The 144,179-nt window shown below is 40.0% G+C and overlaps 2 protein-coding genes across 5 annotated transcripts; one reads left to right on the forward strand and one right to left on the reverse strand.

Annotated features, from left to right (window-relative positions):
* Positions 1–13,811: 13,811 nt before the first annotated feature.
* On the reverse strand, positions 13,812–42,226 carry NMRK1 (nicotinamide riboside kinase 1). 3 transcript variants are annotated; one of them, XM_055578324.1, is made up of 9 exons: positions 41,907–42,226; positions 37,548–37,601; positions 27,412–27,502; positions 27,076–27,124; positions 21,147–21,294; positions 20,995–21,066; positions 20,270–20,376; positions 18,066–18,149; positions 13,812–14,420 (listed from the first exon to the last, which is right to left on the reverse strand). In XM_055578324.1, the coding sequence occupies exons 2-9, from the start codon at positions 37,574–37,576 to the stop codon at positions 14,401–14,403; spliced, it is 600 nt and encodes a 199-aa protein (XP_055434299.1). In that variant the 5' UTR covers positions 37,577–37,601; positions 41,907–42,226; the 3' UTR covers positions 13,812–14,400. The 3 variants fall into 3 exon arrangements, with proteins under 3 accessions (XP_055434299.1, XP_055434300.1, XP_055434301.1); XM_055578325.1 differs by lacking the exon at positions 41,907–42,226 and adding an exon at positions 37,738–37,824; XM_055578326.1 differs by lacking the exon at positions 18,066–18,149.
* A 179-nt stretch (positions 42,227–42,405) lies between these two features.
* OSTF1 (osteoclast stimulating factor 1) lies at positions 42,406–102,911 on the forward strand. Of its 2 annotated transcripts, XM_055578322.1 has the most exons (11): positions 42,406–42,670; positions 73,051–73,097; positions 79,576–79,626; positions 82,508–82,571; positions 84,396–84,449; positions 86,187–86,294; positions 87,193–87,242; positions 90,880–90,958; positions 94,025–94,123; positions 101,912–101,942; positions 102,324–102,911. In XM_055578322.1, exons 1-11 carry the CDS (start codon positions 42,637–42,639, stop codon positions 102,361–102,363), a joined length of 657 nt encoding a protein of 218 aa, XP_055434297.1. In that variant the 5' UTR covers positions 42,406–42,636; the 3' UTR covers positions 102,364–102,911. The 2 variants fall into 2 exon arrangements, with proteins under 2 accessions (XP_055434297.1, XP_055434298.1); XM_055578323.1 differs by lacking the exon at positions 101,912–101,942.
* Positions 102,912–144,179: the final 41,268 nt, after the last annotated feature.

A 144,179-nucleotide genomic window follows, 5' to 3' on the forward strand; every position in this document is an offset into this window, starting at 1 on the left:
GCTTCAGCCTGAAAACCAGGATTTTTATTTCTAAAGGAGGGGCAGATGGAAATTGGGAGAGTCTCTGCACATTCACGGAGAAGGCAATGGCACCCCACTCCAGTACTCTTGCCTGGAAAATCCCATGGACAGAGGAGCCTGGCAGGCTATAGGGGTCGCTAAGAATTGGACACGACTGAGCAACTTCACTTTCACTTTCACTTTTCACTTTCATGCATTGGAGAAGGAAATGGCAACCCACTGCAGTGTTCTTGCCTGGAGAATCCCATGAATAGGGGAGCCTGGTGGGCTGCCATCTATGGGGTCGCACAGAGTTGGACACGACTGAAGTGACTTAGCAGCTGCACATTCAAGACCACAGTCAGTTTTTCCTCTACTGTTGAAACAGATCACTGTTTCTTCAGCTGAGGACTAGATGAAGCAACTGGCTTGCATCTAGGGGCTGTATTTTCTAGAGTGAGCCACATCCAGCACTGTGGGGTGTTCATACTCTATGTGTACATGAGGAACCAGTAGGAGATCTTACAAACTCACATCTCATCCCAGGCACCTGCCTGCCAAACACACATTCATTTTCTGTGTCTCTTTCTTTTTCCCTTTCTTCTTTCCATCTATCCCTCTCACCTTCTCTAGTAAGCTTATATCAGATCAGATCAGTCGCTCAGTCATGTCCTACTCTTTGCGACCCCATGAATCGCAGCACGCCAGGCCTCCCTGTCCATCACCAACTCCCAGAGTTCATTCAGACTCACGTCCATCGAGTCAGTGATGCCATCCAGCCATCTCATCCTCTGTCATCCCCTTCTCCTCCTGTCCCCAATCCCTCCCAGCATCAGAGTCTTTTCCAATGACTCAACTCTTCGCATGAGGTGGCCAAAGTACTGGAGTTTCAGCTTTAGCATCATTCCTTCCAAAGAAATATAGTGGACTGGAATTTGTTGTAATAGTATATAATTTTTCTTTCTGGTCTCTTTTCCATCTACTTTCTGAAATAAGTTTTTACTTTGTAAAAGTTACTGGAGTGGTACAGAGAGTTATCATATTCCCTCTATCCAACTTCCTCTCATGTGAACATCTTGCGTAAGCATTCTACAGTGATCAAAACTAAGAAATTGGTACAGTACCATTAACTACAGAATTTAGATGCATATCACCAGTTTTTTCACTAGTGTCCTTCCACTGGTCCGGAATTCAACCCAGGATGTGGCATTATGTTTACTCATCATGTCACCCTTGTCTTCTCCAGTCTGTCACAGCTCCTCAATCTTTCTTTTCTTCTCATGATCTTGACACTTTGGAAAAGTATTGACCGTTTGTTTTATGAAATGACCCTCAACTGGGCTTAACCCATGTTTAGATTGAGGCTTTGCCTTTTTGGCAGGAATACCACAGAAGTGACGAGCCCTCCCCAGTGCAGCATATAGGGGAGTACATGAGGTCAATGGCATGTTTTTAATCAAGGGAATGGCATGATACAATCTACAGTTTTGAAAGATAACTCTGGCAGTGAGGTGCAGAATAAATAAAAGAGAAGGAAGGTTGTTGTCAGATCCCCCTTAAAGGGCTGTTGTAATAGCCTAGGCAGGCTATGAAGGTTGTTTGAACAAAGGCTGTGACTGTCAGGATAGGGGTGAAGGTCTGAATATGAGATTTCCAAAATAAAATGAATAGGAGCTGGGGGGTTGTTTCCATGAGTGAAGCGAGGTGAGAGAGGAAGTGAGGGTAATTACTAGGATATTAGGATATCAGGTAGATGGGTGACTCCATTATCAATTGGGCCAAGATCTTTGTAATCCAGATTCCCTAATGAGATTTTCTTTTTTAAGTAATTTGCTGGTGTGTATGGCTGCTATAAGAGGTTGTTTGCATGTTCGTGATACAAAGATACGGAGACGGGGAGAAAGAGATCTCCAACTACTTATTTACTCCTGTTTTTAAGTTTCAGGTTTGGAAATGCAGCATCTTTGGTCTGCATCTATGAGTGAGAGAGAAGTCAACATCTCATCACAGCCCTCATGTTCTTTGGTTTAAAAGGAATTTTCATACATCCTTGACAAATATTTATGAAATATTGCAGGAAAGAGTTAATATGTTTGAGTCAGGGGCAAAGGTGACCCCAAGTTGTGATGGAAGCCACCGTCCCATGGCCAGGAGGAATATTTCAAAGAAGCTGCCTCTGGTCTTAGCCTGGAATGGTGAAGCCAAAATGGAAATTCAAGCAGAAAGCAGTGAAGGTGAATCTTTTCTGCTCATTTCTACATTAGTTTAGAGGGAAAAAACCCTCAGATTTTCCTAATGTTGGAGAAATCTACCTGAGCTTCCATTGATCTAAAAACTGGTCCTAACCCTCAAAATGCATCATGGAGGGAAGAAAGGAGTTTAGGTCATTTGAATCCAGTGTGGTATGATTACATGTTAAATATGTCTACTTCCCAATCAAACAGACATTTTTAACTGGACTGCACATAAGGTTATCCATAGAGGTTTAAAAAGCTATAGATGTTCGTGACCTGTCCCAAGTGATTCTGGTACAGAAGGTGTTTTACACAAAGTTTATTTGATCAGAAGCAGCAGAAATGTAACTCAATCAGTCTCAGCCAACAGCTGGAGTGAGTTGTGAATTATTATCTAATGCTGCACATCAAATTAACCAATTCAGATCTTAGCAGTTTAAAACACACTTACCTTGTACAGTTTCCTGTGGATCAGGATTTGATGGAGGTGGCCTAACTGGTGGTTCTGCCTCAGCATCTCTCATGAAATTGAAATCAAGGTGTCAGCTGGCTTTCAGTCATCTAGAGGCTTGACTGGGGTTGGAGGACCCACTTCCAAGGTGGCTCAGTTACATGGCTGCCAATCTGTCTCTGGCTACTTGTACGTAGGTGGTCCTCGTTTTGCCACGCAGGTTTTTTGCACAGGACTGCTTGAGTCTTCTCACAATTTGTTTGCTGGTTTTCCCCAGATCAAGCAATCCAAGAGAACAAGGCTGACGTGGTATTATACAATTTTACAGCTGGGATGAAGCTGTCTTTGAGTGGGAGGAGGGGGACCATTATAGGTGGGATATCTATTGTTCCAAAGGCTGAGGACCATCCTTACACAGTGCTTTAGGTCCTAGAGCAAATATACCATATGTTCCAACATACCTGTTCATTTTGTATAGGGTAAAAATGATTAAAATTGGAAGGCTTGAAGGTGAAAAATAAGAATTTTAAAAACCTCAAGGGGTATATGTGACTCACCTCTAACTGTGATGATAGACTTAGATCTGTCTTACTAAGTCTTTAATATCTTTGACATTTGCAGATTCCTTTAGAGTTTCTTGGATGATTTCATAACATTTTATTTGATCTTAAGAATAACCTTAGGTTTGTAGGATGGAATCTGAAAGATAGAGCTAATAATAGTGAACACCCACCAAGTGCCAGGCATTTGACTAAGCATTTTATATTCATAACCTTTTTAACCAAATGCCATGAGGTCAATATTAGTCATTTCAGTTTTGAGGGAGGTTTAGCTTCCTTGGGCTCAGAGATGTTAAATGATGTGCCCACAGCCAAGCATTAGAGCCAGAAGGAGAAGCCAGGTTTTCCTCCACCAGTCCTATGTGCTTTCCACTTGGCTGCTTCCTTTTCCAGTCTCACCAACCACTGATGCTACTTTCTCCACAGGCTATGCCCTTGACTTAACCTTCATCTTATGGTAGATTGGGACTCCCAAAATACAGAGGACCCAATAATTGCAGACCCAGACTTACAGTGCCCTAAGTACTGTTTTTTTGTTTTCTTCTTTTTGGCAACCACTTTATTACAAGCCTATTGGAAAGAAAAAAAGAAAGGCAAAGGAAAATATATTGAAGTAAAAAAGATAACTAATTCACAGTTTGTACTGAAATAAATTCCATTTTCTAGGAAGGTGTACCTTTGTTTTATTTCTATTAAAAATCTGTCTCCAAACTAGACAACTTGAGTGGCCACAAATAGCATCTTGGCATCTCATTTTCCTTTGTTGTCTAGTTGGGTAATATTTCTTAAGTTTGGCCTAACTTTCACGGGTGTGGAAGGATAGGTGGCATGAAAGATAAAATGTACTTTGTGCGCCTACATGTGTTTGAGTTAAATAATTTTCAAGAGGTAAACATCATCTCTATTACTAATGACCTCAAACCTCTAACTCCTCTTATACCATACAAGTATGCAATTACATTTCCATATTGTTTATGGCTTATTAAAAGCAATACATAATAAAAATACCTGAGATTATCAAAAATAGATATCAAGTCTCTCATCAAATAAATCTGTTATTTTTAGCATCTGTATAGCTAAGCAAAATGTCCTCCATTCAGTATTGTCAAGGTGATCATAGCTCCTTTTCTAAGCTCTGTACAGCCTTTGCTTCAGTAAGGACCACATCAAAATAGAAATCTGGAGGTTCTCTCCTCTTACATACCCTACATATCCTGGCTTACAGGACACTCAGCCAGTCGTTGTTGTTGTTCAGTCAGTCATGTCTGACTCTTTGTGACCCCATGGACTGCAACACACCAGGCTCCTCTGTCCTTCACTATCTTCTGGAATTTGGTTGAATTCATGTCCATTGAGTTGGTGATACCATCTAACCATCTCATTCTCTTTCATCCCCTTCTCCTCCTGCCTTCAATCTTTCCTAGCAACATGGTCTTTTCAAATGAGTCAGTTCTTCGCATCAGGTGGCCAAAGTACTGGAGCTTCAGCATCAGACCCTCCAATGAATATTCAGGATTGATTTCCTTTAGGGTTGACTGGTTTGATCTTGCAGTTCAAGGGACTCTCAAGAGTCTTCTCCAGGACCACAATTTGAAAGCATCAATTCGTAGGTGCTCAGCCTTCTTTGGAGAAGGCGATGGCAACCCACTCCAGTACTCTCGCCTGGAAAAATCTCATGCACGGAGGAGCCTGGTAGGCTGCAGTCCATGGGGTTGCTAAGAGTCAGACATGACTGAGCGACTTCACTTTCACTTTTCCTTTCATGCATTGGAGAAGGAAATGGCAACCTACTCCAGTGTTCTTCCCTGGAGAATCCCAGAGATGGGGGAGCCTGGTGGGCTGCCGTCTATGGGGTCGCAAAGAGTCGGACACGACTGAAGCGACTTAGCAGCAGCAGCAGCAGCCTTCTTTATGGTCTAATTCACGTCCACACATGACTACTAGAAAAAACCATAGTTTTGATTATATGGACCTTCGTCAGCAAAGTGATGTCTCTGCTTTTTTATAGACTGTCTAAAGGTATAGACATATACCTCTATAGCTCTCCTAGGTTTGTCATAGCTCTCCTTCCAAGGAACAAGCATCTTTTAATTTCATGGTTGCAGTCACTATCTGCAGTGATTTTGGAGCCCAAGAAAATAAAATCTGTAACTGTTTCTACTTTTCCCCCTTCTATTTGCCATGAAGTGATGGGACAACATGCCATGATCTTAGTTTTCTGCTTGTTGAGTTTTAAGCCAGCTTTTTCACTCTCCTCTCTCACCTTCGTCAAGAGGCTCTTTAGTTTCTCTTCACTCTCTGCCATTACAGTGATATTTTCAGTGAAGTCTTATTCTTTAACCCCCTTATTCCAGTCCCACCAATTGCGTAGTCAAGCATTCCTGTTATTATGGTAGAGTGTAGTGGTTAAGAGCATGAAATTGCAAAGCAAATTTGGATTTAGCTCTGCCACAACTTGTATGGCCTTCAGCAAGTTATTTTACCTCCTTGTGCTGCAGTTTCTTCATCTGGAAAACAACAGACTCTTCCACTGGGTTTAAATGAGATAATATATGCAGGAAGTTTAGAATGATGCCTGGCACATGGTAAGCACTCCACAAGTGATGGCTACTATTATCACATGTGTTTTTCATACATGGTTACTGTCTGTCATCATATGGAGCCCTTTCATAGTGTATAGATTAGGTGGCCAAGAGCTGTGGAGGTCTAGCTGCAAGCTAAGTGCAGCAACAATAGCAAGCTTGGTCACAGAGTTTCAGGACTAGCCTTGTAATACACAGCAGCACAGTGGTTCACCATTTAAGGTCATGAAGTCTTGGGCTCCAAATCTGGTTCCAAAAAATGTTAACACGGTGACTGGGTAGTTATGCTATCTTTCAAAGCCTCAGATTTACATAGTTGCTGTGAAGATTAAATAAAGTAATATATGTAAGGTAAACTGTCAAGATATACTTTCCAAAAGTTAAAAATGTGACTCTCATACAAATATAAAGTGAGCATGTGTAGAAGATTCACTTCACATATGACTGAGAGAGAACAGACAAAATGGTTTAAAGAACATGGGAGAGAGCAAAGTATTTATAGTGGCTAAAAGAAAAAGGTTGAATAAGATGGCTAATTTAGATACAAAACTGGTTAATGTACACAGCAATAAAACTATAACATGTGGGGTTGTCTTCTTTATCAGAAAAATAACTCGCATCACTAGTAAACACATTTAATTTTCTTCACAATCAGCAGTTGTTTTCAATTAGGGGTAATTTCTCATTCTAGGGGATGTTTGGCAACGTCTGAAAGAAGCCTAGTGGGCTATATAGTCCATGGGGTCACAAAAAGTTGGACACGACCAAGCAAGCACGCATGCAAAGACATTTTTGGTTGTTATAGCTGGGTGTGTGTGTGTGTGTGTGTGTGTGTGTGTGTGTGTGTGTGTGTGTGTATGCATCCAGTGGGGAGCGAGCAGGGATGGTCTTAAACATCCTTCAATGCACAGGACAGTCCCCAACAAAAAAGAAATATCCGGCCCCCAGTGCCAAAGGTGCTGAGGTTGAGAAATACTGTCTATCAATTTCTACAAGTTAACATCTACTCTTCTGAAATTTATCAATAAAATGTCCTAATCAAGAGAAAATAGCAAGTCAAACAAAGATACACACTCCTGGAAACTAGCTAACCCTTGGTGGCTGGGTGGGTTGGCTAGAAAAATGCTGAGATAACTCTGAAAGGATATGCAGGAGCCCTTTGGCCTATTTCTTAGTTTTGGAAAATTTTATTGACAATAATTGACATCATACCTAAAACATGGTAGGTACTAAGTGAATGTTAGTTATTTCTATAAATTTATAGGCCACTAGATAGAAGTCCGAACACCCATTCAGTAAAATAAATGCCATACTTTTACATAAGCATTGTCACTGTTAAATATTTTTTTCCTGTTTAGATTGTTTCATCATGGTCACTTTGAAGTTTTAAGAAAGTCCTCCAATGCAACCTTTGGACTTACGATGATAGATCTATTAAAAAAGACAAGTTATATTTAAAAAATTTTTCTGAAAGCCTGATTCAAAAAACTGAGCCTCTCCTCCTGCATGAAAAACTTTACTGTCACATTGAGAATATCCAAGATATCCTTAGGGAATCCATTTAAAGTCTGTTACAGAAAGGATGGTAAGGTACAGATCATAAGATTGCAGGCTGTGGCCCTTTTTACTGGTCAAAGTGTGGGGGGTTTTGACATTTACAAATTGAAGTATAACTGACATACAATACTGTATTAGATTTAGGTGTATGACACAGTGATTCAATATTTATATACATTGCAAAAATGATAACCATAATAAACCTAGTTACTGTCACCATACGAATTTATTATAATATTACTGACTATATTCCCTACGCTTTACATTACAAAGGCAAAAAAAGGAAAAAAAGCAGCCCCACAGTTGCCCAAATTCATCTTGTATAAGTCAGTTGAATAGTATTAATATATCCACTGGTTGTATCTATCCACTGGGTCCAATAAGGAAAGAAAAACCAGACTAATATGAACAAGAAAAGTTTGATATAAAGAATTTTATAAATTCTTTACATAAAAATCAATATAATTAATTTAAAAATAATTATATTTATAGAAATTTAATAAAGAATAAATAGAAAATGTACCAAAATGGCTGTAAATAAGTATATAACATGTATTTAAATATATATTTATATAAAGCATATATTTAAAAGTATGTAAAATAAAAATGTGTAAGATAAATATATAATACATATAAACAAATAATAATTAAACAATTAATGATAATATTTTATAAATAAAACACCAGCAAGAGATAACATTTTATAAATAAAACACAAGGAAGGCTGCTAAGGAGTAAACAGAACTTTGAAGAAGATAGAGGTAAGGAACACCTACAACCACTAGGGCTGAGAAGGAACACCAAAGGAAGAGACTTTACCATATGCACTCCCACCCCCCCACAGCACCCCCCCCCCGCCCCCTCCCGCCCCCCATCCATCTCCATTACTAATGAGAGCCAGACCTCGCTGGAGAAGGTATTACCAAGGCTCAGAGTGTCAGGGAAGTAGCTGTGGTGCAATGTTGGCTAAATTTGCTGGCAATCCATTCAAAGGAATTTGGGGTAAATCCGCCTCTAGGATGCCATGGAAAAACTGTTCCTCAGATGTCTCAGCAGAGGCACTCATTGACGGAGGAGCCTGGTAGGCTGTAGTCCATGGCATCGCTAGGAGTTGGACACGACTGAGCGACTTCCCTTCCACTTTCCTGCATTGGAGAAGGAAATGGCAACCCACTCCAGTGTTCTTGCCTGGAGAATCCCAGAGACGGGGGAGCCTGGTGGGCTGTCGTCTACGGGGTCGCACAGAGTCGGACACGACTGACGTAACTTAGCAGTAGCAGTCACTGCTTAGAGGCTCAGTCGTGTCCGACTCTTTGCGCCCCCATGGGCTGTAGCCCACCAGGCTCCTCTGTCCATGGGGATTCACAGGCAAGAATACTGGAATGGGTTGCCATGCCCGCCTGCAGGGGATATTCCCAACCCAGGGATCGAACTAACATCGCCCGCGTTGCGGGCGGATTCTTAACCGTCTAAGCCACCAGGGAAGCCTAATTCAGCGGAAGCTAAAAGCAAAATCTTTCTCCTGCAACGGCTCTCCAGCGCCCCCTATTGACAAAGCTTAACATTGTTCCACTTGACAAGAGAAAATTATTTAGAGCGCCCAGATTCATTTTCACAGAAGCAGCAAAAAAGAGATAATTTGGAGCTAAGAGTGAGTAAAATCAGTAACTCACACAAGAGTTATTCTGTAATACTTTTAAGGGCTGACAGTAGTGATAATTTCAGGTTGATGGTGTCTAAATAACAGCCAGTGTGGGTCCTCCTGGGCCTGCCTGCTGCTATTTGTCAGCTATAGAGCAGTAACTCCACATGATCCCTGGGTCAGCAATATCAACATCATGTGGGAACTTGTTAGAAATGCAGATTCTAGTACACTACCCCTAACCAATGGAACCAGAAACTCTGGGGTTGGGGACCAGCAATCTGGGCTTTTCATAAGCCCTCCAAAGAATTCTGGTACACACTAAGGTTTAAGAACCATTGTTACAACAGTAAGTTCTACAAACTTGCTGTTCAGGCATGAAGAAGAGTCAATAAGGATTTATTTGTATGAGTTTAAATGTCAATCTTTATTTACTTATCTGGCTGTACTGCCCCTCATGTGAGGTCTTAGTTCCCCGATCAGGGATCAAACTCAGCACCCCTTGCAGTAGAAGCATGCAGTCTTAATCAATGGACCACCAAGGAAGCCCTAGTCTCATTTTTTAATTTTGAAGAAGACAATCTAACTTCTCTAGGATCTGGAAGCTACCAGGGAGCATGTGATTTTAACCTCTGCTTTCACATTGATGATGTGTTTCTGGACATGTGGGCATGAATGCATCAACTATGCTCACTTTGGTAAGAAATTCTGTTTTTGATGTGCTCTTATGTACAGGTCATGCTACTTTGATGAGGGCCCCAAAGTTGCTATTGCAATTTTCATCTGCTTCTATGGGTGCACAGATGTGGAGTGTAACACCTATTCTGCCTTTCCCATATCTGTGCTTTATCCTAGGTTTCCACCATGGCTTCAGTTGTTGAAGGAACAGCTGGAGCCACAAACCTAAGGTCAGCAACAGCAGACAGCACCATGGAGCTCACATAAGCTCTCCACTGCACCTTGCCCCTCAGATAACCTCATGAGTTGGCTTGCCTCCTTGACAAGGCTCCAACTGTCCATAACAGAAAGTTTCCCTTTCCCCTAACACAGCCTTTGCCTTTCCAAGCTCCTTAATTTGCACCTTTCAAAGGAAAGATGGAGAGATGATATACTCTAGCAAGAGATTTTTCTGCCATTTTTTGCTTTAAAATGGAAAATGTGTGTGTGTGTGTGTGTGCATGTTTGTATACTGTAGGAATTATGGCCTGGCCCTGGTCCTGCTAGTAACTAGCTGCATAGGGTTGGGCAGGTCACCAGCTCTGGTTCTAATTTCTACACTCAAATACAGAGCATCAGACCAGCTGAGACTACTCCAACATCTTAAGATTCTATGTACTACACAAGTGTATCCTTTTTTTTTTTTTAATTTTTTTTTTTTTAAATTTTATTTTTAAACTTTACATAACTGTATTAGATTTGCCAAATATCAAAATGAATCCGCCACAGGTTTACATGTGTTCCCCATCCTGAACCCTCCTCCCTCCTCCCTCCCCATTCCATCCCTCTGGGTCATCCCAGTGCACCAGCCCCAAGCATCCAGTATCGTGCATCGAACCTGGACTGGCAACTCATTTCATACATGATATTTTACATGTTTCAATGCCATTCTCCCAAATCTTCCCACCCTCTCCCTCTCCCACAGAGTCCATAAGACTGTTCTATACATCAGTGTCTCTTTTGCTGTCTCGTACACAGGGTTATTGTTACCATCTTTCTAAATTCCATATATATGCGTTCGTATACTGTATTGGTGTTTTTCTTTCTGGCTTACTTCACTCTGTATAATAGGCTCCAGTTTCATCCACCTCATTAGAACTGATTCAAATGTATTCTTTTTAATGGCTGAATAATACTCCATTGTGTATATGTACCACAGCTTTCTTATCCATTCATCTGCTGATGGACACAAGTGTATCCTTAAAAGATAACTTGTTGGGCTTCAATATCACCCTATGGTATAACAGTCTATGCACAAGGCCTTCTTCTAAACTCCTTCCTCTGGGCTTAACATTTAGCACAACAAAACCTTCCTACAGCAAATTCAACCTAAAAGGATTGAGGTTATTTATGCACAGAAAAGTGAAGTCTTCAGCAGATTTGCTCCTTTTAGCCTTTCTAAACAAATATAGGCTTGGCCAAAAAGTTTGTTCAGATTTTTTTCCATAAGATCTGATGGAAAAACCTGGGGGAGCTTTTTGGCCAATCCAATCCAATCCCTCATTAACTGCTTTGATGAGTAACTAAATGTGAAAGCACATAGTGGAAATGAAATACTAGTATTCTTCATTTCAAATTCCCAATTTGTTTCTCATTGAGAGAAGTAAACAAATACATTTCCTTCTTCCCAAAATGATTTGAATGTTTCCATTTTTAATGTCTGTTACTGTTGCACTGCCCACCCACCCCCCACCTCCCCCCCCCCACTCCCCACCTCCCCCCCCACCTCCCCCCCCCCACTCCCCACCTCCCCCCCCACCTCCCCCCCCCACTCCCCACCTCCCCCCCCACCTCCCCCCCCACCCCCCACCTCCCCCCCCCACCCCCCACCTCCCCCCCCACCCCCGGCACACACACCAAGATGAACAGTCTCTCTCTGATCTATTTTCACATGCTGAAATGGGGAAAGTCAAGTGTGATGCTTCTCAATCAACAGTGACAATATTCTCTGTGGGGAAGAGTATTTCAGAAATTTGAGGAAATAAAGTTTGAAAAGTCATATCTAGATTTTGATACTAAAAAAAAGAAAAATCTTGGGACTTCCCTGGTGGCCCAGTGGCTAAGACTCTGCACTCATAATATAGGGGGCCCAGGTTTTGAGCCCTGGTCTGGGAACTAGATCCCACATGTAACAACTAAAGACCCTGTGTGCTGCAATGACAATTTAAGATCCCACATGCTGGAACTAAGACCTGGCACAGTCAAATAAATAAATATTAAAAAAATTTTTTTAACTGTTTGGATAAAACAAATTACATTCATCTAAGCTCAAGAAAATTATAGTCAGAGAAGCAGAAAAAAAAATGTGGTAATACTTGCAAAATACTTGCAGTTGCTTATCTGTTTCCTCCTCCTTCTTTAGTAAAAGTGTTCCGCACCCCCTACCTTTCCTCAACTTGGCAACATCCCCGGGCAGTGATTCGTAACTGGTTAGAATCTGTCCTAACAACTTCTTCCCAGCTTCTTTTGCAGTGAGAGTGGCCATGGGAGCCATGGCTGCTGGGGTCACTGTTGGGTAATTTGGGGAGCCCTATGGCTGTCTGCCTCCTGTACCCAGTTCCTTCCTTGATAGTTGACACTGTGCTGGGAGCTTCTGTGGGGCCTTCCTGTGACCTCCTGGTGATAGCTCCACAGGCCAAGGATCAAAGACTGTGGCTTTTCTATGACACTTTCGAGTTGTTGAATTTCCGAAGAACAAGTCTTAAATATGTAATAGTTAGGACTTGAAAGTTGTTTAGAGTTTATCTGAAATTCAAATTTAACCGTGTGCCCTCTAATTTTGTTTTTTTTCCCCCCCTTAAATCTGTCAACTCTATGTAAAAACCCTAGACTACACGTCTTAAACTTTTGTTATATAAAAAGGATTACCTCCGTAAGTTACTATTAGTCAAGTTAACATACTGCTTGCATGTGAACTCATTCCTGATATAGTAGTAATTTATAAAGAGTACCCAGCATTTATTATGTTCACTATGTGCTAGACACTGTGCTAGTTAACAGGGAGTATTTGTAATTGAGCCTCAGAGGTAGGTCCTGCCTTCAGGGAGCTTGCAGTTTAGCTGGAGAGACAGCCACTGAAAGATGATTCTGTAAGTCGCAGAGTAATTACAACTGTGACCAGCGCTTTGAAGGAAAAGTAGAGGAACCTTGAGAGCACCTATGAGGGCGGGGTAAGGAGAAGGGAAATCCTTGAGAAGTGGCATCACAAGAGTGAACTGAAGGCGGAGTAGGAGTTAGTGGGCTAGTTGGAGGGAGGGTTGCAGAAGTTTGCTCTAAGCCTCAGGAGCAGCACGTGAGGCTGCTGTGACATGGGAAGAGTCCTGGTGAGTTTGAGGAGTGGAGGTTCCAGTGGCTGAGCAGCGGAGAGTTGAGTGATGGGAAATGCAGGCAGAGAGGCACTTAGAAGGTGGATCATGGATGCCTTGGGGGCCATGTTAAGGATTTCAAAACTTACCTTACTCTCCACTATACCCACAGTAAGTACTGTTGGTATCCTCACCTTACAAAGAGAAACAAAGACTTTAAAGGGTTTGATCAAAAACATAAAAAGTTATTAAGTGAATGAACTATAATTTTAGCCCAGATTTTTTTTTTTATAGTGTATGTGAGCAAAAAACCCCTAATCATTACTGAGTGCAAGCTAGTTACAAACTTCTAAGTAATGAGAGCTGATTAGATGAGTTTGTAGAGATTATTTAACGTTAATTTAAGAATATATTTTATATTTATGTAAAAACTGTGAATGTGAGAAATCTATTATTAATAAATAAGAAGTTGATCAGTAATTTAAATTCCAGTATTGAATGGGGCATCAAGAAATTATACAATTATACAGATTACCTGTTTGTGCTTTCCAATGAAAGGTCCCCTGTACTGCATACCACTTAAGTCACTGTGGCTTACTTATGCAATTTTAGACCATCGGTTTGACAAAAACAAAATAAAACATGCACACAAAAATCCTTATGTGTAATAAAATCTCAATATCAGTGACACAAATGATTCAGCAGTTTTAGATACATATGAGAAACAATTACAGCAGTAACAAGGACAAAACATACAAAAATATACCATTGCAAATTGTTGATTTATTCAATATGATTGCTACTCCTGGTAATCCCATTATTTGCAGGAGGTGGGCATCGGTATGGGATGGTAACAAATATTTTTAAAAAATTAAAAATAGAAAAATATAAAGAGTAAACTGTATGTGAGGTAAATGTTATATGATAATTGATATGATGCATGCAACAAATACAGACACATATGCATACATATATAGACTCATCCACACACACACACACACATCATTAGATTACATATATACTGGATTGTGATCTACATCTTCTTTTTTCCTTTGGGTCCCATTCATAGAAGTTTGAAAATCATTAGTGTAGTGAAATGACTCAGTCTTCGGCGCTATGCTGTATCTGTGCACTTCTTGGTGTGAGAACAGCATTAGGGTAAATTTCTGTCCATTATCATGGATAGCCACTTACTGTTCCATGTGTTAAAGAAATCATGTGTGACAGAACAAACAAACAAAACAACAGACTGTCATTGTACCAAAGTGCAAAATGTATCTTGGTTATGGTACTTGAATAGATTCCTTTGAATTTTCCAGTTCACTCCAGGAAGGTTTCAGTCCATTCCAACTTTATACTGTCACTTGCACACCTTGGAAATAATTACAAAAAGAAAAGAAATTAATGAAGAATTCCAATTGTCATTTTATTAAATCTTCACACTAACATTAAGGTGTGTTAAGATTACACAGATTCTGGGACCAGAAATGCTGGTTTTCTGTAAAGAACTAAATTGAGTCCAAATCTCATTCTTTTAATCCTTGTGCTAAATTTAAGCCTATTTTCAGATATCCAGTATTATTTGCAATTGGTATAACGATCCTTGACTTCAAGTAATAATTTGAGAACTAGAAGAATATCACAAAAGGTGGCTGATACAGTAATATTCTTGTTTTAGAATGATATCCTTGGTTTGAGGAAAGAAGTATTCTTACCTTTTTTAAAAGTAAGGACGTCGAGCTGAATATTTAGTGACCTTGGCTTAGAAAGTCAATGATCAGCCTGCCGCATTCTTATCACACATCTCATACTAGAAAAGCATACATTTTTTTGTAATCTTTGAAGCATGCAAAATATAAAAATGATTATACTCTTTGACTCAGCAAGTGCTACTTCTGAAAATTTTAAATATCATTCAAGAAGAAGAAAACCAGCAACACACACAGATATTTTACAGTACATTATTTGCCAATGTAAAAATCTTTTTAACAATACTTAATATCTAACAGTAGGAAATGGTTCAATAATTTTATGGCAATTATAGTGTTACTTTATAATTGGAAATTATATTTTAAATTCAACATAGAAAAATATCCCCCCAAATTCATTTTATTAAATTTTTATTTTGCAATTTTTATCCCTCTGATTTGACATTTTTCTTCTGCAGGAAGATGTCAATGTCAGGTCTTATAATTTACTTTTAATGAGCAAAACAGAACTCAACCTTGAATCCTTTAACTGGAAGAGCTATTTAGTTTTATTGTTTCATTATATAATGGACTCTACAAAGCTTATTCAACATTAAATATTAATTTAAAAATAAAAGTAAACATGGCAATTAACCATGTAAGCCATGTAAGAGAGATTTAAATTCAATCTTTGCTTCTGTTTCATTATTATTGCTGTATCACAATTATGATTCTATATGTTTAGAATAGAAAATTAGTTTCTGAGATACTATAAGAAGCCTGAGGTATATTCAACTGAAACATTTGAAGGCGCCCAGAATAGCCTGGTTTAACCTCACTGAGGGTTAAACCAGGCTATGCTAAGGATCCCTCCAGGCTAGCTTTGCCAGGGCACTGTGATTGGAAGAACTGGAAAAGGTGATGGGTTACTATAAATAATGCAGTAACTTATTTATACAACAGAAAAAAAAAAGAAAAAAAGAAAAAACGAACATAAATCTTGGAGGTAGGAAGAGCTGATATTCCTTGGATTTTATGTCTCTTATAACATTTCTATTATTTTTTTTTCTTTTAAGCTTTATCCAATATCTCAAACGCAGGCAAGATAGTCTTACGAAGGAATACTTCCTTACAAAGCTCTAGGATGTAGGTAAGGAAAGAGGAGGGTGTTATAGACATGGAAATGTACTTTCCTGTGGGTTTTCAGCCCCCATCAAAACATGCCAGCTTTTCTTGGGTCTTGGACCAGATGGCAAAAGCTGGCATTCTGTATGCAATCTGCCTGAGCTACATGATCAAGGCTTGTTCATTTTTATCAGCAGATACAGCGTAAGGCCAAACGTCAGCATGTGACTTGGTCATTAAAGGAAAACTGGACCCAAGCCTAACCATTATTGAGAGAATGGAAAGGTATAGGTGTTCAACCACTGTAAGTATCAACACCCTGTAAGTACCCTATCAAGGTCAGCAAGGGAGCGAACAGCTCTCAGAGAAGTGGCTCTGGCTCAGGTGCTATCATTTACAAAGGCTGAGCCCCTCCCTTCACTCTACATTCTCTGTATCCACTGATGCTCGGCCTGAGCTTCGTGATGAGGGGCATGCCTTTCATCAGAGTAACAGATGGCAGGGGTGAGCAGGCAAAACTGGCAAGGATTTTAAGTTCCACTTACAGGAAGAAATTTTAGTATGGTCCTGACATTTCTTTAAATAGGTTCATGCCTACATGAAGGGCTGATTCTGAAACTAGGAGTGTGTTAGGATCAATGAGCTGCCTGGCTGGGCACAAACTTCTAGTCAGTTAGGAATTTACTGAGGACACAGGAAATCTAATTCTTTCTGAGAGATGACGACATTTGCACCAGAGGAGTTGCTTCTCACCAAAAGAGCATGTAATATTCTTCACTGCCAAAGTGACTCATACTGTCTTCTCCTGAGCCAGCTGATGACTGCATTTTGTATGTTAGCCATGAAAAGTGTTAGCTCAAACAGTGCCAGTGAAAGATCTACATCTATAGTTTTGTTTTCCCAGCACACTTTGTCATCCTTCTTCTGGTTTCTACCTCCTACTCTGCCTTCCCTTTGGGGGATTTCTCCCCTTAAATCAGGAGCCTTTCCTAAGGTACTCAATTACAAGATGAGTACCTGATCCACTTCTAGCCAACCAAAGTAAGCCATCTCCCAGGCACAGTGATTGGTTTAGCAAAAGTCATGTGACCCAAATAGGACCAATCAAAATGTTTCCTAGGACTTTTCAGCTGGGATAATATGGAAAATTGATTTAAAAATGTTTAAAATAAAGAATTTTAAATATATGCAAAACTAGTGAGAATAACATATAGACCCTTCTGTATCCAATATTCAGCTTTATCAACTCATAGACAATATTGAAAAAGGATAAAACTGTCTTTTTACTGGGGCTATTGGATTTAGGAGGATAGTGTTGCCAAAATACTTCATGTCTGTTAGTGGAGAGAGACTGACCTCAAAATACACCCAAACAGAAAATGAGAAATTGAGGCAGAACCATGAGGACCCCATCGGCGCTCTTTAACTCAGTTGAGCCTGAAGCCACTGCCACTCCTGTATTTTTTTTTCTGCTTAAGCCAGATTTAGGAGGATTTCTGTCACTTGTAAAATGTATTGTCTGATATGAAAACCTTAAAGAAATACTCAATAAGTTATTTTTAAAATCTTGTGTTTATTTTGGGAAATAAGTATTTATGAAAAATCTTAGAGGAATAAAGGAGAAAGAGAACTCTATACCTATTAAAACAAGATTATCAGCATTTAATTTCACTCAATTATAAGAATAATTTCAGTCCTATTGAAATAACAGCCATCTATTAAAAAATTTGAACTAAATAACAGAAATATCATTAAGAGAGATAACAAAGGGTGAATATTTTCACCCTCAAAAGAACTCAGAAAAGTAATCAAGTCCCTAGACCCATTAAGAGTCTCTGATTCTGAACTGTCTTCAAAGCAATGAGTGAATGGATACGATCACTCTTACATTAGCATGCTGGTATACCATTCTTGGGGCTTCCCTGGTGGCTCAGTGGTGAAGAACCCGCCTGCCCATGCAGGAGACCTAGGTTCAATCCCTGGGTCAGGAAGATCCCCAGGAGATGGAAATGGCAACCCACTCCAATATTCTTGCTTGGGAAATCCCATGGACAGAGGAGTCTGGTGGGCTGCAGTCCATGGGGTCACAAAAGAGTCAGACATGATTTGGTGACTAAAATAACAACAACAACATTCATGGGTATGTAATGAAATCTTTTTCCTGGTTGGTCCTTCACAATCCACTTTGATTGGACAATACTAACCCTTTTGTTTTGCTAGTTCTTGTATTAGATCTTCATATACTTGTGAAAAGAGGTCTTCCTCAGATTTTGTTCCATCTAGATAAACTGAGAAGGGGAAAAAAGAGTAGTTCAAATGCTAACAGGCTTATTAATATGGGATGCTTACTCTGGCATTTGGCATCTCTTGAGGACACCATAAGTTTAAAGAACCCAGGAACTTAATTTTAAAAGAAATTAATAGCCATTAAAAAGAAAAATATAAAGCCGGGTACAATAGGTAAGAGATTTGGGTTATTACAGAGAAATTCAAACTAGCTGATGTGAAAATGATAAAAACAAAAAAGACACAGAGTTAAGTGGCATTGTGCATACATCACTTTAGGAGCACCAAATAGGTGCTTTCTCAAAATCAATCATTTAAGGGAATAGTTCTCAAACTTCTTTATCAGGATAACCTGTGAAGCTTCTTAAACCATGCTGTGTGTGTGTGTGTGTGTGTGTGTGTGTGTGATTTCTGTCACGTATGTGCTGAACCTGCATTCTCCAGGCCATGAGATTTAAATTGCCATAGCCAGTTTGGTATAAGAAGTAGGTTATAAGAAAATTCTGTAGGTTAAAGGAAGGAAAGAGCCTTCTAGTCACAATACTGCAGAGGTAGGGGAGGTAGGAGAGAACTGTGCCTATTAAGAAAAAGATGCTCAGTTTGGAAAGGCTAGAAGGTGGGGAGGCACGAACAGTATAGAAATAGATTTAAGAGGAAGGCTCTGCCTTAGCCTTTGGAGACCTTGAGAGCTTTCCTGGATGTTTAGATTTTATCCCAAAGGGCTGGAGACTCTTTGGAACCATTTAAGCAAGGTAGGAGCATGAGATGGCAGAGGTGGGGGGATAGGCAGTAGTAAGAAGAAGACATCCCTGCAACCAATGGTCTAGGTTGGAAATAATGTGACCAAAAATGTCATGAGAGGCCCTGGGGATGTGGAAGAGGGGGTTTGACTGGACTGAAGAAGGGATCATAAGAGCCTCCAGACCACGGGGAGATCCCATGTGCTTTCCGTATTTACCAAACAGGCCATGAAGTCTCTCACAGTAGGGACAACTCCCTTTATTCTGAAAAGATGTGCCCGCTCTGGTTGCTCTGCCTCATCCAAAAGCCTTCTGTCTCCAGCCTCCTGCATCTTCTCCATGTTGTACTCTGTATCCCAAGGATCTGTTCTCAGTCCAGCCCCATAGATCCAGGTATTTATATCTAAATCACTGCTTTAAGTCCCTCAGGCATCTCAACTTCATTACTGGCATGCAAAGCAGACTTGCATTCCTCCTTGCAAATCTGTGAGTCCTTCACTTTTTTCTGTTCTCTGAAATAACACCTGACAATTCCTGAGCTGTTGTCCTTGACACCTCAACTACCTGCACCCTCCATATCTATTCTATCATTCAGTTCCTCTGAATACATATGTCCCATTTCGCACCCTACACATCTACCCTTCACAAAGCCACATGGATCTGACTGAAACAAAAACTTTCTATCTCCCATATCCTTGTAATAAACCTCTCTGTAGAGGCCTTCCCGCTTTCCTTAGGACAATGACCTTTGGCCTTTTAAGGTCTGTACCCTTCCTGTACCACCACCATCACCCGTTGCTTTGTCTTTCTCTACCACAACCTTCTTGCCAGTGCCCGCTGGCCTTTCCATGCACCATACCCACTGTCTGGGGTGACCTTCTATCCCACCCCCACCTTTGTCCAGTTAAATCTATCATAAAGTGGTCTGAATGTGGCTTCCTCAAGGAAGCCTTCCCCGGTTGCTGAGACCGGGACAGTCCCCCTGAAGCTCAGTGTCACAGTACTCAGCACAGTTAGAAAGGACAACTTGTGCAGCAAGTGTGTTTAACATCTGTTTCCCTGATAGAATGTTGGTTCATAAGACTGGAGACCAAATCTGTCTTACTTCCCTTGATAACACCAGGGCAGTGCCTTGTTCAGGGAATGCATTCAATCAGTATTTGTTGAATGAATGACCATTTAGAAGTTGCTACACTTTGACAAGAGTCATAGAGAGAGAAACAGAAGCCAGGAGAGCCAATGTGGAAAAGGAGGGTTCTGGCTTAAAATGTCCTTTTACAATCTAATACATGAGAAATATGCTTTCTAAAATCTTGTGTACTCTTGTGTACTTTGAGGCAATGACAGTGAAAAGTCTTCCTTGAAGGGAAAAAGACACTCACCAATTTCCCATGAGACATTCTCCATTTCTTTTTTGTGCTTTAGGTACATGGGCCACACGTGGCCATCAAAGTACCCTGGGGCGTCTGGAGGCTTGTAGACCCTTGTACTGTCAAAATATGTAGGAAACTTCATGTTGACAGAAACACAAAACTGATAAAGTAAAATAATGGTCAGGACAATGGGGAAATTACTCAGAAATTGAGAAGGAATAAGACCATGCTTTTTAGACTCAATGCCAGTTACAAAGACAGCACACGATAGACTTAGTGCTCTGATCTAAAAATGAACTTTGTAACTCGCTGACTACCATTCCTAATTATCTTTCCCCCCTCAAGTGATTTATAAAAGAATTAACAATATTAATAATGATAGCAATACTGTTATGTTGTAGTAAGCTTTAAACTAACCAGTGTCCTCAATGGCTATAGCAGAATAAAGGCCAATTAATTTAAAATCATAATCAAAATGAAATTGCTCCATATGAAGATTTAGGAAGGATAAGCCAAACAGCTTGTATTAATACAAGAGCCTTTTCTTAGAAAAGTAATTTGCATTACTCCATGTGGGTGGCCACTTATGGAAAAAGGTCTTGTTCTTTGTGAAGAGTTGAGGCTTCCCTTGCTTGAAAAATAACATACACACATTGTTCAATAATGCTGTTTCTTTGCTTTTCTGAAAGTTTGTCTTTTGGGTTACAATCCACACAGGCATTTTCAAAACTTACCTCCTCCTCCGTTTACATTCTTCATACGGAATTGTCAGAAAATAGCGTCTATTCCATATAGTGTCAAGGGGCCTAAAAGAACAGCATATTTAGTGCATATTTAGTTTTTTCCCCATTCATTCAGAGTCATTAATAGAGTGAGGAATGCTTACTTATAATGGAAGAGAAGGAAACCTTCAATAATTAAGATGGGAATTTCCTTAATGTTTTCCTCATGTGTTGATGCCAGAGACTGTGTTGGGTTTTCCATCCAGCAGGAGATGGCGGACATCATTTCCTCCATGTTAAGCGCTTCGAGCACTTCAAACAAACAGACACAAATATGAAATAAATACAACAAAAGTTTTACGCTGTGGCTTTTTATGATGAGGATATCCAGTGACCTATAAACATATGAAATAACACTATTCTATTTTTCCTTCAAAACACCTAATTAACAAACATTTTAGATAAAAAATATAAACTCTGACATTGATAAGGTGGTATGCTTGATATATTTTCATTTTGGAAAAATTTAAACACATACAAAAGTAGAGCGTAGAGTACAATGAACTCCCATGTCCCCCACTTACCAACTTAGACAATTATGAACTCATTGCTTTATTTATAACTTCTATTTCCCCTTGACTATATAAATGTGTAACATTTTTGGATGACAAAATATTTATAAAATAGTTAGAAAGACAGTGACACGCTGGGGAAATTACTTGCAATATACTTGGCAAAGAATGGGTATCCTTAATATATAAAGAGCTCTTACAGATAAATAAAAGGAGGTAAATCATTAACATAATTTACAAAGGACACAAATATATAATACTCAAAACTTAAAAATGTGCATACTTTCAGAGCTTACAGTTGTTAATTCTAGAAAAGTATCCTATAACAGAGATTCTCAAAGTGTGGTACTTCCAGCAGCAGCAGCAGCTGAGAACTTATCAGAAATGCAAATTCTCACTCCTACTTCAGAACAACTGAATTGAGCCATCTGTGTGTAGAGATATTTTAGTGGAAGGTTTTAAAATTATGAATTAATCCCTTTAATTGATATAGAGATACTAAGTTTTTCTCTTTGTTTTGGTATTTGTTTTGATTAAGTTGCATTTGGTAAGATGGTTAATTTCATTTAAGTTTTCAATTTGCATAAAATTGTTCATAATATCATCTTTTTGATATTTGTGGAATTTGTAATGATATTGACTTTGTTTTTCTCTATTTTTTTCTTGATTAGTTTTGATTTAACTTTGAGGGTCACTCAGATTCATCAATCTGTAGGTTTACATCTTAGGCCAAATTTGAGATGTCTTAGACCATTACTAATTTGAATACTTTTCAGCACCACACTGTTTCTCCTCTCCTTCTGAGGCTCTGATGATATAAATGTTAGATCTTTTGTTATTGTCCCATGTTTCTGTTCATTTCTTTTCAGTCTATTTTCTCTCTGCTGTTCAGATTGAATATTAATAATTTCTATTGTCTTCAAGTTCATTGATTCTTTCCTCTGTCATATTTATACTCCTATTATGCCCATGCAGTGAGTTCTAAAATTTTAGTTATTATATCAGTTTTCAGTTCTAAGATTTCTATTTGGTACTTTTTCTCATGTCCTCTTTCTTTATTGAAGCTTTCTAATTTTTCACTTGATTCAAGAATGGTTACAGTTGTTCACTGAAGCCTTTTTATGGATGTTATTTAAAATCCTTGTCAGAATTCCAGCATCTGTGTCATCGTGATATTGGTATCTGTCTTTTCTCATTCAAATTGAAAGTTGCCTGGTTTTTAGCATGACAAGTGATTTTCAGTCTCATCCTGGAAATTCTGGGTATTATGTTATAAGGCTCTGGAGCCTATTTAATCTTGTTTTTTTCAGGCAGTTACTCTGTTCAGGGGTAGTGTGCAGGTCCAGGTTGGGTGGATATTCAGCTGTCTGCTGAGCATCACCATACTGAGGTGTGGGGATGGCTGTGGAAGGAGAAAGAGGCAAGCAGTAGCATCCAGGTATTGCTTCATTACAGTTCAGTGAGGACAGAAGTTCAGCTCTCCAGTGCGTCCTGCACACAGCAGTTGACACAAGTTGGTTAGGAAAAGTGGAGTGCCAACTCATACCACCTCACACTGCCTTATTCTTTTTTTTTTTTTTTTGCTGCCAGTTAGGTGTAGAAGTTCCGGAGAAGGCAATGGCACCCCACTCCAGTACTTTGCCTAGAAAATCCCATGGATGGAGGAGCCTGGTAGGCTGCAGTCCATGGGGTCGCTAAGAGTCGGACAAGACTGAGCGACTTCCCTTTCACTTTTCACTTTCATGCATTGGAGAAGGAAATGGCAACCCATTCCAGTGTTCTTGCCTGGAGAATCCCAGGGACGGAGGAGCCTGGTGGCTGCCGTCTGTGGGATCACACAGAGTCGGACACGACTGAAGTGACTTAGCAGCAGCAGCAGCAGCAGCAGGTGTAGAAGTTCAGCTTTCTTTTTGGAATTACTGATATGATTCCTATGCTAACATGGAAAGCCAATGGACCCTGCTGTGCTGGTGCTGCTGGTCCAAAAGTCTAGAAATGCACTGCGCCCTGTTAACACCATGAGGGGAAGTTGTTTTTCCTTTTGTTTGGCTACAGTAAAGTGGATATTACCAAAATAATTTTCTCTTCTGTTACGGCACTGTTTTTCTATTCTTTTGACTAAAGGGAACAGTTTTTTTGGGCTCCAAAATCACTGCAGATGGTGACTGCAGCCATGAAATTAAAAGATGCTTGCTCCTTGGAAGAAAAGTTATGACCAACCTAGACAGCATAAAAAGCAGAGACATTACTTTGCCAACAAAGGTCTGTCTAGTCAAAGTGATGTTTTTTCCAGTGGTCATGTATGGATGTGAGAGTTGGAGTATAAAGAAAGCTGAGTACTGAAGAAGTGATGCTTTTGAACTGTGGTGTTGGAGAAGACTCTTGAGAGTCCCTTGGACTGCAAGGAGATCCAACCAGTCCATCCTAAAGGAAATCAGTCCTGAATATTCATTGGAAGGACTGATACTGAAGCTGAAACTCCAATACTTTGGCCACCTGATGCAAAGAACTGACTCACTGGAAAAGACCCTGATGCTGAGAAAGATTTAAGGTGGGAGGAGAAGGGGATGACAGAGGATGACATGGTTGGATGGCATCACTAACTCAATGGACATGAGTCTGAGTAAGCTTTGGGAGTTGGTGATGGACAGGAAAGTCTGGTGTGCTGCAGCCCATGGGGTCGCAAAGAGTCAGACATGACTGAGCGACCGAACCGAACTGAACTGAAAGGGAACAGAGTTCTTGGGGGGTTTTAGTTATAGCTATTGATGGTTCCATGTAGCACACTTCTCTACCATCTTTTTCCAGATATATATGACAGGCAAAAAAAAAAAAAAAAAGTGTCCAGGGAACTCACAGCAATGTCATTCCTCAAGATTCAAAGTCCCTAGTCAATATGCTCTCTTCGTCTTTCAGAGTCTTTGCTTGTTGTATTCTATTCAGGGTTTTTAGTTATAAGAGGGAGGAAATAGCAAGTAATGGGGCCAAGCCATCTTGGGTAGAACAAGAAGTACCATTAGTTTTAATATATTTTCTTTACATTCAGTTAAAATATTTTCTAATTTTCATTGTGATTTGTTCTTTGACCCAAGGGATATAATGAGGCGTCTTGCTTCAGATAAAATATGATGATGTCTGGGATCTGCTTCAAAATAATACAGAAGGAGAAAGTGGGTGAGGGTACAGATGAAATATAATTGGCCAAGAGTTCATCATTTTAAAAGCAGAATGGTGAATTCATGAGAGTTCATTATACTTTTTTTGCCTCCTTTTGTATCTGCTTAAAATTTTCCATAACAAAAAGTTTTTAAAAATCAGAAAAAAACCACTGATTAATTTTCAAACACTTTGGAATTTTCTACTTACTCTTTTGCTATTGATTTCTAATTCAGTTCTCTGTAATTAGAATATATCTCTATATTACTTCAATACATTGAAATGTATTAAGACTTAAAAAAACCCAAAGTCTGACAACCTGTTAACATGTTTAGTTGATTTAACTTAATATAGCTGACATATTTGATTTAAAGCTATCATTTTACACCATCTTCTATTTTTCCACCATCTTTTGATATTTTAGTTCTCTATTTTTTACTTCTTTTATATTTATCAGCTATATTATAATGATTCCATCTATTTATAAATGTGATAGCTATATACTTTAAAACTATTCTTTTGGTAGTTATAAAGATCAACATTACCTTGACTTACCTTAAACTTGTACATTTACCTAAAGAGCTCAGAATTCTGCTTAAGATAGATTCCTGGAGGTGGGACACTTGAACACATGGCATGAATATTTTAAGGTCTTTGGGACATATGCTCAACCTCCTTTTCAAAAAAGATTGTACCAATTAATATCCACCTATAAGTTATTTTGGAGAAGGCAATAGCAACCCACTCCAGTACTCTTGTCTGGAAAATCCCATGGACAGAGGAGCCTGGTAGGCTGCAGTCCACGGGGTCGCTAAGAGTCGGACACGACTGAGTGACTTCACTTTCACTTTTCACTTTCATGCATTGGAGAAGGAAATGGGAACCCACTCCAGTGTTCTTGCCTGGAGAATGCCAGGGATGGGGGAGTCTGGTGGGCTGACGTCTATGGGGTCACACAGAGTCAGACACAACTGAAGAGATTTAGCAGCAGCAGCATAAGTTATTTTAATGGGCCCACGCCATTATTAATTATTAGTGCTTTAAAAATGTATTCATGAGGTAAGTGGGAAAAAATAAGCTTAATTCTTTAACTACTTTTGAGGTTGACTTTTTATTGTACATTCATTAATCAAGTAACCTTATGCTTCTGTGAATAACTTATTCACATTATTGGATAATTTTCATTTGAGATATTAGTGTTTTTCTTGTTAGTTTGTAAGAACTCATTTAAATTAGGAATAAATCTTTGTCAATTATTGAAAATATTTCTTCCTTGCTTGACTCTTACTTTGTAATAATCTTTCTCACTAACCAATAGAAAAGGGGAAGAGAAGAAAAAAATATACTGGCTCAAGACACAAGAGCAGATAGCCAGTCAAGGATTTTGCCTCTCTTAAAGCTATCATGTTTCTGTAAGAATTGACTACGTAACACTTTCCCTTCCAGGTTATCAAAGTTAAAAATAAGGAACATATCTCATGGCTCTTTAAGAGCGCTAGGAGAAGGCAATGGCACCCCACTCCAGTACTCTTGCCTGGAAAATCCCATGGATGGAGGAGCCTGGTAGGCTGCAGTCCCTGGGGTCGCTAAGAGTCGGACATGATTGAGCAACTTCACTTTCACTTTTCACTTTCATGCATTGGAGAAGGAAATGGCAACCCATTCCAGTGTTCTTGCCTGGAGAATCCCAGGGATGGCGGAGCCTGGTGGGCTGCCGTCTATGGGGTCGCACAGAGTCAGACACGACTGAAGTGACTTAGCAGCAGCAGCAGCAGCAGTTTGCATAAGTACTCAATTATCTTATTAAAAGTTGATAAGACTATTAAATATGGTTTCCTAGCATGATATTCCTTTACAGGTATAAGTAGATGCTTTTCTGATGGACTTTACCCTATTGGCTTCAAAGCAGCATTAGAGTGGGCAAGGGGGTGAAGTGAATCCATCTAAAAAATATTTACTAATCTTTTTTGAGCAGTGACAAGACCCAGTACTTAGGTCACTGGGAAAGTAAGGTCAGGAGACACATAGTCTTAGCGTTTGACCGAGGCAAGATGAGACACAGATGATTGTCTAGGTAGCTGTGTGTGCCCTATGGAGGGATCAGAACAACAGAGACCTATCTTGCCCCACCTTCAAAAGAAAAACCTATTGTTCCAATGTTTTCAGTTTTAACCATAAAACAGGGGAAAGGGTTTCATTTATTTAAACAGCTGAACATGTATCAGAAACCCTTACAAAAGCATGCTTAAAGTACAGCAACATATTTAAACTTATTCTGAGACTCTCTTCAGAGAGAGCAAAGTTATTTGGGTTTGAAAAAGGAATGAACATTAGCACATGATGTTCTGTAAGCTCATCTACTTACCATCATACTGCAGAAATCCATTTTCATCTGTCTCTATCTCAGACTCTGGCTGGAAAAACAATAAAGTACCCAAAAGAACTTCAGTGCAGAAATAAAACAGTCATAGAAGGAAGAGGTGACCAACCTTTAACAAATGCTTTGGTGATGAGGATAAATAAAATCAAAGATTAGCTCCCATAAGTGTGCCATCTGGTGGATAAGTAACACTATTGCATTGAGCCTGTCTTCACTACAAAAGCTCAATCACTTAGCAAAGGCTTTTGGATGTAATTCAAGTAACATTGCTATTATAACTGTTTCTATTTAAATAAATTATTTGAGAAGTTTCATAGATACCTTAAAAAAATCATCCTGAGATAGGACACTGCAGTTTGGAAGGTGTTTCTGCAAATTCTTAGCCAGTGTTGTCTTCCCACCATTTGTCACACTGAACCAAAAAAAAAAAAAAAAAGAGAATACTGAGAAGGAAGATGCATTAAAAGAACATAAAACATTTTAAATTGACTTTTTACAAAAAGTATATTTCACACAATATGTAATAACCAAGAAGAATTATTTCCTTTATAGATAATACTTCTTTGTTTGGCAAAACTATAAGCCTAAATAGGTCTTATGAAACAGACAGGATGGAGCAGAAAGGTAACTAACTGCTGGGTAAGTGAACTGGGTAATATTAAATACTAAGACTTAAATTACAGCTATTGTATTGGAAGTAAAACAATTTTTTGTCTATGCTGAAACATTACAGGGTTCACATGGCACTCAGAGAAGGTGAGAAGCACATCTTAGTGCAAGTATATGAAACTGTACATGCTCACTATGATTCCGTCTCAATGTACAGTGAAGAAAAGTGGAGGAGTGGCTTATTACAAGCCCACCTATCAAGACTTTTCATCTCCTGTGGGGTGCCTCCCTTCCTTCTAATCTCTCTCCACTGGTTGGGCTGGTTGGGAGGTCCATTGTAGCTTATTGCATCCAGTCTGGACTGTGACATCAAGGAGAATGGGGACCCTGACCACCTCCTCTGCGTATGTATCTAGTTTTCTGGTACTCAAAAACGTGCATAGTGGGTGGAGAGCACTTCTCCACTCAGTAACTCAAACAGATTATTTTTAACCTGGGGCTGATGTAACTCTAAAGAGTCTATGGACAGATTCAAGGTCTTTATGAACTTGAAAGAAATTTACATCTTTATTTTCACTAAATTCTAACAGATTTTTGGCATTTCCTTTCATTATAAATATAAATCAGAAACAACACTATTGTTAATTGTACCTGTGACTTTTTCACCAATAGAAATCACAAATAGATAGTTTCATAACATGTTGCACTTGGGGCAGACATCTTGTATTAATACCATTGATACTCATTATTACTTCAAATTTACTGTAGTTTTTAGACTTACCATTGGACAGTGCTATTTAGTGAGTTAACAAAGAAGCACGTATATCACAATGCTACCAATTTGCTTTTAAAAATATTTTTATAACTGTATTATTATCACAGTTGGTTTCCTTTGCATTCCTCTTTTATTTTGTGCACTTAAAAGCACTACTGTAAGAAATCAAGACTTCACCATACCATCAAATGTCTATAGTACAAAAAAACTCCTGACTGCACATGTATTTGTAAGGACCCAGTAAAATGAACTGTAATATGTTTATAATCTAGAAAGGGGAAAAGGATCTAATATTTTTTCATCAAAATTGTTTACTAGATATAATTCAGTTATTACCCAAATACCTTATACCTACAAAGTAAAAGGAACTTGATTCACAATTTTCTTGTTGTTGTTGTTTAATCTCAGTTCAGTTCAGTTCAGTCGCTCAGTCATGTCCGATTATTTGCGACCCCATGAATCACAGCACGCCAGGCCTCCCTGTCCATCACCAACTCAGATTCATGTCCATCGAGTCAGTGATGCCATCCAGCCATCTCATCCTCTGTCGTCCCCTTCTCCTCCTGCCCCCAATCCCTCCCAGCATCAGAGTCTTTTCCAATGAGTCAACTCTTCGCATGAGGTGGCCCAAGTACTGGAGTTTCAGCTTTAGCATCATTCCTTCCAAAGAACACCCAGGGCTGATCTCCTTCAGAATGGACTGGTTGGATCTCCTTGCAGTCCAAGGGACTCTCAAGAGTCTTCTCCAACACCACAGTTCAAAAGCAACAATTCTTCAGCGCTCAGCTTTCTTCACAGTCCAACTCTCACATCCATACATGACCACTGGAAAAACCATAGCCTTGAGGCTAGACAGACCTTTGTGGGCAAAGTAATGTCTCTACTTTTCAATATGCTGTCTAGGTTGGTCATAACTTTCCTTCCAAGGAGTAAGCGTCTTTTAATTTCATGGTTGCAGTCACCATCTGCAGTGATTTTGGAGCCCAGAAAAATAAAGTCTGACACTGTTTCCACTGTTTCTCCATCTATTTCCCATGAAGTGATGGGACTGGATGCCATGATCTTCGTTTTCTGAATGTTGAGCTTTAAGCCAACTTTTTCACTCTCCTCTTTCACTTTCATCAAGAGGCGTTTTAGTTCCTCTTCACTTTGTGCCATAGGGTGGTGTCATCTGCATATCTGAGGTTATTGATATTTCTCCTGGCAATCTTGATTCCAGCTTGTGTTTCTTCCAGTCCAGCGTTTCTCATGATGTACTCTGCATAGAAGTTAAATAAGCAGGGTGACAACATACAGCCTTGACGTACTCCTTTTCCTATTTGGAACCAGTCTGTTGTTCCATGTCCAGTCCTAACTGTTGCTTCCTGACCTGCATACAGATTTCTCAAGAGGCAGGTCAGGTGGTCTGGTATTCCCATCTCTTTCAGAATTTTCCACAGTTGATTGTGATCTATGCAGTCAAAGGCTTTGGCATAGTCAATAAAGCAGAAATAGATGTTTTTCTGGAACTCTCTTGCTTTTTCCATGATCCAGTGTATGTTGGCAATTTGATCTCTGGTTCCTCTGCCTTTCTTCACTGACTTAGCTGGAGCCAGTGAAAAATAAGCACCCCATTTTTTTTAGACTCAGAGGAGATGGACCAGCTAGAAGGTAGTCCAGGTCAGAGAGATTTCCAGGCAGGGGGCGGGGAGGGGGGTAGAATTTAACGCATCTGAGCCTAGAACCTATTAGTCTGCAACCATCCTGGTGAGCTGACACCTTAAGACTCAACTCTTCTCCTTCAGCATGCTCATAACCACCACGCACCAGGAGGCCCACAGCCTCTTGTATGTGCTCTCCAACCCCAGGGCCAGACTGTCCAGATGGAGCAGATTCCATCCTGGCATATAGGGAAGGAAATGGGTGTACTTTTGTTCACAAAACCCAAATAAATGCACAACTTCTAGTCCATTTTTCCAGTGTGACAAAAATTTCTAGTCTGTTTTTCATGTGACAGGTAACAAGAGAGGTCACTGTATTTGGAACATGGTATCTGGCTAGGGAAATGGCAACCCTTTCTAGTATTCTTGCCTCGAAAATCCCATGGACAGAGGAGCCTGGTGGGTTACAGTCACTGGGGTTTCAAGAGTTGGAAATGACTAGTGACCACCACGACCACCATCTGGCTAGGGAGGAGTTAAAAAAAGCTGTCTATAATTACTCCAACAAGTGGAGAATCCTTCCTGCAAGAGATAGATATTAAAATTCTCATTGTCGAACTGAAGTAGCAATGGACGCGCTGGAGTCGTTGTTGGACGAGGTGGCCCTGGAGGGGCTTGATGGCCTGTGCCTTCCCGTACTTTGGAGCCGTCTGGAGACGCGAGTGCCGCCCTTCCCGCTTCCTTTGGAGCCCTACACGCAGGAGTTTCTGTGGCGGGCCCTTGCCACGAACCCGGGCATCAGCTTCTACGAGGAGCCTCGGGAACAACCAGACCTCCAGCTCCAAGATCGGTATGAAGAAATTGATTTGGAAACGGGCATTGTGGAGTCCAGGAGGGACCCGGTCCCTCTGGAGGATGTCTACCCCATTCACATGATCTTGGAGAATAAAGATGGCATCCAGGGCTCATGCCGGTACTTCAAGGAGAGGAAGAACATTACCAACGACATCAGAACCAAGATGTTACAGCCCTGCTGCACGATGGTGGAAACCTTTGGCAGGTGGGGGAAGAAACTGATCATTGTTGCCTCCCAGGACATGCGGTACCGGGCCTTGATCGGCTTTGAGGGTGACCCCGACTTGAAGCTCCTGGGCTTCTCCTACTGCATCTTGGAGCGGTTAGGCTGGTCCCAGTGGCAGGGGGAGCTCCAGCAAGACCTCCACAAAACTGCTTTCAAGGTTGATGCTGGGAAGCTTCACTATCACAGGAAAATTTTGAACAAAAACGGGCTGATTACGATGCAGTCCCATGTGATCCGATTGCCCACCGGGGCCCAGCAGCACTCAATCCTCCTCCTCCTGGACCGGTTTCACATGGACAGGAGGAGCAAATACGACATCCTCATGGAGAAGCTTTCAACTCTGCTGAGCGCACGGAATAACCAGACTGAAGGAACAAGACAAGGGTGCCCACTTTCACCATTACTATTCAACATAGTTTTGGAAGTTTTGGCCACAGCAATCAGAACAGAAAAAGAAATAAAAGGAATCCAAATTGGAAAAGAAGAAGTAAAGCTCTCACTGTTTGCAGATGACATGATCCTCTACATAGAAAACCCTAAAGACTCCACCAGAAAATTACTAGAACTAATCAATGACTATAGTAAAGTTGCAGGATATAAAATCAACACACAGAAATCACTTGCATTCCTATACACTAATAATGAGAAAACAGAAAGAGAAATTAAGGAAACAATTCCATTCACCATTGCAACGGAAAGAATAAAATACTTAGGAATATATCTACCTAAAGAAACTAAAGAGCTATATATAGAAAACTATAAAACACTGGTGAAAGAAATCAAAGAGGACACTAAGAGATGGAGAAATATACCATGTTCCTGGATTGGAAGAATCAATATAGTGAAAATGAGTATACTACCCAAAGCAATCTATAGATTCAATGCAATCCCTATCAAGCTACCAACAGCATTCTTCACAGAGCTAGAACAAATAATTTCACAATTTGTATGGAAATACAAAAAACCTCGAATAGCCAAAGCGATCTTGAGAAAGAAGAATGGAACTGGAGGAATCAACCTACCTGACTTCAGGCTCTACTACAAAGCCACAGTTATCAAGACAGTATGGTACTGGCACAAAGACAGAAATATAGATCAATGGAACAAAATAGAAAGCCCAGAGATAAATCCACGCACATATGGACACCTTATCTTTGACAAAGGAGGCAAGAATATACAATGGATTAAAGACAATCTCTTTAACAAGTGGTGCTGGGAAATCTGGTCAATCACTTGTAAAAGAATGAAACTACAACACTCTAACACCATACACAAAAATAAACTCAAAATGGATTAAAGATCTAAAAGTAAGACCAGAAATTATAAAACTCCTAGAGGAGAACATAGGCAAAACACTCTCTGACATACATCACAGCAGGATCCTCTATGACCCACCTCCCAGAATATTGGAAATAAAAGCAAAAATAAACAAATGGGACCTAATTAACCTTAAAAGCTTCTGCACATCAAAGGAAACTATTAGCAAGGTGAAAAGACAGCCTTCAGAATGGGAGAAGATAATAGCAAATGAAGCAACTGACAAACAACTAATCTCGAGAATATACAAGCAACTCCTACAGCTCAACTCCAGAAAAATAAATGACCCAATCAAAAAATGGACCAAAGAACTAAATAGACATTTCTCCAAAGAAGACATACAGATGGCTAACAAACACATGAAAAGATGCTCAACATCACTCATTATCAGAGAAATGCAAATCAAAACCACTATGAGGTACCATTTCACACCAGTCAGAATGGCTTTGATCCAAAAGTCTACAAGTAATAAATGCTGGAGAGGGTGTGGAGAAAAGGGAACCCTCTTACACTGTTGGTGGGAATGCAAACTAGTACAGCCACTATGGAGAACAGTGTGGAGATTCCTTAAAAAACTGGAAATAGACCTGCCTTATGATCCAGCAATCCCACTGCTGGGCATACACACTGAAGAAACCAGAAGGGAAAGAGACACGTGTACCCCAATGTTCATCGCAGCACTGTTTATAATAGCCAGGACATGGAAGCAACCTAGATGTCCATCAGCAGATGAATGGATAAGAAAGCTATGGTACATATACACAATGGAGTATTACTCAGCCATTAAAAAGAATACATTTGAATCAGTTCTAATGAGGTGGATGAAACTGGAGCCTATTATACAGAGTGAAGTAAGCCAGAAAGAAAAACACCAATACAGTATACTAACGCATATATATGGAATTTAGAAAGATGGTAACAATAACCCTGTGTACGAGACAGCAAAAGAGACACTGATGTATAGAACAGTCTTATGGACTCTGTGGGAGAGGGAGAGGATGGGAAGATTTGGGAGAATGGCATTGAAACATGTAAAATATCATGTATGAAACGAGTTGCCAGTCCAGGTTCGATGCACGATACTGGATGCTTGGGGCTGGTGCACTGGGACGACCCAGAGGGATGGAATGGGGAGGGAGGAGGGAGGAGGGTTCAGGATGGGGAACACATGTATACCTGTGGCGGATTCATTTTGATATTTAGCAAAACTAATACAATTATGTAAAGTTTAAAAATAAAATAAAATATAAAAAAAAAAAAAAAGGATGTAAGAAAAAAAAAATAAAAAAAATTCTCATTGTCCAGTTGAGGAACTAAGGGTTGAAAAGTTGTATGTTCATAAAAACTTGCCTAAGGTAACGACTGGAGATGAACCAGTACAGCGTTTCTCATGATGTACTCTGCATAGAAGTTAAATAAGCAGGGTGACAATATACAGCCTTGATGTATTCCTTTTCCTATTTGGAACCAGTCTGTTGTTCCATGTCCAGTTCTAACTGTTGCTTCCTGACCTGCATACAGGTTTTTCATGAGGCAGGTCAGGTGGTCTGGTAATTAGTTCACAGGGCAGCAAATTTTAAGTACAAGAATGGGAAAGACTAGAGATCTCTTCAAGAAAATTAGAGATTCCAAGGGGACATTTCATGCAAAGATGGGCTCAATAAAGGACAGAAATGGTATGGAACTAACAGAAGCAGAAGATATTAAGAAGAGGTGGCAAGAATACAGAGAAGAACTGTACAAAAATGAGCTTCATGACCCAGATAATCATGATGGATCACTGACCTAGAAACAGACATCCTGGAATGTGAAGTCAAGTGGGCCTTAGAAAGCATCACTATGAACAAAGCTAGTGGAGGTGATGGAATTCCAGTTGAGCTATTTCAAATCCTGAAAGATGACACTGTGAAAGTGCCGCACTCAATATGCCAGCAAATTTGGAAAACTCAGCAGTGGCCACAGGACTGGAAAAGATCAGTTTCCATTCCAATCCCAAAGAAAGGTAATGCCAAAGAATGCTCAAACTACCGCACAATTGTACTCATCTCACATGCTAGTAAAGTAATGCTCAAAATTCTGCAAGCCAGGCTTCAGCAATACGTGAACCGTGAGCTCCAGATGTTCAAGCTGGTTTTAGAAAAGGCAGAGGAACCAGAGATCAAATTGCCAACATCTGATGGATCATGGAAAAAGCAAGAGAGTTCCAGAAAAACATCTATTTCTGCTTTATTGACTATGCCAAAGCCTTTGACTGCGTGGGTCACAATCAACTGTGGAAAATTCTGAAAGAGATGGGAATACCAGACCACCTGACCTGCCTCTTGAGAAATCTGTATGCAGGTCAGGAAGCAACAGTTAGGACTGGACATGGAACAACAGACTGGTTCCAAATAGGAAAAGGAGTACGTCAAGGCTGTATGTTGTCACCCTGCTTATTTAACTTCTATGCAGAGTACATCATGAGAAACGCTGGACTGGAAGAAACACAAGCTGGAATCAAGATTGCCAGGAGAAATATCAATAACCTCAGATATGCAGATGACACCACCCTATGGCACAAAGTGAAGAGGAACTAAAACGCCTCTTGATGAAAGTGAAAAAGGAGAGTGAAAAAGTTGGTTTAAAGCTCAACATTCAGAAAACGAAGATCATGGCATCTGGTCCCATCACTTCATGGGAAATAGATGGAGAAACAGTGGAAACAGTGTCAGACTTTATTTTTCTGGGCTCCAAAATCACTGCAGATGGTGATTTCAGCCATGAAATTAAAAGACGCTTACTCCTTGGAAGAAAAGTTATGACTAACCTAGACAGCATATTGAAAAGCAGACATATTACTTTGCCAACAAAGGTCCGTCTAGTCAAGGATATCATTTTTCCAGTGGTCATGTATGGATGGGAGAGTTGAACTGTGAAGAAGGCTGAGAACCGAAGAATTGTTGCTTTTGAACTGTGGTGTTGGAGAAGACTCTTGAGAGTCCCTTGGACTGCAAGGAGATCCAACTAGTCCATTCTGAAGGAGATCAGCCCTGGGATTTCTTTGGAAGGAATGATGCTAAAGCTGAAACTCCAGTACTTTGGTCGCCTCATGCAAAGAGTTGACTCATTGGAAAAGACTCTGATGCTGGGAGGGATTGGGGGCAAGAGGAGAAGGGGACGACAGAGGATGAGATGGCTGGATGGCATCACTGACTCGATGGACGTGAATCTGAGTGAACTCCGGGAGTTGGTGATGGACAGGGATGCCTGGCGTGCTGGGATTCATGGGGTCGCGAAGGGTCGGACACGACTGAGCGACTGACCTGAAGTGAACTGAACTGAGATGCAGCACAGTGCATTTGGAGGAAGGCAGGCAGGAACTGCAGCTGAGTCTGGCAAGGGCTTTGCAGACGCAGCAACAAAATCCTGGCCCATGCTGAGGAAGAGACAGTGAAGAGAGGCTTTCTTAGGGAGTAATGCACATGACAAGAAAGCATGACCCAGATTTCCACATGTAGCGCTGGAATACTGAGATGAGGGGCGTTTACTCGAATGTATGCGGAATGAAGGTTGGACTGGATCCTGTAGTGGATCTGGCAGTGGCCTCTCCGGGCTCCCCCTCCTGCCACCCTGTTCCCAAGGTCTGGTTTGGAGTGACCCGCTCTCAATTTCAGAGACGGGCCCCACTGGCCTAAACCAATCAAGGTAGTCTCCTTGCTTTTGCCTTTGACTGTGACTGTGGGTATGTGACACAGCTGGTCAAGTCTAAGAGACCCTTGACCTAGGGGAAGCAAAGTCCCTGCCCTAGTGCTAGGCTCAGAAGCAGCACGAGGTCCCAGGAACTGCTGGTGGTCTCCTGTGACCAAATAATGCAACCAACTTTAGATGAATTCAAAAGGAGGAAGACACAGAGAGAAATGGAGTCTTTGGTGACACCCCTAAGCTCCTACATAAAATTTTTCCTGTACCCTGCCTGCCCCTGACGCTTATATATTTTTTATTTTGGATGGTCCTCATATATCCAGAAATTCAGACTGCATTTTAAATAATTGGGAACCACTGGATATCGTTCATCAGGTGAGAAAATAATCTAAAAATTTTGTATAAAGATTAAACTGGTAGAGGTATGTAGGAAAGATTAAAAGGAGGAGACTGGAATCAGGGAATAAAAGGGCTTTAATTAGGATGGTGGCAATGAGCATGGAAAGCAAGGGATGGACAAGAGAAGCCAAGGCAGAGAAAAACTGAACTTTGTTCTAATTAGACGGGAGCAAGTCAGGGCAAAGTTCTGGCATTTAATTCACTCAATTTTACTTCTAACTGATGACTCACTATAGTAATGTAATACAATAATACAACGATCTTGCCCAAATCACAAACTTTTAATTTCAATAGTCTTAACTATTTTATTAACTAGACTACACATAATGTGAAAGTACTCAGAAGAAAGATGAATATAATGCACTAGCAAAAAAACAATGTCCTCTTGAGTTGCTGTAGTCTTATTTGAATGCCCACTTCTGGTTACATGGGTAGGGTGACCATATAATTTAGGATAATTTAGGACACTTCTAAGAGTGAGAGGGGTAAATGATTAATAATCATGCCACGGCAATAAGGACTACTTCAAGATAAAAAAGTATGGGGAAAAAGGAGTAGCGGTGAGGTGTTTCCTCATTCCACATGTCCAAACTGAGCATAACTGGAAAGAAACCGTAGATTTTCTAAGTCACAGTGGAGGAGCAGCCATGTGGAGAATGATATATCACCCCAAACCAAAGTAGCATCTGATGAGGCCTTGCCACTGGTGTCAGCTTCAGAAAATAAAGTCAAGCAGGTAGACTTTGTGTACTGACTCTCCTGTTTCTGTTTACAGGAAATTCTCCCATTTCTCGGCATCTACATAGCCAATGCTTAATTCTTTTAAATTCAGTAGTGGCTTGCTCTCTTTTCTCTTTCCTTCTCACTGCTTCTCCTTCTCCCACCACATCCACATGGCAACACCCTTTGGACATCCTGAGTATCTTGACCAGCTATTGGTAGCAAAATTACTTACCCACTGATTCCAATGACAAATGTTTTCATAATTAGCTTTGAAAATCACGTCTTCCTAAAATTAAAAAAAAAAAAAATCGAAGGCATATCACTTAGGTGTCCAAAGAGATAAAAGAGAGTCCTAACTTAGGAGGGCCAGCTGAAGGAGAAGATGCTACTGAACTCTGGGTTACCCCCCTTGGATTACCCACATTCCATGGGAGAGCTTCAAACAGTACCAGCTTCTCTCTGCCATACTCTCGTGCTAAGCGCCAACGGCGGGTAGTACTCAGGGCCCAAGAGCCAAGTCAAGGGAACTAAAAGGGTCCCTATGGCCAAGCACACATCCCTGAGGGTTTGTTTTCAAGGGCAGGGAAGAGCTGCAGAGCCCTGGGGCATATTACAGAGTTTCACGCTCCCCTCAGGCAGATGACTTGTCACCTACATGACTCAATCACCCAAGAATGACCCATTAACCCCAAGGCAAGGAGTTGGCTGAGATGGCCTCTTTCTCCTTCTGAAATGGGGAGAAAGTCACTGCTGGCCAGAGCCTGGAGGGTGCTCCAGGGACTTAAAGGGTGCTCCCTTTAAGGGTGCTATTTCCTCACTCTAGGGCCAGGGTAGAAAAATTTTCAGTAATGGGCCAGGGAGTAAATATTTGAGGCTTTGTGGGCCAGGAGGCAAAGTCAGGGTTATTATTTAAGAACTTACAAGAGAGAAACCATTTGCACAAACTTTTTGACAGAAGCCAAAACATAATAATAATTGAGTACTTTTTTTTTTTTTGTAATGCATGTCTACAAATGAGAAGAATGGGATTCCTTTTCTATTGGGATAACATTTCCCTTACTGGATTTCAGAATGAGTGTTTCCTATTACAAAATGTTACAAGTGTTCAGGCAAAGGGCTGGGTTTTAGCTGCAGGCCACTGCTGGCTGACCCCTGGTCTGGGGAGTGGAGAGCATTTTAATGCATGGCCCCCTAAGATTTACCAAAGTACTCTTGTGGATATTCCAAGGACCACTGTCATCTCTTTAAGTGAGAAGATGAAGCCCAGCAGCAGGGAACCTTAGCACAATGGTTCTAGAAGGTTGTCTCTGACTGATGCTGCTCTTTATTCCTGACTGTTCTAGCGGAATGATTAGGAATCTAAGCTGTGCCACCCCGGGTACATGGTGGCTAGTCTTGGCTGCCCTCCCAGTTCCTACCCGGACCTGTGTCCAGACTCCCTCTGTGGGGATAGTAGGGAGAAAAATCTGGTAGAGAGAGGGATGGTGTTCCTTGGCTTTTCTTCAGCTTTTCCAGAACACAGTTGGCCCTTGGTGTCTGAGGGCTCCACATATGCAGATTCAACCAACACTGGTTTGAAAGTATTTGGGGGAAAAAAAATTTAGGAAGTTCCAAAGAGCAAAACTTGAATTTGCTGCACCAGCAACTATTTACATAGCGTTTGCATTGAATTTACAATTATTTCCACAGCATGTCCATTTTATTAGGGATTACATGTCTAGAAATGATTTAAAGCACGTGAGAGGATGTGCATAAGTTAAATGCAAATACTTTGCCATTTTATATAAGGGACTTGGGCATCTGCAGATTTTGGCATTCCTGGGTTGGTGGGTATGGTTCTGGAACCAATCCCTACCACCCTTAATACTGGAAACAATGGGTATTCCAAATTGAGTGCAACTGGGTAAGGTGAGGTTCCAATTTCATTTACTAGCCTATGTGAGACAAGAATGCGACTGTGACAGAAATAAAATAATACATCAGGTTGGACATCTGAGTTTTACTGGGAGTTGCATAATATAGAATATATTTATCCCCATCCAAATTGCCAAAGTGTATCAAGGGAACAATTACATATGAGTATTATAAAATAATATTTTACATTGTAATTTTTCTGCTTTTGAATAATATTTTACCCTATTCTTATTTTCAGTATGTCAGTGCAAGCCTGCCAACTATCCTTTTTTAGGATGGGAAAGGCTGCCCTTTATCCTGAGATGGTAGCTTTCTTACATCTTAACATCTTACACTTTTAAAACATGTCCTTTTCCCTACAAAATTATGTTGGCAGTAGGTAATAGTAGATTCATGTCCTTAATTAGCAAAATAAGAACAAAAAAAATTCATAAACTTTGTTGTTCCTTGCTTCCAGCTCACCTATTTTTGGATAATTTATCACAGCCTAAATTCTCAAGCCTGGAGAGATACAATCTTAAGAGATCACATGGTCCACACTCCTCCATTCTACACAAGTTGAAACTGGCCCAGGCAATGGAGTGACTTGCTCAAGAGCACACATACAGTACATGGAAAACTAGAGGGAATTCCCAGGTGCTCCATGGTTTAGAACTCAGCACTTTCACTGCTGGGGCCTGGGGTTGGATCCTGGTCGGAGAACTAAGATCCTGCAAGCCACACGGTGCAGCCAAAGAACAAAACAAAACTAGAAACAAAACCAAACCAAATGAGTTAACTTCTAATCATCTTTCAAAGCTGCTAAAAAGCACTTTACTACCAGGAGCAGAGAAAGGATGCTGTACGTGTGCTGCCTTAATTGTGAGGCTCTCCTGTATAACAGATGTTATTTTGATTGATTTATTATTGGGGGGGTATTTTCTGTGCCCCATCTGGAAAAATCATAGCTTTGACTAGACAGACCTTTGTTGGCAAAGTAATGTCTCTGCTTTTTAATATGCTGTCTAGGTTTGTCATAGCTTTTCTTCCAAAGAACAAGTGTCTTTTAATTTCATGGCTGAAGTCATTGTCTGATTTTAGAGCCCAAGAAAATAAAAAAATAGTCTGTCACGGTTTCCATTTTTTCCCATCTATTTGTCATTAAGTGATAGGACCGGATGCCTTTTTCTGTTTTTTAAATACTGAGCTTTAAGTCAGCTTTTTCAGTCTCCTCTTTCACCTCCATCAAGAGGCTCTTTAGCTCCTCTTCATTTTCTGTCATGAAAGGCAGTAGATATTTCCCCTGGCAGTCTTGATTCCAGCTTGTGAGTCATCTAGCCCAGCATTTCTTATGATGTACTCTGCATATAAGTTCCATAAGCAGGGTGGCAATATACAGCCTTCATGGACTCCTTTCCCAATTTGAACCAGTTCTGTTGTTCCATGTCTGGTTCTAACTGTTGCTTCTTGACCTGCATATAGGTTTCTCAGAGGCAAGTAATGTGACCTGGTATTTCCATCTCTATATTTAAATTATTTCACTACTAAACAGTGTACATTTTGTATACTAAACTGCAAAACAGTCAGAGGTGGCATGTGTAGAATCAGCAGATTATAAGAAAGCTAGCAACTCCGTAGTAGGAATGGATGATGACAAAACTAAAAAGGTTTTTCAATCAGTTTCAACAGCAGCCTGGTTTTTCTAGAAGAGTGAAATGTTTCAGGACCTCTCACTCAATTTATTTTCTTCAACATTTTGATTATTTTCTATGAGACAGGGAAGTCTTTTTCTACTATTTTTTTTTTTTAAACTTTGCTCCCTTTTGGTAAACACCAAGGCTTGCCTGTCCGAATACACAACCCTTGCCCCTTGTCTTGGAATCACTGTTTCACTTAATTCCTAGTAGACTTCGAAGCTTCATTTTACATAGACTCTCATACAAAGTTTTTTCTTCTCAATTTTTATTCCTCCCCCCCAATACAAGTGATTTATCATATTGCCTATGCTATTCTAAATTTTCGCCCATTGTGTTTCTTGTCCGTTCTAGCCCTTGCCTCCCAGTGGAGATTCAACCTGCTAGGTCTAGGGTGGGCAAACTTGCTCTGCGAAGTTCTAGACGGTAAATATTTGGGGTTTCGTGGGCAGGTGCTCAACTCTGCCGTTAGGAAGTGAAAGTGGCCTCAGGCAATTCAGAAGCAAATGAGCGTGGCTGTGTTCTAATAAACTTTATGGACATTGAAATTTGAATTTCATATAATTTCCATGTACCACAAACTCTACTTCTTTTGATTTCTTTTAATCCATCTAAAAAAAAATGTGAAAATCATTCTTAGGCTGTACAGTAACAGGCAACAACGAGGGGCTCTGTTAGTCACTCTCAACGCTAGAGAAGACTGCCTCCTCCGATAGGGATCAAGACCTCACCCCTACCCCAGTGACTTCTCCCCAAAACCTGTATGGTCTCCAGAAGACCGACTCCTATTTAAGGAATATTAGGGGGCGTGAGAGTAGTACCCCATCAGGACAACACTTTCTCCTGGGCAGGCCACTTATCAGTCCATTTAGGGTGGTAGATAGCCTAACAGAGCTTACAAGACACAGCCGGGCTCAGGCTCCAGCGCAGGAACACTCTGGAAACACCTCCAGGCCCCAGCGAGTCTGTGTGGCGGGGAGCGGCGGAGTCAGGCAGGTACTCACCGGGCGCTAGTTCGTTCGACTGCTCCCGAGCAAAGTGGCACAGGCGATCGCTAAGCGCGCGCCTGTCACTAACCCGCCGCAACCTCCGAAGCTCGTTAACCAAGAGGGGCACAGCCTCTTTCCCCGCTCCCCTTCCGGGTCAGAGGCTGCCCAGGGTAGAGAAGGCCAACCTAGGTTCCGTACCACCTGGAGCGAACGCGGCAGCAGGCTCTGGCCGGCGTTGGGGGGGGGGGGGGGAGCGGGGGGCGCCTCCGGCGTGCGTGGCCCCGCGCCTGCGCGCGCGCGCGCGCGCGCTATCCTGCTCTGTCCGGCCCTTTCCCGATTAGGGCGCGCGCGGCCGGCGCGAGCCTGGGGCTTCCCCGTCCGGCTCCGCCTGGTTCTGCCTCCGGGCGCGCAGCCGTGCGCGCCGCCCGCACTCCTGCTGCGGCGGAGCGGGCAGCCGGGGAGCCAATAAGCGCTCGGCTAGGCGGCGGCTACTTCCTCGTCTACGGGGCCGCGCGCTCCAGACAGCTCGGTCGGCCACGGGGCGGGGCGGGGCGGGGCGGGGCACTTCGCTGAGCTGCCTTGCCTGCCTCGGCTTGTCCGGCTGCCGAGAGTAGACACAGGTCCCTGAAGGCGCACCACTGCAAAGCAGACAAAAAGAAACTGAGGCGCTCAGAGTGTCGGCTGGAGGCGCGTCTGGTTGATTTTTCGTGCGTGGTCTTCAGAATCAGCCTCTCCAGGAAGAGAGATGTCGAAGCCGCCACCCAAACCAGTCAAACCAGGTAAGGGAGGTGTTCGGGGGATCCCGGGCCGGCCGCGGTGCCCCGCGCTCCATCTGCCCCTTGGCAGGGCAGGTCAGGCACGTACCCCGCCCCGAGCCTCGCTTTCGCGACCCACGCACCAGGGTGGGAGTTGTTGCGTTCGCTCCAGGAGACAGATCGCAAGAAGATTTTCGAGGAATTTAAAAATTTTCATTTTTAAAGAGGAGTCACCCTCGGTTTTTCAGCGTTGTCATTCGCTGCAACTTTCCCATCGATGTGATGGCTACGTCCCATTGACGCTTTCCTGGAAGACAGGGCCATTGATCTCCCTTAGGGGGAAAAAAAAAGTCTTGAAATGGTTTTTTCTTCAGCCACTTCCTCTTTTTTTTTTTTTCCTTCACTGTGTGTCAGTGTCAAGTTTGAGTTCTTGACCGGCCAAAGCGAACGGGAAGTGCGCTGCTTATAGGGTGGGGTGGGTGAGCGAGTCTCCTTTGGGACTTTACAGGGGAGCAGTAAATTGACCTTAAGATCTTGGGAAAAGCGTTTAGGAAACTGTAGTTGAGCTCCTGACTAGAAGAATCTAGGCTGTGGCAGGGTAATCTCAGTTATTACTATTCGGAAGTGTCACTTTATAGTGCTGTACAAGCCCTTTGCTTTACTCCCTCTGTGAGTTTGTCTAGTTAAACTGGAAAGGGTGAGATTTCCTCAAAGGAGCTCTTTTGGCGAATGTTCCTTGTTCATTTCTTCTTCGATCCCTAGAATATTTTCTGGGACATGGAGAAAGAAGTATTTAAAAGGGACTGACGCATTTTAGTTCGATACTGTAACAAACTCATGCCTTCATTGGGTAGGTGATTACAGAAAACGTAGGAAATGGACGAGAAATGGCTCTGACATACTCGCAGCTTTTTTCTTCCTGGTCTCAGGTAACTTCAGTATATTACAGACTGAAATGTATCTATTTACATCCAGTTTCAAAGTAACCTTGATTAGAAGAGAGTCGTTTCAGTGATTGATTTTTTTTCTTCATTTTTGTAAACTTTTGTCAAGATGTTCAACTTTCATCTCATCCAGTTTTCTTTCTTCACCATCATGCAGTGGTAGTTTCAAGTCATTTTATTTGAAAATTCTGTACACACTCGCATATATGACATAGTCACCTGGGACTTGAATTTTGGTGGGCTGGGTGTGACTTTGCTGGGACTTTGGCTCTGGTGTGAGCAAAGGTGGGACATGGCTAGGATTGGGCTCTGTTTCTTTAGAAATGGAGTCTGATGAGGAATTTGCCTTCTAAGTGCGTTTGTGGAAAATGGCAGCTTTCTAAACTCATGTATAAATCAGGACCTCAAGTAATCAACACAGCAGAGTTATTCTTTGATAACTGAACAGAGTACTTTATTTCAAAGAAGGTCCTGAGAAGCCATTCATGAGGTTTTTCATCTCTAGACATTCAGTGACGTCTGTGCTGCAGCTGGAGGGGCACAGACGTGATGTGTTTTTGTGTATTTGCCTGGGTGTGGTTTAGGGATCACACTGTGACCAGTTGGAAATACACTTTCAGGAACCATTTTTGTTGTCTGACCTTACTGCTTTCTCCTGTTCAGTAAATCAGAAAGCAAATGGTTAAAAAATGACTACTATTCAGACTCCACACTGATTTGTAAATGAGATCCAAACTAAAATAAGATGACCCTAGAAATAATCTGTCAGTGACCTAATTTACAGTGAGAAATACTACTTTTAATCCAACTTGAAACTTTGTGTGGCCTGGCTTAGTTGAAAACAGAAGGGGCCTATTATAGTCCTGGCTCTCGTTTACAGTGTGCCAGGCACTGATCTAAGCACTTTCCGTGTATTATCTCATTTACCTCTCACAATAACCCTATGAGGTCAGTACCTGCATTGTTCCCATTTCACAGATGCGGAAATGAAGCTAAGTCAAGAAAGGTCAAGTTAAGGAGCCCAAGATTAGCCACTGAGTGGGGAGGAGTGGACAGAATTAGAACCCAGGTAGTTTGGCCCCAGAGTCTGAGCTCTTAACCTTGATGTTACTATGCTTTACATCAAAGCATACCATTAACTCCTGTCATCATGTGTACTTGAACTTTTTTTACCTTCCTGGTAGGCAGGAAGTGGGAAGGAAAGTGTCTCTGGTCCTCAGTCAGACTTTGTTGTCACAAACGCACCCCTTGGCTGTAGCAACAAGAAGGGTGGTGCTGACATTTACTTTCTTGTCCTGCAGGCAAGATAGATGAGTGAAAATGTCTAAAGCATACTTGGAATTGGACGGCACGGTGTATTTAATTCTTAGCTTCTCCTGAATGAGACTTGAAAAAAAAAAAAAGATGCAGGAAGTGGGGTCCTGTAGAGGGAGGAAAGAATAATAAGAGGAAACTGGAGAGAGTTATCTTACAGACATGTATGTTGTAAGGTCCTGCAAAGTTTCTAAAGAAGGCCTGTAGATTTGGCTCTTTGCTTCAAGCAGAGAGAGAGAACACATCAATTACTAAGATTCACAGTGTTCATAAAATTAAAATGTATTACTTGCTCTGAGAAGAGTTATTACAGTGGTAGTGAGATCTGAAATGAACTTCTCATGGGTGGGTTCTCTTTAAGTATTGCAGTGGACTGGACATCTCTACAAGAAACACAAGTGGGGCATCATAATGCTAGTCTTTAGAGCTTCCTGCAGTGCAAGATCCAGGTGAAGCAGCATGCTTCAATTTCAGAGACAGTGTGGGAATGAGGGGAGCTAGGTGAAGGAGGACAGAGGACTTATGGAAAGATTTTAGTAGCAGTGGACATGTAGCTATAATGTGGGCTGATGTATATCTGTCAGGGTGATTGGCGTATACTCAGTAGGGGTACCATTTTCCAAAGGAATGTTCTTTCAGAGTCCTGGTCAGCTGCTGGCAGGAGAGCCCTGCCACTTCATTTCCTTTTTTACCTTCCTAAGGTTATACCAGAGTTAAGGTTAGTGGCCATATCCAAAATTCGTTTGCTAAACACTTCTTAATACATGCAGCTTATATTTTAGGCCCTGTGCTAGACCCTGGGGCTCCAAGGAGCAATAAAATAAGATCTTGTCCCTGAAGCTTTTGAAACTAACGGGGGAGATTTAGGTATCTCCAGAAAATACCTTAGATTGTCGCCTATCTACAACTGGATGGCTGACTTATCCATTTTGCTTAAAAAAATGTTATAGCTAAAAAAGGAAGGAATATGTTTTTGTTATAGAAAATTTAGAAGCTATAGTACAGAGAACAATAAATAAATAAATGAAAGTATAAAATCATCCCTAGCTGTCATCTATTGATAGCTTTAACTGATTCATTTATTCAGAGAGGAAAATATTATACAAAACTTCAGATCATTTTAGATGAAAACCTTTTCCCTCTCAAAGGTGTTATATAAGCAGCATATGTGTGACATCTTTGAAGTTTTGTGATGTTTTTACTGTAAATATGAAAGAACTCAAAACATTGACATTTGCTTCTTCAAAGCCCCTTGAATTTATTTTCCCAAGACAGTGAAATATTTAGACCGCTTTACTTCCATCATGAAAATCAATAAGCCATTTAAAAGAATTGGTCAAGGTCAGACAGACATCAGGTTTCCGGCCTCATCGGAAGGTTATCAGACCTACTTAGAATGAGAGGATTCTAGTCCAAATCTCATTCAACGTCCTTTGGCCTATTTTTACATCTTGGGATGACATTTTCTGATCCCCTTCATCTCATACCTCAAGTCCAATGAAAACCATTGCCAAATTTGTCTTCACTTGCGTAACAGCCATGGGAAACAAAATACATGGGCTTGGGAAGAGGGAGAGAGACGGGGACAGACACATCCTTTTAGTGGGCTGATTTGAACTGTTAAGTCAAATTCTCTATTCATTTGTCATTTCATTCATACTTAAATAAAGCTGGGGAAAAAACATTATCAAACAAATTAAATGAGCTTGGGAAAATAGTTTCAGATACCAGTATAGAGAGAGATTTTTGATTCTTTTGAACAGCTTTCTAGTACTCTATTGTATTTATTTAACCATACCCATGAACCACGCTTCAGTCATTTCTTCTGTTATAGCAAATAGTGTTACAACAGCCTTGTTGCTTACATGCGTGAGTATACACACAGGACAGAGTCCCGGCAGTGGGATTGTTGTGCCAGAGGGTATGTATTAAGACATTGCCACATTCACACACATTTCCAAAACGCTCTCCCAAAGAGGTAGTTCTAATTTACTTTCCTACCCAAAATGTTTGAGCATGCTTTACACAAAAAAATTGCCACACATGTGATAGGCGGTATTATCAAAGTGTAGTTAGAGGGCTAGAAGTACAAGGCAAGGAGCTTGAAGACGCTGAGATGGTGTTGCTAAAGAGGGAAAATTTAAGCAGGGTCTCCAATGCTGAGTAAGGATTTAGTAGGCAGAAAAGAGGGAAGTCATTTGACATGTGGAGAAATGAAATAACTTGACACGATGGCCTGTCCATGTTTGCTTGACTGCACAGGGCCTGAGCTCCTCTCACAGAAGCCAGGGATATTTGGTGTGGAACTGTGAACTGGAGAAATTTGTCCCAAATTAAAGAGAAAGCCTTCTGCCTAGTGTCGCAGTTTGTGAAAAACATTATTGCTCCACACAGAAAGTGAGCATTTGAATGTTCACATGTGAACCATCTACTCCTGTGTTTATCAGTTTGTCAGTTGTTAACGAGAGCTGTGGGTGGTTAGTTTGCAGACGTGAGTTAAAGAGGGTCACAGCTTCAGCTCACTCACACAAGTCACTGGTGGGGCTGCTGAGGCCACCTCCTTTTTATTAATTCTTTCCAGTTGTTTTCCCACTCAGTGTTTGAGTATCTGTAGAATTTTTAGAAAGTTACAAGGCAAATCCCTCAACTTACTCTTAGGGTAGAAGTTAGGGGAGAGTTCCGTATTTGTGCATTTTGATGAGCATTTTTAAACTTGTTAGTTTCCTTAGAATTTGATAAATTGCTTTGGTTTTATATTCTTGGAACCAAAGAAGGTACTCATTCTCACCCTTGTCTCCACCTCCTGCTGCCCCTGTGTGAACTTGAATTTATTATTAGGGGCACCAGGACAGAGGGGTGCAAGTTGCAGATTGGGAGGAAGGGGTAGTGGGCGTGGGCAGCCCTGTCAGCCACAGGCCAAGAAGACTGGAGGCCGAGGGGCCACACCCAGTAGAGCACTGCATCAGCAGGCAAGCAGACTGTTCTTCACTGTGCAAGTGTCAGGGCCGAGGGCATGACCGTAGCTTTGAGAGGAAGTGGAAGAGGTAGGTGCCTGGCTTCAGTTGCTGTTGGGTGGACAGAACAGTGAGGAAGCCCCCATTCAGGCACTTGTGTAAGACAAGCAAGGGGTGGGGGTGGTGGCAGCAGCGGCAAGCCACAGAGGGGACCATGGAGTGGTGAGAGCTTGGGGTTCCTGGAGGGGAGGTATCTGGTGGTTCTTCCCTAGTCTAGTGTTCCTGTTTCCCAGGGAGCCTAAAAGCAGTTTAAATTCAAATTAAGGGAGACCCTAGAAACTGATTTTAGGGTGTCTAGACCAGGTTTTTTCTCTTGCTGGTGGGTCTGCCTCCAGCCTCTTACAGTGATCTGAAAACAGCCCTGAGAGCCTTTCTGACATCCCTGACTCAGGGATTTTGCTGGGTTCTGGGAAATTCAGGGCTTCTGTGTCAGGATTCTCTTGTCTATGAGGACAGACTTGATTCAACCCACTGGTATGATACTTGTGTGACTTCCACTTGGAGAGTATTCTGGGGTGGCTGTATCTTTTAGAAATGTCTTGATCCAGTCCATGCTTATGGAGAGGATCCCTCCAAATTCCAGTTCTCTGAGCACGGGTGAGAAATGCTAGGCTGAGAGAAGACCCTCCAGGTTTTTTGGCACAGTTGGCAGGTGTCTCCAGACTCCAGATTTGGAAGATTCCACAGAGTCTCGTATTTCCTTTCTTGGAAATCAGACTCTTAGGACTTTCTCTAAATTGTTGTCTATGCAGGTTTACAGGGTTTGGGAGCTGCTTTTGGGGCCTGTTGTTTTGATGAGTTTGTGAAAGTTTGTTGACAGTAGCCCTGTTGTTGTTCATTCGTTCAGGTGTGTCTGACTCTTTGTGACTCCATGGACTGCATCAAACCGGGCTCTTCTGTCCTCTGTTATCTCCTGGAGTTTGTTCAGATTCATGTCCATTGAGTCGGTGATGCCATCCAACCATCCCAGTGGCACCCTTCTTCTGCTGCCCTCAACTTTTCCCAGCATCAGGGTCTTTTCCAAAGAGTCGGTTCTTCACATCAGGTGTCCAAAGTATTGGAGCTTCAGCATCAGTCCTTCCAATGAACATTCAGGGTTGATTTCCTTTAGGATTGACTGGTTGTATCTCCTTGCAGTCCAAGGGACTCTCAAGAGTCTTCTCCAGCTCCACAATTCAAAAACATCAGTTCTTCAGCATTCAGTCTTCTTTATGGTCCAGCTCTCACATCCATACATGACTATTGGAAAAACCATAGCTTTGACTATATGGGCCTTTGTCAGCAAAGTGATGTCTCTGTTTTTTAATACACTGTTTAGGTTTATCATAGCTTTTCTTCCAAGGAGTAGGTGTCTTTTAATTTCATGGCTGCAGTGATTTTGGAGCCCAAGAAAATAAAATCTGTCCCTGTTTCCACTTTTTCCCCATCTATTTGCCATGAAGTGTTGGGACCAGATGCCATGATCTTAGTTTTTTCAATGTTGAGTTTTAAGCCAGCTTTTTCATTCCTTTCACCCTCATCAAGAGGCTGTTTAGTTTCTCTTCATTTTCTACCATTAGAGTGGTATCATCTGCGTATCTGAGGTTGTTGATATTTCTTCTGACAGTCTTGATTCTAGCTTGTGCTTCATCTGGCCCAACATTTTGCATGATGTACTCTGCATATAAGTTAAATAAGCAGGGTGACAATATACAGCCTTGACATCCTCCTTTCCCAATTGTTAATCATTCCGTTGTTCCATACCCGGTTCTAATGGTTGCTTCTTGACCTGAATACAGGTCAGATAGCCCTGGGAGGACCTAAACTGAAGGTATTCTTACTGGTGTTTCAGACCAGAAAACTGTCTGAGAAACATAGCAACAAACACCAGTCTTTCAAAAGTTAGTTTCTGAATAGTATATCACACCCAAGATTGTTTTCAGCCTAGTTTTTCTGCTGAGGAATAAATTCTCTTTTATTCCTCAGAACTCAGGTTCTAAATCGAAGTCACCTAAGGAGCTGCTAATCACAACCTGGGTGTACATTAAGAAGAGCTGTTGAGTGGGAGTCAGTGCTTATGGTGACTGCCCACTTCCTTTTTCAGGGAGCCTGTCGCATCAATAGAGCTGCTTCTAGTTCTTGCCTAATGTCTTTCTACTCAGGAGAGTCCAAGTTTATACCTAAATATTGAGTCTCTAAATGGTCCCTAGGACTTGACACTGACTTAGTAGGAGCTCTGTTCTCCACAGTGGGTTCCTGCTCATTTCCTGATTCTCGGTTGGCACTGGATCTCTCTGATGTTTTGACATCTAACCAGGCACTCTCTTGTTGACTGGCACTGGGATGTATGCTGCTTGGTCTGCCCTGAACCCTTGTCTTTAGCTTGCTTGGACACATGTTCCCTGTTATATGGCCCTTTGGCTAACACACTGAGCCTTTCCAACATGCTGTGACCTTAAGATTGGCATGGGTCTATGTCTGATCTTAGACAGATTTCCCATTGGGTGTCCATCCTTCTTCAGACCTAACCTTTGGTAGACCTGATTGCCATAGACCGTTGTTGTTGGAGCTCTGATTTGGGGACCAAGACCACGTACCCAGAGAGCCTTATAACAATATCTTGCCCAGGAGCATCCCGGTTTTTGTCACTGACATCACCTGGCACTTGGCTTCCTCTTTTCTCAGTTCCATGGGCCTCTGAGAATAAACTCACTGCTTCACATCTGATGAGGAGATTTACTTGCAGTGTTAAATCATTGATTTATCAGAATCGTTTTCTCCAATGTGCTTACATTAAAAAATAAGCTAAAAAAAAACATTCCTGAGAGAGAAATTCCTTTTTTCAGATGAACTAGTTGTTACTGATAGGAATTTAGGCATAAAGATGGGCTAATTAGGGTATTCTAAGACCAAATTCTGGTCCCATCACTTCATGGGAAATAGATGGGGAAACAGTGGAAATGGTGTCAGACTTTATTTTTTGGGCTCCAAAATCACTGTATGTGGTGATTGCAGCCATGAAATTAAAAGACGCTTACTCCTTGGAAGGAAAGTTATGACCAACCTAGATAGCATATTGAAAAGCAGAGACATTACTTTGCCAACAAAGGTCCGTCTAGTCAAGGTTATGGTTTTTCCAGTGGTCACGTATGGATGTGAAAGTTGGACTGTGAAGAAAGCTGAGCGCGAAGAATTGATGCTTTTGAACCGTGGTGTTGGAGAAGACTCTTGAGAGTCCCTTGGATTGCAAGGAGATCCAACCAGTCCATTCTGAAGGAGATCAGCCCTGGGTGTTCTTTGGAAGGAATGATGCTAAAGCTGAAACTCCAGTACTTGGGCCACCTCACGCGAAGAGTTGACTCATTGGAAAAGACTCTGACGCTGGGAGGGATTGGGGGCAGGAGGAGAAGGGGACGACAGAGGATGAGATGGCTGGATGGCATCACCGACTCGATGGACGTGAGTTTGAGTGAATTCCAGGAGTTGGTGATGGACAGGGAGGCCTGGTGTGCTGCAGTTCGTAGGGTCGCAAAGAGTTGGACACGACTGAGTGACTGAACTGAACTGAACTGAAGACCAAACTCTGATTTGGAGGTAAGAGAGGCAGAATATAGTAATGGGAAATGAACGTTAGCTTTGGAGTGAAATTCTGATCTCATTTTTTTTTTAATTAACTTATTAGGTCATTTTGATAAGTCAGTCTATAGACTACTCTGGACCTCAGTTTTTTCATTTGATTCTAAATCTGATTCTGAATCTCTATTGCCTTAGACTGACTTTTCAAATAATTGCTAATTTCTACATAATTTCATCCTGTGCTTTTTAGAGAGCCCTGGGACATTTTTGATAGTCCCTTACCCATCTCCCTGCTACTCCCAGTGATCAGTACCATGGTAATGAAAACATGGAGGAGTTAAATACTTTTTAAGGGCAGTTCATAAATACAGATTTCTATGAGAGAGAGAGGATGGCAAGTGGGCTAGGATGGGGACATAATATATTCTTAATTAGGTCTAGAGTGATTTCAATTAGGTCTCTGGCTACACAGGACGGTGTTTTTTTTTTTTTTTTCCCCTTGCACCTGCCTAGAAAGGAACATTGGGGTGGCTCTGCAGAAATGTGTCTGGGGTCTGCATGCATGGATGCCAATAAGACGCTCGCCAAAAAGACGCTCGTTGCAGGAAGGGAGACCACTTCCAGGGCCCAAGAGCGGTCTCTTGTCTACACTCAGAAATTAATTGTCCAAGGAGACGCATGAGCTGATAAAGCAAGAGACTTTATGGGGAAGGGATGCCAGGGCAGAGAGCAGCAGGGTAAGGGAATGCCCTGCCACGTGGCTTGCAGTCTCTGGTTTTATGGTAATGAGGTTAGTTTCCTGTTTGTCTCTGGCCAGTCATTCTAACTCAGGGTCCTTCCTAATGGCACGTGCATCTCTCAGCATCTTGCTTCCAGCGAGAAGGATTCTAGGAGTTTGGTAGATGTATGAACTGGTGTCTTCTCTCTCCTTTTAACTTTTCCTAAATTATTCTAGTTGGTGATATCTTGTTACTTCTGCATTCTTTAACTAGGACCTCCTGTTGTAAGATAACTCATGCAAGTGGTTACTAGGTGCCTGGCTGGAGGGTGGTTTCAGTTAGTGGTTCCCCTAACAATTCCCCCTGAGAGACTTTATATTCAGTATACTTCCTGGGAGTTGAGGTAGAGATCTCTTTTACAAGTACTTCCTGTTGAGAGTGGGACTAGTCCTGCCTAGTAGAGTAGAAGTCTCTCACCACCTGGCTTAAATCGAGGTAGTCTTCACCCAAAACCAGCATTCTCCCTCATAGTAACATGAGTTTAGCCTGAAACTGTTGGACCCTGTCAGAGGTAAACTTTGTAAGCAGTTGACAAAAACAAGAGCCAAACAGGAGGTCCTGTCCATCACCAACTCCTGGAGTTCATTCAGACTCACGTCCATCGAGTCAGTGATGCCATCCAGCCATCTCATCCTCTGTCATCCCCTTCTCCTCCTGCCCCCAATCCCTCCCAGCATCAGAGTCTTTTCCAATGAGTCAACTCTTCGCATGAGGTGGCCCAAGTACTGGAGTTTCAGCTTTGCATCATTCCTTCCAAAGAACACCCAGGGCTGATCTCCTTCAGAAAGGACTGGTTGGATCTCCTTGCAATCCAAGGGACTCTCAAGAGTCTTCTCCAACACCACAGTTCAAAACCATCAATTCTTCAGTGCTCAGCCTTCTTCACAGCTCAACTCTCCCATCCATACATGACCAATGGAAAAACCATAGCCTTGACTAGACGGACCTTTGTTGGCAAAGTAATGTCTCTGCTTTTCAATATGCTATCTAGGTTGGTCATAACTTTCCTTCCAAGGAGTAAGTGTCTTTTAATTTCATGGCTGCAATCACCATCTGAAGTGATTTTGGAGCCCCTCAAAAATAAAGTCTGACACTGTTTCCACTGTTTCTCCATCTATTTCCCATGAAGTGATGGGACCAGATGCCATGATCTTTGTTTTCTGAATGTTGAGCTTTAAGCCAACTTCTTCACTCTCCACTTTCACTTTCATCAAGAGGCTTTTGAGTTCCTCTTCACTTTCTGCCATAAGGGTGGTGTCATCTGCATATCTGAGGTTATTGATATTTCTCCTGGCAATCTTGATTCCAGCTTGTGCTTCTTCCAGTCCAGTGTTTCTCATGATGTACTCTGCATATAAGTTAAATAAGCAGGGTGACAATATACAGCCTTGACGTACTCCTTTTCCTATTTGGAACCATTCTGTTGTTCCATGTCCAGTCCTAACTGTTGCTTCCTGACCTGCATACAGATTTCTCAAGAGGCAGGTCAGGTGGTCTGGTATTCCCATCTCTTTCAGAATTTTCCACAGTTGACTGTGATCCACACAGTCAAAGGCTTTGGCATAGTCAATAAAGCAGAAATAGATGTTTTTCTGGAACTCTCTTGCTTTTTCCATGATCCATCAGATGTTGGCAATTTGATCTCTGGTTCCTCTGCCTTTTCTAAAACCAGCTTGAACATCAGGAAGTTCATGGTTCACATACTGCTGAAGCCTGGCTTGGAGAATTTTGTGCGTTACTTTACTAGCATGTGGAAATAAGTGCAATTGTGCAGTAGTTTGAGCATTCTTTGGCATTGCCTTTCTTTGGTATTGGAATGGAAACTGATCTTTTCCAGTCCTGTGGCCACTGCTGAGTTTTCCAAATTTGCTGGCATATTGAGTGCAGCACTTTCACAGCATCATCTTTCAGGATTTGAAATAGCTCAACTGGAATTCCATAACCTCCACTAGCTTTGTAGTGATGCTTTCTAAGGCCCACTTGACTTCACATTCCAGGATGTCTGGCTCTGGGTCAGTGATCACACCATCGTGATTATCTGGGTCATGAAGATCTTTTTTGTAAGGTTCTTTTGTGTATTCTTGTCACCTCTTCTTAATATCTTCTGCTTCTGTTAGGTCCTTTATCGAGCCCATGTTTGCATGAAACGTTCCCTTGGTATCTGTAATTTTCTTGGAGAGATCTCTAGTCTTTCGCATTCTGTTGTTTTCCTCTATTTCTTTGCATTGATCGCTGAGGAGGGCTTTCTCATCTCTTCTTGCTATTCTTTGGAACTCTGCATTCAGATGCTTATATATTCCTTTTCTCCTTTGCTTTTCGCTTCTCTTCTTTTCACAGCTATTTGTAAGGCCTCCCAGACAGCCATTTTGCTTTTTTGCATTTCTTTTCCATAGGGATGGTCTTGATCCCTGTCTCCTGTACAATGTCACGAACCTCATTCCATAGTTGGTCACTACATGTCTCATTTTTCTGCTAATATCTGATCTAATGCAATTTCATTTTCTAAAAATTTAATAGTTACAAGAGGATACCTTGAAACCATAATGCTGCATGTACCAGCTATTAGCAGACATTGTTTTGAGAATGGCTGGTAGTGTCTCAAGTTTGATCCAGCTCAGAAGACTGAAATTCTTAGCAATACAAGGACTTGTCTGTAATCACATCCATAATGTCACCTAGTATTACCTTGAATATTTGAACCACTGCTATTCCATTTTGACTTTCAGTTACATTTCTGTCCTTAATGGCCAAAGCAGTTGATACTGTTAATGATTTTAGTGCTTTTCTAGATATGAGAAGATGCAAGAATTGGGGCGCATAAAATCTTCTCCTGAAAGTATCTATCTGCAGGCCTGTTCTGCTGTTTTTCCCAGTGCACAGTGTGTCTCGATTCTGATTTCCACCCTGAACTCCTGTCAGCGTGTGTTGAAGGTCAGTGGCTGCATTGGCCGTTGACCTAGTCCTAAAAGAGGCGTATCGCAAGTGCCAATTTGGCCCATTCAAGGTCATACATTTGACTATGGTTTGGGGGCATTTTCATGAGCATTTTGTCCCTTGGTGCTGGGAGTGCTCATTCCTGGGTCTGGGAAAGATTTCACTGACAGGCCCCTCTATCTGCTGTTACTAGTCTAGGCCTTACTCAGCAGTAGCCAGAAGTGTCTGGACCACCTGTCTTAATAGTCTTTTATGGTCCTGGAAAATATTCCCTGTTGTTTCTTCTTCCCATAATTAGAGTTACACTATTACCATTGTTGATCTTTGTATGGTATGGAACTTCATTTTTTCAGAGCCAGAGTCACACTTTTGGTAATGCAGAGAACAATTTAGCTAGCAGTATTAGTAAAGTCCTAAGTACTTACTTCTTGGAAGGAAAGTTATGACCAAGCTAGATAGCATATTGAAAAGCAGAGACATTACTTTGCCAACAAAGGTCCGTCTAGTCAAGGTTATGGTTTTTCCAGTGGTCATGTATGGATGGAAGAATTGGACTATGAAGAAAGCTGAGTGCTGAAGAATTGATGGTTTTGAACTGTGGTGTTGGAGAAGATTCTTGAGAGTCCCTTGGACTGCAAGGAGATCCAACCAGTCCATTCTGAAGGAGATCAGTCCTGGGTGTTCTTTGGAATGAATGATGCTAAAGCTGAAACTCCAGTACTTGGGCCACCTCATGCGAAGAGTTGACTCATTGGAAAAGACTCTGATGCTGGGAGGGATTGGGGGCAGGAGGAGAAGGGGACAACAGAGGATGAGATGGCTGGATGGCATCACCGACTCGATGGACGTGAGTTTGAGTGAACTACGGGAGTTGGTGATGGACAGGGATGCCTGGCGTGCTGCAATTCGTAGGGTCGCAAAGAGTCGTACACGACTGAGTGACTGAACTGAACTGAATTGAACTGAAGAATTTAAGTCAAGAGTTTCCATTGGGTGTGACCCATTATATCCCAGATCATCTTAATCTGTTCTGTATCAATCCTTATCTTTAAGGGAAATTATATATTGGCACTGTTCATAAGGCACCTAAGCCCAGTTTCTTAGTGTTACTATGCTGGTTATCTCTGCTGCTGCTGCTGCTAAGTCGCTTCAGTCGTGTCTGACTCTGTGCGACCCCATAGATGGCAGCCCACCAGGCTCCCCCATCCCTGGGATTCTCCAGGCAAGAACACTGGAGTGGGTTGCCATTTCCTTCTCCAGTGCATGAAAGTGAAAAGTGAAAGTGAAGTCGCTCAGTTGTGTCCGACTCTTAGCAACCCCATGGACTGCAGCCACCAGGCTCCTCCATCCATGGGATTTTCCAGGCAAGAGTACTGGAGTGGGGTGCACTGGTTATCTCTAGTATAGTTTAATTTTCCCCAGCATGAGGGGAGCCTTTATGTTTAAATGACAGTACCCTGGTGTTAACCTCCTGGTTGCAGGTCATGGAGCACCTGATCTTCATCCAAAGATAGGTTACTCAGTTAAGCTTCAGAAACAAACTTAGAGTGCCTTTCTCATAATTCAGTTAAACTTGGCAACAATATAACATAACAGCAAGGAACTAAGAAATGAGTCTCAGGGAATACAGACCTCATTAAACAGAGTTAGATTTTGATATCCACTGAAACATCTCTTGTTCTCTAAAATTACCCTCATTTTTACAAATGTAGTCTCTACTGCTTGGTTGCTCAGTCATGTCTGACTCTGCAATCCCATAGACTGTAGCCCACCCAGGGTCTTCTGTCCATGGGATTTTTCAGGCAAGCATACTGGAGTGGGCTGCCATTTCCTTCTCCAATATAGTCAAATCAAGGTTAATTTTTTCACAAATTAAGTGTGATCAATTGATGAAAGGTATCTCTGAGCCAGGAAAGCCAAGCCAATGACTTGTCACAGATTTCTGCTTAGGTAAATTCTTCTTTTTGAAGCCTACAAAGTACCTTCAGACTCCTGCACCTGTCAGGAGGTGGCTTTTCTGTTTTATCTGATAAAGCTGCTGGCAGCCTAAGAGTTTCCAGTCCATGGAGGGGTCAGGTAGAGATAAAAGAAAAAGATTTCAGTCCTGCTTACAGAGGTGTAATTATTAAATTGCTGGTACATCATAATTAGTTTGAAGGGAAGGGTTTCTTTATATCTGGAAAACACAGATTAAAAGTAATGTTTCGAATAGAAAAATAAGCATTATAACTGTATTCACCAGTTCACTCAGTAACGAATCCTCTTGTTAAACTTTTGATGAAGTCATAAGTTTCCTTAAGATTCTTTCTTACCCAGTTCCTCAGTAGAATTTGAGATTTAGCAGAGTACGACTGTCTATAAATGAAAGAAAGATTTAAAGAGTCATGATTAAATATCCGATCATAATGTAGTTGATAAGAAATTTGCTATGACATGCAACATTTTGAAATAACTAGAATAGAGCATACTAAATTTTTAGAAATTTCATGTAATTTCTAGAATAACCCCAGTTTTAGTCACTCAGTCATGTCCAACTCTTTGTGACCCCTTGGACTGTAGCCTGCCAGGCTCTTCTGTCCATGGGATTTTCCAGTCAAGAATACTGGAGTGGGTTGCCATTTCCTTCTCCAGGGGATCTTCCTGACCCAGAGGTTGAACCCTGGATTCGATTGCAGGCATATTCTTTACCATCTGAACCACCAGGAAAGCCTAGACTAGACTGTACTGTATTAATAATGTACTAATAATGTACATTATTAATGATAATAATGTATGAATCCATACTGTATTAATAATATCCATACATTATGGATATATATATTTTAAAAGGTTATCACTCATGTAATAATAATGCTCACTAAATAATTTAATGTACTAGTTAAATATTTCTCTCTGAGATGCATTATGGCCTTCTAAAACATCTCAAAGTTAGCTGGAGGTCAAAAGAATTACAATTAAAAATTGATATTTTGGAAGTTTGTCAGAAAAATATCAAAAGATTTTGAAGTTTGTCTGAAAGATATGAATCCTATCTACTCAGTCAAATAGGATCATGGGTCGCTGTGAAACAGTAGTTATTCACTTAGCCAAAGTAACAATACAGTCCACAGGATGGCAAAGAGTCAGACACGACTGAGCAACTTCACACACACACACACACACACACACACACACACAAAAACAAACCCAAAAGTAACAATAAAATAATTTCAAAGGCAAATACAGAACAGATCACTTAAAAGGTAAAGAAACAAAATCTGTTATCAAAGGCAGTCCAGTATTTTAAGAAAACTTAAGTTATAGACCAGTTTAGTTTTAAAATATACTCAATTTAATTTATTCTAAACTTAGCCAGTCCTGACTATGTACAAAGCTGTTTTTTCAGGGTCCACTTCCCACAATCCTCCCCTCACTTTCTGTATCCATTACTTTTTCTTTTTCATCCAGAAATCATTAGCTCTCAGGCAGACTTCTTTTCTTTTTCCTAATAAAATGCAATTCTATTCCTCATATACTCTCTTTATTCCTCATATACCCTCATATAGCTGAAAACATATATCCGGCTTCCTACTGTATACTGAAATGCTTCCTTTATTATTTCTATTAACCCTAATTACATGTTTGAATTAGACTCCTCAACTCTTGAAAACCTTAATTTCTAGTGAAAACTAAGAATGAAGCAATTATGAACTGTCTTACTTTAGCATTCTGTAGATTGGTGAACATAAATGCCTGTGATAATTTTTAAAAGATTTGCTTTTTTATAGAGAACATCTCAGGGTAGCTCCAAGCATATTCATTAATAGTCCTAAATATCTTTAGTTTCTCTATTTAGTAATTGATGTCTCAGTATCTTATTTTATTTGGAAATGACCAAGCTATTCAACAGATTTTCATCATGTAAAGCTTAATTTAACACAGCTGTAAAATTTCATATTACCAAATATCTGAAGAGATCATGCTCAAGTAGACATTCCTAAAACATAATTATTCTTTAAAAGTTCATCCAAAGCATTTATTACACTTACAAAAATTTCATCATACCAAATTATTTTTCTTGCTGACAAATTTGCAACAGATATAATAAGGCCTTATTTGACTTCTATTAAACCGAGGCACAATAAAGATATCATGTTTAATGTTGGTGACTCTAAAGACATGTCTGTGTTAATTAAATCAACAAGCTTAAACATTAATACCAACTGTTAATGTAATATTGAATATTTCCCAGTTCACGTGAACTGAAATTAATTCTGGCTAGTTACCTTGTGTTGTTTTTTTCTTTTTGAGAATTTATATAAGCACTTAATTTCCTTTAATCTAATTAAGTAGTGCTCACTTACAAATTAATTTTGATAATACCATCCAAAGGTAAAAACAAGGATAATGCGCACATAAACGTATAGACAGGCACAACCAGAGATCTCATAGCCTCATTTTCTAAACTTAGTTATGCATCAGGTATTACAATATAAAACTCATTAGCTTATAAATAACAGTTGGAATAGGTACAGTTTAAAAGACTTCTTACCCATCCCCCTCCTCCCCCACCTAAGTCTCAGTAATTAGATATGGTCTAGTTAAGTGAGCCTGAGAGCTCTGATCAGGCACACAGAGAGAAAATCAAGTTCTCTGCTCAGTCATGTTCAACTCTTTGTGACACCCGCCAGGCTCCTCTGTCCATGGCATTTTTCAGGCAGGAAATACTGGAGTAGGTTGCCGTTTCCTACTCTAGGGGATCTTCTTGCCCCAGGGGTCAAACCCTTGTCTCTTGTGTCTCCTGCATTGGCAAGCGGATTCTTTATCAGAAAGGAGGGTTTTCAGTGCTTTTCTCTAAAAGTTGATTGATAGTCCTCCTCTAAGAGAGTGATTCTCAGCCCACCCTTTACTCTGTCAGCTATGTAGATCTGACACAAGAAACCAATTTTTTCAAGAAAATAACATTTACATACTTACAGGGCTTCTAATATAATGGCAATATTAAGAACGTAGACTTGTACTAATGGGAATAAGTTTTATTGCTGTAACTTTAGACTCAAATACAAAAAGTTTGCTTCACAGTTGAAAATTATTATAGTGATCTTGAGTGTTAATTTTTCACTAAATGTCTTTATAGATAAGGGACTGCAATTTGTTAGGACAGATGACAAGAAGGCAGGGCACTTCTGCATCTGGATGGTGGGACACATTCCTAGTAATTATTATGGAAGCCTGCAGTTTGGGTGACCACTGAATATTGGTGGAAAGCCAAACCCTAGAGAGTGCAGAGTTTCCCCACTTCCATCCCTGTGGGCAGAGCAGTTATTTTCACTGTCTACCCTTCCACATTATAAACAGCAGATAGTTTTGCAAGCTCAAGGGAGGGGACCAGAGGTTTTCCTAGAAGTTTAAGAATAAATTGCAAATTCCCTGTGACCCCATGTTTCTGAAAAAGAGAAATGATCTTCTGGGTATCCATTAATGAAAAAGAGTTAAAAAAAAAAAAAAATCCATAAGCAATTTGCCTTGGGTCTTCGAGTGCTGAGGTTAGTCCCTGAAAGTAAGTATGTAACCCTCAGGAATTTTATCACAGCTCCACCCAAGAGTAGAAGGAAGGTTTTCCTAAAAATGGTCCTGTAATTATCCTGTTTTAATTATAACTCCAGAAAACTACAGCTCTTTGTGTTTGTCTCTGTCTAGCCTTGGGGGAAATCCTCAGGACTTAATTCTCACTCCCTTGTCCTCCCAACAGCTAATCTGGTTTGGAAAAATACCTGAGCGTTTGTTTGGGTTAAGATTCTCCCCTGACCTTTTTCAGGAGTCATTTGGACTCTTTGGGTCTTTCCAGACCTTCCAGTTGTAGCCCCTCCTTTCCATAAACAGTGTTGACTTTCAGAACCAGGTTGAGTTGGGTGGAGGAGCTCACAACCGAGCACATCCTCTTTCTGGGGCTGAGTCTTCAGCAATGCCAGGTCTGGCCCTGGGATGGCCACTGGGTGTAGCTTCCAACAGAGGTGTTATGTCCAACTTTTCTGGGGCCACCAGGCAAGGTTCACCACTGTCACGCCAGGAACGTGACCCTTGGGAGCACTTCCCAAACCTTTTGAAGGAGCACTAGTATATGACTTGAGAAGGAATGTAATTAGGGAAACAGTTTCCAGTTTAAAGGCTGTTGTCTTAGTGAGTTGATCATCTTGGAATAGCTTAGACATCTTGTTGGTTTCCTATAGGTGACCTCTCTGAACGCACTTTCCTGTTTTTGGTTCTGTTATAATTTTGGATAGAAACTTGTTTAGAGTCTCTCATATGTGCTATAGAAGAAAATTTGAATTATTTTTTTCTGAACTGAGAGAGACTCAAAGTTTTTGCTTACTCTTTGCTTCCACTTATTACATTTTCCTGTTGTATTTGATAATATTTTTCACTCATCCAGAGTGTATTATATAAAAGTTCTAGGATTAACTAGAGGTAGTAAAATGCTCTCACTACAGATTTGACCCCTGTGTGTCTATTGGGTAAGTAGGAAGTGAGTCCTTTAACTCTGTTCTGTGTCTCTAGAGATTCTCTAATCATTTTCTTCAATATAGTATATATCTTTGTCCCTATATCAGATTTTAAGGGGTTCTGCTTTAAATAAAGGAAAACATTTTATTATCATGTTATGGTGCTAGCTTTTGTTTTTATAGAGGACTAAGACCATTTGTTTTGTTATTGTTGCAGAGTTTTATTTTCTATGTACAATTGTAATTTCCTAAGGAATTAGTCATTCATGAAGTCTGTAAGCTTGTCCATATATTATTTGCTCAAATTTTTAAAAAATTTCTTGAAAAAATAGGATACTTTCCAGGGCCATTTTTAATATATTCTGAGAGTATTTTATTTTTACAAGTAGTACCAGATATCTAATCTGAAAAATTCCTATTTGATCTCTAAACACTGGTTATATACATTCATATATAAATGTAATGATAAGTATTTCTGAAAATTTTTTTTGTTTTTTAAGTGTGTGTTTCCCGGGTCCTGATATGCAAAATGTTTCTTGTTATGGGTCTCAGAAAAATTTGAGAACTCTGTAGCCTGTCTGCACTCATGTCCCCAGCCTAATCTCTCACCGTTTCTCCTGCCAGGCTTCAAGCCTGTTGATAGTCAAGACATTCCTAAGCCACCTTTCACCCTTTCTGGCCTCCAGCCCCTCTGTCTATGTTCTGCTCTGTATTCTAGTCTGCCCTGCACTGCCACCAGCCCCTCTTTTCAACTCCTATTATTTTTCCAAAAACAAAGTAGGTGCAATCTCCCATATGACCAGCACTGACCTAAAAATCTACTCACTGTCTGTGTTACTTACATGATCCCTGTATTCTCACTTTTGTGAGCATTCTTGGTATTACAGTTGCTTGTCTTTCCACCCATAATTTTTTTTTTTTTTGGTAGTGAGATCAGAGAGTCCAAGAGGACAAAAGAGAACTCATATTAATAAATACTCTGCTGATAAAGTGCACATAAATTTTTGGTTGTCCTTCAATAGGACATTAAACTAGACCACCTTTTCCTGGTTATATATGGGATTTATATTCTTTTAGACAAGAAAATAGAGAAGAAAATAAATATGAATTATAGTTCCATCACCCAGAGATGAGTGTTAACATTGTAGTGTTGTTTCCTTCCAGTTTTTCTTCTATGCATATCTTCATTTTACATAGCTGATTGTATATATAATATTACCACCTGTGACATTATGTTTATGTATCTGTAAAATGTAAGCATGTCTTCCAAAAGCTTATTTATAAAGGTCATAATAAATCCTTTTTTAATTAATTACTGTGATAACCTGTATTCCAATGTATGTGTACATTTATATGTTCATGCATTTCTGTTTTTTTTTTCCCTATAATTCTGTATTCATTGCCATTATAGACTGTGTTTATGTTCCCCCAAAATTCAGGTACTGAAGCCTTAAACCCAATGTGATAGGAATGGGGCCTTGGGGGAAGTAATTAGGTTTAGATTAGGTCATAAGGTTGGGACCCACCTAGTGGGATTTGTGGTTTTTTAAAAGGAGTGAGAGAGAGATCTATGTGTGTGCGTATCAAGGAAGGGCCATGTGAGCACGCGGTGAGAAAGTAGCTATCTGCAAGCCAGGAAGAGCCCTCTCACTAGAAACCAGATTTGCCAGCACCTTGATCCTGGACTTCCCAGCCTCTATCTAGAACTGTGAGAAGTAAATGTCTATTGTTCAGGTGCCCAGTTCATGGTATTTTGTTGAGGCAGCCTGAGCTGACTGAGGACACTGGCTATAGGTTTCAAAATGACAGTGAGGTTTAAAACTCGTACTGAATTCTTTAATAGCCACTAAAGAATATAATATTCTTCCCTGGTGGCTCAGATGGTGAAGAATCCGCCTGCAATGCAGGAGACCTGGGTTCGATCCCTGGGTTGGGAAGACGGAGGAGGGCATGGCAACCCACTCCAGTGTTCTTGCCTGGAGAATCCCATGGACAGAGGAGCCGGGCTACAGTCTATGGGGTTGCAAAGAGTCAGTCTATGGAGTTGCTCAGTTTAGACTGAGCAACTAAACATAGCACACACAAGGTCTGTAATATTAGCTGTTATGCTTTGTTTGCTTAACAAAAGCATTTCAGCTTCTCTGTGGGGGTATTATAAATGATAAACTAATATATAGGATATACAGGGTATATATATAATATAAAGGATGTATATTTAATATATAGGATTTTGATAAGGCTGTCTTGCCAGTGAAGATAAAAACACAAGGGATAAAGTAAAAATTTATAGTAATTAATAAAAGCTAACATGGGTACATAGAGCGTCTCTGGAACTGCACATAGTACTTTACATATATAAATTTGTTTAAATCCATTTAATCCCAGTGTGCCAGCAATAAAAGCTGAGAGCTTTCTGAGCCACGTTCATAGTGTTCAGAGCATGAACCCTGAGCCAGACAGCCTGGGTTTAAACCTCATTTCTGGCACTTCCTAGCTGTGTGGACCTGGATTCCTTACCCACTCTAACCTGTTTCCTCAGCTGTAAAATAGTGTGAATAGGTAATTATGTTTCAGGATTGTTTTGATTAAAAGTTGCTACAAGTCAGCCTTTTGTATGGTATCTGGTCTGTGTTAAGTGTCCCATAAATGTGAGCTTTGATGGGTCATTCCCTTTTGGATTAGAGATATCAGTGTTAGGAAATTCTGTGCCAGTCTTGGATGTATGAATTCATTTGCCCAACCGGTCATTTTCCACAGGACAAGGCTGAGCCCCAGGCTGCTTGCAGAGCAGTCAGAGGCAGACCTACTGCCTCCTCAGGCTGTGACGCATGCTTCTTTGGTCTGACTTGTCCTTCACCAGATAAGGGGGCAGCAGACTTTTTCTGTAAAGGTACAGATTGTAAATACTTTAGGCGTTGTGAGCTGCAGATGGTCTCTATTATAACCACTTGACCCTGCCATGGTAGTGGAAAAGCAGCCGTGGATGACATATAAATACTGACTCTGTTCCAGAAGAACTTTATTAATGAACACTATAGTTCGAATTTCAGGTAATTTTCATATGCCTTGAAAAGACATTCCCTCCCAGCCAATTTAAAATATAAAGCCATTCTTGGGACTTCCCCGGTGGCTCAAATTGTAAAATGTAAAGCCATTCTTAATTCTTAGCTCACAGATTGTACAAAAACAGGCACTGCTATCACGAGTTGGTCCCCAGACTCACCTCGTCCCTTCGCAGAAGGTGCTGTGATCAGTGGAGCCTTCTTACTTTAAATTCCAAGAACTGAAATCAAGAATTTTTCTCCATTCTTCTCCGAGATCTCCCCAAGCCGACTTTGGAAGCAAGGTGTCTTGAGATGAAGAGTTTTACGGACCATTGCTCTCTTTCCTCTAATTTTTAACCCATCAAAACATATTGGCAGTGAACTTGTCATTTGAAAAGTCCTGCTCTTAGGGACTTTTATGTTATACCGAGGAGAAATAAAAATAACCAGCAGATGTGAAAATAACGAAATTTGCTGAAGAGCACTGAAAAGTATAGGCAAAGGAAAAAATGGGTAAGAAAGGCACACTGTTAATAAACAGAATCCTCTTGTCAGAAAACACACTGGCTACTGTTTTTAATGAGTCTGCCATTCCTGCAGCTGAAATCAAGACACATTTCAAATTCTTAAGTTTTTTTTTTTTTTTTTTTTAATTGCATAAGAGGGCAGCAGGAAAGAGATGGTGCTGGAGTAAGGAGAGATGAAAGCATTACGTTCATAGTCTTTTCTGCTAGTTGTAACCTTTAAAGGTACATGTAAATAGAGTTCGTTGGATTTGATTTAACTCATCCAAGAATATAAGTATGAAGGGAGAAGCTTATTGCTGTACTCACATAGTGATTTTCTTTGCAAGAAAAACATTTTGTTTTCAAGAGCAGTGGACTTTTGTGGACTGACAAGAGATTTTCACCCAGAAGCCTGTTCTGAGCTGATCATCCTATTTATGGGCGTTGAAGCCCACAAAGCCCATGGGAGCCCCATGTTGACCTAACAGAGCACAGCTGTTTCCTTTCACCCCAGCAATGGAAGTGATGGCCTTGACTCTTGGATGCTATCACATAGGCTCCTTCAGTTTTGTTTTTGAACAGAAAACATCCTGTTTCATCATGCTTGTTGAATAGAATAATTTAAACATGCCTTGTGGAAATAATATTAATACTTAACCTAAGATTTTTTTTTTCATACCCACATGATATAAAGTAAGAAGAGTAATACACCCTGCTTGTGCTTAGTTACTCAGTCGTGTCCGACTCCTTTGGACTATAGCCCACCAGCCTCCTCTGTCCATAGGATTTTTCAGGGAAGAATACTGGAGTCTGTTGCCATTTCCTTCTCCAGGAGATCTTCCCTATCCAGGGACAAACCCAGATCTCCTGTGTCTCCTCCATTGCAAGCAGATTCTTTACCTGCCAAGCCATTGGGGAAGCCCAATACTCCCTGCATGCACTTAGGTAAATGTGAGGAATATACATATAAAATAAGTTCTTATTTTTCTGTAATTTTCCCTTTTTGAAGTAATTTTCTTCCTATTTCTTTTTGGTTGGTTATAATTATTTTAAATGGTTAGAATATCTGCTTTGGGGGTGATGAGAGAATATTATATTTTATATGTTAGCTGAATTTTGAGATTCATAAAATAAAAGAATATTACCCATTCCTTAGAGTCCTGTAGCAAATCTCTAACTTGATCAGATAGTTTGGAGTAGTGGCTTTCACACTTTTTTTTTGACCTTGACCTCCAGTAAGAGATGTATCTTTTACTTAGTGACCTGGTACATTCAAAAATGCACGTGCATAGACACACACAGATACACATGAGCATAGGAGTACACAGAAATTTACCTTTGCCTCAGATTTCTTTCAAAACCTGCCATTCAGCTTTGGGTCACTGACCAAATGGTGAAATGCATACTTCAGTGTCATTTTTGGCACACTTTGTATTTTATCAAGGATTGTAGATTGCTTAGGTATTCCTCATGCCATGCCAGTAATGCAAATAAGGCATGTCATTTGGATTTATTGTTTTCTCATACACTTGTGTCTTTCTTTGAAAGACAGGTATATAATACTCTAACTTTAATTTAGTTCTGATATCCTCTTTGTACTTTATATTTGAAAATTCTCTCAGTCAACTGAAAGTATAAGTGTATGTTTTTATTGGAGAATAAAATATTGTGGTAATTAACAATAATTGTGAGGCTATGGATTTTAAATGTCCAAATGTTATTATATAAATAGTTAAGATCATAGGTGTGAATTGACATTGTTGAGAGAATATGATCTGTAATAATTTGGGGGAAACCATTGTATCTTTGTGGGATTGTTTTCAGTGAAATTGTATCACCAGCATTAGGCAAATCTTTTAGCCCAGGAGATGAAGAGGAAGTAAGTCTGGACCCCAGTCAGTTTGTATTAGGGAGGAAGGACCTTACAAACTTTGTGGCAGAATCATCACAGACAAAAGCTATGCTGGCAGAACTAGTGCCATAATATCTTGATTTTACACAGACCTCATTTTATAGAGAATGTTTATTTAGTTTTGCAGAAGCTTCATTCAGGCTACAGTTAGCAATGCTGAGGAATTATAGTTCCTGCCCTTTTATATCAAGCTTTAAAAATGGGTCTACTAGAATTTTTAATAATAAAACTATAATCATAATTAATTTTTGAATAAAATTTCAGATTTATATTTGTTTCCCAGCAGTTCATTCTGTAAAGGCAACATTTAGTTTTGGTAAATGTTGATTTTAATATTTGACCATTTGGTGTTATGTCAAAATGTGTATTTGGTAAATTTCTAAAATAAACACTCATGTCTCTACTCATTTGTCCAGTCCCAGTGAAACAAAAGTTTCACAAAATCATAATTGGTTCCATTATGTGCAGTGTACTCTGGTCTTTTCTGTTTTATTTAGTATTTTTAAAAACCACTAAGTTAGTTTTACCATCTGCTAATATGTCATGATCTACAGTTTAAAAATGCTGAGACTCAGTGTACTCTGGGGATAGTAATACCATCTGGGAGGGGTCATTTTTGTATGCAATATTAGGATGGTTTTCTTCCTCAGAATGCTTTTAGGATCTCAAAGACATGTTAAGACTTGTAAAAAAAAAAAAGTTAATGCTACTGCCAAGTAATTTTCTGTAGTGGTTGTACCAGTTTACACGCCCACTGGTAGTGTCTGAGAATTGCAGTTGTCCCATATCCTTCTTAACACTTGGCATTGTCAGTGTTTTTAGATTTAACTATCATAGTCAGTGTGTAGTAGTTATCATAGCCATTTTAAATGAAGTCCATCTAAAATGTCTCATGCCTCCCAACATTTTTCAGTAGAATATAAATGAAATAGTTGATCTGTTAGTTCTGATATTTTGAATAGTCATTCTCTTGCTGTTTATGGTATGTTTATCCATTGTAGTGAGCTGTCACCTTTTATTGCTGTCATAGTGGCTCAGACTAGCAGCTTCTCCACTCTTTCACCAACAGAGAATAAAGTAGATTAGAAATTTTGTGTTTGGGTTTATAAGCCCCAAGTCCTTCTAAGTGCTGCTTCAGAGCCTTAATGGTGCAACAATACATATTCTTTTTGCAGACCTCAGAAACAGCACATTCTCTTATCTGTTGCCTGTTCAGGTCCGTGCCCCAGATCCCCTTCTACTCCATCAGCCTCAATTACTCTGGACAAGGATTAGTTTAGTGAAGTCGGAGAGTGTGGATGAGGGGAGCAGGGACAGTCAGCCTAACTCCAGAGGAAAACAGTGTTTGGCTGATGACTAGTAGATTCAGCTCTTTACTACGGGTCTGGGTGGGGTTTCAGAGAAAAGAGAAGGGAGTTCCTGGCAAGGTAAGGAGCCAGCCACTGTTGGTATCATGGGAATTTACTTATTTTGCTTATGTCAGGAGGCCAGCCCTACTGAAATCCTTAGTACCATTCACATGCTAGTTCATGTTTATGAGAGTCACATAAAGCATCAGGCAAAAGATTGGGCCCGTTTCCAGTCTTAATTCAGGGTGAACTCAATTCATGTTATCTTCTTGGCTCCACTTTCTCCCTTTGTGGCATGTGTAACCAGACTTCCTTGAGAAAATGATCAAGAGGGAGGGCACCTGAAGAAAGCATCTAATTTAGCCTCTTGGCAATATACAAGAACACAACTATTTTGCATTGTGAATCCGCTTGCGTTAAATATGTTTAGAATTGATCAGTGCAATGATTTGTTAAGATTTTTTTTCTTTGATGTCTGCAAAGACCGTACTGAGCTTCCCAGGCGGCACTAGTGGTAAAGAATCCACCTGCCAAGCCAGGAGATGCAGGAGATGTGGTTTTAATCCCTGGGACAGGAAGATCCCATGGAGGAGGAAATGGCAACCCACTCCAGTATTCTTGCCTGGAAAGTTCCATGGACAGAGGAGCCTGACGGACTACAGTCCATGGGACTGCAAAGAATCAGACATGGCTAAGCAACTGAATGCACACACACAAGGACAATACTATAGAAATACAGAGGACCCTGATTTTTTGCCCTTCATTGCTCTGCATAAACTTGTACACCTATAGACCATTGCACACAGTTGAGTTAAACATGATGTAAGAATGATCAGTGAGTTAAGTCTTATTAATTGGTATTTTCTTGAAAGGCTCTACCCACGGTTGGTAAACTGTAATCATGAAAGTCATCTGCTTTTCTTCTTTATGGTATTCTTTCATAACCTCTGCCTGTTCTTTGTATTGTTTTGTTTCAACTTGACTCAGCTTTGAGGATGGAATAAATTAAGGCCTCAGACTTTTATGATATATGGGTTCAAAGGGATTCTTAAAGGGCGAATTCTCAACATTAATTGATTAAAAGATTTGTATGTGAAAATGTTTTCTGCAGCATTACATGAAGAGAACATTCCCTCATGTGATGGCCTGAAGAGTTGCCTGATGCTCTCTGCTTAGTGTAAATAGAGATGAATAAATCTCCAACTTTCTTCTTAGTTGTATACATTTTATAGTAAGACAGTCACAAAAGATACAGTTACAAAGAATCAGCAGCTTAGTCCCACTCCATTTAATTTTTCTCCAGGTTTTAAAATTTAAGCTCGTTAAGTTGACATTGGATATTGTTCCCAAAGTCAGCCATCACTTGTCTCATCACTGCCTTGCCCACAAAGGAGCAAGAAAGTTCTGTCATTACTGATTTTGGTCACCAGCGTATGCTTCTTGGTGTAACTTCTCCTTGGAAAGTTTGACGTAATCAAGACAGTTAATCTCCCCTTAGACAGTTAGGTCAGCAGAAAATATTTCTCCTTCCATTTAATGTTTCCTTTCTTAGACCTAAGGATATGGGGGTGAAAAGCAAACTCCAAATGAAAAAGAGTTTTCACTTTTGCTTCTGGAAGTGGCACTAGAATTCAGATTGCAAAAATAATGTTTTTTTGCAGCCACACCAAGTAACGGGATTTGAGCAGCTCTTCTATATTAGGGTGTTTAAAAGAAAGTGATTTCCTGTACCTCTGTGCCTCCAGTGAAAATATCTTTTTTGTTTTCATTGATAATAAAAGTAGTACATGCTACTTTTATTAGTAATAATGAATTTAAACCATGTATGTAAAGTAGAATGTGAAGATTTCCCATAATTGGTGTTTCCAATCAAGATGTGTGTGGTCAGCATAAATGGATGGTACTTGGCATACTGTTCTATAACTTGTTTTTTCCCACTGAATATTTTACAGCCTTTTTGCCACATCAGTGTCTGTGAGTCTGTCTGCAGCATTCTTTTTAAATGACTCTATCATGTGGGTGAATTGGAGTTGATTTATGTAGTCCCCTCCTGATGGACATAACATCACTTTTCATTTTCTCATGTTCTAAATTTGTGTTGTTCAAGATGCTAGCCACCAGCCACTTGTGGCAGCTTAACTTTATTCAAATTAAATGATGTGTAAAAATCAGTTCTTCAGTCACATTAGCCATATTTCATGTGCTCAGTAGCTCTGTGTGAGTAGCACAGATGGAGAGCTTTCCCATCATTATGTAAAAATGTATTGCTGCTGCTGCTGCTAAGTTGCTTCAGTCATGTCCGACTCTGTGCGACCCCATAGATGGAAGCCCACCAGGCTCCCCCGTCCCTGGGATTCTCCAGGCAAGAACACTGGAGTGGGTTGCCATTTCCTTCTCCAGTGCACGAAAGTGAAAAGTGAAAGTGAAGTCGCTCAGTCGTGTCCGACTCTTAGCGGCCCCATGGACTACAGCCTACCAGGCTTCTCCATCCATGGGATTTTCCAGGCAAGAGTACTGGAGGGGGGTGCCATTGCCTTCTCCGAAAAATGTATTAGTCAGTGCTATTCTAATCTGGTTTTCAGACTGCTTTTTGAGTGCATGTTCCTTTCTTTTATTCATCCATTCTTCATCCCTTCAGTAAATAATTATTAAGTGCCTCCTATGTGCCAGGCATTGTGCTAGGTACTTCGATATACCACGCATAAAACACTTGCCCTCATAATTCTTAATATTGAATCAATGAAAGGTTTTAACTGCTTCCAATAATGTATTTTTGGTTTAGTCGCTAAGTCATGTCCAACTCTTGCGACCCCATGGACTGTATGGTTCCCCCTGCCTGCCAGGTTCCTCTGCACATGGGATTCTCCAGGCAAGAATACTGGAGTGGGTTGCCATTCCTTTCTCTAGGGGATCTTTCTGACCCAGGGGTTGAACTGGGTCTCCTGCACTGCAGGCAGATTCTTTATTGTCTGAGCCACCAGGGAAGCCCTATATGTATTCTGTATCATGCTGTTATATTTTAAAACATGTTAAAATGGGAATGAAAACAAATAAGATAAAAATGTACAAAATTCCACTGTAAAATTTTTTTATTGGGATATAGTTGATTTATGGGCTTCCCAGGTGGCTTAGTAGTAAAGAATCTGCCTCTCAAGCAGGAGGCAAAGGTTTGATCCCTGGGTGGAGAAGATCCCCTGGAGAAGGAAATGGTAACCCACTCCATTATTCTTGCCTGGGAAATCCCATGGACAGAGGAGCCTGGCAGGTTACAGTCCATGAGGTCGCAAAGCATTGGATATGACTGAGTGACTCAACAGCAGCAGCAGTTGATTTAAATGTCGTGTTGCTTTCAGGTGTACAGAAAGTGAATCTGTTATAAATATACGTGTATCCACTTGTTTTCGGATTCTTTTCCCATATAGCCCTATACAGAGTACTGAGTAGAGTTGCCTCTGCCATACCGTGGTCCTTATTAGTTATCTGTTTAAAACGTACATAATTTCTGAAGTAGTCTTTCTGCGTCCCACTGTGGGAGCCACTGTTCCTAATGGTGCTCTTGGACTAGGCGGTTATCTCTAAAGGTTCTTCCAGTACTGAAATTGAACTGTTGTCACATTTTAAGTAGGTCTTTGATTTTGATATTTGTAGGCTTTTCCATATACTATCTTTGTTCTTATCAATTTATTTAGCAAGAATTTATTAAGTTCATACTATATGCCAGGTAGGTGCCAGGAGATTGAACAGGTCAGTGTTCCTGCCCTCACATGAGACAGACTTGCACATCAGTTATTTCTGATACCAGGTATTCTGGAAATGCAGCGAAGGGACACATAAAAAGGGAGATGGCTTGGCAGAACAGAAGGTGTGTGCTGTTTTGTTATGTACTCAGTTGCTCAGTTGTGTCCAACTCTTTGCGGCCCCCTGGACTGTAGCCTGCCAGGCTCCTCTGCCCGTGGAATACTGGCGTGGGTTGCCATGCCCTCCTCCAGGGGATCTTTCCCATCTAGGGACCAAACGCATGTCTCTTGCATCTCCTGCATTGGCAGGTGAGTTCATGGTTTGGTAGAACAGAGGATAGTTCTCATGAACATGACTCATTTGTGGATTGCACTCTGTTGTGGGACTTCATGGAATCATAGATTTTTCCAACAGGTAGTTTTTTTCTTCCTGGTATTTCCTTTCTCTTGGAAAATATAAAATCATGAGCCATTGATTTAAGAATATATAATTACTGTTAATTTTCCCACTAAGTATCTTTATGTTAAACTTAGATCTTTGGGTTGGAGAGGCTTTACATAGGACAGAAGCTGAGTACAAATAATTAGGTAGCTCCTGTTGTTTGAGAGAGGGAAGCAAAATCACCCCCCAGAGGTGTGTGTTTATTCATACTTTCATTTAACAAATATTTAAGAAAATACCTTCTATGTAGAAAAAACATTTAATTCCAAAATAATTTCTCAAGAGGCTTTTAGTTAGAGAATTCTGAAGAATATAAAGGATAATAAATACTATTCACCAAAAATTAAGAAATGAAAAAACTGATCATGTGTTTTTTGTTTCCTTTCTTTTAGGGCAAGTTAAAGTGTTCAGAGCTCTTTATACGTTTGAACCCAGAACTGTAAGTATATCGGTCCCAATACTGACGTAAAGGGACTTCCCTGGCAGTCCAGTGGTTAAGACTGTGTTTTCACTTCAGGGGACACAAGTTTGATTCCTAGTCAGGGAATCCTGCATGCCATAGGGTGTGACCAAAAAAAGAAAAAAAGATACAAAAACCAAAGTTGATTTCATTTAGATACTTCTTTTTGTCCTAAATGGCCATGATCTGCTTCAACCCTTGAATTGACTATGGACAGAGTCCCATGTGGTTCAGCCCCCTTCTAAGTCCTCCTGTCCTCTGCTCCTTCCTCTTGGTGGATTATTCCAGTCTAGATTTGGTGCACAGTAGAACTCATCTATGACCTCTTTCTAGACTTATGGCTCTGCACCCCTCTAAACTCTGATTACACCCTTCTTCTTCCATAAACACTTTCTGATCATCCCCCAGTGGAGTGAGATGTCTGTCCCTGCTCTGAATTCTACACTTGGCTTGAAATCCTGCTTACCAGCACAGTGTCTAGGGTGGAGAACACAGGGGTTTCAAGCTGCCAGTAGCTTTAGGACCCACTCTGCCTCTTTTAACAGCTGTGTGACCTGTTAAATTCAAAAATTACCTAACCTCTGTGCTTCAGTGTACTTTTCTATAAAGTGATAATAATAATTTCATAGGATTTTAGTGAGAATTAAGTGATATTTATTGTGCAAAGCTGCTATTACTATTAAGGAGTCATTGTTACTGTTAGAAGGAGTAGTGATTTCTATATTCATAGACTCTTGTTGTTTAGTCACTAAGTCGTGTTGGACTGAAGCATGCTAGGCTTCTCTGTCCTTCAGTATTCCTGGAGTTTGCTCAGACTCATATCCATTGAGTCAGTGATACCATCCAACCATCTCATTCTCTGTCTCCCCCTTCTCCTCTTGCCCTCAGTCTTTCCCAGCATCAGGGTCTTTTCCAATGAGTCAGCTCTTCACATCAGGTAACCAAAGTACTGGAGCTTCAGCTTCAGCATCAGTCCTTCTAATGAATATTCAGGGTTGATTTCCTTTAGGATGAACTGGTTTGATTTCCTTTCTGTCCAAGGGACACACAAGAGTTTTCTTCAGCACCACAGTTTGAAAAAAGCATCAGTTCTTTGGCACTCGGCCTTCTTTATGATCCAACTCTCCAGCTCTCTTAACACATGTTTTTGATTGGTTGATACGTTGATTACTTTAATTCAACTCCAGTTCTACTCCAAGATGGAATCTCTACTGCTTTTTAAAAGTCTTAGTTATTATCAAATGCACAGGAGAAAATAGACATTTAATTCATTGCATGCTAAGTCGAGTCCAATTCTATGCAACCTTATGGACCATAGCCTGCCAGGTTCCTCTGTCCATGGGGATTCTCCAGGCAAGAATACTAGAATGGGTTGCCATGCCCTCCTCCAGGGAATCTTCCCAACCCAGGGATCGAACTTGCATCTGTTATATCTTCTACATTGGCAAGTGGGTTCTTTACCACTAGTGCCACATGGGAAGCCCATTTAACTCATTAGGGTCTTTGTTTTTTGACCACACCACACAGCCTGCTGAACTTACCCAACCAGGGATTGAACATGTGCCCCCTACATTGGAAGTGTGGCGTCTTAGCCACTGGACCACCAAGGAAGTCCCTAACTCATTAGGTTCTTTGAATATTCCCCATTTAAAATGCTATTTTTAATATCCATGGTCCTGAGGATCCTGGACTATAGAGCAGTGCTGCTAATTCATTCTATATGTACTAGATGGTCATTAATGACTACCCCGTGCCCTGCTGGCCCCACACTCTGCTCCTCTCCATCTCCCCTCAGTCCAGATGTTAATGGGGAGGCATCTGTCTGAGCAGGTAGCCCCTAGGTCTTAGGGGGTCTTCCAGACTGGTTAAGTGCCCGTGCTTTACCAGTTGTTCAGTATTTTGAACATCATCCCAGAACTAGGTTAGTCTTACATTTGTTTTCTGAATGAGAATTTCTGTTAGACAAACTCAGTTTGGTCTCTCTCCCCTGAGACCAAGTAGCTATCTTCTCTAGTGGGATCAGTGTACCCCCAGTACATCCTAAACTCACCTGAAAGTCACTAAGACAAAGCAAGTTGGAAGGGCTGAGCTGTGAGACCATCGCTGACATGTGCAGCACCCCAGGAAGACCTGGGTCCAGTTTTATGCTATTGCACTACTCTCAGGAATAGGCACAGCAATGCCCAGCTTTCTTGGTGAGCCACTGAACAAGTAGGACACTGGAAGCTTGTCACTCCTGGTTCTTCTGGCCAATCTATTTCTTCTCTGTCTTGCTCGAAGGTAAGGTAGTCCTGGCACTACCCAGCCTTGTTTGGTTCTCATTTCTTGCCCAACCCTCAGTCTAATAAACCACCATATAGAGGTCCTGCAAGACTGGATAGACCAGTGTAAAGTTGCTCTGTTGCAGAGAGAGCAGCATTTCCTATGTGCTGGATTTATGTTGATTTCTGCAAGGAAACCAGTAGGACCCACCTCTATCATATAGTGCTTGCTGGACTCCTCTAGGTTTGCAGCACTATCTGTAGTGGAAGGAGCCCTAGAATGGGATTCCAAAAGCTATTGGGAGCCCAGCCCTACCACTCACAAACTGTGTGATTTGTGGCAAGTTCTTGAACCTCTCCGAGCCTGCTTGTGAGATGGAGATTATACCCATGACCCACCCCTGCCTTAATGGATTGTTGTAAGGATCAAATGAGATTAAGTATGCTTTGCAAGTATAGGGTACTGCTGTTGATTTTGCTGTATTGCATTATGTTGGGATAGGATAGGGAGAAACAAGAGATAATTTTCATAGCCATTGCCTTTTATCCTGGTCATGACACCATGGCAACCAGTAATGGCTATGCAAGATGCTCCCGTATGACAGAAAGCAGAGGTGGCAATGAAGGACAGGGACTCCAGAATCTGCCTGTCATGGTTCAAGTTCAGTGTCTACTATGTATCTGCTGTGTGGCCTTGGACAAGCTTCTCAGTTCTAATGTGATGATAAGAATAGCACCCACTTCACAGTGTTGCTGGTGAGATTATAAGTGTCCAGGTCAGTGCCTGGAACATGGTAGTACTATAAAGTGCTAATGAAAGCATCTGTAGTGAATTTGATTTTTTTTTTCTTTTATTAATTCCTGGGGCTCCAGATTGACAAAAGTGAAAAATTTTAAAAGGATGTCGCAGTCTTTCCAAAAATTTTCATAAAATATATATTTGCATAAACCAAGAAAATTAATGCCTTGAGAATTATATGTTACCAAGAATATATGGAATAGGAACAAGGATATACATTACCAAGTTTGTACTCATCGCTATAACATCCCAGTGGCCAACAAGTAACTTGTTCTAATACCTTGTGGTTTTTCAAGGAGAGAGGAAAAAAAATATGGTTAAAAACCAAAGAACAAACTAGAAATAGAGAAGTGCTTACTTGATTGTGTCACTCTTTTCCCATCATATTCCTTCAATATGATGCCAGGAATTTAAAAGTAGATCCTCATTGAACAGTTTACATTAAGTGTCCCACAAGTGGTTTCTTAATGGAAAATATGAATATTGGAGATAAAAATCTAACTTTTAAAACCATGAAATTGCCCTGTTGTCTATACTGCCAGCAGTCTGAAGAATTTGATGGAGCACCTCCTCAGCTCAGTTAGGAAAAACTGCTCCTAGTTTCTTTGCAAGAAGATATTTTACTCTTACTAAAGAGTAGCATCGTGTGCTGGGGATTAAAAAGAAATATAAACCATCCATTCTCTTTTCTCTGGCTGAAACATAGCAACACTTTTTCTACCTGACTGAAATCGACTGCCTATTGTTGCTGCCTTAGTTGAAAAACAAGTCTGATCTAATACATGGCTGAGGCAGACACCGCTACTGAACAGCATTCATTAATTTAAAATCTGAAATAGCGCTGAGAAGTTTTGAAATGACTGCACTTGGTGACATTTTTCAAATCATGCATTTTACCAAACCATGAATGACAATAATTATTTGAGACCATACAATTTAAAATATTGAGGTAAAATACACATAAAATTGACCACTTTAAAATGAACAGTGCAGTGACGTTAGTACAGTCACAATGTTGGGGAGCTGTCACCTCTGTCTAGTTCCAAAATATTTTCGTTACCCGCAAGGAAAACCCTGTACCCATTAAATGCTTACCTCCCACTCTTCCAGGCTTTATTCCTTTTTATGATGAAGACTAATTACAGGGACTTGCACGTGTGTGTGTGTACGTGTGTGTGTGTATCTGTGTCTTTGTGACTGTGTGTTCTTTGTTTCTTTTTAAGTCATTTGTTTGGTTCTTTGTTAAAATGTGCCTTTTGTTTCAAGGGTGAATGATCTTATTAAGTGTGGAAATTTAGGCAAACTTGACCTTTGTGATTTTAGGTCAGAACTGTCTGTAGAGATGACTCTGTCACTTAAATGTAAGCACTGATTGAGGAGGATTCATTATTAGACGTAAGTCGGCAAGGTTAACTTCTATTCAAGACATTGAATTCTTTCAGAACTCTTAGAAACTCAGAGTTACTCCAAAAAAATGCGAAGTTTTCACATATACCCTGTTTTCTTTACTTCCTTACATTCTGCTTTTTGCTCTCCTCCCATTCTTTACTGTCATCTAAAGGAGAGAGAGTCTATTCAGATTGCCAGCGAAGGCCAATCTTACTGTTGTAGGGGTGGTCACTGTGTCCTGCCGGGAATGCTGTGGTGGAAAGTGAGTTCCCTTTCTGGCCTCTTGACAAGTAAGCCAGTTTGCAGAAGGGAACTCCTAAAGTAAATAGCTTGTTTCTCTAATTACTTATTATTTCCATCACACATTGGTTGTAATATTGAGCATAGATCATCAGAGCATTTTAGAGAAAGATTAGAGAAAATCTTAGAAGGCTTTACTCTTTTTTTTTTCTAAATGCCTATTTGCAGTAATTTTAAAATGTATGCCATTGATCTACATAGGTTCAGTTGATTTTGCATAGATATACTATGTGTAAGTCTAGTGTCTGCAGATCAAAGTGTAAATTCAACAAATGTTTCAGGAAGTGCTTTCTAGAGGAACTCAAACATTTTTTGGTTTCCTTAATCGTTTGCTGTTTTATATATGAATGCATATTGCATCTAAATATTTATGAATTGTGGTTGCTTAGAGCATGATATACTATTCATTTATATTCAAGGAAAATAAAATAATAATAGAGATTATCTCTGAAACTAAATAAACTACTGGTACAGAGTCACATTTACTGCCCAAGTCTGCAGCTGAGAGAGGAGATCAACAAAAGGAAAATGAAAGAGTGAAGTAAAATTTGTTTCACTAGCATAATTGTTATTTGTATGGAATAGTAACCTTAATCAGAAATATCAAAGCCTTTAAAAAATATTTTTCACACCAAAATTATGAAAGTAGTCCATGCTCATGATAGAATTTTATTCACAATTTTTATTTTATCCTGTGTGAAATTTTGTGCCCTACATTTTTCACTCAATATGGTAATGTAAACATTTCCCAATATATGAAACTTGCTCTCAATAGATATTATATATATGTCTGTGTATAATTTTTTTTTTTTTTTTTTGGTTGTGTGGCTTGCAGGATCTTAGTTCCCTGACCAGGGATTGAACCTGGGCCATGGCAGTGAAAGCACTGAGTCCTAACCACTGGACGACCCGGGAACTCCCTAGACATCATTTAATTTAATAAAGTTAAGCTGATAAATGTTATCTACTGATGGGAAAAAGAAGATGTTTAATCAAAGTACCTGGCTTTATTCAAAGAGTTTGGTTGGTCCAAAAGCACATATTGTCCATGTAATCAATTAACCCCTTAGAACTGCTTATGGTCCAGACTGAGTTACTGCTTCATATCTTTCAGCTCTTTAGCCTTATTAATGGTTGAATTATGTATTAACTGTTTTCATATATGAGATGGTCATTCTTTCCGAGCATGAAGAGATAAGGTAATGGTTTTCTCAAAATAAGTAGATAGTGATGTTGATATGAAAATGTTAGATTTGAAGCCTAATCATTTTGGAGAGAGCCAAACTTCTAGCTGTTTTTTCATGGTTTTAATTGTAGACATTGATCCTTTTATGAAAAAATATATATCACCATTTGAAATTTTTACAGTAAGAAACTTTTATTAATAATCCTGTTTTGGCATAAAAGTGCCTTTCTTTTATTGTGCAGGAAAATAAGATGTGTGTATGTGTGTATGTGGAGCTGGGAATTCTTATTTGTTATATTAATTCTTTGAAGCTTCTCATGGGAAGATTCACCTTCTTATACGTATGTTAGTTTGTCAATAATGTTTTGTTATGTGGTTTATGTGCAGATTTAAGTATGTAAAAATCTATGCTGCCTATAAGGATGTTTTAGGATTTGGAATTTATGTAATTATTTTCATGATTGTGTTCTAATTCATGAAAAAAATCACATAGAGTAAAACTTAAATTTTTTTTTTCTTCAGCCAGATGAATTGTACTTTGAAGAAGGTGATATTATCTACATTACTGACATGGTAAGCCCAGTTAATATTTTTTCATACCATGCATGAACTAAAGATATATAAGACTATTTTTCAGTACATTATTTACATGTACAGCCTTATAGAAATACATACACCCAAGTCAGTTCACTTAACACAATTTGTAATAGCATAAGATTGGAAGTAACCCTTATGTCCATCAGTAGGAAAATAGTTGAATGAACTTTGCTGTATATACAAAGAAAGTATTATTCAGCCATAAAAAAGAGTGAGCAATATTTCTATATAATATTATGGGGTAATTTAAGTGAAAAACAGCAAGGTGAAAAAATTGTAGATAGTGTGTTTTTTCTTATCTAAGAAAAGATGAGAGGATATGCATATACTTATTTTCCTCAATTTAAAATAAAAAGTCAACGGAAGAGTTATACATTTTTAAAAAGTAGTTTCCTCTCTGAAAGGAAAGGGAAATAGAATGGAGGAAATATATAGACGGAATAGAGACTTGTAAAAAATTACACCTTGTTTTGGAGAGCACACTTTATAATCCTGTAAAACTTTTGTGTAGTTATAAAATTGAATGATAAAAAAGCAGTACCTGAAGGAAAAGCAGAATGAATGAAATGAACTTAGTTGTATCCCAGAGAGGTACAACACACAGAAAGGAACTATTCCAAGTGACTTTAAAACTCGCCATTTTGACTGAATATCTCTAGTCAAATAATATAAGGAACAGAAAGAACTGCCGCCTCCACATTATAGACTGTTTTTAATCATGATGTTGTTGGAGAAATGTTGGTATTGTTATTCTGAGATTGCTGCATGCATGTTGCAGTTTAGAGCGAGTCATTAGGTCAATGATGTAGAAAACTGGGAGTTTCAGTCTGCAAGAAAGGGTATACAGATAGATATAAGTAGAAGTTATAGTAGCTCTACATTTGAATTCACAGTGTGTTGTTTTTTACCTAAAAGAAACAAAAATATTTCTTAATCTGTCCTTTGAATAGGCCAAAAAAAAAGACCATCCTGATAATAATATATTTCCCATTAAAAGGAAAAAAGTTCTTTTGAAAAATGTCTGGTACTAGGTTAAGAGCAGCAGAGGTACAAGATAAGCCCAGGACATCTTCCTATTAGAAAGCAAGGAAGCCAGCAAAGACTATGAGGGTCACACTGGAAAAACACTGGAACTAAATAGAAGAGGCTGCCACTAGTCAAAGATAGGACAGTTTCAGCAATCAGTTAGGGCAACAATCCCAAGGATTGAAATACATCTACTCTGCTTAAATTCATGAGCTCCTAATGGTACTTAAAAACAAAACTAAACATCATTGGTTAACCTTAGAGAATGCTAGGGAACCAACTTTTTATTCTGGCAGCTGTTAAGGAAAAGAATCAATATTTGTTCTGCTTTTTCTTTGTGAACTTTATCTCTGGGTCATGTGAGAATTGATGAGGAAAAGTTTGTCTTTTAAAGTAATATTCTAGTTATTTAAGGGCTTCCCTGGTGGCTCAGCAGTAAAAAAAATCCACCTGCAATGCAGGAGACACGGGTTCAGTTCCTGGGTCGGGAAGATCCCCTGGAGGAGGAAATGGCAATCTCATGAACAGGAGAGCCTGCAGGGCTACAGTCCACAGGTTTGCAGCTTAGGCACTGAGCGTGCAAGTGCATACTGGTTATTTAAATGAAGAAGGAATGATAGAATTAGAATGTCACCATTTGCAAGCCTTATGAAATAATGGATCCAGATGCTCATCATTGGTTACTAATGCTACAAATAGAGAGACCACTAGACACTGAGTGTCTCCTGATGGAAGAATCAATGCTACAGATGAAATAATCTTGCTGAAGTTGAATCTGAATCTAATTAAGCCTTTAGAACTAATCAACACTTTATAAACAATACAGGGTGCAAAGGAGCACATTTTTTTTATAACAAGTGATGCAACATGCAAAATCCAGACTATTTGAAGCTCTTTAGAACAAACTATTTTCTTGAACAAGCATATTGTGAAGGAGTGAAAAAAAAAATAAGTGAAGGGGGAAAATATAGACTAAAAGAGACGTAAGAGACAAATCATCCAGTCATAGTGTTTGGCCTTATTATGAGACATATCAGAAATTTTGAATAGTGTACATATTTTATGATATTAAGGAATTGTGGAAAAACTCTAAGCTGTGATAATGGTATTATCATTATGTCTTTGAGAAAGTCCTTATCTTTTAGAGAATCATATTGAAATATTTACAGATAAAGAATATGATGTCTGGAATTTACATCAGAATAATCTGAAGGGGAGGGGAGTTGTAAGTGAGGTAATACATGAAACAGTATTGGCTATGAGTAAATAATTCGTGCAGTTAAGAAATGGCTATGTGTAGGTTCTGTACAGGTTTGCATTTTTTTAATGATTAAAAAGTTACCAAAAAAACCAAAAGTGAAATAAAGAGATCTTTAGAAAATCAAATATATGTATATCTTGAGACTAAGAAATTAGACTTTGGGCAAAAAAAATCCTATAGATAGTCTAAACTAAACATAATTGTTTCACTTCTCTTTCATATTATCTCTGTGTGATTTGTTTGAACATTGGAACTCTTCGATTGAAGTGTATTTGATTTGTTGCAGGCAGATGTATGTATATTTGTAATTTAATGATAAAGGGAATGAATAACCATAAGTAAGGAAACAGGAAGCTTGATCAGTGTGACCAGGGCCGATGGAGTTACTGTTCAAAGCAGTAACTCCACATTTGAATTGGAAGCGTGTATTTTATCTAAAAGAAGACACAAGTATCTCTTGCTCTAGCCTTTGAAAAGGCTAAAATGATGCCAGCATGAGCCACATGGTTTTAATAGTGATTGAATGTAAACTGGATTTGGTGCCACTTAATTTAACTCTTCTTTCACCAGAGTGATACCAATTGGTGGAAAGGTACCTGCAAAGGCAGGACTGGACTGATCCCAAGCAACTATGGTAAGACGGCTGCAGTGGCTTTACTTGCGCTATATTTTGTGCATTCTCAATTATCTGGTTCCTGAGACCTTTCTGCTTTCTCCAATGGCTGAGAAATTGATGGAGTCATTGCTAGTCTGGGACATTTTCTACTGAGCCTTCTCTTAATAGAGTGGTCATGGACCCTGGAGGTGCTTGAACTTGACTCTTTGGCTTAAGAAAATGCCCATTGTAACATTCTTGAAAGAATTTAAGGTTTCCAGGGAAATGCTTTTGGCTTTACTTTATTCAAGGTTAGAACATTTTTCTTTTTCTTTGTTTTCTCTTTTGTTTTTTAGACTAGCCCTTTCTTTAGTAAGTTACTTTGCCTTGTTATGTTAATTAATGTCTGGGGCAGTGATGTTCATTAAATGAATAACAGCACAGTGAGACGTGGGCCCTTGCCATGAAGCCACTTCTAGTTGCAAGGAGGACAAAGCAGACTTTCATAGAAATCTGCAAAGTAAAAAGTGCACACAAATTGATAAACCAAGGGTCCCGGTTTTTAATTCTTCTTCTACTCCTAACAATGAGGGACCTTACTTAAGGGACTTAACTGGTGCCCGTGGGACCATTTCTCCATCTGTATCATGAGAAGTTTGATTCAAATCACTTCTAAGGTTCCTTTGGACATTTTAATTAGATATATCCTTGGACCAATAGTGCTTGCATCAGGCACTAGTTCCAAACACTGTAAGGTGACTTACAAAATTTCTAGGAAGCACTTCACAGTTCCTAGGGGAGGGGAGGGGAAAGGAGGAAAGGGGGAGGTTGCAAAGGGGAGGAGAGGAGGGGAGGAGGCAGAGGAAAGGAGTGGAGGGGAGCAAAGGGGAGGGAGAAGGGAAATGAGTGAGGCTAAGGCCCTTCACACAGAGGCCTCACTTACCTGGTCTAAGGGCCATATCATTCTGGATTTTAAAAGGCTTTAAACATTTCTACATTCCTCTTTGAAATCCCAAATAAACAACTTCTGTGCACTCCCTTCCCAGCTGCTCAGAGACACCGAGGGTGCAATATGTTCCTCAATTGCTAGATCCCTGGTAGCCAAGGGAGTGTCCAGTTACAGCCCTCTGGTGGGAGAGGTGCATCTGAAGTCTCATTTGAGCAACAGTCTTCCTGTGGCCACTCCTGCTGGTTCTGTGACAGCAGTGAACACACCTCTCTTTGAGGCAGGTGGGCGTGCTGATTGCCCTTTCTGAATACAGAAAGCAGAATATTTCTCCTTCACCCCACCCCTTTTATGCATGCATACAAGGGAAACAATTATTTTCAGCCATCTTCAAAGCAGGGTGTTTTTAAAGAATGTAAAAATGAATCTCGAATGCTTTCTTTTGCAGTTTCCTGACTAAATTTCTTGTTGAAATATTTAAGCAAGCTAGTATGCAGGCCTTGGATCTGTGTGTTTTTATTTATTGTTGTTCAGTTGTCCAGTAGTGTCCAACTACTGCGACCCCACGGACTGCAGCCCACCAGGCCTCCCTGTCCCTCACCATCTCCCGGAGTTTGCCCAAGTTCATGTCCGTTGTTTTTATTTATACTTTGAATTAATTACTGCACTTATTTCTGTTTATACTCCCAGTTAATTGTGTTATTGTCTTAACTTGGTTTCTTTTGACACACTTCAGCTTCTTTCAAAGCACAAAACATCACTTTGATTTTCTGCCATTTTTAAAATCCACAGTAAGTCAGGGTAGCTGTATGGTGGAAAGATCCTGGCATTTCTGAAGCTTGGGTACTAAGCTGGTTTCACGGAATCCTTTGAGTGGCCTTCTCAGCATTGATTTGCGCTTTTTATTTTCAATCTAGTGGCCGAGCAGGCAGAATCCATTGACAACCCATTGCATGAAGCTGCAAAAAGAGGTAGGTATGATTCTTTTTGATTGAGATAAACAGTACAATGAAACACACAGATAATAATTATATAGTTTGATGACTTTTGACAAATGTATACACCCGTGTAACCAACACCCAGGTCAAGATCCATAACATTTGCATTATCCCAGAAAGTTCCTTTCCTAGTTAAATCCTTGTCTCCCACAAAGACAAGCTCCATTCTGCCTTCTTTCACTTCATAGAAATGTGTGATTTTAATTTTGAAAATGTCAACAAAAACTTTTGAGCCCCTTACCTGCCTTGTGCTTAGTGGCAAGTGGAAAGGCATGGTCTGTGACTTTCAGAGCTTAGAATCTAGTAGGGAGAGATGTGTGTAGCACATCTTTACAAGACATAGTGATAAGGACCGTTGTTGAAGTGTGGGTCAGTTAAACAGGCTATAGAGGCCAGAGTGAATAACTGGCCTCATTCTGGGCAGAGGATTGGGGCTTCTCAGGGGTCTAGGCTCTGGGAGAGTGTTGGTATAGGGCTAGTATGCATGGGAGGATGGACTTGGGGAGGAAGGGAGCACCAGAGATGGCATTTGAATTGGGCTGGCCAAAAAGTGTTTGGATTTTTTCTGTAAGATGTTATAGAGTACATGGGACTTGATCCTATTGATCAGCAGTTCTCCACTGAAGGGTAATTCCTCTCTCCAGCTTTGGCACATTTGGCAATATCTGGAGGGATGCTGGCACCTTTTGGGTACAGGCTGGGGGTGTCACTTAACACCCTGCAGTGCACGGTACTGCTCCCAAAACAGAGAATCCTCCAATGCCAAATGTCAGTTGGGCCACTGTTGAGAACCCTGCCCTAGATAATGGGGAGTTTTTGTCAGGCTACAGCAAGCTCCCATTTAATTTTAGATTTTCTTGAAATCTGAATATATAAAAGGAAATTATTGGTTTAGGATTATGCATAAATAGAACTACTAAATCGACATTTAAAAATTTCTAGATATTTAAACCCCACTCCAGTATTCTTGCCTGGAAAATCCCCTGGATGGAGGAGCCTGGTAGGCTGTAGTCCATCGGGTCGCTGAGGGTCGGACACTACTGAGTGACTTCACTTTCACTTTTCACTTTCATGCATTGGAGAAGGAAATGTAAACCCACTCCAGTGTTCTTGCCTGGAGAATCCCAGGGCCAGGGGAGCCTGGTGGGCTGCTGTCTATGGAGTTGCACAGAGTCAGACACAACTGAAGTGACTTAGCAGCTTAGCAGCAGATATTTTTAAAAAATAATTTTTTTAAGTAGATATTTAGGGCATTTAGCCAGAGGGTTTTAAATTAATAGCTATACTTTAACATAAAAAACAGCACTTTGAGTTGGTTATTTAGTTATGTCTTTGTAGGAACTGAAAGTGTGTTTTAAATATGAATATGAGTAGTGTCTGCTTGATTGTTCCCCCCCCCCCCAAAGTTTTAGGAGTTCACAAAGGAAAAACAGTTTTTTCCACAGTGTAAAAATACCTTAGGTAGACCCATTTTAGCAACTGTTCCCATTAACCTACCATTAAAAATTGATGTTAATGCTTTCCATTAATAAACTGGAAGTCAAGATGTACCATAGAAAATGCATTACAAGGGCAGGTTTTAATTTCAGACTTGCTGACTAATCCTTTGCAAATACAAATTTATGCAGGATGAAATTGATTTAAAAGCAAAACAAAACAAAAAAATGAAAATATTTTTCGTGTGTTTTTATAATTATAAAACCTTTTCAGGCAACTTGAGCTGGTTGAGAGAGTGTTTGGACAACCGAGTGGGTGTTAACGGTTTGGACAAAGCTGGAAGCACTGCCCTCTACTGGGCTTGTCACGGGGGTCACAAAGGTATTACATTTTGTTTGTTACCATAAATGTCTTTGCCACTGAAAATGTGCTTCATCTAGGGGAGCCAGAGTTACAGAAATGAAAAAGAAAAATTGGTTATTCTTTTTAAATTCTTTAGAACATCAGCCTTTTAAAAGCCCAGTTCCTGAAAGTTCTGTAAAACTGTAGGTGGAATGTGACTGGTCAGCCTCACTGTGGGCACCTTTCCACTTAAAAGAGTGAAAGCTTCCTTTCCTCTCTCAGGCTTGGAAGAGCAACAGGAAAACAACAGTAATGTAAAAACAAACCCCGGTGTCTAACCTCACTGAAACAAGGGCCACAATTGATTCCTCTAGCTTAGTTTATCCCCCAAAGATTTTACGATTTACATTCTAAGCTTAAGGTTTAGGAGAAAGACAGCATTTGCTTGAGTTGGTGATTCAGTTGATAACTTTCTCTCTTACAATAAATAATAATGACAGATGGAATTTCTGGATGTATTTCAGCCTGGCGGAGAATCTACCGCAACCTACTCTCTTGCTCCCTCTCCCTACAACACACAGAAAATAATCCCAAAGTATTGGGAAACAAAGAATCCAAAAAGTTAAATAGCATGGCCAAAGGAAAATTTAAGCACAAATTAGTGATATGAGTGTTAGGTACCCCAGCAAATGTAAAAATATTCCTATCACAGATGTCATGTGAAAATGCAAAAGCCAAAATATTTGAAAAAAATTATCCCTAAATAATTCTGTTTTTTAGAGTCTTAAGTCTTCTATTTACATAAATGTTGAAAAATTTGTTATAAGGAGTTTTCTGAAGATTCTTCTAAAAAGAATCCTTTTAAAATTATTATTCAGAGTCTTATCAGGCTTTTATTCCCATTCTTTAAAAAAGATTGTTTCTATTTGAATTTCAGATATAGTGGAAATGCTGTTTACTCAACCAAACATTGAACTGAACCAACAGGTGAGTTTGCTTACACAGAAATCATTTAACCCGCCTGCCTTGCTCTCATAGTACAGCTTATAGGTGTGTAAAATCCTGTCGAGGTCTTGAAACTCAATTTTTCCCATTTATTATCTTTCATAAAACTTTTAATCTAAATACTTCAAGCACATAGTTAAAAATTATTTTTGCATTAAAGTGCAAACTATATAAAGCTCAGAATGCCTGCCACACTCCTCCTAGTATATCACTTTAAGCTTTTGGTGCTTTCCTCTTATCTTCACATTACTGAGAAATATGTTTGTGGAGCTGTCTCACAATTCACCATCTTCATAAGTGTTTTGGGATCCTATCTGGTAGGTAGAGTGATCCATGCTTGTCAACAGCCTGTCATCTTCCACCACCCAACTTCCAATCTCTCCTCCTTTGGTTCTCCTAATATATCATAATTTTTGGTTATATTACTATATGATGCTCATGGTATTGTGGCTGTTTCAATATTGTTCACTGTTTATATAATTTCTTTTGTTTTTGTATTTATAGCCTTTTATTTAGTACTTTTTTTTTGTATCCAACAAAGACCTCTACACTGTTTTGTACTCTCTTGATGCACTTTTCTAAAATGTATATGGTAGTTGCTTTCTTGTTTTTCTTCCTGGAATCATACTGAAGGCCTCCATCTTCATTCTCTTATTGGAGCAACTTGATCTCTACTACTCTTTGATGTCTTCCTGGGAAACCCTTCACTGCCCTCCTGTGTTGTGTCCTCACTTTTCTGAATCCTGTGTCTTCCATTAGTTGAAGAACACCTTCAATAGATTCCTGAGAAAGGGGAGCTTGGGCTTGATTATTTGGCTGATAGAATTCTGGGTTGAATTACTTGTATTTTTGAGCATGAACAGTAATAATTCAGCACTCTTTTTCGACCACCGACTGCCCCACTGTTTGGCCTGAGCACACCTACCAACTCCACCATGGTGACGACAGAATGGCACAGGTTGCTTCTATAAAGCAACATGCTTCACCTGTTGGGTGGCTTTTTGGATATGCATGCCCTTAGTGGCCTGGGCAGTTTCATGAGTGTTCTGAAAGTGAACATGAAGATTTCAACCTCTTGATTTGCATGATTTCTGGGTTTTTCCAAGTTTTTCCGGGGTTTTCTGGGTCAGGTGAATAGCGAACTATTTTTAGAGGTCACTGCAGGCCACTTACCAGTAAAGCAATTATATGTATATTTAAAAACATTTCTCTATTCACTATACTGTATCTTTTCCCTCTGAGATCTGTTAGTTTGGTTTTGATCTTTCTTCAAATCAGTTCAGTTCAGTTCAGTTGCTCAGTCATGTCCGACTCTTTGCAACCCCATGAATCACAGCACGCTAGGCCTCCCTGTCCATCACCAACTCCTGGAGTTCACTCAGACTCACGTCCATTGAGTTAGTGATGCCATCCAGCCATCTCATTGTCTGTCATCCCCTTCTCCTCCTGCCCCCAATCCCTCCCAGCATCAGAGACTTTTCCAATGAGTCAGCTCTTCGCATGAGGTGGTCAAAGTTCTGGAGTTTCAGCTTTAGCATCATTCCTTCCAAAGAAATCCCAGGACTGATCTCCTTCAGAATGGACTGGTTAGATCTCCTTGCAGTCCAAGGGACTCTCAAGAGTCTTCTCCCAACACCACAGTTCAAAAGCATCAACTCTTCGGCGCTCAGCTTTCTTCACAGTCCAACTCTCACATCCATACATGACCACTGGAAAAACCATAGCCTTGACTAGACAGAACTTTGTTGGCAAAGTAATGTCTCTGCTTTTCAATATACTATCTAGGTTGGGCCATAACTTTCCTTACAAGGAGTAAGTGTCTTCTAATTTCATGGCAGCAGTCACCATCTGCAGTGATTTTGGAGCCCAAAAAATAAAGTCTGACACTGTTTCCACTGTTTCCCCATCTATTTGCCATGAAGTGATGGGACCAGATGCCATGATCTTCGTTTTCTGAATGTTGAACTTTAAGCCAGCTTTTTCACTCTCCACTTTCACTTTCATCAAGAGGCTTTTTATTTCCTCTTCACTTTCTGCCATAAGGGTGGTCTCATCTGCATATCTGAGGTTATTGATATTTCTCCCGGCCATATTGATTCCAGCTTCTGCTTCTTCCAGCCCAGCGTTTCTCATGATGTACTCTGCATATAAGTTAAATAAGCAGAGTGACAGTATACAGCCTTGACGTACTCCTTTTCCTATTTGGAACCAGTCTCTTGTTCCATGTCCAGTTCTAACTGTTGCTTCCTGACCTGCATATAGGTTTCTCAAGAGGCAAGTCAGGTGGTCTGGTATTCCCATCTCTTTCAGAATTTTCCACAGTTGATTGTGATCCACACAGTCAAAGGCTTTGGCATAGTCAATAAAGCAGAAATAGATGTTTTTCTGGAACTCTCTTGCTTTTTCCATGATCCAGAGGATGTTGGCAATTTGATCTCTGGTTCCTCTGCCTTTTCTAAAACCAGCTTGAACATCAGGAAGTTCACGGTTCACGTATTGCTGAAGCCTGGCTTGGAGAATTTTGAGCATTACTTTACTAGCGTGTGAGATGAGTGCAATTGTGCGGTAGTTTGAGCATTCTTTGGCGTTGCCTTTCTTTTGGATTGGAATGAAAACTGACCTTTTCCAATACACAGTGCCTCAAATACATACTGCCTTTGTCCATTCATGTTTGAGTGTGTCTAGAAGCTGTGTGTGCTTGTGGGGCTTACTGACTGGTGGGTTTCTCTGTAGGGTGAAGTGGTGAGGTCCTCAATGTTTTTCTGGCTTACACCCAGATGCCAGTTAAAATAGTCGCTTCCTCCTCTCTGTTGGGGCTGTTCAGCTCTATCAGAGCAGCATTCTCCAGCCTCCTTCTTGGGGTAGATGCTAGACTATACACACTGGGGCTGTGTTTGTGTGTGTGTGTGTGTGTGTGTGTGTACACTGGGGCAGTGGGGTGTGTGTATGTGTGTGTATATGTGTATGTACAAGCTGGGGCAGTGGGGTGAGGGTATGTGGGGTAGGTAAAGGCAGCTAGGAGAGGGGTCTTACTGCTCAGTGTGTAGGTTTTTCACCTAGCCTCCCTTGCTTTTAATTCCTGGCCTCATTACCACCTTCTCTTATGCCTCCAAGTTCCATAAGCTTGGAAACTGTCTGGTTAATTTCAAAGTATGATAATTCTACCATCTGTACTGGGTCATCTGGCAGCCAGGAGAGAGAAAGGTGATCTGGGGTTTGAGGGTTCTCATTACTCAGTAGAAACACTTTCACCCAGTACTCTTGGTTTCACTCCATGCCTCCTTCCTGCTCCAGAGTCTCCAGCGTCTCCAATTCCTCTTTCATGCTGATTTCTACAGGGACAGATCTGCTTGCTTCCTCCTGGTATCTCCCTCTGTGAGCATCTGTATTTCCACATGTGCTCTGCCAAGTCAGTTGCTCCTCCGCCATCGCATTCCCTCTCCCCATATGACTTATCACTCATCTCTTGAGTCTCTTTTCCCTCTTCGGAATTTTATATGGTTTTTTCACTTTATTCTCATTTTAGATTTACTTAGGCTAGAGTAAACCTAAATTTGTGTATATTTTCAATCCTCACTCTCTTTTTTAAAAATGCTACTCTCTCTTGTTATCACCATAGAACAAGCTGGGAGACACAGCTTTGCATGCTGCTGCCTGGAAGGGTTATGCAGATATTGTACAGTTGCTTCTGGAAAAAGGTAAAGTGTTTACTTTTTCTGGTCTTGGATCACTCTGAAAATCAAGCTCGATCCAATTACACCATTTAAAAATAGTAGGGAAAATAATGGGCTTCTTATTTTATAACCGGGATTTTGATCTCTGTCTGCATCATGGAGTTTTTCTGATAAGATAAAATTATTGAGGTGGTTTCTGTTTTTCATTTTAAATTAAAAGTTTGGTAAGCTTTAGCATTATATATGTTACTTTTAGTAAGAATTTATTTTTCTGCAGGATTTAATCCTACCAGGATTAAAGGGACCTAGATGGAAGCTATGTGTGTGTGTTTGCATACATGTATGTGCACACATACAGAGGAGATCTCTCTAAGAAAGCTGTGTGGGTAAAGTTGCTGAGGCCCCGGGTTCTCACAGGCAAGTCTTGATTAGATAAGAAAGGATGCTGTGGCACAGTGTCCTGCTTTGAGCTGAGCAGGTGCTCAGTGTACAGCAAATGAGAAGATGCCTTGATTCCACGTTTTTACACAAGTCAGAAGGAACACTGAAATAATGGACTCAACCATCTATTCATCTGTTTGTCCCACAAGCTTTAGTTAACCCTTATAGGGGGCCAGGGATATCACCACGCACTGCACCCTGGTCTAAGGCTATAATATAGGATACCTGAGTTCCCAGCCTGCATGTCATGTGGAGGTACTGTCATTAGGGATCCTTGGAGCAATGTTGTGAGTTTTTGATTTAAAGTTTGTTGATGATGTGAACTCTAGGAATAAGAGATCAGACACCTTGATGACCTCTGTAGTACCCCTCAAAAGTATACCAAGAGCTGTGTTGTCTGCTATGGCAGTCACTAACCACACAGGTTGCTGAGCACTTGAGATGAGGCTAGTCTGAATTGAGATGTGCTAGAAGTAGAAAATGAACATCAGGTTTTGAAAACCTAGTGGGGAAAAAAAAGTGATGTATCAATAATTTTTATATTGATTACATGATGAACTGATAACATTTTGGATATACTGGGTTAAGTAAAATATATTGTTTAAATGAGTTTTACGTGTTGAAAATGCAGCCACTAGAAAAGTTTATATTACATCTATGGTTCACATAATTTTCTGTTGGGCAGTACTGGTTGAAATGGTTTTCTTTTCTGGCATCTTGTCTCTGAACATTTCCTGTCCTGACAGAAATTATGTATGTGAGTTCTCAAGTGTAAAGTAAGATATGATTAATCACAGAACTGTGAACCCGCAGGATGTTTGACCTGTAGCACAGCGAGAGAATGAGGTTTTGTATATAACCCCAGCTGTGGATAGATCTCAGGCTCTTGACGAGAGATTCTTCACACACAATCACCATATTCCTAATTAAATGTGCTTTCTCTCTCTTTTTCTTTTGGCTTTTTTTCCTTTTTTTTTTTCTTGGTAATATTTTTGTGCCTTTGAGTTTTAGGACATTTATTTTTTGTTTACCAAAGAGGATGTGTTTGTAGAGAAAATGGCACTCTCAAACACTGTGGCAGAAAGTGTAAATTGGTAAGCCTTCTTGGAAGACAATCTGACAGTAGCTAACAGAATGAAGACATACATACCCTTATATTTCAACGCTACTTCTAGAAAAACATCCTTCAGAAATACATAAAAGATGTGTTTCAAGGAGGTTCATGACAGTATTGTGATAATGAATATTAGAGTCTAAGTGCCCCTCAGAGAGGGGTGGTTAAATAAATCTTAGAACATCCACAAAATGGATTAATTATCAATGTTTAAATAGATTGAGTTATAAGTTTGTGTACTACTAAGGAACAAATAGCATGATATATTGTTAAGTTAAAAAAACCAAAACTAGTATGGCAGAGGCCAACACAATATTGTGAAGCAATATTCTCAAGTCAAAAAAATATCAAAACTATTGGTTATGAGTGAGGAGAGGGAAGGGGGAAAGATAAAATAGAGCTAGGGGATTAAAAGGCACAAAGTACTGCGTATAATAATAACTATAAATGGAATATAACCTTTAAAATTTGTGAATCACTGTTGTACAACTGAAACATATAGTATTAAATATCAACCACACATCAGTTTTTTTAAAAAAGGAAAATACCACTGGCAAAAAAAAAACCCCACATCAAATTAGACCAATACCTGTAGTATGATTTTGTATATGTGTGCACGAGTGTCTGTGAATGCACTCTTGCATGTAAGGGAGATGGGAACTGATGCCACTTGTTGGGAATGGTCACCTATGTGGAAAGTAGAAGATGGGGAAGGAAGGGGTTAGTTGAGAGCTGAAATGATACATAAGCTTTTGTTTAGCATATGTCTGTATTTTCAAATCTTTGACAATGAGAATATATTTATGAATTCTGATGTAATTTGTAATAAAGATGGGGAAAAGGTGAGTGGAAGATGGGCTATGCAAACAATGGATTGCCTCCAGATTTCAAGGTTTACTAATTCTTCTAATAATGTTTGAAAGTATACTTAAGATAAATATTAATCTTCTCAAGCTCAACTCACATCGTCTTTTCTAAAGACCTTCTTGAACGAAAGAGGCAAAGGGTGTATAGCAAGGCACGTTGACTCTAACTGAGCTACTGTTGTACATGGAGACAGTAAACTTCTCAGGGAAGATTTCACGTGCAGGGAGATGCCAAATATACTGTTGCTGTTTTGTGAATTTTTACTGAAAGAGCTTACTTTAGGGTCAGATGATTCTGTCCTTAGTTTTGCCAAAAGCGATGTTTTGATGGAAAGAAGATTGGCTGCTCTATAACTAACATCATTACTGTTTGTTATGTAAGAAAGTTAAGAGAGTAAATCCTAAGAGTTCTCATTACAAGGAAAACATTTTTTAATATTCTTTTAATTTTGTATCTATATGGGATGATGGGTGTCCACTCAACTTATGATAATCATTTCATGATGTTTCATTATGCTATGTACCATAAGCTTATAGTGTTGTGTGTCAATTATATCTCAGTATAACTTGAAGAAAAGAAAGGAAAAAGAAACTTAAAAAAGAAAAAAAAGATTGGCTGCTACTATAGAGTCTTCAAAACACCTAATTTCTTTTCTTGTGTTGGGGAAGGTGCTAGAACAGACTTAAGAAACAATGAGAAGAAGCTGGCCCTGGACATGGCTACTAATGCTGCCTGTGCATCTCTCCTGAAAAAGAAGCAGGGAACAGGTACTTAATTTTAATCCTTTTCCCTCATAATGCCGTCACGACTTAAGATTTATCGATTCAATATTGGGGAAAGTTTTTTCTTGCTGAATTCTACAGGTGATTCTAGAGTTAGATTTTATATCCTTGGTCTGAATCAGAACCTCCAACATGGACAAATATATCTATAAAAATAAATTTGTAGAGACATTGGTCTTTTGCTGTGATTAGTATGTTTTTTTATTCCTTGCAATCAAGTTCTAATTACCTTGCTTTCTATTCTATTATATATATAAAGAGATATTTCTGTTTCTTTTTATCAAAGAACCATTGTTTCCATACTTTTGTTTTAGATTATATATATATTTTTAGATTTTTTAATTGAAGGATAATTGCTTTACAGAATTTGTGGTTTTCTGTCATACATCAACAAGAATCAGCCATAGGTATACCCTTGTCCCCTCCCTCCCAGACCTCCCTCCCATCTCTCTCCCCACCCCACCCTTCAGCCTGTCCCTGAGGACCTGTTTGAGTTCCCTGAGTCATACAGCAAATTCCCATTGGCTACCTGTTTTACACATGATATTGTAAATTTCTGTTACTCTCTTCATACATCTCCCCTTGTCCCTCCTCTCCTCCCACCTTTTCCATAGGTCTGTTCTCTGTGTCTGTTTCTCCATTGCTGCCCTGAAACTAAACCCATCAGTGCCATCTCTTCAGGTTCCATATATATGTGTCAGTATATGATATTTATATTTACCTTTCTGACTTATTTCACTCTGTGTAATGGACTCTAGTCCTCATTAGAACAGATTCAAATGCATTCCTTTTTATGGCTGAGTACTATTCCATTGTATATATGTACCACACCTTCTTTATCCATTCATCTGTTCCATGTTCTGGCTATTGTAAATAGTGCTGCAGTGAACACTGGGGTACTAGTGTCTTTTTCAGTTTTCATTTCTTCAGGGTATATGTCTAGGAGTGGGATTATTGTGTCATATGGTAGTTTTATTCTTCACTTTTTAAGGAGTCTCCATACTGTATTCCGTAGTGGCTATATCAGTTTACAGTCCAGAAATGCAAGTGTTCCCTTTTCTCCACACCCTCTCCAGCATTTATTGTTTGTAGACTTTTTGATGATGGCCATTCTGACTGGTGTGAGGTGGTATCTCATTGTAGTTTTGATTTGCATTTCTCTAATAACAAGTGATGTTGAGCATCTTTTCTGTGCATAGCCATCTGTATATCTTCTTTGGAGAAATGTCTCTTCAGGTACCTTTCCCTCTTTTTGATTGGGTTCTTTTCTTTTTTGGTATTGAGTTGTATAAACTGCTTATATATTTTGGAAATTAATTCTTTATCAATTGTTTCCCTTGCTATTATTTTCTCTCATTCTGAGGATTGTCTTTTCACCTTGTTTGTAGTTTCCTTTGCTGTGCAAAAGCATTTAAGCTTAATTAGATCCCACTTGTTTATTTTTGTTTTTAATTTCCATTACTCTAGGAGATGGGTCATAGATCTTGCTTTGATTTATGTCATTGAGTGTTCTGCCTGTGTTCTCCTCTAAGAGTTTAATAGTTTCTGGTCTTACATTTAGGTCTTTAATCCATTTTGAGTTTATCTTTGTGTATAGCATTAGGTAGTGATCTAATTTCACTCTTTTGCATGTGGCTGTCCAGTTTTCCCAGCACCACTTATTGAGGAGGCTTTGTCCCATTGTATATTCTTGCCTCGCCCCACTCCAATACTCTTGCCTGGAAAATCCCATGGATGGAGGAGCCTGGTAGGCTGCAGTCCATGGGGTCATGAAGAGTCAGATATGACTGAGCAACTTCACTTTCACTTTTCACTTTCATGCATTGGAGAAGGAAATGGCAACCTACTCCAGTGTTGTTGCCTGGAGAATTCCAGGGATGGGGGAGCCTCATGGGCTGCCGTCCATTGGGTCGCACAGAGTTGGACACGACTGAAGTGACTTAGCGGCAGCAGCAGCATATTCTTGCCTCCTTTGTCAAAAATAAGGTACCCATAGATACATGGGTTAATCTCTGGATTCTCTATCTTGTCCCATTGGTGGCCAAAGTATTGGAGTTTCAGCTTCAACATGAGTCCTTCCAATGAACACCCAGGACTGATCTCCTTTAGGATGGACTGGTTGGATCTCCTTGCAGTCCAAGGGACTCTCAAGAGTCTTCTCCAACACCACAGTTCAAAAGCATCAATTCTTCTGCACTCAGCTTTCTTTATAGTCCCACTCTCACATCCATACATGACTACTGGAAAAACCATAGCCTAGACTAGATGGACCTTTGTTGACAAAGTAACGTCTCTCCTTTTTAATATGCTAGGTTGGTCTAGGTTGGTCATAACTTTCCTTCCAAGGAGTAAGGTTTTTTGAGTGGTTATTGCTAAATATTTTTTATTTATGTATTCAAGAGTTTATGATTATAATTTGTTTCTGTTGTAAATGATGGTATCAATAGGCTGTGATGAAAATTATTCTAGACTTTGGAAACTTATCTGTTCACAGTTCTGTGGGTGGTTTTTAAAGATAGAGTGTGTGATCTCAAAGATAATATCTATTGATGTGGGAGAAGAGGTTTGAAAAGTTTACATGCACTTCTGAACAGTTTGGTGGTTTTGAAAGTGTGTTAAAGGAAAGAAAAGGTGTTAAACACATTTGTACCATTCATGATACTATTCAGAAACTGGCTGTTTATTTGACTTCTCAGTATGTAGCCTATTGAATGTGCTCCTCCAGATTCATTCTGATATGGTGATTTTCCGAAAAGGAGTGCTGGGAGGAGTAGAATGATGTGCCTTGAACTCTTCTTCCCATCCATCTCTCCTTTGTCCCCCTTTCATTCTTCATTAGCCTCCTGGCCCATGAGAAACCCAGAGGGGTTTAAAAAAAAGATGCTTGGTTGGAGAGAACATTTGAACTCAGTCCCCCTGCATTGGGAGCATTGAGTTTTAGCCACTGGACTACAGGGAAGTCCCATGTATACATTTTTACTACTATTTTCTAGAAAGGAACTGTGCTTAGTCACTCAGTTGTGTCTGACTCTTTGTGACCCCATGGACTGCAGCCCACCAGGCTCCTCTGTCCATGGGGATTGTCCAGGCAAGAATACTAGAGTGGGTTGCCATGCCCTTCTCCAGGGAATCTTTCTAACTCGGGAATCAAACTGGGGTCTCCTGCACTGCAGGTGGTTTCTTTACCAGCTGATCTACCAGTGGTGGGGAGGTGGGGGCGGGGCAAAAATGGAAGACTCACCTTTTGCATGCGTTCACATTGCTACTCATCATTCAGGACTTTTTTTTAGTATTGCTTTAGGGTCCAAAGTTTAGTTTGATCCCTGTTGGTGGAGAATCACCAAAATAAGTTTTTAAGGAATTTCTATTATAGAGGGTAAGTGCATGTATTTTCATTTTATCCTTAGGATATTATCATTTTCAGAGTTCTCAAACTTGGGTCATGAGATACTCATTTCTGTTTTAATCATTTGAATCAAATTCCAATTCATGTTTGAATTCTTGGGAAACTTATTTCTCCTATCCCTTGATTTATGAGAAGAGTCAATATAATGCTGTCCCATAGTCCATTTCTAGCAGTAAAGTACAGTCAGTTGCCTGGTCTCCTGGCTTCACCAGTCAAAAAAAGCAAACAGCTTGTCTCTCTTCTTGGCTTACCAGGGGTGCTTCCCAGAATCATCCTTCTTGCGTACATGTGTGCTAAGTTGCGTTAGTCATGTCTGAGTCTGTGCAACCCTTTGGACTATAGCCTGCCAAGCTCCTCTGTCCTTGGGATTCTCCAGGCAAGAATACTGGAGTGGGTTGCATGTCCTCCTCCAGGGGATCTTCCCACCCAGGGATCGAGCCCACATCTCCAGTGTCTCCTGCATTGGCAGGCAGTTCTTTACCACTAGTGCCACCTGGGAAGCCCCATCATCTTCCTTACCTATCATCAAATTCTCATCATAGTTCTCCTCATAAATCCATTGCTCCTTTTGTTCCTTATTTCAGATGAGTGTTTATACCAGATTTTTATTTAACCTCAGTCCAGGTATAGTATAAACTATTAAGCAGTTAGGGATTTCTTAATTATTCAGTGCCATGAATGTTCACTGGCAGAGCAAGTTGTCCTTTAAAGGAATTACTCATGCATAGATTTATACAGGTTCTACTAACAAAGTAAGGAAGTTTTTACCAGCTGAGTGATGCTCCCCAGCAACATTTTGACCGAGAAGCCATATTTGAAGCCGTGAGGGAGAAACCCTTTTATTTGAGGTAGATCTCCTACTCCCTGCTGCCTTGGTTGAGTCAGGAAGAAGGACTGTGACCTGATTTCCTTTCTCTGCCACTGACTTCCTATTGCTATATTAGTGGCTCCAAAGCATCCTGACTGAGGAGTACCAGTTTCTTATGAGTTAAAGGTTATCAGTCTCATGCACACTGAGTGTGATTGTGATAGACAAGGAAAATATCACACCTGCTCAGACCCCAGAGAGCTTCACCTAGAAGGCTCCAGATGAGCAACTGGAGCCGGAAGAAGCAGGTGACAAAACTTTTCTCTTTTTTCCCTTAGATTTTTTTGTAGTCTTTGTAGAAAAGGGCTGGGAGGTGGATGCCCTTTTTCTGTGTTTATTCCAAGTATCTTTAGTCTACCTCTCTAAATCTGTGCAATACTCAATTCAGTATTGAGGTATAATCTTGGGACTTGGCACACAGAACCAAGAAATGAATTTTCATATTTCAGTTTTCATATTACCTTTTTCTCTGCTTTTTTTCTTCTTTCATTCCCCCAGTCATCCAGTTAAAATTTTTTTAATTTGTATTTTGATCCTAGTTGGAATAAGAGCTTGAATTCTGGATCATATAGCTAATTACCAACATGAACTCTAAACTAGAAAAGGTATATTTTCATATTGTTGGCCACTTTTGAAAGTACCTTTTGAATTTCTTATAGGGACAAGATAATTTACATGTCACACTAACATGAAGAGTAACTTTAGGATATAGGGGTAGGGTCAGGCCATGACTGAGGACTGAACCTTGAACCTTTAAGTTGTTCTTCCAGTTTTTAAAAGCTGGGGTATAATTTACACTAACTAAAATATGTAAATCCTAACTGAACATCTTGATGATTTTTTTTTTTTTACTGTGCTTTGCTTTTTTTTTTTTTTTTTAATTCATTAACCTGGTTTAATTCACACTGAAATTTTGTTGTTCTTGTTGTTTTTTGGCTGCATCATGAGGCTTGTGGGGATCTTAGTTCCCCCATCAGGAATCAAACCTGGGCCCCTGAAGTCGAAGTGCAGAGTCCTAACCACTGGACGGTCAGGGAATTCCCGCTGTGCTTACACTTACTAACCACAACCCCGATCAAGATGGAGGACACTTCCCACATCCCAGAAGCCTCCTTCAGCATCCCCTGCTTCTCTCACCATAGATTAGTTTTGCCTGTTTTCGAACTTGATATAAATGGAATCAAACAGTATATGCTTTTTGGTGTCTAACTTCTTTCGTGTAACACGTCTGTGAGATTTATCCATGTTGTGGTTTTCCCGCCATCATTTATTTATTCATTTGTATGTCTGTCTTAAGTTCTGGTGCTTGACTTGGAATGTGTAATCCAGGGCAGTGAGACTGAGAAAAAAATGGAAGTGAGGTAGGAGAGGCTGAGAAACACCGTTGGGAGATACAGTACCATGATGGTGATGCCCCAGGATGGGCTGTGAAGATACAGCTCATCATCAGCACTTGGCCGTATTGGAAGTTTCCAGAGAAACTGTATCTCAGAGTGTCTATAGAAGTAAGGAAGGAAGGAGAAGGAGTTTATTAGCCTGCCTGCCTCTCACTTTCTGTTCGGTCAGCATTTGTACCATAGCAAGTTATCTTTCTCTTGTTTAAAGCAAAGTGCCAAAGTAACAATTGAAGGATAGAGAATATTTACGATATAGCAAAACATAGGATTGTAGTAGCAAAGTACAAAAGAAAGGGGAAGAGCTTTGCTATATTTGTCTTTTTATATTTAACTTAAAAAACTACCGTTCACAGCCAGTCATGAAGTTCATGGGTGTGTGTGGGACAGAAGAAGATACCTTCCTTCCAGGTCTCCAGAACTCCTTTGAAGGAGAATGGAGACAAGTACAATCAACCTGGAGACTTCTAGTAGTTTGGAAGCTGGTGTGAAATCGCTGAAGCACACTTCTGTTCTTCTTATACCCACTTGTTCTTTTCCTTTTCTTTTTGTTCCATGTATAAGATGTAAGATAAGTTGGTTTCTATATCCCTCATATTGACTCTCCCCTGCCCCTCCCTTTTAAAAAATAATTATTTTCCTAAACATATTCTTTAAAAAACTACAGTATCATCAAATATCTTGTTATAGTCTAGATTTGCCATTTTCTTTTACATGTTTGTTTATTCTTTGCTCTGGCGAAGGAAATGGCAACCCACTCCAGTGTTCTTGCCTGGAGAATCCCAGGGACGGGGGAGCCTGGTGGGCTGCCGTCTATGGGGTTGCACAGAGTTGGACACGTGACTTAGCAGCAGCAGCAGCATTCTTTGCTTACTTATCTATTTATTTACAGTTTAAGTAGGGTCCAAATTGATAGCTATGTCTCTTATTTCTCTGCTTTTGTTTTTCAATTAATGCTTCCTTCCCCTCTCATTTTCCTCTTTGTTTGGCCTCATTTTTTATTTGTTAAAGAAATTGGGACAATTTCCCTGAATTTCCCAGTCTAGACATAGCAAGCATGCATTTCCATGGTGTCGTTTGTCATGCTCCTCTGTCCTCATCTTTTTGTCAATTGGTGTTATGTCCAGAAGTTTGGTTAGACTTAGATTTTATCTGTCTTAGGGGTAGAGGGAAGAATACTTAATAAAGAAAATTGTGTTCTTCTATCAGAGGCACATAATATTAGTATTTGTTTGTCACTTGTCCTGTGATGTTGGCATCCATGGATGATAATTGTCTAGACCCATTGTTTCACTGATGGTTACAAAATGGTGATATTTTAATTTCATTCCCTTCTCGGTTATTAGTTAGAACATCCTATAAAGAAAAATTTCCCCTTATCAACTGTTTGCTTACTTAGAGCAATAGTTTGTATAGCAGGGGCAGAATAAGAGTTCTGCCCCTGAAAGCCCTTTAAGAGTTTTCAAAGTAACCTGCTGGTTCTCTGTTATTTTTTGAAGGGAACCACACACTCTTTGGTGTGTATTGAAATATTTGCTGTGTTTTGATCCAGTATTGTTAATTACTGGTAGCCTGCCTTTGGCTAGTGGAGACCCCTTCTGGTTGGATCCTCAGCCCTTTTAAAATGATGCTGTGTTTGCTAGGATCCTTGCTTTATAGCTTAAGAAGGGGTTTCAGGTCCATCTTTTACAGTTTCTGTCCCAGACTTGGAATCAATCATATCTCCAATGAGCAGGGGCTTATAGTATTTAAAGACAATGTTCTGGGTGCTATAATACACATTTATTCGGCTCTAACAATGTGTTTATACTTGCATTTCAGTTTTTCCCTTAAAACTATACCTTGTGTAAGCTGTTGCTATAGGAATTTGACTAGACTATTTGAATTTGAATGGACAGGTGAACAGGTAAAAAGATCAGATGCCTTCCTTTTGAACTCTGTTTAGGGTTGACAACATTTGATGGGGTTCAGCTCTTTCTGTTTTAAAACATTATTTTTCATTTCAGTTTCGTTTTCTTCTGCATATTCTTTATCAATGTTTGCTAAAATGAAACTGAAGCTTCTATGTTTTCATTCTCTTTCTTTTCCTTTTCCCCCCTCATTAGTTATCTTTCTACCCAGTGACCTTGCCTTCAGGTAAGGCTACAGGTTGTGGACTGGCTGAAGCCTCCTGTGCACTTGTCATTGGGAGAGGAGGTTTGGAAGCACAGTTGTCAGGGTGGACGGGCTTCTTGCGTGTCCCGCGTTGGTCATGGTGCATGTGGCTGGTGGTGTTCTGTGGTGGGAGGCAGACTAACAGCTCCTCAGCACCACGTTTGCTGCTTTTTTGCGTGTCTAGGTAACATGCAGACAGATGTAGCCGTCAGCTTCTGTGGCAGCAGAAGCTGCGAATTAGACTGGAAAGCAAAAGTAGAGAAAGATCCTTGGGGGAAATACAACCCCTAGGAGCTTTGAAAGTGAAAAAAAATCCAAGCCATCTCTAATTTTTCTGTTTTGCTTTTCCCCCCATTCCTTTAGATGCAGTCCGATCATTAAGCAATGCCGAGGACTATCTTGATGATGAAGACTCAGATTAATTCCCTTCCGGAGCTTTGAGATCTAAAACTTCTGTTGCTTTTGTCATTTCAAAACCTTGTCTTTGTCAGAAGAGTGTTGATAACTGTAAAAAAAAAGAAAGAAAATTCTATATGAATGTGGCAGTATTGCACTGTGTTTGAATAAAACTTGCAAGTGACTAGTTCTCACCTTCAGTTTGCCAATAAGTGACTGGATATTTTGCTGTATAAAGTACATGTTTGCTCACCAGAGTAGAACAAGAAGAGATTATTTGTATTTATCAAGCTTAAAGGAATTTTAAGAATTTTTTTCTTTAAAAAAGTCAGGTTTTTTTTTTTTTTTTTTTTAAAGTTCTTTACCTCAAGGATTGAGATGTTTTGAATGGATTTTTCAAGGGAGGAATGCTTATTATAATAATAAACCAAAAGATTTAACAGAAAATTGTCAGCAATTCTGACAAAAATAAACATTTTAAGAGACTTTATTTCTTTTGTCTGTTTTATGGTATTACTCTTTGCTGATAAATAAAGCTTTTTATATTTAGGTAAAGCCTGATTTGATTTTTTTTAAATCCATTTTGTATTATTAGCAGAGAAGAGTCATAGCAGCCAAATTTCTTTCTTTTTTTCTGGGTACAGTGTACTTTATTGTTGGTACAAGACAAGGTGGGGCTCCCTAAGCCCCTCCCCTTCTTCAGGGATGTGGGATGGAAACTGTGTGGACATTGGAGATTCTCAGTGTGTTAGGGGATCAAGTTGGCATAGTAGTGGAATTTCTGTTCAGCCTTCTATTGATATATCTGCTTTGATTAAAGTCAAGGCAGCAATCTTGAGGAGATACATTTCTAATAAAATATGTAAACTTAAAAAAAAACTTTTTATATTATATTGGGATATAGCCAATTAACAATGTGATAATTTAAGGTGAACAGGGAAGGGACCCAGCCATATATATATATGTATCCATTCTTCCCCAAACTCCCCTCCCATCCAAGCTGCCACATACATTTAGTAGAGTTCCCAGTGCTATACAGTAGGACCTTGTTGGTTATCCATTTTAAATACAGCAGTGTGTACGTGTCCATCCCAAACTTAAACATTGTGAGACTTTCGATTTTCTCTCCAATGTTATACTTAATGTGAAAAAATTTAGCAGCTCATTACGGTTTGCTTAAGATTTGAAAGATGAACCAAAAAATGATTTCCTTATTATGAAAGATGCTGTAGTTTTCCATAATGGAGGAGTCATGAACCATGAAATTTTTTCCCATTCAGTTTTTTACTTTGGTAAGTTGTTTTCTCTAAACATGGCTCTAGTTCATAATGATGTGGCTTCTTTTGATAAAACATCAGTGTAACATTACAGGGAGCCTTCTGTACTACTGAAGTGATACTTCATTTGAAATTCTAATTTTGATCACAATAGTGATGATACTAAAAAATGACATGGCCATTGGCATTTGCCTAGATTTTAGGCCTCAGATCCAGAAGTATGTTTTGCAAGAGGAGTTTGATGATAATTTCAGAAAACACATTGGTGATGAAAAGGAAATGTTTGAAGAAGGAAGTGGGCTAACTCAGGAAATGAATAACTGCCTGTAGAGGAGTTTCCTCTGTCTGTGACTTTGGTTTTTCTCTCCATGGGTGCTTTGAGAAAGGATACCCTGAGAAGCCTGTTCAAGGTCAGTCAAATATCCCAAATAAATTTTAATAGATATCTGTATAAGTATTAACAGTGAGAGATGAGCACAAAATCTGAAATTAGTTAAAAAAAAAGGATATTTTATTTTTAAAACAAACACCTAAATTTAAACATTTTTATTGCTTTATAAGCATAGTCTTGAATATATGAAATCCTTGCTGAAATTCTTTTCCCACAGAACCTTTTAAGTATTTGTTTTTAAAATGGGAAATCTCTGACTTTTTATTCTTGTGTACTTTGGGCCTGGGACAGTCAGGATAGAGGCCAACTAAGCACTCAATTTTTTTTTTTTTTTTTTAACATTGGTAGAGATAATAAAGTTTGTAGAAATATAGATAATTTTAATGAAAATACTGTGTACTTGATGTAAATTTATAATGCATTTGAGGAAAAGAGGCCTTACTGTCATTGCTTTAACATTAAGAGAATTCTAGAAAGTTGGCCAACTATATATAGTCTTTTTGGCAGTGAAGGGCAGACTTAGATATATACTCAGTTTTTTCTGTTGGAACAGCCACAATACACAATTTGGCTGTGGTTGAAACTCCATGAGAAAATTTACTTTGCTTCTTGTTTATTCAGTCTAGCTTATCTGAGCTTTCTCAGAGAATGTTTAATGCTGAACTCAGCAACAAAATTCAGTTCCAGGAAATTGCCACCACTCAGACTCTGCAGAGGAGAGCTCTGATTATATTCTAGAAATGACATTGGAGGTTTTACTGCAACCCGAGCTTTCTGATAGTCACTGTGGCCTGAACTCCTTCCCAGCCCTTGCATCCTTAACAAAGAAGATGCCTTCCAGCCCCTCGGGCAGTCAGAGACTGGTCCAGCTATTGGCCCAGTGTATGTGCTTAGTCGCTGAGTCATGGCTGACCCTTTTTGACCCCATGAACTGTAGACCGCCAGGCTCTTCTGTTCATGGGGATTCTCCAGGCAAGAATACTGGAGTGGGTTGCCATGCCCTCCTCCAGGGGATCTTCCCAACCCAGGGATCGAACCCAGGTCTCCTGCATTGCAGGCAGATTCCTTACCATCTGAACCGCCAGGGAAGCCCATAACCTCATGCAAAAAAGCCCAGTTTTTATCGTAGGTTCCCATTTTAGTTTCTTTCCAGGACTGCTGTGGTGCGAATTATTTGTTGTTGAAGTGCCATGCATTACAGTTGTCAATTTCTGTGTTTCTTCACTGATCCTCCCTCACCCCATTGGCTACTTTTAAAAATAGGATTGGCTATGTTGTTACCCAAAAGGGAAATGTTGAGCAAAGCCATGGTGACCTTATTTTTTTTTTTCCCATTTTAAAAACCAAACTAGAAATGCTGAAAATGAAATCTAAGATAATTTTAGGCAGAAGAAAACAATGTTTCCATATAAGCTTTCTTCATAAATATTTTTTGCTGTGTAGAATTTCTGATTCACTGGTATTTCTTCTTTTCTTAAATGATGCTTTCTGATAGGCTACAAGAGTCTAACATTGACACCGATCATCTGCATTTCCCTGTTAACTTTGACTTTGTGCTTGTTCTCCTGAATTTTGTGTTGTAAATATGTATGCAGCAGTAACACAGAGACAACCATACGTTGTGGAGTCAAACTTCAAAGTGTCTGATTACTAAAAGTTGAGGTTTTGGTGGGAGAAGTATTGCAAAAGACCCTGCTCTTGCTATTTTAACTGAAAATATAGCTTTGGTGAACAGTTTTCTTAAGTGAAGGAAAAATTGCAGACCACAAATGTATGGTTTCTGTCTCTTTATTTCTTAATAACAAGCCTGTACATCTTCTCCTCCCTTAAAATGGCATAAAATTAAATAAAACAACCATTTATTAAGTGTCTATGCTGCCAGTTCTGTGCTAGGCACTTTCATAGACATGACGTCACTTGATCTTTACAGCACAACCCCGGGCAGCAAACATTAATGCTCTTACCTTTTTACAGAGAAGACGAGGTTTGAAGAAGTTAAGTAACTGTCTCAAGGTTGCACTGCTTGAAGGTGGAAAAGCAGGTCTGGTTGACTCCTGAGCTCATGCACCTGCTGCCTACTGCAACTGGCAGGTGATGGAAAAATTGACGCAGACCTGCTCATTTTCTAACTCAGGCTTTGGATGTAGCATCAAATAAACTGAGCTAACTTAATTAAATGTGTTATTTAACTAACCCTCAAAAAGAATTAAAAAAAAAAAAAGATCTCCTTTTTTTACCCCAGAAAAATTTTGGCAACATTTTTGGCTTTTTCCCTGCTGGCTCAGACAGTAAAGAATCTGCCCGTAATGTGGGAGACCCAAGTTCCACTCCTGGTTTGGGGGATCCTCTGGAGAAGGGAATGGTAACCCACTCCAGTATTCTTGCCTGAAGAATCCCATAAACAGAGGAGCCTGGAAGGCTACAGTCCATGGGGTCGAAAAGAGTCAGACATGACTGAGCGACTAACAACACACACAGCCCTGGAGAAGTATGATCTAATGAAGCAGGTCATACCCTCAAGTTCCCAAAATTTCCAAGTTAATGCACAGTAGACTGAGTAAGTGTTAAAGAAGGAAAGTCAAGATTAGCAGCTATTCACCTTGCTCTGAGTTTGCACTGCTAACTTCACCATTTCCCTCAGATAGTCAGAGCTCCTCACATATTTGTACCTCACCATGAAAATAAGTGTGTCCCTTCAGAAGGGCCAGGGAATGTTTCTTACACAAGTGTGTGAGCTCATCGTGGACACGGTTGTAACCTCACGCTTCCCAGGCAGTTCTGCTATTCTGCCAGTGGCTTTTTGCTAATGGTTTCCATCTAAACTTGTGCTGTTGCCAGCTAGAAGCTGAGTGAAGCCAGCTTCCCTGGCTGTGGCTGGAAAAGAAAATGGAGGAATCCGAAGGTGTGAGTTAGACTGAGAGGAAGCAGGAAGGGAAATGGAAGAAGAGACAAAAAGGAAAAGAGGCTAATCAGCAAAGGGGATAATGGTGACCTCTACATCATCCAGAGTTCTGATATAAAAGAAGAATGCTTCAAGAAGTGACTGAGAGTATGGGCTTTGGAGTGGAATTCTCTGATTCAAGTCTGATTCTGTTGCCTGTTACTGAGTCACATGGACAGGTTACCTAAACACTCAGATTCCTTAACTGTAAAATGGAAGAATAGTACCCATTGCCTAATGTTAAAAAGGATTAAATAAGATGATCTATGCTGATGACTTTGGATAGTACCTGGCAGGGTAACTGCTAAATAAATGTTGGCTGTACTCATAAGCTTGAATGAGGAAGTTTTCATTAAAAACAAATTGATGTGTACAAATGAAGAATGTGTTAACAAACTTGTGTTTCCAAAGCACCATTATTTGTGAAGAGTGGATTCCCTAAAATGCTTTTAAAATAGGGGGAAAGTGAAGTGAAGTCGCTCAGTCGTGTCTGACTCTTTGCAACCCGTGGACTGTAGCCCACCAAACTCCTCCGTCCATGGGATTCTCCAGGCAAGAATACTGGAGTGGGTTGCCATTTCCTTCTCCAGGGGATCTTCCCAACCCAGGGATCGAACCTAGGTCTCCCACATTGCAGGCAGACGCTTTAACCTCTGCACCACCAGGGACAATGATATTTCCTTAATGGCCATTTAGGTGTGTTTACATGTAGTAGTGGTTTTCAAGATAAATATACTTTCTGTGAAGTATAGGGAAGAGGTGCATAACTTGACCTGGTTGTTACTATTATTATTAAAATAATTCAAAGATGAAGTGAGGAGATTATCCCTGCCACTGCTTCAGTTTTATTTTGTTGCTTTGGAGTGCTCTGATGGGCTTGAAAGACCATAGGTCCTGTATTTGGTATGTGATGATTTAGAATTGAGAGGCTATTTGGTGTTACCATTTTGGTCTTATTTTGTTGTTCTTCAGTTGCTCAGTTGTTTTCAACTCTTTGTGAGACCATGGACATCACTTTCACCATCTTCTGGACCTTGCTCAAACTCATGTCCATTGAGTTGGTGATGCCATCCAACCATTTCATCCTCTGTCATCCCCTTTGACTCCTGCCTTCAGTCTTCCCCAGCATCAGGGTCTTTTCCAATGAGTGGGCTCTTCCCATCAGGTGGCCAAAGTATTGGAGCTTCAGCTTCAGCCTCAGGCCTTCCAATGGATATTCAGGATTGATTTCTTTTAGGACTGACTGGTTTGATCTCCTTGCAGTCCAAGGGACTCTCAAGTATCTCTCCAACAGCACAGTTCAAAAGCATCGATTCTTCAGCGCTCAGCCTTCTTTATGGTCCAACTCTTACATCCATACATGACTACTGGAAAAACCATAGCTGACTATACAGACCTTTGTTGGCAAAGTAATGTTTTTGCTTTTTAATATGCTGTCTAGGTTTGTCATAGATTTTCTTCCAAGGAGCAAGCATCTTTTAATTTCATAGCTGCAGTCACCATCTGCAGTGATTTTGGAGTCTGAGAAAAGAGAGCCTGTCACTGTTTCCCCATCTATTTGCCATGTAGTGATGGGACTGGATGCCATGATCTTAGTTTTCTGAATGTTCAGTTTTGAGCCAGCTTTTTCACTCTCCTCTTTCACCTTCATCAAGAGGCTCTTTAGTTCCTCTTGGCTTTCAGCTGTAAGGGTGGTATCATTTGCACATCGGAGGTTATTGATATTTCTCCCTGCAATCTTGATTCCAGCTTGTGCTTCATCCAGCCAGTCATTTCTCATGATGTACTCTGCAGTTAAATAAACAGGGTGACAGTATATAGCCTTGATGTACTCCTTTCCCAATTTGAACCAGTCTGTTGCTCCCTGTCTGGTTCTGTTTTGCTCTTGTATATTGCCAACAAAGGTCCATCTAGTCAAGGCTCTGGTTTTTCCAGTGGTCATGTATGGATGTGAGAGTTTGACTGTGAAGAAAGCTGAGCACCGAAGAATTGATGCTTTTGAACTGTGGTGTTGGAGAAGACTCTTGAGAGTCCCTTGAACTGCAAGGAGATCCAACCAGTCCATTCTGAAGGAGATCAGCCCTGGGATTTCTTTGGAAGGAATGATGCTAAAGCTGAAATTCCAGTACTTTGGCCACCTCATGCGAAGAGTTGACTCATTGGAAAAGACTCTGATGTTGGGAGGGATTGGGGGCAGGAGGAGAAGGGGACGACAGAGGATGAGATGGCTGGATGGCATCACTGACTCGATGGATGTGAGTCTGAGTGAACTCCGGGAGTTGGTGATGGACAGGGAGGCCTGGCATGCTGCGATTCATGGGGTCACAAAGAGTCTGAGGACTGAGCCACAGATCTGAACTGAACTGAACTGATGCCTTCAAAATGGAAACAACCTATTTAAATGGGTAAGTTTTGCAACATTGTATGTTTCCACCATAAGGTCAACGCTTAAAGAATTTGGTCTCCCAGTGTCAACAATATAGTTAAAGCAATGGTCCTCAACTTTTTTTGCACCAGGACTTAATTTTGTGGAAGATAGCCTTTCCACAGATAGACAGGGTGGGGGGCAGATAGGATTCAAGCAGTAATGCCAGAGACCGGGAGTGATGAGGAGCTGCAGGTGAAGCTTTGCTACCTTGCCCACCCCCACCTCCTGTTGTGCTCACTGGTTCCTAACCAGCAGAGGACCAGAGGACCAGTACTTACTACTTGTCTAACAGCATTGTCATTATACCCACCAAGGAATCCTAAGAATGAAACTATGGTATGTTATGTTTCCTTTGAACCAAGAACCCAGTAAACTTGTAATGACTGCAAGTGAGTGAGAATAAAAGGTCAGTTTCACTTCTTCATTTTTTAATTGCTTATTTTAATGGCTTGCATATATTTTTATTGCTGTGTTAGTAATGATTTCACATAAATTCACACCATTAGGAAAAATCTCATTGTGTTCAAATTAGTTTGTGGGTCTCTTCTGCTGCATATAATTGTGGTTTAATACTAACAGTACACATCTAGTACTATCAAATTTTCCTTTTTCTGCAAGTTGTATAACAAGCTTTATTCTCTATATGTCATTTTTATTTCTCTTTCAACATAATTTCTTTATTGTGAGAAAAGCCACAATACTCATTTTTTAAGATTGTTTCAACTTATACTATTTTCTTGTTCTGTATTTTATAAAATCCATGAAAATTCTTTCCTCATCTCAGTACCAGTAAGGAGTTTTAAACTGTGATCTGTGTGTGCTCAGTTGCATCTGACTCTTTGTGACCTGGGATTTTCCTGGAAATGATATTAGATCAGGTTGTCCTTTCCTGCTCCAGGAGATCTTCCTAACCCAAGGGATCAAACCTTGTGTCTCCTGCACTGGCAGATGGATTCTTAACCACTGTGCCATCTGGGAAGCCCAAATATGATCTGAGGGATTGTTTATTATTTTGATCTTTTGGGTTACCTCATGCTGTTGCTTAAAATACTTTTAAGTTTTTAATTTGAAGTTGTGATGGCCTGTTCCCAAACAGTTTTTATTGCCCTACATGTATTTTTTTTAAGTAAAGAAAAATTGGTTTCACTTAAAAATATTGATTAAAGCAAACTAATATTTAAATGCAATTGTTGGATAATAATAAAATCATCACTATGTGTATTTTCTCCTTTTAGAACTTCGAAACCTGTATTTGTTCTTTCTTCCCTATTCCTTTATCCCTTACATCTAATTTACAACCCTTGTGAATCCTAACTCTAAAATGATGTCTCTCAAATCTGTGCTTTCCTTTCCATTTCCACTACTACTTCCTGGATTTTCAGGAAGGAGTTTGAGTCTCTGTTTTGGAGGTAGCATCTAAGTAGAGGGTGGTGGTAAAAAAAAAAAAAAAAAGCTGGAAAGGGATATCCTTGAGGATTTGAGGACAAACTGTAGGCAAAAGACACCATAATCATAGTTAAGAAGAGCCTAAGTTGCAGCAGCCCACTCCAGTGTTCTTGCCTGGAGAACCCACAGACAGAGGATCCTGGCAGGTGATAGTCCATGGGGTCGCAAAGAGTCAGACACAACTGAGCGACTAAGCACGCAGGCAAGTTGCAGCAAGTAAGATGAAGATATATGCCACATTTGTAAATGAGGCAAAAAAAATCTTGTGGGAATAAAATGAAGATGTGGACCAGGTGAACCTTCTACATGGTCTCCAAGGTATCTTGCAGGGGTGGGTCCAGCTGCCTGGAAAGGCTTACTGTGCTAGATGGCCAGCATGCCAACTCAGGCTCTCCCCAAACTCCTTACCATCTAACCAGGCACACTTTTTGCCCTCCAGGCACTTTCTGTTCTGTTCCTTCCTGCACACCAGTGATAAGATGATCTAGCTGACCATTTTCCGCGGGGAATGATCATCTGTCTTCTCTTGCTCTTGAAACTGAAATTCAAGGCAATCTCTTGCCCTGAAGCATTTTCTGTTTAGTTAAGCTGGAAATGATCTCTTTCTCCTTTTATTTCTTGTAACATTTGCTGTTTTTACTTTTCAGTTATCATGTGTCAAATATTTTGTGTCATAGTTACTTTGTGTTTATCTTCACTCCTTATCTCATTGAGCAAATTGCTTTTGCCTCAGATAACATAGTGCCTGGCATAGAGTAAGTGCTTTAAAAAAGTTATGCAGTGAAGTTGACTCTTCCCCCTTTTCTATGTAGAGTCCTGTGAATTTTAACTGTGTATATTTGCATAACCACCACAATCAGGATATAGAATAGCTCCCTGCCCCAAATAACTTCATGGGCTGTCCTTCTATAGTCATACCCTCCTCCTACTCCACCAGCTGTCAATTATTCCAGTGACTGTCAATTACCGATCTGTTCCCCATCCCTGCTGTCTTTTCCAGAAAGGCATATAAATGGAATCATTCAGCATATAATCTTTTGAGACAAACTTCTTTCATTCAGCATAATATCTCTGAGGTTATTCAAATTTGTTGCATGTATCCTTTTTTAAACTTCCATTTTATGAATGTAACACAGTTGTTGCTGAATGTTCGGGTTGTTTCCCGTTTTTGGCAATTATGAAAAGCCATAAACATTTAGGTACATGTTTAGTACTTTTTTGTAAGAATGGAAAGCAAATCAGATTTCCCTGTATTTCCATCTTTAGCAGCGGGTGAAGCTGCAGGAATGGAACAGGGGCTCGAATTCTAACCTCCCACAAGTGCTTGGACCTTTTCTTGCGCCCATAATTTCCTTCCCCGTCCTGTCCTTCAAATTGTTGTTGTTGTTGCTAAGTCACTTTAGTCATGTCCGACTCAGTGTGACCCCATAGATGGCAGCCCACCAGGCTCCTCTGTCCCTGGGATTCTCCGGGCAAGAACACTGGAGTGGGTTGCCATTTCCTTCTCCAATGCATGAAAGTGAAAAGTGAAAGGGAAGTCACTCAGTCGTGTATGACTCTTAGCGATCCCATGGACTGCAGCCCACCAGGCTCCTCCATCCATGGGATTTTCCAGGCAAGAGTACTGGAGTGGGGTGCCATCGCCTTCTCCAGTCCTTCAAATCTGTTTACTTTGAAAATCTACATTTCTTTGGCCGCACACTCAAGGCTTGGTGCTCCGATGTGTGCTACCTTAACCAGGCTATACTTGTATATCAGATTTTCCTGATGTATTCAGCAGCCGGTCCGGGGGTTCTCCACAGGGTTCTCCCCTCCAGACTAGTATGGGGTCCGCGCGGGCCACTACTGACTACCTGTCGTTGAAGGGGACCGTGGGCAGAAGCACAACTAAGGGGGCTGGATTGAGGCAGCATGGGGCGGGTCTCTGGAGGACCCTCCCCATTGCCCTCACCTTGTTGGTCCGCCCCCTCCCACCTGACCCGGCTAATCTCTTGAGGTCTGGGCGAGGAGGTTTCTCCCCACTACCTGCAGCACCAGGTTGGCATTTTGGGGAGGCTGTGGCTTTGGCACCTGGAACAAAAGGCCTCTCGCCCCTGTGTTTTGTGCTCTGCCACACCCTCTGCCTCTGGGGCAGCCAGCATCCCTGCTGTTGCCACATTTCCGAGGGCGAGTTCCACGATGGAAGGCTGCTGGCTTCCTTGCTTTCATATCCCCTGCCTTGGGGCACCGGAGCCCAGGCCTCCACTTCCAGCTCTGCGCCAGCCACTTCTTAAGCGTCTTTTCAGTGAGTAGATGATACATGGTCAACGTGGTTTCAACCGCTGGCTCTTATGGACTGCTTTATGTTAGCCAAACTGGGGATGGGCCTCAGTGGAGGCCAAAAGAGAGAATCTGTTTACTGTTCACACTTGGACACCAATGTGTGTATCTCCCCCACACCAGCAATTCTCCAGCTTCCTGGAGGCCAACCAGTGTCCTGTAATTCAGTCAGTTCTGACACTCTACCTCGGGTTAGCACTAATATCGCACAAGTTAAGGGCTCAGTCCTACAAGACTGCCCCTGGCCACTCTTCAGAGGCCAGGCACAAGCCCACTGTGCTTCTGACCTGCTAGTTATGATTCAGATATACTTATGACCTCCTGCCCCATCTTGAGTGTGATAATTTGCTAAAGTGGCTCACAGAACTCAGGAAAATAGTTTACAGCCAAGTGGAAGAGTTGCATAAGGCCAAGTGTGGGGGAAAGAATGAGGTGGCGGTGGCAGGGGGGTGTCCCTGCCTCTCTGAGTGTGGTACTCTCCACATGTTCACTAACCCAAAAGTTCTCCAAACCCCTTCCCTTAGGGTTTCTTAATGGAGGCTTCATTACACAGACATGGTTGATTAAATCATTGGTCATAGGTGATTAACTCTACCTCCAGTCCCTCCTTCCTCCCACGTGGGACTGAATGTTCCAACCCTCTAATCACAGGCTTGTTTCCCTGGATTAACAGCCTTCATCCTGAGGCTTTCCAAGATCCCCCAGCTGTTAGTCATGTCGTTAGCATACAAAAAAGACACCACTTCAGAGGTTACAAGGGTTTTAAGGAACTGTGTGCCAGGAAAAGGGGAGGGAGATCAAATACACATTTCTTAATACATATTTTCTCTCTATATATATAATTAATGTATATCTTATGCATACATTAAAATTATACATACAAGTTACATTGTATGTGCATATATAATGAGTAGTTCTGAAATAGTCATACAATGATCTTTCAGATTTCAGGCAAAGAGAATTACTTCTGGCTAATTGTGGGTGTCACTGAGGTATGATCAATATTATTTGGATTCTGAAGTCAAATAATTGCTTTCCAAACAGAGGCTTGACCTTGCAAATCAAGGAAATATAAGCACTTATATAAAGATTTATTTTGTGATTTATGTAGAACTGACCATTTCTGAAATGCTTGTTTATATCATTTATATCAAGCAGTCTGAAATGTCAGTTTATATATCATTGATAGAATCATTCCCTATGATTTAGAAATACAGAATATTTTAAATATAGCTGTTTTTTTTAAAAGAAATTGTCACTGTAGACATTCTTAGAAATTTCAAATAGAGCAAGACATTCTCAGAAAAAAGTCAAAAGAGTACAAAACATTCTGACTTCTCCTTTTACTAACAGAGGGCCATATGTTTTACAAAATATGGCATAGAGAAAAAGGCATTTATTTTCAGGGAGAGTTGTTTTAAGTCTTGGATTAGCTGCAAATTTCCTCATCTCTAATATGAGAGTACTGTTGGCTACCAAGCAAAATGGGTTTGCAGATGTCGAGATAATATACAGAAAATAGTTGTATTATTCATTTAATAAGTACTAAGTTCTTGTCTTTTTCTCTGAAATTTAACTTCCTTATCTGTAAAATTTCATTTTAAATTGTCTACCATGAGTCAAACCTAGAGAATAAAAGAGAATGGGCTTCCCTGGTGGCTCAATGGTAAAGAAAACCCCCCACCCCACCCACCCCCCGCCACTGCAGAAGACATGGTCTCCATCCCTGGAAGATCCCCTGGAGAAGGAAATGGCAGCCCACTCCAGTATTCTTGCCTGGGAGATCCCCTGGACAGAGGAGCCTGGCAGGCTGCAGTCCATGAGGTCACAAAAGAGTCAGACACAACTGATCACCAACAACAAAGGACATAATAGTTAACTTGTTGATCTTGAAACATTGTGTCTGGAAGATACATCTGTTCGCAATTCAGGCAATCACAAAAAGTAAAAATAAAAAAATCCAGAGCTTGAAAAATTTTTATAAATCATTTGGTCTTAGTACTATACTTAAAGATAAGGAGGGCTTCCCTAGTAGTTCAGCTGGTAGAGAATCCTCCTGCAATGCAGGTTCAATCCCTGGTAAGTTGTTTTCTATTTAAAATTTCTTCAGAGGGTATGATGCAGGAGGTTATGCATTGTGATTCTATCTTTCAAATTAAGAACTGTATAAATGAGGAATAATGACATTAAATGTTTAACCTTGAACTCAAAGATTCCCAAATGCTCTGTCAGTTCAGTTCAGTTGCTCAGTCATGTCCAATTCTTTGCGACCCCATGGCCCACAGCATGCCAGGCCTCCCTGTCTATCACCAACTCCAGGAGTCCACCCAAACCCATGTCCATTGAGTTGGTGATGCCATCCAACCATCTCATCCTCTGTCGTCCCCTTCTCCTCCTGCCCTCAATCTTTCCCAGCATCAGGGTCTTTTCAAATGAGTCAGCTGTTCACATCAGGTGGCCAAAGTATTGGAGATTCAGCTTCAATATCAGTCCTTCCAATGAACACTCAGGACTGATCTCCTTTGGGATGGACTGGTTGGATCTCCTTGTAGTCCAAGGGACTCTCACAAGTCTTCTCCAGCACCACAGTTGAAAAGCATCAATTCTTCAGCGCTCAGCTTTCTTTATAGTCCAACTCTCACATCTATACATGATCACTGGAAAAACCATAGTCTTGACTAGATGGACGTTTTTTGGCAAAGTAACGTCTCTGCTTTTTAATATGCTGTCTAGGTTGGTCATAACTTTCCTTCTAAAGAGTAAGCATCTTTTAAGTTTATGGCTACAATCACCATCTGCAGTGATTTTGGAGCCCCCAAAAATGAAGTTTTGCACTGTTTCCCCATCTATTTGCCATGAAGTGATGGGACCGGATGCCATGTGTTAAGATTCTAATTATTCTTCTTATAAAGATAAGGCAGTTTTCCTGTAAGAATGCTCTTTATGGAGATTGGTACTTTAGTCTTTTAATAGCCTTACACTTAGTCACTTAAAATCCTTTCCCAGCCTAATGGTACAAGCACTCCCATTAATGTGCCAAGATTGGCTCTTACCTAAGACTGCATGCCCAAGGCAGGGTTTTGTAGATATTGCATGAGCTTGCATGCTCCATTCTGTCCAACACGTTGCGACCCCATGGACTATAACCCGCCAGCCTCCTCTGTCCTTGGCATATTCCAGGAAGAATACTGGAGTGGGTTGCCATTTCCTCCTCTAGGGCATCTTCCTGACTCAGGGATAGAACCTGCATCTCCTGCATCAGTAGGCAGATTCTTTACCACTTAGCCATCTAGGAAGCCAGATATTGCATAAGTGCCCCTAAGTTCAAGGTCCCTTCCAGACTCATCTACTTTTCTTGGCTTGGGACTTACCTGGTTCATTGGTTAAGAATCAGTGCAGGGGACATGGGTTCAACCCTGGTAAAGGAACTAAGATCTCGCATGCCTCAGGGCAATTAAACCTACACGCCCAAACTAGAGAAGCCTGAGCTACAATGAAGACCCAGCTAGCCAAAACAAAACTAAAATACTGTGGCTTGTACATCAACTTTCCTGTGCCCCTTAGCCAATAGATGTCATGTCTATTCATGATCAGTTTCTGTATATCTGTATTTGCATTTATTTGTATGGCACCTTTAGACTTTTCACCTTGACACAAACATGGAGGTTCTGTAGGATGGTTCTTCCAGTAACTACTCAATGCTGCATACTGCAGTCACTGGCAAGAATTGCTTCTCTTCTAAATTCTGCTAGATGAGTCTGATGATCCTCCAACCTGCTTACCATCTGGGTATTTGCCTAAGATCCTAAAACAAGCCATGGAGATGGGAATTGAATCAAGATCTACCTGACTCCAGAGCTCTGTTTTCAAGTTTTAAGCTAAATTGCTAATGCAGTCCCATTATTTGGGTCTCAGTTAACATGAAAAGGGCTTCTCTGGTGGCTCAGCTGGTAGGGAATCTGCCTGCAATGTGGGAGACCTGGGTTCGATCCCTGGGTTGGGAAGATCCCCTGGAGAAGGGAAAGGCTACCCACTCCAGTATTCTGGCCTGAAGAATTCCATGGACTGTATAGTCCATGGGGTCGCAAAGAGTCGGACACGACTGAGTGACTTTCACTTTAACATGAAAAAGGTAAATTTGTGTTAATTGCATCGAATATTTTAGTTTTTCAGATTTTAGTTTCCTCTAAGGATTTATGATGGTTCATAAATAGATAAGGAATTTTGGAATCACCCAGAAAGTAGGCATACTCTCTCTTCACTGATACTGTGCTCACTTATCCATATCAGCTCTCTGGATTGATCTGAGATCACTGAGGGAAGCACAAAGAGGTTCTGAGTAGTGAAAAATGACACAGAAACCACAGCTTGCAAAACTGTACCGTAACTTGCAAAACAGAGAAACTTGTACCAAACCATGACTGCAAGGAAAACTATCTAAGCTCTGATCCCTAACACCAGCTCATTCAGACTCCTACATTCAAGAGAAGTCACAAACTTGATTTAATGGTAACTGTATAAGGACTTGTATCTTTGAAAGATAAAAACCACTGATTGTACCAATAACTCACCTAGTTGGCAAATTTTTACTGATCCCCACCAAAGACCTTGCTTGTTATCTTCTGTCCTAAAACAACTGAATGACAAATTCCAGGCTCCCAAACCTTGTAAATACCTTTCTCTAACTATTCTAGTTTGAGATGTGTGTGCTCCCTCTTGCTATAGGAATCTAATAAACTTCATCTTTTTTAAAAAAAAAAAATTTTTTTTATTTTACATTCCATGAACTGAGGAGCCTGGTGGGCTAAGTCCATGGGGTCACAAAGAGTCAGACACGACTGAGCAACTAACACTTTGATTTCATAGCCAATTAACAATAGTTTCAGGTGCTCAGCAGAGTGACTCAGCCATGCATATACATGTATCCATTGTCCCCCAGACCCCTTTCTCATCCAGGCTGCCACATGACATTGAGTGGAGTTCCCTGTGCTATATACAGTGTGTCCTTGTAAAACTAACCTTCTTTTGATCAAGACTGTGTTTTGGTGGTTTTTGGTGAATCGACTTTAATAACAGAAGAAAGAGACTAGTGAGACAGAAAAAGAAGAATCAGATATTACATCTCGAGAAATATAGTACTGTGCAGGGCCGCTCCAACAAAAGATCACGGACTGGCTGGCTTAAAGAATAAAAATTTATTTCCTCAGTTCTGGAGGCTGGTTGATTGAGATCAGGATATTGGCAGGTTTGCTTCCTCCTGAGGCCTCTTTCCTCTCTCCTGAAGATGGCTATCTTCTTGCTATGTCTTTCTTTCGTGTGTGTATATCCCTGGTGTCTCTTTGTGTGACCAAATTTCCTCTTCTTACAAAGACATGAGTCAGATTGGATAAGGGCTTACCTCAGTGGCTGCATTTTAACTTAGTCATCTCTTTAAAGAGATGTAACCACAAGCATAATACAGTGAGTAAAATCTTTTCCCCTCAGAATGGACACTTTAAAAAAAAATTATTGTTTAATTGAAGGATAATTGATTTACAGAATTTTGTTTTCTGCCAAATATCAGCATGAATCAGCCATAGGTACACATATGTCTCCTCCCTCTTGAACCATCCTCTCTTTCCCCTCCCCCTCTCACCCCTCTAGGTTGATACAGAATCTCTGTTTGATACAGAACCCCGGAGTCATTCCCATTGGCTATCTACTTTTACATGTAAGTTTCCATGTTATTCTCTCCATACATCTCATCCTCTCCTTCCTCCCCGCACACTCCCCCCCACCACACTGTGTTCTTAAGTCTGTTCTTGTCTGTTTCTCCATTGCTGCCCTGCAAATAAATTCATCAGTACCATCTTTCTTGACTCCATATATATGCATCAGTACACAATATTTATCTTTCTCTTTCTGACTTACTTCACTCTGTATAATAGCTCTAGGTTCATCCACCTCATTAGAACTGACTCAAATGTATTCTTTTTTATAGCTGAGTAATATTCCATTGTATATATACTACAGTTTCTTTATCCATTCATCTTTTGAGGGACATCTAGGTTGCTTCTGTGTTCTAGCTATTGTAAGTAGTGCTGCAAGGAACAATGGGATACATGTGTCATTTTCACTTTTGTTTCCTCTGGGTATATGCCTAGGAGTGGGATTGCTGGGTCATATGATGATTTTATTCCTAGGTTTTTAGGAATCTCCATACCACCTTCCATAGTGGCTCTATCGATTTACATTCCCACCAACAGTGCAAGAGGATCCCATTTCTCCACATTCTCTCCAGCGTTTATTGTTTGTAGATTTTTTGATGATGGCCATTATGTCTGGTGTGAGGTGATATGTCATTGTAGTTTTGATTTGCATTTCTCTGATAATGAGTGATGTTGAGCATCTTTTCATGTACACCACACTTACGCAGAAAGTGAAGAAGAACTAAAGAGCCTCTTGATGAAAGTGAAAAAGGAGAGTGAATAAGTTGGCTTAACTCAGCATTCAGAAAACTAAGATCATGACATCCGGTCCCATCACTTCATGGCAAATAGATGGGGAAACAGTGGAAACAGTGGCTGACTTTATTTTGGGGGACTCCAAAATCACTGCAGAAGGTGATTGCAGCCATGAAATTAAAAGATGCTTACTCCTTGGAAGGAAAGTTATGGCCAACCTAGATAGCATATTCAAAAGCAGAGACATTACTTTGCCAACAAAGGTCTGTCTAGTCAAGGCTATGGTTTTTCCAGTGGTCATGTATGGATGTCAGAGTTGGACTGTGAAGAAAGCTGAGTGCCGAAGAATTGATGCTGTGGTGTTGGAGAAGACTCTTGAGAGTCCCTTGGACTACAAGGAGATCCAACCAGTCCATCCCAAAGGAGATCAGTCCTGGGTGTTCATTGGAAGGACTGATGCTAAAGCTGAAACTCCAATACTTTGGCCTCCTGATGCAAAGAGCTGACTCATTTGAAAAATCGTGATGCTGGGAAAGATTGAGGGCAGGAGGAGAAGGGGATGACAGAGGATGAGATGGTTGTATGGCATCACTTAGTGAACATGGGTTTGGGTGGACTCCGGGAGTTGGTGATGGACAGGGAGGCCTGACATGCTATGGTTTATGGGGTTGCAAAGAGTCAGACACGACTGAGCAACTAAACTGAACTGAATTAGCTATCTATATGTCTTCTTTGGAGAAATATCTGTTTAGGTCTTTTTCCCACTTTTTGGTTGGGTTGTTTTTCTGGTATTGACTTGAATGAGCTGCTTGTATGTTTTGGAAATTAATTCTTTGTCAGTTGCTTCATTTGCTATTATTTTCTCCCATTCTGAAGGCTGTCTTTTCATCTTGTTTATAGTTTCCTTTGCTGTGCAAAAGCTTTTAAGTTTAATTAGGTCCCACTTGTTTATTTTTGTTTTTATTTCCATTACTCTAGAAGGTGGGTCATACAGGATCTTGCTTTGATTTATGTCATCGAGTATTCTGCCTATGTTTTCCTCTAAGAGTTTTACAGTTTCTGGTCTTACATTTAGGTCTTTAATCCATTTTGAGTTTATCTTTGTGTATGGTGTTAGGAAGTGTTATAATTTCCTTCTTTTACACGTAGCCATCCAGTTTTACCAGCACCATTTATTGAAGAGACTGTCTTTGCCTCATTGTATATTCTTGCCTGCTTTGTCAAAAATAAGGTACCTATAGATATGTGAGTTTATCTCTGGGCTCTCTATATTGTTCCATTGGTCTATATTTTTGTTTTTGTGCCAGTACCATTCTCAGAAAGGACACTTTGTATCTTGTGTTTTTCATGTGAGTGGCTCAGTCATGTCTGACTCTTTGTGACCCCATAGACTGCAGCATGCCAAGCTTCCCTGTCCATCACTAACTCCCAGAGGTTACTCAAACTCATGTCCATCGAGTCAGTGATGCCATCCAACCATCTCATCCTCTGTTGTCCCCTTCTCCTCCTGCCTTCAACCTTTCCCAGCATCAGGGTCTTTTCCAATGAGTCATTTCTTTGGAGCTTCAGCATCAGTTCTTCCAATTAATGTTCAGGACTGATTTCCTTTAGGATTGACTGGTTTGATCTCCTTGCAGTCCAAGGGACCCTCAAGAGTATTTTCCAACACCACAGTTCAAAAGCATAAATTCTTCAGTGCTCAGCTTTCTTTGTGGTCCAACTCTCACACCCTTACATGACTACTGGATAAATGATAGCTTTGACTCGATGGAACTTTGTTGGCAAAATAACATCTCTGCTCTTTAATATGCTATCTAGGTACATGTCTTTCATGTACCAAGTAAGAAACCTTTACATTAACATGATATTGGATCAATTCTTTACCTGCAGAGCCATGAACAGATACCTAGTTGCCTGATTAAAACATGGAGTTTCCCATGTTCAGTGCAGCTTTAAAAACACTGTTGCTGCTGATCTTATATTTACTTTTTCAACAAGATCTCTTTGTACAGAATTCTCTCATTCTCCACTTTCCACCCTTGCCAGTAAGAATATCACTCTTATTCTGGGATAAAGACATTTTCAAATACAGTCACATTCAGAAGTATTGGGTGTTAGGCCTTGAACACCCAATGTGAATTTGAGGGGTATACAGCACAGCCTATAACAAGGAACATAGACGTTTGGGGCTGTTTTGGATAAGCATACTGGTTTGGGTGTGAGGGTACTGAAGGAACAATCTTTTTTCCTTGGTTCTCTACTCTCATCATTCAGGGAAGTATGGGCCAACCCTTGGATGAGCCTTCCTCAATTGGGGAGTTACAAACAACATATCAGGTGAATCATCAGGACAGGCTCCCTCAGTGAATTCCATGAAATGAATCATCTCAAATTTTTTTCCTGCATTGAAACATGATGGATAATATTCCCCAGTACAACATAACCATGGTCACGTTCTTACTGCCCTCAAGCTAACACTTACTTTGCCTTTTCAATCAGTTAAGAATGTTAAATGCAAGTAAATAAGGGTGATACTATACAGAGAACAAGACCATTCTACTTTATTTTATTTTTAGAAAAACACACGAATAATTTGCAAACTTTAGCTCTTTGATACTCATCAATTTGTTGTCTGGTTGTCTTCATATCCTTGGAGATTATGTGATCCTAATAGAATTATTTCAACATTAGTCTCACATGCTGTTGGAAATCTGTGTTTTCCCCAGTATCTCCGGAGTTCTCCAGACATTTATGTTTCTTCAGGTCACCACAGCTCTAATATCTTGTTTCTTCTGAATCCTCCTAGTTTTTTCCCTGCTATGATCTCATCTTCCCTGTTAATTTCTTCTTCTTGTGAATACCAGCACAGCCCTTGGAAAGCCCTATAGTAACCACAAGATCACATGCTTTATGTGGATCTTCTATATACTTACCATGTATACATTTTGTCAAAATTGCATTTTCTTTTGGTCTGCTGTCACCTTTCTCATCTTTCAACACTCTACAGAGTTATTCTCATGTTTATATTTTTAAAATGATTTATATTTGAGTGTGATTGGGAAGAAAAGAGAGGGAAATGTGTATGCTTGGCTAGTTATCTTGAAAACTAGCCATCACTGCTAGTTTTTAAAGGGAAAAAAGGTAAGTGATTATATCATAGGTAAAAGAATGCCAAAGAGTTACAAATTTCCATATCAACATTCATGATTCATTAAATGATACCCAAGATTTCTGGTTTGTGTTGCAATTACTTACTGAAATAAATTTCTACACCCAAGATGGAGCTGCAGCTGCCTGGGGTGCCAAATCAGCAAACTGAAACGTAGATTTTTTGTGTCCCTGTAAATACTTTGCTTGATCAGAAGTGCAGTATGTCCAGTCAGCTAACCCCAATACCAAGACAACTTTGGGAAAAAAGCTGAACAACTGGAGGTCAGGATATGTAGTTTACTTGTCTAGGTATCTAAAATAGATATCTACAGTATCTGATACACATTAGATGCTCAATATATGTTTAATCAGTGAGCAAGGAAAAGGCTTTAGTTTTAATTATCAGTTCTGATATTGGCCACTAGAGGGCACTAGTTGCAATGATTAAAAATTAGTATTCCTAAAAAGTTATATTCAGAATTTGGTACCTGTAGTAGGAAATGGCAACCCACTCCAGTACTCTTGCCTGGAAAATCCTATGGATGGAGAAGCATAGTAGGCTACGGTCCATGGGGTCGCAAAGAGTTGGACACGACTGAGCAACTTCACTTCAGTATTAATTCTGAAATAAACTTTGATCACACTTTATGTGTAATGTGATTTCTGGTGTTTCCTTTGAAAAAGGCAGCTTTATTTGAGGGCTACCCTGCATTTTCTGCTAAATTCTGTGAAGTTTGCAGTATGAATAAGATTATAATGAAAAGAATTCAGGAATAATGGAAAGATCTTTTTTCTCAGGCAATGTGAGGAAATAGAAATAAGTTAAATAATGGAAAATAAATAGAAAAACTTAACAAATAGATAAATGAAGAGATGGGATTGAACAAGACTATACAGAGGAGAAAAGGAGAGTGGAGGGTTCATGTGAGTTAAAGGGAGTATCTTTTGATGTGGTATTTCTTCATTCATTTTCCCTTTACCAGTGCTTCTCAAACTTGAGTGTTGAAGTGGGCTGAATGGAGATCCCCTTAAAGGATTTGTCTCCAGAACCGGTGAATGTGATGGGAATGGATGTCTTTGCAGGTGTCCTTAAGTTAAAGATCTCCAGTTCAGTTCAGTTCAGTCGCTCAGTCATGTCCGACTCTTTGCGACCCCATGAATTGCAGCACTCCAGGCCTCCCTGTCCATCACCAACTCCTGGAGTTCACTCAGACTCATGTCCATCGAGTCAGTGATGCCATCCAGCCATCTCATCCTCTGTCGTCCCCTTCTCCTCCTGCCCCCAATCCCTCCCAGCATCAGAGTCTTTTCCAATGAGTCAACTCTTCACATGAGGTGGCCAAAGTACTGGAGTTTCAGCTTTAGCATCATTCCCTCCAAAGAAATCCCAGGGCTGATCTCCTTCAGAATGGACTGGTTGGATCTCCAGGTGAACCCTAAATCCAGTGATGGGAGTCCTCATAAGAGACAGAGAAGAGAAGGCCGTGTGGAGACGGCAGCAGGTTTGGAGTGAGGCAGCCACAAGGAGTGTCAACAGCCATCATATCCTGGAAAAGGCCAGGAAGAGAAGGAGCCTTCAGAGGGAGGCCAGCCATGCTGACGCCTCCAGAACTGTGGGAAAATAAACTTCTGTTGCTTTAAGGTACTGGTTTCTGGTAATTTGCCATGGCAGCCCTAGGAAATGAACACAGGCGTGCACCAGGCTCACCTGGAGGGATGACTGAAACACAGACTGCGGTTCTCCAGTCCCATAGTGTCTGATTCAGTAGGTGTGAATCAGGGGTGAGAAGTCACATTTCTGACAAGTTTCCAGGAGATGGTGCTGCTAATCTGGGAACATTTTGAGATTCACAGATCTAGACTTAACAGGTTTTCAGTACTGGCTTTACATTACAAATTTTCCAGGGATGCTCTTAGAACACTCAGAGATTCTGATTTTTAATCAGTCTCTAGTGGGACTTAGGGATCAGTAGTTTAAAAAAACTCAGCAGGTGATTCTGATTATAGCTGGCAAAGAACTACTTTAGACTTGCCATTTACTTTAAAATTCCTCCAAAGTAGCCTGATGATATGAAAAGTGATGTATTTATGAGACTTTAAAAGCAATTGATTGAATCATTAATATAAAATTAACAGTAATTGGTTTTTTCTTCCTCCCACCCCCTACCCTGACAGTGATTATTTTTAAGAAGTCAGGAATGAGAATATATTTAATTTTTTTTTATATTGGAGCATAGTTGATTAATAGTGTGTTAGTTTCAGGTGTGCAGTAAAGTGATTCAGTTGTATATATAAATATTTCTATTCTTTTTCAAATTCTTTTCCCATTTAGGTTACTACCATGTTTTGAGCAGTGTTCCTTGTGCTGCACAACAGGTCTTCGCTGGTTATCTATTTTAAATATAACAGTGTGAACATGTCAAACACAAACTCCCAATCTATCCTTCCCCTCTATCGTTTTTCCCTTGTAACTGTAAATTTGCTTTTTAAGTCTTGAGGCTGTTTCTATTTTGTAAATAAGTTCATTTGTATCATTTTTTTAGATTCCTCATATAAGTGATATCATATGATATTTATCTTTCTCTGTTTTTTAAGTGTTTTTATTAATTAAATAATTTATTTTTGGCTGGGCTGGGTCTTTGTTGCTGTATGCAACCTTTCTCTAGTTGGGGTGAGGGGGCCTACACTCCAGTTGCAATGCATGGGCTTCTTATTGTGGTGGCTTCTCTTGTGGGCATGGGCTGTAGGGTGCTCTGGCTTCAACCTAGGCTCAGTAGTTGTGGCTCGCGGGCTTAACTGATCAGTGGCATGTGGAGCTTTTTGGACCAGGAACTCATGTTCCTTGCATTGGCAGGCAGATTCTTAACCACTGGACCACCAGGGAAGTCCTTTCTCTGTTTACTAAGTATGATAATCTCCAAGTCCACCTATGCTACTGCAAATGGCCTTATTTCATCCTTTTTAATAGTCGAATAATATTCCATTGTACATATGTATCACATCTTTATCCATTCATCTGATGATGGACATTTAGGTTGCTTCTATGTCTTGGCTGTTGTAAGTAGTGCTGCACTGAACACTGGGGTGCATGTATCCTTTTGAATCATGTTTTTCTCCAGATATGTGTCCAGTAATGGGATTGTTGGATCATATGGTAGCTCTTTTTAGTTTCTTAAGGAACCTCCATACTATCCAATGAGAATCTGTTTTAAAATGATTTCCTAAAACTATAAAGTCTTAATGTTACAGTTAATTCTCAGAGAATGGGGTCCAAAGGAAGTGCTACATTTTTGTTAGCATATTATACTGACAAATGGTTTGGTACAGTTCTTCTCTGCAATTAATTTCTGAGTAATGTCCTTAATATGGTATTTGGGACTTTGTGGTGTTAGAAATGCACATCTTGTAGAGTAGGATTTAGAACTCAAACACTAGAGATTTAAAAGATGACTGATTATTGGCTAGATTGGGCTCTCATCTTTTTACTTCCTCTCTTCTCCTCCTAGTCACATCTGTCTCCCTCCTCCCTCTTCTCCTCTTTTCCATGTAACTCTGTGCACCTCTCTGGGTGTCCCTCACTGTGGAGAATTTTTTCACCATCAGCCTTAATGTTTTATCATCTGTGCTGTATGGATGGAGAAGTCTTGAGGCTACTGTAAGAATAAGACTGAAAGCCAGAGGCAGGAGGCTTAAATCCAAAACTTGAGAATACAAGAGAACTCCGGATTCCAGGGAACATTAATAGACAAGAGCTCATCCAAAAGTTTCCATACCTACGCTGAAACCAAGCTCCACCCAAGAGCCAAGAAGTTCTAGAGCAAGACATATCATGTGAATTCTCCAGCAATGCAGGAACACAGCCTTGAGCATTAAAATACAGCCTGCCCAAATCCATGCCAAACCCATAGACACCCCAAAACTCCCTACTGGACACTTCATTGCACTTCAGAGAGAAGAGATCCAGCTCCACCCACCAGAACACAGACACAAGCTCTCCCCTAACCAGGAAATCTTGACAAGCCACTAGTCCAACCCCATCCACAGGGAGCAAGCTCCATGATAAAGAGGAACCACAAACTTCCAGCCTACAGAAAGTCCACCCCAAACACAGCAATCTAAACAAAATGAAAAGGCAGAGAAATATTCATCAGGTAAAGGAGCATGATAAATGCCCACCAAACAAAAAAAAAAAGGAGGAAATAGGGAGTCTCCCTGAAAAAGAATTCAGAATAATGATACTAAAGATAATCCAAAATCTGGAAAACAAAATGGAGTTACAGAAAAATAGACTAGAGACAAGGATTGAGAAGATGCAAGAAATGTTTAACAAGGATCTAGAGAAATAAAATAGAGTCAATTAATAATGAATGATGCAATAACTGAGGTCAAAAGCACTCTGGAAGGAACCAACAGTAGAATAACTGAGGCAGAAGATAGGATAAGTGAGGTGGAAGATAGAATGGTGGAAATAAATGAAGCAGAGAGGAAAAAAGAAAAAATAATTAAACGAGGACAACCTCAGAGACCTCTGCAACAATATTAAATGCCCCAACATTTGAATCATAGGAGTCCCAGAAGAAGAAGACAAAAAGAAAGGGCATGAAAAAATACTTGAGGAAATACTAGTTTAAAACCTTCCTAAAATGGGGAAGGAAATAGCCACCCAAGTCCAAGAAACCCAGAGAGTCCCAAGCAGGATAAACCCAAGGCAAAACACCCAAGTTCAGTGCAGTGCAGTTGCTCAGTCATGTCCAACTCTTTGTGACCCCATGAATTGCAGCAATCACCAACTCCTGGAGTTCACTCAAACTCATGTCCATCGAGGCGGTGATGCCATCCAGCCATCTCATCCTCTGTTGTCCCCTTCTCCTTCTGCCCCCAATCCCTCCAAGCATCAGAGTCTTTTCCAATAAGTCAACTCTTCGCATGAGGTGGCCCAAATACTGGAGTTTCAGCTTTAGCATCATTCCTTCCAAAGAAATCCCAGGGCTGATCTCCTTTAGAATGGACTGGTTGGATCTCCTTGCAGTCCAAGGGACTCTCAAGAGTCTTCTCCAGCACCACAGTTCAAAAGCATCAATTCTTCGGCACTCAGCTTTCTTCACAGTCCAACTCTCACATCCATACATGACCACTGGAAAAACCATAGCCTTGACTAGACGGACCTTTGTTGGCAAAGTAATGTCTCTGCTTTTGAATATGCTGTCTAGGTTGGTCATAACTTTCCTTCCAAGGGGTAAGTGTCTTTTAATTTCATGGCTGCAGTCACCATCTGCAGTGATTTTGGAGCCCCGAAAAATAAAGTCTGACACTGTTTCCACTGCTACCCCATCTATTTCCCATGAAGTGTTGGGACCAGATGCCATGATCTTCGTTTTCTGAATGTTGAGCTTTAAGCCAACTTTTTCACTCTCCTCTTTCACTTTCATCAAGAGGCTTTTTAGTTCCTCTTCACTTTCTGCCATAAGGGTGGTGTCATCTGCATATCTGAGGTTATTGATATTTCTCCCGGCAATCTTGATTCCAGTTTGTGCTTCTTCCAGCCCAGGGTTTCTCATGATGTACTCTGCATAGAAGTTAAATAAGCAGGGTGACAATATACAGCCTTGACGTACTCCTTTTCCTATTTGGAACCAGTCTGTTGTTCCATGTCCAGTTTTAACTGTTACTTCCTGACCTGCATATAGGTTTCTCAAGAGGCAGATCAGGTGGTCTGGTATTCCCATCTCTTTCAGAATTTTCCACAGTTGATTGTGATCCACACAGTCAAAGGCTTTGGCATAGTCAATAAACAGAAATCGATGTTTTTCTGGAACTCTCTTGCTTTTTCAATGATCCAGCAGATGTTGGCAATTTGATCTCTGGTTCCTCTGACTTTTCTAAAATGGCAAGACACATAACACATGTATACATGTGGCGGATTCATTTTGATATTTGGCAAAACTAATACAGTTATGTAAAGTTTAAAAATAAAATAAAATAAAAAAAATAATCAAATTAATGAAGATCAAACACAAAGAGCAAATATTAAAAGCAGCAAGGGAAAAGCAATAAAATAACACACAAGCGAATCCCCAGAAGGATAACAGCTGATCTTTCAAAAGAAATTCTTCAGGCTAGAAGGGAATGGCAGGACATACTTAAAGTGATGAAAGAGAAAAACCTATAACCTAGATTACTCTCCCAGCAAGGATCTCATTCAAATAAGGAAGGAAAAATCAAAAGCTTTACAGACAAGCAAAAGCTGAGAGAATTCAGCACCACCAAACCAGCTCTTCAACAAATGCCTAAAGGATCTTCTCTAGACAGGAAACACAGAAAAGGTTTATAAACTCGAACCCAAAACAACAAAGTAAATGGCAATGGGATCATCAGTCAGTTCAGTTCAGTCACTCAGTCGTGTCTTCTTTGCGACCCCATGAATCGCAGCATGCCAGGCCTTCCTGTCCATCACCAGCTCCTGGAGTTCACTCAAACTCATGTCCATCGAGGCAGTGATGCCATCCAGCCATCTCATCCTCTGTCGTCCCCTTCTCCTCCTGCCCCCAATCCCTCCCAGCATCAGGGTCTTTTCCAATGAGTCAACTCTTTGCATGAGGTGGCCAAAGTACAGGAGTTTCAGCTTTATCATCATTCCTTCCAAAGAAATCCCAGGGCTGATCTCCTTCAGAATGGACTGGTTGGATCTCCTTGCAGTCCAAGGGACTCTCAAGAGTCTTCTCCAACACCACAGTTCAAAAGCATCAATTCTTCGGCACTCAGCTTTCTTCACAGTCCAACTCTGACATCCATACATGACCACTGGAAAAACCATAGCCTTGACCATGTAAGTGCCCAATATGCTACTGGAGATCAGTGGGGAAATAGCTCCAGAAAGAATGAAGGGATGGAGCCAAACCAAAAACAATATCCAGTTGTGGATGTGACTGGTGATAGAAGCAAGGACTGATGCTGTAAAGAGTGATATTGCATAGGAACCTGGAATGTCAAGTCCATGAATCAAGGCAAATTAGAAGTGGTCAAACAGGAGATGGCAAGAGTGAACGTTGACATTCTAGGAATTAGCAAACTAATATGGACTGGAATGGGTGAATTTAACTCAGATGACCATTATATCTACTACTGCGGGCAGGAATCCCTCAGAAGAAATGGAGTAGCCATCATGGTCAACGAAAGAGTCTTTAAATGCAGTACTTGGATGCAATCTCAAAAATGACAGAATGATCTCTGTTCATTTCCAAGGCAAACCATTCAGTATCACAGTAATCTAAGTCTATGCCCCAACCAGTAACATTGAAGAAGCTGAAGTTGAATGGTTCTATGAAGACCTATAAGACCTTTTAGAACTAACACCCAAAAAAGATGTCCTTTTCATTATAGGGGACTGGAATGCAAAAGTAGGAAGTCAAGAAACACCTGGAGTAACAGGCAAATTTGGCCTTGGAATACGGAATGAAGCAGGGCAAAGACTAATAGAGTTTTGCCAAGAAAATGCACTGGTCATAGCAAACACCCTCTTCCAACAACACAAGAGAAGACTCTACACATGGACATCACCAGATGGTCAACACCGAGATCAGATTGATTATATTCTTTGCAGCCAAAGATGGAGAAGCTCTATACAGTCAACAAAAACAAGACCAAGAGCTGACTGTGGCTCAGATCATGAACTCCTTATTGCCAAATTCAGACTTAAATTGAAGAAAGTAGGGAAAACCACTAGACCATTCAGGTATGACCTAAATCAAATCCCTTATGATTATACAGTGGAAGTGAGAAATAGATTTAAGGGACTAGATCTGCTAGATAGAGTGCCTGATGAACTATGGAATGAGGTTCATGACATTGTACAGGAGACAGGGATCAAGACCATCCCCATGGAAAAGAAATGCAAAAAAGCAAAATGGCTGTCTGAGGAGGCCTTACAAAGAGCTGTGAAAAGAAGAGAAGTGAAAAGCAAAGGAGAAAAGGAAAGATATAAGCATCTGTATGCAGAGTTCCAAAGAATAGCAAGAAGAGATAAGAAAGCCAAAATCAATGCAAAGAAATAGAGGAAAACAACAGAATGGGAAAGACTAGTGATCTCTTTAAGCAAATTAGAGATACCAAGGGAACATTTCATGCAAAGATGGGCTCGATAAAGGACAGAAATGGTAAGGACCTAACAGAAGCAGAAGATATTAAGAAGAGGTGGCAGGAATACACAGAAGAACTGTACAAAAAAGATCTTCACGACCAAGATAATCACGATGGTGTGATCACTCATCCAGAGCCAGACATCCTGGAATGTGAAGTCAAGTGGGCCTTAGGAAGCATCACTATGAATGGGATCATACTTATCAATAATTACCTTAAATGTAAATGGGTTGAATGCCCCAACCAAAAGACAAAGACTGGCTGAATGGAATAAAAAACAAGACCCCTATATATGCTGTCTACAAGAGACCCACCTCAAACCAAGGGACATATACAGACTGAAAGCGAAGGCCTGGAAAAAGATATTTCATTCAAATGGAGATCAAAAGAAAGTAGGAGTAGCAATACTCATATCAGATAATATAGACTTTGAAATAAAGATTGTGAAAGAGACAAAGGACACTATATAATGATCAAAGGATCAATCCAAGAAGAAGATATAACAATTATAATTATATATGCACCCAACATAGGAGCACTGCAATATGTAAGGCAAATGCTAACAAGTACGAAAGGGGAAATTAATGTAACACAATAATAGTGAGAGACTTTAATACCCTACTCACACCTATGGATAGATCAACCAAACAGAAAATTAGTAAGGAAATACAAACTTCAAATGACACAGTAGACCAATTAGAGCTAATTGATATCTATAGGATATTTCACCCCAAAACAATGAATTTCACCTTTTTCTCAAGTGCACACACAACATTCTCCAGGATATATCACATCCTGGATCATAAATCTAGTCTTGGTAAATTCAAAAAAATTTAAATCATTTCAAGCTTCTTTTCTGATCACAATGCAGTAAGATTAGATGTCAACTACAGGGAAAAAAACTATTAAAAATAGAAACATATGGAGGCTAAACAACATGCTTTTGAGTAACCAACAAATCACAGAAGAAATCAAAAAAGAAATCAGAATATGCATAGAAACAAATGAAAATGAAAAAACGACAACCCAAAACCTACGGGATTCAGTAAAAGCAGTGCTAAAGGGAAGGTTCACAGCAATGCAAGCTTACCTCAAGAAACAAGAGAAAAATCAAATAAATAACCTAACTTTACATCTAAAGCAACTAGAAAAAGAAGAAATTAAGAACCCCAGGTTAGTAGAAGGAAAGAAATAATAAAAATTAGGTCAGAAATAAATGAAAAAGAAAGGAGACTATAGAAAAAAATCAACAAAACTAAAAGCTGGTTCTTTGAGAAGATAAATAAAATAGACAAACCATTAGCCAGACTCATGAAGAAAAAAAGGGAGAAGAATCAAATCAACAAAGTTAGAAATGAAAATGGAGAAACCACAACAGACAGCACAGAAATGCAAAGGAGCATAAGAGACTACTATCAGCACCTATATGACAATAAAACGGACAATTTGGAAAAAATGGACGAATTTTTAGAAAAGTATAACCTTCCAAAACTGAACCAGGAAGAAATAGAAAATCTCAACAGACCCATCACAAGCATGGAAATTGAAACTGTAATCAAAAATCTTCCAATAAACAAAAGCCCAGGACCAAATGGCTTCACAGGTGAATTCGATCAAAAATTTAGAGATGAGGGGGAGGAGCCAAGATGGCGGAGGAGTAGGACGGGGAGAACACTTTCTTCCCCACAAATTCATCAAAAGAGCATTTAAACATCGAGTAAATTCCACAAAACAACTTCTGAATGCCGGCAGAGGACATCAGGCACCCAGAAAAGCAGCCCAACTCTTCGAAAGGAGAGAGAAGAAATACAGCTCCATCCACCAGAACATCGACACAAGCTTCCCTAACCAGGAAACCTTGACAAGCCACCTATACAAACCCACACACAGCGAGGAAACGCCACAATAAAGAGAACTCCACAAACTGCCAGAATACAGAAAGGACACCCCAAACTCAGCAATTTAAACAAGATGAAGAGACAGAGGAATACCCAGCAGATAAAGGAACAGGATAAATGCCCACCAAACCAAACAAAAGAGGAAGAGATAGGGAATCTACCTGATAAAGAATTCCGAATAATGATAGTGAAATTGATCCAAAATCTTGAAATTAAAATGGAATCACAGATAAATAGCCTGGAGGCAAGGATTGAGAAGATGCAAGAAAGGTTTAACAAGGACTTAGAAGACATAAAAAAGAGTCAATATATAATGAATAATGCAATAAGTGAAATTAAAAACACTCTGGAGGCAACAAATAGTAGAATAACAGAGGCAGAAGATAGGATTAGTGAATTAGAAGATAGAATGGTAGAAATAAATGAATCAGAGAGGATAAAAGAAAAACGAATTAAAAGAAATGAGGACAATCTCAGAGACCTCCAGGACAATATTAAACGCTACAACATTCGAATCATAGGGGTCCCAGAAGAAGAAGACAAAAAGAAAGACCATGAGAAAATACTTGAGGAGATAATAGTTGAAAACTTCCCTAAAATGGGGAAGGAAATAATCACCCAAGTCCAAGAAACCCAGAGAGTCCCAAACAGGATAAACCCAAGGCGAAACACCCCAAGACACATAGTAATCAAATTAACAAAGATCAAACACAAAGAACAAATATTAAAAGCAGCAAGGGAAAAAAAACAAATAACACACAAGGGAATACCCATAAGGATCTTTCAATAGAAACTCTTCAAGCCAGGAGGGAATGGCAAGACATACTTAAAATGATGAAAGAAAATAACCTACAGCCCAGATTATTGTACCCAGCAAGGATCTCATGCAAGTATGAAGGAGAAATCAAAAGCTTTTCAGACAAGCAAAAGCTGAGAGAATTCTGCACCACCAAACCAGCTCTCCAACAAATACTAAAGGATATTCTCTAGACAGGAAACACAAAAATTGTGTATAAATTCGAACCCAAAACAATAAAGTAAATGGCAACGGGGTCATACTTATCAGTAATTACCTTAAACGTAAATGGGTTGAATGCCCCAACCAAAAGACAAAGACTGGCTGAATGAATACAAAAACAAGACCCCTACATATGTTGTCTACAAGAGACCCACCTCAAAACAGGGGACACATACAGACTGAAAGTGAAGGGCTGGAAAAAGATTTTCCATGCAAATAGGGACCAAAAGAAAGCAGGAGTAGCAATACTCATATCAGATAAAATAGACTTTAAAACAAAGACTGTGAAAAGAGACAAAGATGGTCACTACATAATGGTCAAAGGATCAATCCAAGAAGAAGATATAACAATTTTAAATATATATGCACCCAACACGGGAGCACTGCAGTATGTAAGACAAATGCTAACAAGTATGAAAGAAGAAATTAACAATAACACAATAATAGTGGGAGACTTTAATACCCCACTCACACCTATGGATAGATCAACTAAACAGAAAATTAACAAGGAAACACAGACTTTAAACGATACAATAGACCAGTTAGACCTAATTGATATCTATAGGACATTTCATCCCAAAACAATGAATTTCACCTTCTTCTCAAGCGCACATGGAACCTTCTCCAGGATAGATCACATCCTGGGCCATAAAGCTAGCCTTGGTAAATTCAAAAAAATAGAAATCATTCCAAGCATCTTTTCTGACCACAATGCAGTAAGATTAGACCTCAATTACAGGAGAAAAACTATTAAAAAATCCAACATATGGAGGCTGAACAACACGCTGCTGAATAACCAACAAATCACAGAAGAAATAAAAAAAGAAATCAAAATTTGCATAGAAATGAATGAAAATGAAAACACAACAACCCAAAACCTGTGGGACACGGTAAAAGCAGTCCTAAGGGGAAAGTTCATAGCAATACAGGCACACCTCAAGAAACAAGAAAAAAGTCAAATAAATAACCTAACTCTACACCTAAAGCAACTAGAAAAGGAAGAAATGAAGAACCCCAGGGTTAGTAGAAGGAAAGAAATCTTAAAAATTAGAGCAGAAATAAATGCAAAAGAAACAAAAGAGACCATAGCAAAAATCAACAAAACCAAAAGCTGGTTCTTTGAAAGGATAAATAAAATTGACAAACCATTAGCCAGACTCATCAAGAAACAAAGGGAGAAAAATCAAATCAATAAAATTAGAAATGAAAATGGAGAGATCACAACAGACAACACAGAAATACAAAGGATCATAAGAGACTACTATCAACAATTATATGCCAATAAAATGGACAACGAGGAAGAAATGGACAAATTCTTAGAAAAGTACAACTTTCCAAAACTCGACCAGGAAGAAATAGAAAATCTTAACAGACCCATCACAAGCACGGAAATTGAAACTGTAATCAAAAATCTTCCGGCAAACAAAAGCCCAGGTCCAGACGGCTTCACAGCTGAATTCTACCAAAAATTTAGAGAAGAGCTAACACCTATCCTGCTCAAACTCTTCCAGAAAATTGCAGAGGATGGTAAACTTCCAAACTCATTCTATGAGGCCACCATCACCCTAATACCAAAACCTGACAAAGATCCCACAAAAAAAGAAAACTACAGGCCAATATCACTGATGAACATAGATAGAAAAATCCTTAACAAAATTCTAGCAATCAGAATCCAGCAACACATTAAAAAGATCATACACCATGACCAAGTGGGCTTTATCCCAGGGATGCAAGGATTCTTCAATATCTGCAAATCAATCAATGTAATACACCACATTAACAAATTGAAAAATAAAAACCATATGATTATCTCAATAGATGCAGAGAAAGCCTTTGACAAAATTCAACATCCATTTATGATAAAAACTCTCCAGAAAGCAGGAATAGAAGGAACATACCTCAACATAATCAAGGCTATATATGACAAACCCACAGCAAACATTATCCTCAATGGTGAAAAATTGAAAGCATTTCCTCTAAAGTCAGGAACAAGACAAGGGTGCCCACTTTCACCATTACTATTCAACATAGTTTTGGAAGTTTTGGCCACAGCAATCAGAACAGAAAAAGAAATAAAAGGAATCCAAATTGGAAAAGAAGAAGTAAAGCTCTCACTGTTTGCAGATGACATGATCCTCTACATAGAAAACCCTAAAGACTCCACCAGAAAATTACTAGAACTAATCAATGACTATAGTAAAGTTGCAGGATATAAAATCAACACACAGAAATCCCTTGCATTCCTATACACTAATAATGAGAAAACAGAAAGAGAAATTAAGGAAACAATTCCATTCACCATTGCAACGGAAAAAATAAAATACTTAGGAATATATCTACCTAAAGAATCTAAAGACCTATATATAGAAAACTATAAAACACTGGTGAAAGAAATCAAAGAGGACACTAATAGATGGAGAAATATACCATGTTCCTGGATTGGAAGAATCAATATAGTGAAAATGAGTATACTACCCAAAGCAATCTATAGATTCAATGCAATCCCTATCAAGCTACCAACAGCATTCTTCACAGAGCTAGAACAAATAATTTCACAATTTGTATGGAAAAACAAAAAACCTCGAATAGCCAAAGCGATCTTGAGAAAGAAGAATGGAACTGGAGGAATCAACCTACCTGACTTCAGGCTCTACTACAAAGCCACAGTTATCAAGACAGTATGGTACTGGCACAAAGACAGAAATATAGATCAATGGAACAAAATAGAAAGCCCAGAGATAAACCCACGCACATATGGACACCTCATCTTTGACAAAGGAGGCAAGAATATACAATGGATTAAAGACAATCTCTTTAACAAGTGGTGCTGGGAACTCTGGTCAACCACTTGTAAAAGAATGAAACTAGAACACTTTCTAACACCATACACAAAAATAAACTCAAAATGGATTAAAGATCTCAACGTAAGACCAGAAACTATAAAACTCCTAGAGGAGAACATAGGCAAAACACTCTCTGACATACATCACAGCAGGATCCTCTATGACCCACCTCCCAGAATATTGGAAATAAAAGCAAAAATAAACAAATGGGACCTAATTAACCTTAAAAGCTTCTGCCCATCAAAGGAAACTATTAGCAAGGTGAAAAGACAGCCTTCAGAATGGGAGAAGATAATAGCAAATGAAGCAACTGACAAACAACTAATCTCGAGAATATACAAGCAACTCCTACAGCTCAACTCCAGAAAAATAAATGACCCAATCAAAAAATGGGCCAAAGAACTAAATAGACATTTCTCCAAAGAAGACATCCAGATGGCTAACAAACACATGAAAAGATGCTCAACATCACTCATTATCAGAGAAATGCAAATCAAAACCACAATGAGGTACCATTTCACACCAGTCAGAATGGCTGCGATCCAAAAGTCTACAAGTAATAAATGCTGGAGAGGGTGTGGAGAAAAGGGAACCCTCTTACACTGTTGGTGGGAATGCAAACTAGTACAGCCACTATGGAGAACAGTGTGGAGATTCCTTAAAAAACTGGAAATAGACCTGCCTTATGATCCAGCAATCCCACTCCTGGGCATACACACTGAGGAAACCAGAAGGGAAAGAGACACGAGTACCCCAATGTTCATCGCAGCACTGTTTATAATAGCCAGGACATGGAAGCAACCTAGATGTCCATCAGCAGATGAATGGATAAGAAAGCAGTGGTACATATACACAATGGAGTATTACTCAGCCATTAAAAAGAATACATTTGAATCAGTTCTAATGAGGTGGATGAAACTGGAGCCTATTATACAGAGTGAAGTAAGCCAGAAAGAAAAACACCAGTACAGTATACTAACGCATATATATGGAATTTAGAAAGATGGTAACAATAACCCTGTGTACGAGACAGCAAAAGAGACACTGATGTATAGAACAGTCTTATGGACTCTGTGGGAGAGGGAGAGGGTGGGAAGATTTGGGAGAATGGCATTGAATCATGTAAAATATCATGTATGAAATGAGTTGCCAGTCCAGGTTCGATGCATGATACTGGATGCTTGGGGCTGGTGCACTGGGACGACCCAGAGGGATGAAATGGGGAGGGAGGAGGGAGGAGGGTTCAGGATGGGGAACACATGTATACCTGTGGCGGATTCATTTTGATATTTGGCAAAACTAATACAGTTATGTAAAGTTTAAAAATAAAATAAAATTAAAAAACAAAACAAAACAAACAAACAAAAAAAATTTAGAGATGAGCTAACACCTATCCTACTCAAACTCTTCCATAAAATTGCAGAGGAAGGTAAACTTCCAAACTCATTCTATGAGGTCACCATCACCCTAATACCAAAACCAGATAAAGATGCCACAGAAAAAGAAAACTACAGGCCAGTATCAGTGATGAACATAGATGCAAAAATCCTCAATAAAATTCTAGCAAACAATTCAACAACATAGTAGAAAGATCATACATCTTGACCACATGGGCTTTATCCCAGGGATGCAAGGATTCTTCAATATCTGCAAATCAATCAATGTGATACACCACATTAACAAATTGAAAGATAAAAATCATATGATTCTCTCAATAGATGCAGAGAAAGCCTTTGACAAAATTTAACAACCATTTATGATAAAAACCCTCCAGGAAAAAGGCATAGAAGGAACATACCTCAACATAATAAAAGCCATATATGATAAACCCACAGCAAACATTATCCTCAATGGTGAAAAATTGAAAGCATTTCCCCTAAAGTCAGGAACAAGACAAGGGTGCCCACTCTCACCACTGGTATTCAATATAGTTTTGGAAGTTTTAGCCACAGCAATCAGAGCGGAAAAAGAAATAAAAGGAATCCAGATTGGAAAAGAAGTAAAACTCTTCACTGTTTGTAGATGACATGATCCTCTATATAGAAAACCCTGAAGACCCCACCAGAAAATTGCTAGAGCTAATCAATGAATATATAGTAAAGTTTCAGGATATAAAATGAATACACAGAAATCCCTTGCATTCCTATACACTAAAAATGAGAAAACAGAGAACTTAAGGAAACAATTCCATTCACCATTATGACGAAAAGGATAAAATACTTAGGAATAAATCTACCTAAAGAAACAAAAGACCTATATATAGAAAACTATAAAACACTGATGAAAGAAATCAAAGATGACAGAAATAGATGGAGAAATATACCACGTCTATGGATTGGAAGAATTAATATAGTGAAAATGAGTATACTACCCAAAGCAATCTATACATTCAATGCAGTCCCTATCAATCTACCAATGGTATTTTTCACAGAATTAGAACAAATAATTTCACAGTTTGTATGGAAATACAAAAAACCTTGAATAGCCAAAGCAATCTTGAGAAAGAAGAATGTTAGTGGAGGAATCAACCTGCCTGACTTCAGACTATACTACAAAGCTACAGTCATCAAGACAGTTTGATACTGGCACAAAGACAGAAATATAGATCAATGGAACAAAATAGAAAGCCCAGAGGTAAATCCATGCACCTATAGACACCTTATCTTTGACAAAGGAGGCAAGAATATACAATGGAGAAAAGACAATCTCTTTAACAAGTGGTGCTGGGAAAACTGGTCAACCACCTGTAAAAGAATGAAACTAGAACACTTTCTAACACCATACACAAAAATAAACTCAAAATGGATTAAAGATCTAAATGTAAGACCAGAAACTATAAAACTCCTAGAGGAGAACATAGGCAAAACACTCTCCGACATAAATCACAGCAGGATCCTCTATGACCCACCTCCCAGAGTAATGGAAATAAAAGCAAAAATAAACAAATAGGATCTAATTAATCTTAAAAGCTTTTGCACAGTGAAGGGAACTACAAGCAAGGTGAAAAGACAGCCTTCAGAATGGGAGAAAATAATAGCAAATGAAGCAACTGACAAAGAATTAATCTCAAAAGTATACAAGGAGCTCACACAGCTCAATACCAGAAAAATAAACGGCAGAATAAAAAATTGGGAAAAAGACCTAAACAGACATTTTTCCAAAGAAGACATACAGATGGCTAACAAACACATGAAAAGGTGCTCAATATCACTCATTATCAGAGAAATGAAAATCAAAACCTCAATGAGGTACCATCTCATGCCACTCAGAATTGCTGCTATCAAAAAGTCTACAAACAATAAATGCTGGAGAGGGTGTGGAGAAGAGGGAACCCTCTTACACTGTTGGTTGGAATGCAAACTAGTACAGACACTATGGAGAACAGTGTGGCGATTCCTTAAAAAACTGGAAATAGAATTGCCATATGACCCAGAAATCTACTGCTAGGTATACACACTGAGGAAACCAGAATTGAAAGAGACACATGTACCCCAATGTTCATCACAGCACTGTTTACAATAGCTAGGACATGGAAGCAACCTAGATGTCCATCAGCAGAATGGATAAGAAAGCTGTGGTACATATACACAATGAAATATTACTCAGCTATTAAAAAGAATGCATTTGAATCAGTTCTAATGAGGTGGATGAAACTGGAGCCTATTATACAGAGTGAAGTAAGTCAGAAAGAAAAACAGTATATTAACACATACATATGGAATTTAGAAAGATGATAATGATGACCCTATATGTGAGACAGCAAAAAAGACACAGATAAAGAACAGACTTTCGAACTCTATGGGAGAAGGTGAGGGTGGAATGATTTGACAGAATAGCATTGAAACATGTGTATTACCATATGTGAAGCAGATCACCAGTCCAAATTTGATGCATGAAATAGGGCAATCAAAGCTGGGTGCATTGGGACCACCCTAAGGGGTGGGATGGGGTGGGTGGGAGGAGGGTTTAGGATGGGAGACACATGTACACCCATGGCTGATTCATGTCAATGTATGGCAAAAACCACTACAATATTGTAAAATAATTAGCTTCCAATGAAAATAAATACATTTTTAAACAAAGGTAAAAAAAAATGATTTCCTAAAATTATAAGGTCTTAATATTACAGTTAATTCTCAGAGAATGGGGTCCCAAGGAAGTATTACTTTTTGTTATTAGCATATTATACTGACAAATGGTTTGGTACAGTACTTCTTTGCAATTAATTTCTGAATAATATCCCTAATATGGTATTTGGGACTTTGTGGTGTTAGAAATGCACATCTTGTAGAGTAGGGTTTAGACTGAAACACTAGAGATTTAAAAGATGACATTGCCCAAGAGGCAAAATCAGCATATAGAGCCATTAAAAGCACAGATCTTGCATAACAGACTTAGACTGCTATTCTACCACTGTTATTACTATGAGTAGAACCTGTGACAGGTTACAACTTAAAATGATTCATTTTATTATTGTTAAAATGGATCTTCATGCTTAACTGATATTCTGTATTCTGATTTTCAGTTTCATATATATTCTATTGATTTTCTACTAGAGAAGTTGAAATTTTATCTCTCTTGTACACCCTCAACCCATGTTCCCATCAACCCCATCTAAGCTTTGCTCCCATCTTCCTAATAGAGTCATATTATTCATTTTTGGTGAAATCATTATTTGCTATTTACATTATTTTGCTCATGTAAATATTCAGTTCAGTTCAGTTCAGTTGCTCACTCATGTCCGACTCTTTGTGACCCCATGGACTGCAGCACACTAGGCCTCCCTGTCCATCACCAACTCCTGAAGTCTACCCAAACTCATGTCCATTGAGTCGGTGATGCCATCCAACCATCTCATCCTCTATCGTGCCCTTCTCCTCCTGCCCTCAATCTTTCCTAGCATCAGGGTCTTTTCAAATGAGTCAGCTCTTCACATCAGGTGGCCAAAGTATTGGACTTGCAGCTTCAACATCAGTCCTTCCAATGAACACCCAGGACTGATCTCCTTTAGGATGGACTGGTTGGATCTCCTTGCAGTCCAAGGGACTCTCAGGAGTCTTCTCCAACACCACAGTTCAAAAGCATCAATTCTTCAGCACTCAGCTTTCTTTATAGTCCAGCTCTCACATCCATACATGACTATTGGAAAAACCATAACCTGGACTAGATGGACTTTTGTTGGCAAAGTAATGTCTCTGCTTTTTCATATGCTGTCTAGGTTGGTCATAACTTTCCTTCCAAGGAGTAAGCGTCTTTTAATTTCATGGCTACAGTCACCATCTATGGTGATTTTGGAGCCCAAAAAATCAGCCACTGTTTCCCCATATATACCATGAAGCGATTGGACCAGATACCATGATCTTTGTGTTCTGAATGTTGAGCTTTAAGCCAACTTTTTCACTCTCCTCTTTCACTTTCATCAAGAGGCTCTTTAGTTCCTCTTCACTTTCTGCCATAAGGGTGGTGTCATCTGCATATCTGAGGTTATTGATATTTCTCCTGGCAATCTTGATACCAGCTTGTGTTTCTTCAGTCCAGCGTTTCTCATGATGTATTCTGCATAGAAGTTAAATAAACAGGGTGGCAATATACAGCCTTGACGAACTCCTTTTCCTATTTGGAACCAGTTTGTTGTTCCATGTCTGGTTCTAACTGTTGTTTCCTGACCTGCATACAGATTTCTCAAGAGGCAGGTCAGGTGGCCTGCTATTCCCATCTCTTTCAGAATTTTCCACAGTTTATTGTGATCCACACAGTCAAAGGCTTTGGCATAGTCAATAAAGCAGTATAGATGTTTTTCTGGAACTCTCTTGCTTTTTCGATGGTCCAGCAGATGTTGGCAATTTGATCTCTGGTTCCTCTGCCTTTTCTAAAACCAGCTTGAACATCAGGAAGTTCACGGTTCACATATTGCTGAAGCCTGGCTTGGAGAATTTTGAGCATTACTTTACTGGCATGTGAGATGATTGTTCATACATAAATTATCATAAAATGTAATGTGATTGTAGTTCTTTACATTTTCTTCCCCTGAAGTTTATGATGGCTATGTTTTTTCATATGTGCCTATTATTACTTCTTCCCCAAACATTTTTTTTCAGAATGTACATGTCTCTCTTGCAGATCCACACTCATCAGATAACCTACTAGCTTTACCCCCACCATGGGCTTCCCTGATTGCTCGGCTGATAAAGAATCCAGCTGCAATGCAGAGACCTTGGTTTGATTCCTGGGTTGGGAACATCCCCTGGAGAAGGGATAGGCTATCCACTCCAGTATTCATAGGTTTCCCTGGTGACTCAGAGAGTAAAGAATCTGCCTGCAATTAGCGAGACCTGTTTCAATCTCTGGGTTAGGAAGATCCGCTGGAGGAGGGCATGGCAACCCACTCGCGTATTCTTGACTAGAGAATCCCCATGAGGAAAAGAACCTGGCAGCCTACAATCCATGGGTGGCAAAGAGTTGGACACCACTGAGCGACTAAGCATAGCGCAGCACCACCATGCAAACAGCTCTTTTGGAGCCTTTCATCCCACTCCTCCAGTCTGGGCTGGTTGACTCTAGGCTGTTGAAGAACTGCTCACCAAGAAACCACTCCTTCCAAATTCCCTCACCTCTCTCATTGTTTAGCTTCTCCTTTTTTGTATCTTGTGACTTCTGTTGTTTAAGTTTAATTTTCTTAGCGTTGGCTGTGCTGAGTCTTCACTGCTGCCAACGGGGGCTACTCTCCAGTTGTGGTGCTCCAGCTTCTCATTCTGGTGGCTTCTCTTGCTGCAGAGCACAGGCCCTAGGGTGCACTAGCTTCAGTAGTTGTGGCCCATCTACTACATAGAGCACAGGCTCCGTAGTTCTGGTCCATAGTTGCTCCGCTATATGTAGGATCTTCCTGCATCAGGGATTGAACCCGGATCTCCTCAGTGGATTCTTTACCGCTGAGCCCCAGGAGAAGCCCTCTTGTGGCTTCATGGTTTGCCCCTTTCTTTGGCTGGAATTTACACTCTAATAGCTTTCTGGGAAACAATTCTTGAGAGAGATGTTACCTGAAGAGTACCTTGTATTTTAAAAAGTCTTTATGTTTTGTTTGATAATGTAAATGGGAAAGAATTCTAAGTTGGAAAGTATTTCTTCCTCAGAATTTTGATGACATTTTCTATGCCTCTACCCCTTATTTTTGCTTTTTAGATGTCTGATGCCATTCTTATTCCTGGATCTTTATTGTGTCCTCTTTTTTTTTTTTTCCTATTTAAACTTTTATGATCTTTTCTGGTATGCTAAATTGTATGATGAAGTGCTTGTTATTTTGGGGGTACTTCATGGGCCTTTTCAAATTATAGGTTTATTTTCTTCAATTCTGAGAAAATTTCTTCTATTATATCCTTTATAGCCCCCCTTCCACTATTTTTTGTTGATATTCTCTTTTTTTGAAATTCCTATTTCAGATGACAAACTCCTCAAAAATACACTCTGATTTTCCTGTCTTTCCTCTACTTCCTATCAGTATTTAAAAAAGGAGGGGGGGATTTTTTGACTTAATCT

The sequence above is a fragment of the Bubalus kerabau genome, chromosome 4 (genome assembly GCF_029407905.1).
Source record: "Bubalus kerabau isolate K-KA32 ecotype Philippines breed swamp buffalo chromosome 4, PCC_UOA_SB_1v2, whole genome shotgun sequence".
In the NCBI taxonomy this organism is placed as follows: domain Eukaryota; kingdom Metazoa; phylum Chordata; class Mammalia; order Artiodactyla; family Bovidae; genus Bubalus; species Bubalus kerabau.

What these genes read in the sequence shown, in the direction of transcription:
- NMRK1 (XM_055578324.1), bottom strand. Translation starts at nt 37,576, where the DNA reads ATGAAAACATTTGTCATTGGAATCAGTGG. An exon ending in GAATGTAAACGGAGGAGGAG is followed by an intron (nt 20,377 to 20,994) that starts GTAAGTTTTGAA and finishes ATATTTTGACAG; the next exon opens with TACAAGGGTCTACAAGCCTC. An exon ending in GAATGTCTCATGGGAAATTG is followed by an intron (nt 18,150 to 20,269) that starts GTGAGTGTCTTT and finishes TCCCCTTCTCAG; the next exon opens with TTTATCTAGATGGAACAAAA.
- OSTF1 (XM_055578322.1), top strand. Translation starts at nt 42,637, where the DNA reads ATGTCGAAGCCGCCACCCAAACCAGTCAAACCAG. An exon ending in ATACGTTTGAACCCAGAACT is followed by an intron (nt 73,098 to 79,575) that starts GTAAGTATATCG and finishes TTTTTTCTTCAG; the next exon opens with CCAGATGAATTGTACTTTGA. An exon ending in TTGTCACGGGGGTCACAAAG is followed by an intron (nt 86,295 to 87,192) that starts GTATTACATTTT and finishes TTTGAATTTCAG; the next exon opens with ATATAGTGGAAATGCTGTTT.